Source organism: Pipra filicauda, unplaced genomic scaffold, assembly GCF_003945595.2.
Source record: "Pipra filicauda isolate LSUMZ 115617 unplaced genomic scaffold, ASM394559v2 scaffold474_size475410_pilon, whole genome shotgun sequence".
Classification (NCBI taxonomy): Eukaryota; Metazoa; Chordata; class Aves; order Passeriformes; family Pipridae; genus Pipra; species Pipra filicauda.
In genome coordinates this window covers 42890-160537 of record NW_024104614.1, presented here as the reverse complement: position 1 = coordinate 160537, position 117648 = coordinate 42890, and the positions used below count along the sequence as shown (strand labels likewise).

General features: G+C 53.7%; 1 protein-coding gene across 3 annotated transcripts; it reads right to left on the bottom strand.

Annotated features, from left to right (window-relative positions):
• Positions 1-13692: 13692 nt before the first annotated feature.
• CDH22 (cadherin 22) lies at positions 13693-90841 on the bottom strand. 3 transcript variants are annotated; one of them, XM_027745896.2, is made up of 12 exons: positions 90434-90840; positions 65633-66587; positions 61404-61698; positions 52430-52549; positions 42816-42983; positions 41631-41818; positions 40533-40786; positions 33369-33505; positions 26212-26333; positions 25820-25937; positions 18156-18407; positions 13693-16742 (listed from the first exon to the last, which is right to left on the bottom strand). In XM_027745896.2, the coding sequence occupies exons 2-12, from the start codon at positions 65855-65857 to the stop codon at positions 16204-16206; spliced, it is 2418 nt and encodes an 805-aa protein (XP_027601697.1). In that variant the 5' UTR covers positions 65858-66587; positions 90434-90840; the 3' UTR covers positions 13693-16203. The 3 variants fall into 3 exon arrangements, with proteins under 3 accessions (XP_027601697.1, XP_027601698.1, XP_039242157.1); XM_027745897.2 differs by lacking the exon at positions 90434-90840 and adding an exon at positions 82394-82462; XM_039386223.1 differs by having other exon boundaries at positions 16640-16742; positions 18178-18407; positions 90434-90841.
• Positions 90842-117648: the final 26807 nt, after the last annotated feature.

Below are 117648 nucleotides of genomic sequence, written 5' to 3'. Positions count from 1 at the left end.
TAGATGCTATAAATGTAAGTCCCGCTCAGGGGGATTTTATCCATATGTTCTTGGAAGGCAGAAAGTAGATAAATTCTTAGAGAAGGTCTTACTGAGCGATTAGAAAGATTTAACCTCTTCAGAACCAGCTGGAGCCTCGTGCCCCTCTGCAGGGTGAGTGCTCAGCCCCACTGCCTCGGGCAGTGCCCCCCCGGCCCCACCAATCCCCGACCCAGGCTGGGGCACATCCTGTGCTGTCTCCTGGGGATGGGGGACACAGCGTGAGGTGCTCTGTGGCCTGACATCCTGCTGCTGTGTGGGGCTTCCCTGTAAATCTTGGACTCTGCACCCACAGCAATCGCCTGGAGCTGTGCTCGCAAGCCCTGCATGGCCCCTTCAGAGCCAAGGGCTGCCTGATGCTGCCCTTGATTTATGGCCTGTGCTTTCCCTGAGAGCTTCATGCTTTTCCATCAGCAGAAGGGCCAAGCCTGCTGGGCAGAGCTGGCTGCAGCCCTTCAGTGTTTGGTGATGAGAAACAGTTAATGCAAGGAGGGATGAAGGCAGGACAAGGAAATTCAAGCAGCTGTTTGAGTGGAGGAAGGAGAGAGCCAGCACACTGCACTATCCAGCACACGTAGGTATGGCCCGAAGGGGTGGCAACAAGCAAAATTAATTCCCCATCCCCTCCTGCTGCTAATATTAAATTGCTCTAAGCGCAGGCTGGAGCCAGAGCCAAGCTCAGCTCTTCCAGGAGAGTCTGACCAGCAAGTTGCCTTCTGCTTGCTGATCAGAGAAGCACCTAACAGAAGAAGAAGAATTTGGCACTCAGCTGGGCTGCGGAGAACTGGCCCTGCTGGAAGTCACTGTGATCACACAGCCCGTGCAGGAGACGGGCACAGGCTCTTACAGCAGACACAGCAATGAAGAGGAGTCGGCTCTGTGGAGTGAGTGGTGCTGCCGAGCTGCAGCATTTGGGGTGCTCTGTGAACACTCCTGAGGTTCCCTGGCAGGGGCTGCAGTGCTGGTGCAGAGCACTCTCGGGTTGGATCTGGTGGAAAGGCTTGACTTTAGCATTAATCATGGACTGCCCATCACACTTCTGGACATCAGGCTCTGCAGGGCCAGGGAGCTGCAGAAAGGGGCTGCAGTTTCACCCCTGGCAGCAGAGCAAGGTCTGTCAGTCCTGGCAGTGCCCATCCACTCCCAACCGAAGGTGCTCCTGGGGCTGGCTGGGTGCTCAGCTTTGCCCAGAACTGCCTGCAGCAGAGGGGAAGCAGTGGGAGCATGGTGTGCCCTTCCTCATGCCTCTCAGCCAGGCATCTCTGCACACAGGACCTGCACTGTTTGCAGTTCGATGCAAACGCGCGTGGTCGGCAGCGCCCCGCGGTCAGGGCTCCACCCGATGAGCTGCAGCGGGACAGCTGAGCCAACCCAGCTGGCATGAGAGAGCTCTCTGCGAGGCAGCAGGCACAGGGGATGCAGAGTCAATAACGCACTGTCTGCCCTCAAATGCCAGCATGCTCATTGCCACACTGACCTCAAAGCATCCCTCCCGCCGCTGTCTGTACTGTGTCGGTAGCTACGCATGTCCTGAGGGAGGGGAAGCCCCATGTCCCTTGGATCAGCCAGGGTCCACACTCCATCCTGGCTCTTTGACTCCTGCAACAGGAGACAGTTCCCATGCTGGCTCTGCAGGGCCATGTCCTTCCCACATCCAGCGAGGGCCAGGTACAGGACAGTCTTTACATGATGATTTGTGCAGCTGAAAGAAGTACCAGCCAGGAGAAGTGGCTGGCAACTACTCCCCATAACCATCAGTGGGATCCGGGCTGCTGCCAGCAGCTCTGGAAGGAGTCTCTCTCAATAGAATGCTCCTTGCTGCCCCCTGATCAGCCCTGACCTGTTGCAGCAGGACCAGCCCCTGCCTTAGTGCTGCTGCCACTGTGAATCTGCAGAGCACCTGCACGTGCTCCAGCAGGTGACCCATTCCCTGTCCAGAGGCACATCTCTCTGGAGGGTGGCTCTGCAGGATGTGCTGAGCAGCATCTCTCTCAGCCTGATCAGGGGATCAGGCTACTCTGCACACTCAGCTGAGCGTGCCACTAGCTCTGCCCACACTCCCAACACCCCTGGCCTCCCCACACCCCCAGTCCTCCTGGCCCAGGAGCCTGCACACCGCCACTCGCTGGGCCTCTCCTCAGAATGTGTCTGCCACAGCCATCTCCAAAGGGCTGGGGTGTGCCAGCTCCTGTGCAGAGCCAGTGGGAACCCCCAGTGCCCTGGAGACACCCCAACCCACTGCCACTGACAAAGTGTGGTGGCTACAGGCAGCACAGGTACTGCAAGGCTGCTCCAGCTCGTGGGGAGCAGCTGGGGCAAACAGGCACATCACCAGCCTCCTGCCTGTGCCATCACTGGGTCACCAACCACGGGAAGCACAGGAAGCCCTGGCCACGCGTGGTCCCAGGCTGCGCTGTCCTCACCCTGTGCCGCGAGGTGCCAGGATTTGTCCTGCTGTGCCCCCCCTCCCAGGGGGCCAGGAGGTCTCACCGAGACGTACAGAAATTCTCCCTGCTGCCATGAGCTGTCACCTCCGATTCTGCTGAATATTTAAAAACCGCCTGAATCTGAAGTGACAAATCCATCATTGACCATCTGCCACTCTGCACGGTCACCCTGCAGCAGTCCCTGACATTTCCAGCTCTGCCCTGACACGAGCCAGTAACTCGGAGATGGAAGGCATCAGCCTCAGCAGGCTGACAGGCGCTGCCCCTCGCCCGCCCCAGGCCCCTCCAGAGCCCACGCACAGGGACAGCCGGGGTACAGGGGCCCTCCTGCCCTTCCCCAGCACAGGCTCAGTGATTGTCTGCTTCTGCTGCTGAGCAGACGGCTCCATGAGCACCACTGACAGCACAGTGTAGGGAATGGAGCCAATGGGACACTCTGCTGAGGGCATGGCCATCCCCAAAGCTGGCTGTGAGCATCCCCCTGCCACCCCTCGGAGGGGTGCCTTCCCTGGGGACAGGGGCTGCTGCAAGCCCTGTGGGCAGCGCTGAGCCCTCCTGCATTTGTACCACAGGTCCTCCCACTACAGCTGAGTGGCTGCTTTGAGGCAGGATCATTCCCAGGAAAAGTGCACATGTTAATTGCCATCATCCCCTTGGCAGCACAACACCTGCACTCTCTTCTAGGCTGTGACCGCTCCTCCAAGATGAACCCCACTGTCCCTCCCTGCCCCACAGGGACCGCTCTGGGGGTCCCCTCTCTGCAAGGTGCTGTCTCTCATGGCTGCTCCTTGCACGGGGTGCAGGAGGAGTGTAACAACTACCATCTTTCCATCAAGGATGACACTTGGTTTGGGGCCCCCCGGGTGGCACTGTTCATGCCAGGTCCTGAGCCAGCAGCAGTCCAGAGCCCCAGAATGGAGCAGGGGCTGCCCAGAAGCTCTGCTGGGGCAAGAGATGCTTTGGGAAGGCAGTGTGGCTCCTGTACCCTGCAGCCTCTGGAAGGGCAAACATCTCCTGCCTGCGGAGTGGCTCCTGTCAGCCCTCCATAGAGGAACCATGCCCCAGCAAGCCCACGGGGCTCCTCACCACCTCTCCTGTGTCCACAGTAGAGAGGGGGTGGGGTGTGGGGCCAGGTGCCAGGAGACCCCACAGGGGATGCTGCGAGCCGTGGCCCTACACCTCCCACTTGGCTCGGGCCCGAGCAGAGACAGCCGGGCTGCGGGAGAGCTCCCGCCAGCCATTTGCTCCGTACTTGTAGCTGGCACAGAGCTGCAATTTACAATCAACCTGCTGTTTGAGCTAATTGTGCTGTAATTGCTGAGCTGTGCTCCCTCCTGTTCCACCAGTGAGCGGCGGTTCTCACACTCCTCTTGGCAAGCCAGCACATCCACAGTCAGCCCTGGTGTTCAGCTCGTGTGCTCCCACCCCAGCCGTGCCCCAGGCAGAGGCAGTTTTCCTCTCTCTCCCCGTGCCAGCAAACACCACCTCGTGTCTGGCAGCTGCTGCTTTCTCTAGGAGCCGCCACTGGAAGCAGCTGCTGGAAGGCACAGGGTGACCAGGACCACGATGCCGTGTTATGGGTGGATGGGCAGGCACAGGGCATTTCTCGGAGACACCTCTGCCTCTGGGAAGGCATCTTGCCAATGTTTTGTTTAGATTAGATTAAAGTGTGCAATCAGGGGAGTAGAGCAGACTGTGCCTGAGTCCAGGGAACGGCTGGATGGGGTCTGGGATCCCACTGTCCTGCTGCGAGGCAATGAGCTGGTGAGCACCAGGGAAGGGAGACACCAGGCCATCAATTGTAATTAAAGGACACTGTCACTGAAGGGGCTGGGCTGGTTCCCAGCAACTCCTGTCACTCCCCCGTGCTGACACTGCAAAACTTGTACATCCTCCGTGCTATTTAAAAATCCCATCTTTAATAACTCGAAGACATCAGGAACCTGCAGGACAGGCATGGGGGGACATCAGACACCAAGAGGACAAGCACAAGGGGAAGCCACTCCCTGGGGAGCAGGTGGCCCCAGCCCCAGCCCCGGGTGAACAGTTGAAGGGCCCCCAGGTTCGGTGCCTCCAGGCTTGGTGCCCTCTGCTGTGCCCTGGGGTGGCCCCCGGGGCTGGTGTGGGGTCGTGGCGGGGCAGAGGTAGCAGCAGTGCAGGCAGCACTGCAGGCAGCACCACAGGCAGCACCGCAGGCAGTGCCGCAGGCTCTCACCGCGGCGGGCGGCGGGTGTGCAATCAGCGCTAATCAGGTCGCTCACTAATTACGGGGCCTCCCGCAGGGTGGTGAGGGCCGGGGGGCACAGGGGGGTGACCCCGCCCTCCCCATCCCTTCTCCTGTCTGGGGCAGGTGTCATGTCTCCTGTCAAAGGCATCTATGGAGAGTGGGTGTTACACGCTCACAAAGGCGCTGGGACTCTTTCAAGTGAGAAGGGTTTGAAAAGGCAATTTTTCTGAGAAAACTTGCTTCTCTTCACATCCCCATGGTTTTCCTCCAAGGGCCACGTTTCCCACAAAGAGTCACTGTGTGGTACCAGCAGTCAGCAGTCACATCCTCATCCTGCCTGCCCAATGTCCATCCTCACTGTCTGATGTCCATCCTGCCTGCCTGGTGTTCCCAGGGGATGCCTGGCTGGGAGGCAGAGCAGGTTGGCTGGGCACTGACCCTCCTGGCAGGGGGTCCTGCCCTGCACACCTGGCTTGGCAGGATGTCTGCAGCCTGTCCTCATCGTGGGCTTGTGCCTTCACACACACCCCCAGCTGACAGGCTGGGCCCTATGTAAATTCCCACCATAATCACACTGAGAGCTATCAAACCATCTAATTTAATTTCTTTGTGAAAATAAATAGCTAAAGTGGCCCTAGGTACATGCATAAATACTTCAGCTTTATGTTGGGCCTGTTATTACTTCTCCCAGCTCGTGCAGTTGTAATGCACACTTAATAAGTACATATTTATTGCACGTCTCATCCTGGTGGAAGAGTAGAGAATTTTTGCTGAATAAGCAGGAAAACAGCTTAGTCTGTAATAAAAAAGGGAGGGAGTTAAACAAAAATATGCTGGGTTATTAATGATTGGGCTTTGAACGGCCATAATTTTTTATTAAGCAAGTATGCAAATATGGCATAAGTGGCTGTGTTAGTATTCAATGGCTTTTTTTCAAGCATTGATGGCTGATCTCTGGTAAGACTGTCTCTCTTTTCTTCATGCCTGTGTGCATGCACAACGATGAGCAAATGCGAGTATTCCCGTGTGTCCGTGCAGGAATTTTGTATCCTGCACCCAGGGAGTTGCACCGCTCGTGTGCAGTCCTGTCCAGCCAGTGCATGCGTGGCTTGGTGCCACTGCTCCCCTGTCAACACAGCACACCCCCCCATCTCCCTCCTGCCTGCTGTCAGCCACTGTCTCTACTGCTTTCTTTGCCTCCCCGACCCGTTTGTTGTACGCTTCATTAATCCTGATAAATGTGTGGGTTAGTGCTGGGAGAAGCAGCTCCAGGGATGCTGCCACCATGGAGCTCCCTGTGTCCTGCTCCTGCTCCAACAGGTCGGCACTGGCACCCACTCGGTGTCCCGTCCACCAGCCCCGGGACAGGGTCCTGCTGCACAGCTGGCATCTGCAGCAGGAAACAGAGAGAGCTGGGCACAGGCAGGGAGAGGGAGGGACGATGGCCCCGTCCTTGCCGTGGTGCCCACAGCATCCCTGTGGAGCAAAGCTGTCCCGTGCAGAGATGCTCCATCCCCAAGCACCAGCGCCATGGCCAGGCCAGCCAGGATGGGCACGCAGGGGACAAAATGTTACTGGGATGTGGACAAACCATCACTCCTCTGGTTACCAGCGACCCCTGTGCCCTGTGCAGACCCTGAGGCACAACAGGGCAGCACGAGGGGTGATGTAGAGTGGATGAGCAGCCAGCTGTCCCTTCTCTGTGAGGAGAAGTGTGACTGTCCTGGGGCTGCAGGGGCAGGAGGGGCCATGGCAGCACTGCAGGAGTCCCAGCCACGGGGCTGATTGGGCTTTTGGAGCTGTTGATGCTGCAGTAGAAGGGAGTCCTGGAGACCCTGGGGGCTGCTCATGAACAGCAGCAGCTCCCCAAATTAGTCCTGCTGCTCTCTGGTTGGAGAACTTGGCTATACCAGAGTTCTCTCCTGCGGGAACAGACCCCAAGTCCCTCTTCCCATCAGAGAAGCAAGACAGAGAAAGACAGTGTGGCTTTCCTGGCCAGTGAGGTCAGGCAGGCTGCAGGAGTGACAGGGCCATGGCAATGCACACAGCAACGCTGGCAAACAGCACACTGATCTCCCCATTAGCCCTCATTAGCACGTGGCTGAAAGACAACAGGAGTTTAAATTAAGAAGACATCACAATGGTCCCAACTGTGTTACCGCTGTGCTCGGGAAGAGCCCGACAGCTGCTATTTAATACACCTTCACGATCTGTCAGGGCACACACCCGCTGCACAGCGCAGCGTCTGCCTCAGCACACACGTGCTTCTGCATGGCTGCATGGCTGCACGCCTCCACACGCAGACAGCACCTGCCTCTGCACGTGCCCACCACCCTGCACACGTGTGTGCAGGGGCAGGACAGCCACGCTCAGCCCTGCTGCCCAGGGCTGCCAGCCCGGCCCAGGACATGCCACTGGCACAGGAGGGGGTTCTTCCATCGCCAGAACACCTTGGCGTGGCTCCATACTGGGCAATTCAGATGAGCCCCCTTACAGCTCTGCGTGTGGCCATGATACAGCTCCATCACACGTGCACTCACCTGAATCCAGGGAGCTGAAAGGAGGTGTGGAGAGTCTGGGTTCAGGCTGATGGGTGCAGGCTGCCAGGGGAACAGCATCGCCCTGGGGTCGCTGCTCCCAAAACAGCCAAGTGGGTTATTAGCACTTCATATTTATACTGCAAGTTCCCAGTGCAATGCCTACGAGTGACTCCCACTGGTATGGGGGAGCTGGTGGCTGTCATGAGAAGGGAGGAAGGAAAAAACTTGTTTGTGGGCATGAAGGGAGCCAGAACTGCCTGTTAGGAGGTGCAGGGGGCTGGTGCTGAAGGTGTGAACTCGCCCCTCAAACCAGTGACAGAGCAACCTGCTGGTGTCCCTTGTGGGTGTCCCATGCAGGTGTCCCAAACTGCTGCCTTGCCTGCAAGCTCATCTGCCAGCCCACGGCCCATCCCAGCCAGCTTGCAGGAGCCCAGGTCAAGGGTGGCACTCACCCTTTGTGCCAGGACTTGCAGAAAGGTTGGAGTGGTCTGAACCATGAATGAGATGAGTAGCAGGATGGGTACCCACTGTGGTGGGTCTCACACAGGGACAGGATGCCCCCACCAGCCTTGGCCAGGTAAGGAAAGCTGTGCTCGGGGATGGATTGCACTAGCAAAGCCACAGCAGCGACAAATGTTATCAGCCATGGATTTCCCTGCCAGGCTTGTGAATTTCCCACACGTTTAGTGACAGTATTGGAAATGCATCCAAGTGCATTAAGCTATTTCAGACAGTATTTACCCACGCAGGCCATGTGTTGATGCAGCGAGACCTGCAGGTAGTGAGACCCTGGGCAGCTCTGGAACTCTGAGCAGTTTGGGAAGTGGTGGGCACAGGCAGCCAGGAGCCACTGCCCACCCCAGGAGTCCTGGGGCCCCTCTACCTGGGTGCTGGGTGCTCCCCACACAGCCACACACGACAGTGCCCAGTGCAGGAGCCAAGCATTGTTCATGGCCCACAAAGGCAAGGTCTGGAGCCCAGTGGTCTGCACTCACCTCCCTGCAGGGAGCACCCCAGAACCCCCAGCCCTTAGAGCTCCCACATGGCCTGGGAATACAGAGAAATGAGTGTGGGGACAAACACCAGGTGCCCCTTCACCTCAAAGATAGTGAGTGGGAGGAGAGGTCATCTTCCCGGTCCCCTTGCTGGAGGAGCAGAAAGCTGCAGCACAGAGCTCAGCGCAGACCTGCTGCCTCAATTATTTATAGGTACCATGGGTAGAACATGTTTTAATGACATTTGTGCTGGCGCTCAGCAGTGCAGATCTGCACCGAGCCAAAAGGAATATGTCAAAGGCTTTACAGCTGGTAAAAGCAGCGTGTCAATCACAGTGGCATGCTCACCTCAGCCCCTGGACCTGCTCCCCTGCCCTGCAGAGAGCCTGCCGCCCCTGGGATGGAGGGATGGATGTGCAAACCCACAGGCACACCGGCCTAACTCACCGGGCTATTTTATGGGCAAATCACAAGTAATAAGCTCTCTTACTAGAATTAGAATGATATCCTGGAAAATTATGCTCTGGTTTTACAGTATATGATGGAAAAGCAATGGACTCCTTGGAAGGGGGTGTCTGTCCTACTATCAGGCAGACACGGTTCGAGGCTGGGCAAGGGTGGGGTAATTCAGTCTGGGGAAAACTTGAGCAGGAGATGAAGGAGACAGGACAGACCTGGTTGCACCAGCTCTGCACATAGGGCTCATCCTGGGCCACAGACGTCCCGGGTGATGGCAGAATGCTGCTGTGCAGGGGCAGTGCTGGTCTGGATGGGACAGCCTGGCAGGGGGCATGGCTGCCTCCAGGTCCCAGTGATGTCTGCGGTGGCAGGAATGGAATGTGTCTTTGCCTAAACTTGTAATCCTGCAGCCACCTTCTCTCTGCAGCTGCTGGGCTGGGGGTCCACAGGCCAAGGTCCTGGCAGCCAGACCTGGAAGCAGCTGAGCTTCCCAACTAAACCATCTGGACACAACACGCTCCAACACCTCCAGCAGCTTCCCAGAGAGAAGCCCAGGACATGGAGCTGTGATGCTGTAGCACCTTCAGCTTGCCAGCATGTCCGACAGCGTGCCTTGTGCTGGGATTTAAAGACAATTAGTCCTTGTGTCTCTTTGCATTTCTGCTTGCAGAGTGTCATTTTCTTCAGAAAGCGCTCTTTTGCAATTACTGTGAATTACACATGAAAAGCAAGCGACCACGTATTGATTGGAGCCCAGGAAAAGCACCAGAGCCATTTAGAGTAGATTAACTTTTTCTGGAGAACGGTTTCACAGTTATTTAAAGAGATTAATCAGTTCATTTCAGGTCATTTACCATTGTTTCTATGGTCTAGCCTGGAATATCCCCTTCTTTGCTGTGGACAGAGCTGAGGCCTTCTCGGGAGGAGGAATGCCAGGAGGAGGAAGGACAGTGCAAATAGAGGGTGCTGCTCTCTGGGTCCCCGTGGCACAGCGGGTTCTGCACTGTGGTTGTCCTGGGCGGGCAGGGGATCCCTCCTCAGCCAACCCAAGTACTTGACTGTTCTGTGACAGGTGCAAGAAAGAATGGGAGAGCAGCATTCCTGGGATTCAGCCCCCCCCCAGCCTTCTCAGAGCCTGGGTCTGCTCTCCACACCAACGGCATGGTCAGCATCTCTCCTGCTCACGGTCATCGCCCGCACACCCTCACCCTCCTCCTGCTCCCCACGCCAGCACCCTGCAGGCAGAGCAGGCTCCTGCCCTCAAATATTTCAAAGCATTTGTTTCTTCAGAAAGAAAGCATTGAAGTCAAATAGCTCCTGTGGTGGAATACTTCCCAAATGTCAACACAATCTGTGCTACATTACGGGTAAATGTGATAATCTTAACGCCTGGCTTCTTAATGTCAGTGGCACTGAAGTCTGATGGATTGACAGACAGCCAGAATGACACACAGTCATAGCTGATAAGGGCTCTCTCCGGGGAAATCACAGCTTTTTAAAGATGTTGGCAGCTACTAGCAAGTACCTTTTTATTTAAAAGGATTACAAGCATTGATTGCACTTCCTGTTTTCTTTTTATCACATTCCTGCACCAAGTGAAGCTTGTGCTCCGAGCTGAGCCTTTCAGACAATTATTCTGGAATAATGAAGGCGTGTCATGTTGGCTGTAATGAGTGTTTTCAATGCCTAATTTGTGTGTAGTGTGAAGGGATTTCAACAGCTGCCTGGCTCCTGGCTAAAGGTGAGTGACTCCTGACCACTGGCTCTGCTGGGGTGGGGGGCAATGTGTGTTTCCTCCAGCAGAAAAGGGATTAAAATTTCCCGAATTACCATGGTAGAAACACTAGCTAAAGGGATGCATTCTGCTTAGAAATGACTGGTGGCTGTTCCCCCAGTGAACAGCTGGACCAATTCATGCTCACCTGAGCAGCTCCTCCACAGCAGCGATGAAGAGATGAAAAATGGATGTCTATAAGCCCACAGTGTAGCTGGACACGAGCAGTTAACAACCCCTGAGCCACAAACACTTGCTGTCACTGACAACAGATGAGGGATGTCTAAGAACCACCACTTGGCCTCCCAACCACGGCAGACCAGGGCACTCAGCAACAGAAGAGGTGGGTGGATGGTGACATGTTTGCCAGGGGAGGCAAATGCCAAAGCACTGGGCTCCTGCTCCTGCTTTTACCCTTCCTTGCTGCCCAAGGTTGTGATGTTAAATGCCAGATGTTGACCCCCCCACAAATGCGTTCCAGCGTGGGTGGGGGCAGCGGTGAGGACAGGTGGGGCGGGACGGGGCCCTTTGCAAAGCCAGGGTTGTGTGATTCCTGCGTGAGGGCCCCTGTTTGTGCTTTGCCTGTGTATCCCAACTGCTTCAGACTCTGTCCACCTGTGCTGGATTCAGCTTTGCAAAGCCCGAGGTCCTTCCCCGAGAATCTGAAGAACAGTCATTAAATCCACACTCATCTGAAAAGGGATCTTTAGGCTGCAGAAAGCCCAGGCTGGGACGTGTGCATGACAGATGACGGCCGCTCGGCACGGCACCAGCATCCCAAATGGATGTAGTCCTGGTGGCAGCAGGAACACCAGATCTCTACCACACTGACCTGGCTGCTAAGCAGGGCAAGGGGTGGTTTCAGCCTCACTGACTGCCCGGGAGCAGGATTCCAGGGCCACACGAAATACAATGATTTTGTTTCTCTCCAACTCCTCTGGCTGTGGGGACAGAGCCATGACAGCTGCCTGGAAACACTGCACCGTTTCTGCCAGTGACCAGGGAAGCAAGACCTGCTGCCAAGCACAAGGCCAGGTCATCTCCAGATGCTGGGAACACTCCTGGGATGGGCTGGGAGGCAGCGGAGCCACAGCAAGTAGAGAGCACAAACTGGAGCACTGTGGCACAGCAAGAGAGCCCTGACAAGACAGAGCTGCTGCCTGCACTGAGCACAGGGCAGAGGTGTAAAACTGAGATTTTGCTGAGCAGGGAGGACAGTCTGACACCAACCCTGAAGGAAGCTCAAGGGCTTGGTAAATGAAAGGACGTAGGGAACTGGGATATTAGCTGTAGTGGAGGTGGTTAGAGGAGTCAGCTTTCTAGTGATAAAGCAGCTTCCTCAGAGGATATGGGGGAGAAGGGATCACCTTCCCAAGCAGTGTATTGCCAGCGGGAGCGGGAGGTGGAGGTTGACACAGCTTTGTTGCACTCAGTTACCAAAGATGGATTTTCCTCCTGAGGGTGCAGGTATCACTGCCCTTTTTTCACTTCCCCTTAATGATCCCAGCAGATCACATCCATCTTTTGCAAATACCTCTCTGGAGGAGGCCTGGACACCTTGCCTTCTGGAGCTTGCCGTGGCTCAGTGCAGGCATTGGAGGTGACTGATGCAGCCTCCTTGTGCTGGGGCTGCAACAGCCAGTGGTCGATGGGGAACAGCAGCACCAGCCCTGCAGGACCCATTCAGAATGTGACAGCAGCAAGTGCCACCATCCTCCGCCACTGCCAGCAGACAGCCACAGGCCGTGTCCCACGTGGCGAGGGCCATCATCTGCAGAGCAGGACTGGCTTCCTCTCCTGTGGAAGGGGGAGGCGAGGGACCTGCCCTTGTCCTGCTCTGCAATGAGGCTGTTGTGCAACTGCTGGAGAGAGAGAGCTGCTATAGGAAAATTTCCAAAGAAAGGGCCCTGTTGAGGAGGCATGGAGCTCTCCAAGCATCTTCACAGATGCTTCTGCAATCAGAGCTCTCGATAATCCTCCTCTTTTGTAGTGAAGGGTCTGGTTCTGGCTGGCAATTTGTTGCTTTGAGCTCTCTCAATTTCTCCACAATATCAAGAAGCAAATCCTTCTGCACAGCCCAGGCTCGCCACTCAACTCCAGGCACTTGTCACCTTGTCACTGCAAGGAGTACAGTGACTGCAGATGCCTCCTCCTCAACATGGAGCTCCCAGAACACTCCAGGCACTGACCTCCAGAGTTCCAAGGTGTTTGGGTGCCTGAAGTGGGACAGCAGGACTTCGAAAACATGTTTGTGTGGGCTGCAGCTGAATGAGAGTTCATGTTGTCAAGGACCTGGGCTGGAAACCTGAGTGGAAACACACAGCAAGCATTAGCTCTCTGCAAACAGGAACCGGCCAAGTGTCCAGACCTGCCGGAGCAGGTGGCTGCAAGCACAGTGCTGGCGGACTCACTGTGAGGGGGTAATTAATGGTGACGCTGGCAGAAAGGCCTCCTCAAGGCTGGCAGCTGTAGAGGCACTTACTGAAACTGTGAAAAGAAAAACTGTGTGCACATTGAGGTCTGGCAGCACACCTTGCGCCTCTGGAAAACCCTCCAGCCTCCAGCCTAACCCCTTCTGTCACAGCATCCCACTAACTGCTGTCATCAAAGGTCACCAGATGCTTCTTCCATAACATTTAGTGAATAATCAAGGGAGCAGGATGGAGGGGAGGCACGGGGGTGGCGAAGGATACGGAAACACTCAAAGACCTGGGGGATCAATAATCCTGTTTTGGAGCCAGAATGCAAGTTGCTGTTTAAATGACCATCACTTTATGGAACAGTTTAGTCTGCCTGTTCTATCTGCTGACCTGCACTGAGGCCACCACTGAGCTCAGCCATGTTTCCTCTCCAAGCCTGCTCCATCCTTCCATGGCCAGCAGCCACGTGCCTTGGGGACCAGGAATAGAGAAAGCCAAGGGCACATTTTTTCATCGTTTCCTTCAAATTCAGACAGAAAAAAATTACCCTTCTCTTGAAGAAGCTTTTTCTGATGAGCGTTTCAATGAAAAATGGGAAGAGGCCAGAGATGCAGCATCCTGCCAGTGGGAATGTGCTGCGGGCAGCAGGTGGATGGGCTGTGCTAGGCTTTGCCACAGCTTGTTCGGCCACAGGCAGCACCTGGCCCCTCTGGAAAGGTGCTGATGGGACCACACTGACAGTGCAATGTGAGGAAAGGAAACCAGACAAAATATGCACATAAGACTCGGGCTGGACGACAAGGAAATAATTTATTTCCAGGTCCCAGAAAGACCTTGAAAAAAATAACAAGGGTGAGGAAATCAACCTTCTAATTTCATCTGGGTAGAGAAACAAAAACCGAAGTGTGACTCCATCAGACATGGTGGCAGCTGCCATCTCCCCCCGCGGGTGCGGGGCAGGGGGCGCGGGCAGCGCAGCGCGGCCGGCTCGGCACCGCGCTCCTCCCCTATTTACACGTGGGGTAGAAACTAAAACGCAAGCGTGCGTGCATGCGCCGGGCAGGGATGGGGGGAACCCGGTGGGAGGTTTGCTAAACACGGACCCTGTCAGACCCCATCTCCTAGGACAGAGCCCTGCTATTGCACAACACTTGGCTAGAGGAAGGGCCAGTGCCGGAGGGGCTCGGGCACGGATCTGCAGCCCAGAGGGAAAACACGAACACATTCCTGAGGAAAGAGAGGGCTTTCTCCATTCTCCTGCACGGGGAGGGGGGGCAGGGGGTGGTGCAGGGCATGACTTGCCCGAGGCAGCGCGGCCAGAGCTGGCCCTCCAGAGCCCCGCTGCCTCCCCAGCATCATCACAGTGAACCAGCAGCACGCCAGGCTGGGTGCCAGCCACGGCATCCACCGCCTCCTCGGGGGGACCAGAGAGGCCCTACGGAGAAAGGAGCTCGTGGTCCCGGTATGAGCCAAGCTGGGGCTCTGCACAGGTGGCTGTGGCAGCAGCGGGCAGGGCAGGCACTGTGACAAGGACAGGTCCTGTCCCTCTCCACTGTCAGGTCTCACGCTGCAGCCAAAGGACCAACACCAGCAGCCGGGAAGCAACACACGGTAAAAAAATGAACACACATGTACATTTACAGTTAAACCTTCTCCAAGGAGAGAAAACACTGTGGTTAAACTAAAAGGACAAACCCAATGATAAGCCCAGGATGTGTCAGGCCTTGGGAGACCTTATCAGTTACCTATCAAGGATATAATTGATTTTTTTCCCAACATGAACAGATAAGGAGCTGCACTAGCCAGCGCTGCCTGAGACGCTGTGTGAGGGCATCGCTCCACATGCTGTTCAGTCCCCCCCGGGGTAGTCGGCAGGCTGGGAAGGCACAGGGCACCCCGTGCTTTCCTCCAGCATCATCTACAGCCCAAGGAGCAATGGCACGTCCTGCTGGCATCTTCCTGACCTGCCTTCCAAACCCAGGAATTTCATGCAGAGGCAGCCCCACTGTGGCAGCTCATGCTGGCTTCTTGCAGGGCACTGTGCCGGGGTGGCTACACTCCAGGGACCACAAGGTGTTACAGATTTGCTGCCCAGCCTGCAGCCAGCAGGCAGAGCAGCACAAGCAGGACCTGGCCTTGTGTACACCTCCCGGGGATGGCTTTTCTGTCGCCCATGATGATGCTTTGCTGTCAGCTGGGTGTAAGCAGGAATTATTCCCCCCAGTCAGGGGCTGGGGTTATCTCGTACCCTGCAGCATAGTCCTCCATGGGATGCAGCTCTCCCCAGCTGCTGTGGGTCAGGTAGCACTGATGTCCTGCCTGCTGCCCTGTGCAGCTCATACCGTTTGGTGACAGCCAGTGCCTGACTGAGAGCTCCATAAACCCTGAGTCCCACATGAGGGGCTGGCAGAGCCCGCTGGGGATGCTTCTCTGGGCCCCTCCGACGGTGCTCCCCAGCACTGTGACTGCCCCGCGGCTCAGGCCACAGCACCATGCCTTGGTCATGGGTGGGATGTCCCCATCTGTCACTGGGGCTTGTGGGGCACTCCAGGACCTTGCAGACAATGTCTGCTGTGCAGGGAGTGTTGGACAGCCCCTTCACATCACAAGCACCTCTGTGACCACAAGACAGGGGCGAAGAGATTGCAGTGCGGGGGTGAAGTGTGGTTTGAGGTGAGCAGCCGCTCTGTGCAGGATGTGATCCCTCCAATGCCATGCTGGCAGCTGGGGGCTGCTGAGAGGCCCACAGGGAACAGAGAGAAGGAAGACTCCAAAAAAGCAAGTGAACTTAAGGGGGGGGAAATCTTAACAGAAGTTAAAAGCTTGTTTCCTTCTGAAAGGAAAGCTCTTAAAGAAATCAAAGCTCCTCAAATACTCTGACTCAAGTGACAAAAACAATTTAGACAACAAAAGGCTCCCGGTTTGCTCTTCCTCTCCTGGATGGGGCTCACCGAACAGATCTATTTAAATGATAATTTGTGGGGGGAGAAATCGTCTCCAAACTCTCTTGAATTAGATTTTCTTTCTTAAGTTAATGCGTAGTGCTCTAATGAGGACTGGCATTGAGGAGATGAAGACACCACAGCCAGGCTCCTCCAGGCTCCCCAGCCCCTCCTCGGGGGTGCGGAGCCCACCCAAGCAGGAGGCAGCTGCAGAGGAGCAGTCCCCCAGTGCCCCCGGCCCTGCGGCGCAGCCCCTTTGTGGCAGCCGTGGAGTCTGGCCACGGTCCCCACGTGGCACCTCGCGGTGCGGGAGCCGCAGTCCAGGAGGCACCAGGAGCCTCGCAGGGGTTGGTGAGGCAGCTACGACTCCTCACTGTCCTCCTCGCCCCTGCGCCCCGCGTACAGCGCTGCCAGCTGCCGGAAGCGTGGCCCCCAGCCCCTCAGGTACGAGAAGTCCTGCTCCGAACTGCTGGACCAGGTGTTGATGGAGCTCAGGGAGGGCACAGGGGAGTCCGAGCCCTCAAAGGCATAGGTCTGGAATGAGTCATAGGGCGGCACAGAGAGGTCCTCGTCCGCCTGCTCCACCTTCCTGCAGATATAGTCTCTGAACACAGAGAAGTCCAGGTCCGGGCTCTGCACCCACTGTGGGAGGGCATGGAGCTCAGAGGCGGGGTTTCTGCCCGGGCCCCCATCTCCTGGCCCCCCACCTCCATCGCCACCTTTGATCTCACTGAAGTCGTAGAGACTGCGCAGGGCTGACATGTCGTAGGCCTCCGTGTCCTGCTCGCCACCCCCTTCATCGTTGTATTTGATGACATTGTCCCTCATGTCCTCGTCATCCTCAGAAGTCAGGTGGCTTTTGTGGTGTCGCTTCAGCGTGAGGATCAGAAGGACCAGCACTGGGAAAGGAAGAGATGGTCAGACGGGTGCAGGGTCTCGTGGAAGCTGTGCTCCCGCGGGGTGAGGACACCTCCTGCTCGGCAGCAGATGCAGAGGCAGAGCACCCCCTGGCATGGGGAGCCCCACCGGAATGCCAGACGGTTCCGATCAGCCAGGCTCATCGAGCAGCAGCCGTGCTGTGAACTGGCTTGGAGAGAGGTTTGCCCGGGCTCCAGTGCAGACCGGGAGCTTCCTTTCCCATGCAGCGCGACCGCCGAGACAGGAGGGACAGATGGATAAACACACGGCTGGACAGACAAACGGATGGGTTCTGCAGAAGATGAGTAGGAAAAGGGGGTGCATGAATCACAGCAGCAGCCAAATGTTGGGTGGGTGAGCGTGGAGCAGATGGCAGAGAGCCTGAGCAGTGAGCCGCAGCTGTGTCCTGGATCATCATCCATTCAGCCCATCACCTTTAAAGCACCGATGTGCACTTTATTCGTTTGGGCAATTAGGCAGAAATTTGTTTGCGCTGCGTTGGAAAATGAAACCAGTGTAAAGTGCACCCTGTGGGAAAGGGTTTTCTGAATGGAGATGCAGCAGGAGACGGGGAGTGGAGCCATGCCAAGCAGAGGAGACCTCACCAAACAACACGCTGGCTCCTACAGGTGTCCTACAGCCCTTGGAACCAGCCAGGAGCCAGTCCCAGGGCCTGAGGGCTTTCAGCAGCTGCATCCATCAACTGCCCTCTGCTAGACCTGAGGGCAGCACAACACCCCATGCTCAGAGCCCCTTCCCATGTGCACACAAGCCCATGCTCCCCCTGCACCTACACATCGTGCTGTGGTGGCCCAGCAAAGCTTGTGCCAGTGTGTCAGTGGCTGGCAGCAGCATTCCCGGGGCACAGGCCCTGATCTGGGCAGTGCTCTGGTTTGCGTGCACCCCAGCTCCATGCCCTGCCCACGTGCTCACACACGCTCCAACACTGACCCTTTCAGGTAAGAGCACACCTGTGCACCCCACATCTGCCAGCCTTGGTCACATGCTGGGAGCACACACCCCCTGTCTGCTCTGAGACACCTGAGCGGGCACAGCAGGGCAGCTGGCGAGAGCTCTTGGTTCCTGCCCATCCAGGTGGGGATGGAACCAGCAGCTCTCCAGGCTCCGCTGGGCACACCTGCCTGGCACAGGGAGCCTTGCCCCGGCTGCCTCGTGGAGCCCAGCACACAGGAGCTGGGGCGAACACGGGAGCTTCCCTGCTGGTGCCCCACTGGCAGGGCTGAGATTCCTGCCTCCCATGCTGCAGCTAGCAGGGAGCAGACAGATGCAGCCTGCTCCATGCCCACAGCACCAGCCTGCACGTGTTCATGTGATGCTGACGGAGGGGACCTGGGACAGGACAAGAGGGGCCCGGGGGACAGGCAGGAACTCACCAACCAGAATGAGGACACAGACCAGCAGCGCAATGAGGGCGCCGGGGCTCAGCGTGGCCGACACGACATAGGCTGTGCTGTTGCAGGACTGGATGGCCCCGTTGCTGTCGCAGCCACAGACACGGATGGTCAGAGTCCCCGTGCTGCTCAGGGCCGGGGGGCCGCTGTCCACCACCAGAATGGGGAGCAGGTACACGTCCTGCTCCTGGCGGTTGAAGCCCACTCTCTGTGTGTGCACCGCAGCCGTGTTGTCTGCAGGGAACAAGCAAACCCACAGTGAGGTCACCCTCATGTCACAGCCTGCAGGACCCTCCACGAGCTCCTCCATGCTCTGGATGAACAGCAGCTCTTCGTGCACCATCTCCAGCAGCTGCCCTGAGAGAGGCTGGGGCCTCTCCCTGCTCCATTGCAGGGACCCAGCTCATGGCTCCCCAGCACTGCAGCCTGAGTGACCAAAGGTGCCCAGCTCTGCTTCAGCACATGCCCCTTTGCTGGCACCTCAGGGCCAGCCTGGTGTTTCCCTGTCAGCACACCCAGGATTGAACCTCACACAGGAGCAGCAGCAGGTGAGTGTCTGAGCTGCACTGACAAACAAAACAGGTAGAGCAGAGAGAGGGGAAAAACCTTCCAAAAGACCATCTGAGAGTGGCACAGGGTCAGAATCAGGATAAAAATCAGTTTCTGACATGGACACCAGAGCAGACAGGGTGTGCAGGTGGCACTGAGCCTGAAAGAGCAGACACAGCTTCCAAACCCAAGAGACGTATGTGAAGGGCCCTGCCAGAGGGCCAAACACCCCTATGATCCTCTGTAACTCCTGAAGGAGCAGGCAGAGCTCCTTCCAATCCTCCCAGTCAAGTCAGCCATCCTCCTCCCCATCTGCTCACACCCTGCTGCTTCAGGGGCTCAGCTGGCACTGCACAGCCCATTACGATCCCATTAACACGGCCACTTCACGGGACCCTCCAGGGCCCCGGTGCCAGCGACGAGCCCAAGAAGCAGCTGCTGCTGACTGGGAGCAGGGAGGGAGGGCAGGGACAGCAACTGACACTCGGATCCACTCCCTGCTCAGGGGTGCTGCCAGCAGCAACACAGGCAGGGTGTGGCTGAGCAGCAGGTGACAATTGCAGTCAGGTCTCAGAAGCCACTGCTGACTGTCTGCAGTCTTTATCTAACAAAACACAGACTGGCCCACTCGCAGCAAGGTGCTGTTGTCTACAGACTGTCCTCATCAGACATGATTTGTGCTGGACCAGCCCCTTTCTCTATGAATCAGCTCTTTGATTGGAAAAGACATGTACTATAACTCTGGCCCTTGGGCTGCTGCCACCGCGGAAATTGCCGTATGGATTGGGTGCTGCATGAGAGCACACGGGGCACGGCAGGGACAGGAGGCGAGCCAGGAGAGGGGCATGCACTGAGTGCAGGGGGAGGGAAGACCCACTGGCCAGCTGGGAAGTAAGTCCTGGAGGCACTGCAGGGCAGCCAGGGCACAGCAGAGCACAGAGCCCATCTCCTGCCCTGCAGGACACCGGTCACTGTGGCTGAGACTCCTGGAACAGGACATGGTACCAGCACTGTGGAACTGGGCAGAGCTGGCAGGACGAAAAGGGGAGCACCAGCCTGGGCAGAGGTGCCTGGGGAGCATCAACCCCTGGGTGCAGGCAGGCTGCTGAGAGCTGCCTATGGCCTACCAAGGATGAGCTAGGGGAAAAAAAAATTATTGTTATGCTAATCGTTTGCACAAAGGTAATGAGACCTCATTTGGTGCTGCTCCCCCTGCCTTGCTGCAGCATAGCAGGGAGATATAAATAATGTTAATGGCACCATCTCAGCAGGAGACCAGGACTAACTCCTAGCTAGCCCAGCTAAGGGTAAGCCTCGGACACTTGGATCCAGTGGAGACAAAGTCACAGGACAAATAGGACAGACCAAAGTGCTGTGAGAGAGCAAGGCTCTGGCCACAGCCCAGGAGGGTCATCTTTGCTGGCACTGGCACATCAATCAGGTCACCAGACGGGGGCTGGGGTCAGATTCTGGCTCGGAGGATCCCTGAGCACACAGCCCTGCACCTCCACTGCAGCTCAGTCCACCTCTGGCCCAGGTCTGAAGGAACACAGTGCTTGGGAGCTCTCCCAGCTGCCCTTCAGCACTGTGTAAATGCGGTGGTAGCACCAGCTCCAAACCTCTCTGGAAATGCAGCAGGAGGCTGGCAACTCCCTTCTGTTTACAGCCAGCTCCAGCTCCTGTTAGGGACCTGCCATGCTGTATTTTTAGAAACAGTCTCTAGAAACCAGGGGAAAATACACATGCAAGTGGCAGAGAGGCAGACACCAACCTCAGCTCAACTGAGATGGCTCAGGCAGTGTGGCACCACCCAGCCCCCACCTCCAGGGACGGGAAGGAGAAATATTGCCACTGCCAAACCCACCAAGTCACAATAAAGCAGTCAGTACTTAAATCTACGAGCAGCATGACAGACAGCTCTGCTCTGAGAAACCTCGGCTCAGGAAGGGCCTGAGGGTTTGCTCTGTGATCCAAAACTTGGTGCAAGGGAGCAACAAAAATCCCAACTACAAACACTATTTTAAACATCTTGAAACCGCATTTTCTCTTCTGAACAGGGTGACACGAGCCCTTCCTACGGGAGGGAGATCTGCAGAAATTTCACATCTACACCTGCGACACTGCTCACCAAGGCTGGACAGCCAGTGCCCAGCCTGGCACAGACCAGCTGCCTTGGGCATGGAAATGGCTCAGCCGTCCCCCCACTGCCCCCCAGCTGTGCCCAGGCTCTCCAGAACCACGGACAACTGTCTGCTCTGTTGACTGTTTGCACTCCCGTTACTTGCAAACCTCTGTGTTCCCCTCTGAGATACTCCAAAAAAAGCCGTGCTGCTGCCATGCAATCACAGTCCCTTTGACCACAGAAGTGAAGAATATTTTGCCTGGGTCTGGGAAAACATATCCTGGAAGACGAAACCAAAGGAACCTCCTACAAAACAATGTAATTTCTCTTGGTTGTTTCTTTACAGTCAGCTGACCCACAGCAGCTTCTTCAGGATGCGTCTTGGCGCAGATTGGTTTGCAACAGCACAGCCCGGGCAGGCCTGGCCCCGCAGCCCTCGCGTCTCTTCCTCCTCAGCAGCTTCCTGCCAAGTCCATTTCTGGGGTGACAAGGCCAAGGAGCAGTGCTGCCCACACTGGAACGGGAGCAGACGTTAATCCACAGCTTCCCTGCACAGACAAGTCTGGGTCTCCACACTTGGTTTCCTGCCCAGTCCCCGCAAAGCTGCACCTTCTGCTGCGGTCACACCGTTCCAAAGGCTGTGCCGAGTGTCCTGTGATGCCCCAGCCAAACCATTTGCTATCACTGCCATCTTGTTGCACAAACTGACATTTTCTCTGCAGGTTTCCTCTGCCACCCTCTCCCTGATCACACAGTGACATTATCCCACGTCACATCACATCGCCTTGTGTGATGGGCAGGAGACGGCCCCTCTGTCCCCCCGAGGAACAAGTCACTGGACAAGGCAGGAAACGATGCGAGCCGAGCGAGCAGGGACCCATCAAGGCTGCCCTAAAGGAAAGTTTAGAAACACAATATACTCTGGTGGGAGCTTAACATCACTAGGAATAATAAAACAATTAAGTCTCTCAGATTCCCTCTCCAAATAGGCTCTTGGCAGCCTCAAAGACAAAACTAATAAATCCTTCTCATAACTCAATCTCAAGCAGTGCTAGGAGAGCAGGAGGGATTTTTATGTCCCTGCCCTCTCCTGCACTCACAGGGCCCTGTGAGCATCTGCCTTCCTCTTCTCCAGCAGCTGCCCTGCTGCACCAGTGCCCAGGCACACCAGCTCCAGGGAGGAGCCCCTGGCACCCGGCCAGGCCCACGGGCATGCTGCTGCCAGGGCTGCCCAAAGGGAACAGACCCCCTTCAGCCCCAGGTAGTGCAGCTGGTAGAAGAAACATCCTGTTTTTCCCTTTTGCCTCTTCCTTCTGCTGAGTTCTCTGGGTGCCAGGCCAGCAGCAACACTGCTGCTCCTTCCCCATTTGCTCAGCCCCGTGGAGGTTCGATGCTCTTTTACACACGGACCCCACCCCCCGGGTCAAATCAGCATCTGTGCTGCTTGTGCTGAGAGTGGCATCCCTGCGGGGCGGGAAGTGGATTCCTCTATCCTCAGGCAGTCCTCAAATCCCAACATTTTCCTTTTGATTGTTACAATTTTCAGATCTTCTATCACCCATTACATGCTCTTAATGAGACCTGCAGAGAGTTCAGACATCTGCTTGCCTAGCCCTTGAGCCCTGGAGTCAGTAGCTCCATGTGTCACTCCATATTACCTAGCACTCCTTCCAGGTTGCCGGGCTTGGATGCCTTCTACCATTCCTTCCAACACAATTAGCATTTCTTGGAGAACATGATTTCAGGCTTTAATTGCCTTTGATCCTTCTGTAATCAATTTTCTCAGACCAGAAAGACCCAGCAAAAGGCGAGTTAGGAGACAGAGGATAGCAAACGTCTTTGGAATGGCACCAGCTGGACCTGAGCGTGGTCAGCTTCTCTAATTCCATCTCTTCCTTTAGTCATTCCATTTGTTGGGCATCTTCCTTCTGGATCGTGACTGTTGTTACCATAGGTGACATTTGTTCCTTGTCTGAAGAATCGGGAAGTCTGTGAGCAGTCCCTTGGGCAGAGCAAAAGCATGGAAAGAAAGATGCCAGTAGAGAGGTACCCGTAGGACAATGGCGCTGCTTCCAAAAGTCCAACTCCTGCAAACCAGCTGTAACTCAGCTACACAGTCACCTGCAGGGACACCCTTGGCTCTCATGCCTCCAACCCAGAGCACTGGAGACAGAGGAGCCCTGCGTGCTGCTGGGGCTGTGGGTGCGAACTGCAGGCACCTTGCAAGGGCCATTCCTGCTCTGTGCAGAGTTGGCAGCAGCAGAGCCTGGCCCGGCAGGGTTTGGGCAGGCAGTGCTGCTGGGGCTGTGCCTGGGCAGCACCAGGCTGGAGCACACCTGCTGTGTCACTGCAGCTGTACCCCTGTTTACGAGCAGGTACTCCACAAGCTCATCACCTGATGGATGGGCTGCCCCATTAATCGCCCTGGGCTTTCCCTAAAACCCTCACAGACCCCTCCACGCTGCCCCTGAGGAGCCTTGGAAGAGCCCTGGCAGTGCTCAGCGTCCCCTCTGGTCCTACCCTGCCTGTCTGTGCTCCCACACGCAGGACAGGGCTCTGCACTCGAACCTTTACCTGCCTGTCACTTGCTCTGCTTCCCCAGCTGTGCACGGGGTCAGTTCTGCCCAGCAAGGTGCTTGCCCGAGCAGACCCCACGCCAGGGACCCCCAGAGGGAGCCCCAACATTGTCCTCAGCACTCCCAAGGCAGTGCTGAGGACAAGTCACCTCCTGAGGTGGCTTTCTGCTGCCATGAAGGAGCCAAGGGAAGTAGGTGCAAAGGAAAAAAAAACGGATTTAAGCAAGAGCTTAGCGAATCCATCTGTGCTGACATCCATCAGTGTCACTCCTTGGCTGCAAAAGCAATATTTATAAATCACGTTTCAAAACTGGCTACAAATTTGTACAAAGAAACAGATGGGCTGGTGGTAGCAGTTTGTCACCACTGATATTTATATGGGGGAGTAGAGACAAGTGCAAGAGGGGTGAATGCACGAGAGGGAAGCAATAGAGGAACACAAGGGAGGATGCAGCAAGAAGACCTGTGAGAGGAGTGGCAAAGGCGAGTGTACCCAGGGCACTTGATGAATTGGAGGAGGGGGCAGAAATCAAAGGGAGGGAGATGGCACCAAGACACATGCCTGCTAGAAATGAGGGGTGTCTCCATCTGCACAGGCAGCCACCTCCGCTTGCTGTGGAAGACAGCACTGCTCAGCACTCAGGAGGGTCTGCAAACACTCTGGGAATAACCCTGCAGCAACAACATTTGTTTTCCCAAGAGCAGGAGGCGGAGGTGATGCCAGCTTTTACTCATTTTATGCAGTGTTACACCACACGCAAAGCGTGAGGGATCGTTTAGCACAAAGAATTACCCCGTGCCACGAGAGCCTCATCCCACTCAAGAGAGCAGCAGCTCTGGAGGAAATGGTGGCACACAAGCCAATGTCCTGAATCTACTACAATGCCAGCTCTTGGGTTGGTGGACCCCAGAGGCCCAAACGGGGTGTGACCCCTACACAGGGCTGGGAAACCAGGCAGCCCCTGCTAAACCCCAGCCACCCCCAGCCACATGCCCTGCCAGATCAGCAGAACAGCAGTGGTGGCCCTGGGATGGCAAACTGGCCATGGTAGAGACCCTGGCCCAGAGCCAGGAGCACGGCCTTGGGCTCCTTGGAGCCCCGTGAGGGTCTGGGCAGGGATGGACACCCGGGTGCAGCTCAGTGCACTCAAGCACATTTTCATAAGGTCCTTCAGAGAAAGTGAGGGAAGTTAATCACTGGGTGTGGGGCAAAATCTTGCTGAGGATTAAAGCCTTCTTACATGATAAGAAGCAAAGGTCTTGTAAACAGCTGCCCTCTGAGCACAGGGGGAGGGGCTCAGGTCAGGGACAGCTGAGCTTCTCAGGACACAAAACAATACCCAGCCCTTCTACCATCACATCTGAAGTTTTTCCAGCTTGACTGTCCCTAATAACGCGGAACTGGACTGAGCAAGCAGGATCTTAAGTCAGCAGAAGGCTCCTCTGATAAGCTTGAAACAAAGTAAACCAGACTTTTGACAGATGAAGCTGCAAAAGCAGAGACAGAAAATGGTTTTAAAAGAAAACCCAATCAAAACCAAAGAAGAATTTCAATGTGATCTGCTAGCTTCCATCAGGGCTGGCCTCTGTGACAAGTGCGTGTGCATCTGGCTGGAGAAGGTCCCGGTATCTGCAGGGGTCCCTGCTATACCTACTGCTGCAATCAGCACCTAAATGCACCCTAAACACCAGTCAAAAATAGCCTGATAACTACTTTTCTGGATTCTTATTGTCCACACAAATGCCACTGAGTCCAGGGACATAGAGAACCCCGGAGGAATAGACATGCTTGGCTGCATGTCCCAAAGGACAGGATGAGCCCCAGGAAAAGCAGAGGAACTGCATCCTGGAGCCATCACCTCACAGGGAATCAGGTTCTGCAGGCTGTATCCCAGAGGACCCACCATGGCCACAGGCTGGCTGTGGTATGACCACACTGCCTGTTTGTCAGGGAGATGGGGCTGCCCACCCACACGGCAGCCCCAGGATGACCCACGCTCCAGGATTTACCTTGTAGAGGGATAAATCATAATACTCAAAACGTGTGTTCATCTATAAATCTACATCATCTCCTTGCCTGCAGGCAGGTTGGAGATTCCACATGAAGAAAGGGATCGAGAGCCCTGAAAACACCAAAGGCTTAACCAGACAGCACGAGAGGAGCTTTGGAGCTCCTTGCAGCAGGGAATAAAGCTGGCAGAGCCTCCTTGAGGAAATCCAAGCTGCTAGCTGACCAGTCCCGCCATTTCAGGCTGGCAAGAAGCCCTGTGGCATGCCCAAAGCACCTGGAGTTCCACCTGGCACAGACAGACCCTAAGCCCACGGTCCATCTGCCTCCTCACAGCCAATGGTGCCACTCAGCCCAAGGGCTGATGGGCCAGGGGTGCAGCAGGACTTACCCTGGATGTCCAGCAAAGAAAAGTGGTGGTTGTTGGTGGCTTCAGGTGCCAGCGTGAAGTAGAAATGATGGCCGCTCTGAGGCTCATCCCGGTCCACAACGCTTATTGTCTGGATCAGCTGTGGGGAGAGGGCAGAGGTGAGCACCAGGGTTGCATCTGCAGCCTCTCCCAGGGCCCTGCACGCAGGGTCCAGCCAGTGACATCACTGGCTGAGGCCACGGCACGGGATGAGCCATGAGACGGGCTCGGCTGTGGGACACGGGCAGAGTGATTCCCAGCGTGACAGGGGCTGCATGGGAAGAGTCTCAGGCAGAAGGGGATGGACTGGCAGGCTGGCACTGGTCCAGAGCACTGCCTGCAGCATGAGACCGGGGTTGGGGGACACCCACTACCTGGCCTGGCTTGGCATCCTCACACACAGCAGCTTCATACGGAGTGGCGAGCTCAGGCGGATTGTCGTTGACATCCAGGATACGGATACGGAGAGAGGCCCTTGACACCTGTGAGTGATTATCTGAAACAGAAAGAGAAGCAGGGCTTCAGCACAAAGTGCTGACTGCTGTCAGTGAGCAACCCTCCCCTTCCCAGTCTGGTGGCTGTGTGGCTGCAGCCAGCACTGAGGGTCACACAGCACCAAGGGACACACAGCACTGCATCTCTGCCTGTGGCACGGACCATCTCCAGGACAGCAGCACCTGCAGAGCATCACTCAGCCTCATTGCTCCCTGTAAAGAATCCCAACTGCTGGGCTATGTGCCAAGGACTCAGGAAACATCACCATCAGCCTGATCTACCCCTGAAAATGCTGAACAGCCTAGAGCAAGTCCTGGCCATAAGGGCCAGTCACATCTGGTGAGGATCTGTGCTGCAGCCAAACAGCACAGAAAAGGCACAAGAAGGTTAGGACATGAGAACATCACCCCCTGACCTGGATCCTAACCCATAAGCCCTGGGGGCTGGTGGCAACATCCGAGAGCGGAGTGAACAGAGCCAGCATGTGAAACAGCTGAGATCAACTGAGGGCACAGGGTGGTGGTGAGATCTGTCCCTCCACGTCCTCTACACCCAGGTGACCTGGTGGTGACTGTGCCCCATTGAGGCACAGGGCTCCTGCCTCATGCTGAGGGACCCAAGTCTCTCATGCTGACACTGTTTTTTGTACTGTCATCAGCAGCTTCAACTTGAACCCAGCACCATCCACCAGCTGGCATGAGAGGGGTCACCCAGTAAGAGTGAGGGCAGTCCCCCCAACCCCACACTTACCAGCCCAGCCTCGCACAGGCAGTGGTCCCAGGGGCTCACAGCCCACTCCCCTCCTCCCTTGGGGTGCACAGAACCGCTGGCTGGGACAGGTTCAGTCCGCAGGTGGGACGGGGACAGTGTTTCCACCTCCACTCACTGCAGCGTCACTGCCCTGAGCACAACTTCCAAGGGACACCGAGACTGTGCCACAGGATTATAAATCACTCTGGAGGGACTGATGTTTGCTGAAGCATCTCATACATGCCCAGAAATGAGAACTCCCTCTTACTCCACCTCCTTTGTTTTACCCAGAGGTTGCACCTGTGACAGAACTAATGCCTCTCTCCATGCTTGGGCAGGAGTTCTGCTGCCTGTTTGTCTATAACATTATTACTGGCCCCTGCAGATCAGGTGGGGGAGGACCCAGAGGAGAAGAGATTTAGCACTGCTCCATAATTAGCTGGGAATCTAAGCCCCCTCCCCAGAGCTGCCTTCACCCCATTCTCATGTTATCACTCCCTCTCACCCAGACCAGCTGCTCTGGTAACTAGATGGTTGTTTTTGGGGGAGGGAGACAGAAGTCGTGACTAAAAGCCTGGAACTATGTGTTATTTTAAAAGGCATGTTGGTGCAGTGAAATAAACTGCAGTTGCTTTCAGAGAGAGAGAAAGGGGGAGGCAGCAGGGCGAGAAGGGAGCCTGGGGAGGCGGAGGGGTGTGCGCCTGATGCCCACAAATGAGCAGGAGGAAAAAGGGTCCAATTCCTGCAAGAAGGAGAACGACAGCATCTCATCACCCCCTCCTCAGCCCACAGGAAGATGGATAACCACCCCTGCTGCTCAGCTCTGGAGCAAGCTGGCACTGCCGGCACGGAGGAAAGGCAGAAAGAGAAGGGAGGAAGAAGAGCCTGAAGGGAGGAAGAGCCCAAAACCCCACCTCTTCCCCTTCCTAACTGTAACCTAGAGGAGTGGGGTTCCTCCCTCAGTGCCCCACAAAGTCTGAGCTGGCTGGGAGCAGGAGCCAATCCCAGTGCTGCCAAACACTCCTCAGAACCTGTTGTGTGCCATGGAGGTTCTGCAGGGCCAGCTCTGGGCACCCAGGTGAGCCTGAGCATGGCAGCTTCACTTCGAGACCACCTCCCAGAGCCCCTCAGGAGGGATGTGATCAGCATGTTTAGAGCCAAGCAGAACCACAGGTCCGTGCTCTTCCACAGCTCCAGCTGCAGCTGCCGGGAGCACTTTGCGCCACGCACGCGAGCGGAGTCACCCACAGGATCTGCACAGAGCTGAGCACCCGCACCGAGCCCTGCCTGACGTCCCACTCCCCCAGGCACAGCACAGTGACCTTTCTTAATGCACCCTGTCATACCAAAGCTCTCCTTTTGGCCCTTCCAAAACTGCTGAAGCCTGAGGCTCACGCTCACTCCTGGGTCAGTGACAAGGTTAAAATTTGACGTGTCCAGAAACATCAAGGTTAGAAACGCAACTACTGCACCCTTGTCTACCTTTCCAGCGAGGCCCACATCAGCTTCTTTTTTTTTTGGCTGTACAGTGTATATTTGAAGGTTCCCCAAATGCTTTATCAATCTCCCTCTTCCTCTGAGCCACTACCTGGAGTCACGGGTGGGAGATATGAAAAATGGTTGGATGTACTTGATAAAAGTTATCTTCAAAACATCTGAAATATGTTTTCTGTAACTGCGTGGCACAAACTGAATTTATGACAGCAAGAAGTGCGATTAGGATTGTTGGAGTACATCTGTGATGAAAGGCACAAAGCACTTGACTAATGCAGGCTTCAAGTCTGCAAGGCCAGAAACTCTGACCTGTGCTTTCTCTACCTGTGTGCACGCACCCAACACACGCTCCAGAACACAAGCAAAGGCTCAGCAAGCAGGTTCTAGTGCCAGGAAGAGCAGCAGAGGGGGTGGATGAAGCTATTTGTGTGGGTGGCACAGCAACCTGCCCTCGCAGGGCTCTGCCAAGCAGCACCTGGCCCAGGGCCGGGGTGAGGGTGGCACGTGCAGGCTGAGGGCAACTGGAAAGCAAAAAAGCCACCTTCCATTGCAGCATCTCTCCTCGGTATTCCAGCTCAGCTGACTGACATGCAAATTAGTTTAATTATTTCTTCTTCTAAAATAAATTATATTTTGCAGTGGCTGCAATATGTTGTGTCAGGCAAAATTACATTCAATATTTTTAAACTAATTGATGTCAGCCTTGAGAAAACCTGATTGACAGCAGCGAGGAAACTAGGCTGCTACCTAAACGCTTTCCTAAATTAAAATTAAACATGCCGTTTTTCTGCATTTCCTTCAGGAGTTGGAATGCTATTAATCTGAAAAGACTGAGGAAAGAGACATGGAAAATACACAGAACAAGAGGGAGATGCTGGAAGCACAGCCGTGCAGCACGGGAGATCCAGGCTGGTGACTGGCAGCTGCCTTTGCCAACATGGGAAGAATTATTTCAGAGCCACTGGAGCTGCTGCGGGTGGGGGACGGAATCCTGCCCAGCGCTTCCATGCTGCTGCATCTGCACTTGCTCCAACACAATTACCAGCATGGTTCAGGGCATGCACTGAGTGCCAGCTGGACCCCCCATGCCCAGGTGCCACATGGCAAAACAGGCAGCACTTGGACAGGACAGGCAGTGCTGGGACAGGACAGGCAGTGTCAGGACGCTGGAGCAGGAGATGGTCACAGTCCTGCTGCACAGCAACACTCTGGCTCAACACTCAAATGCTTCAGCCACATCCCAAAGTATTTTTCTCAATGTAAATAAGCATGGAAGTAATCTAAACAGGACGATATTCTCATCTTGAATGTTCAGACACAAAATGCCAACTTGCCCTCCCCCTGAGCTGTGGATGACTGAGTGCCAACAGGACCAACACTGGGCAGTTCTGGGCAACTGCTCACCAAGGCTGGAGCTCTGCAGCAGCAGCTCACAGGGATGGGAGGGGACTGGGGATACTCAGCCACCCCTGTCATGGCAGGAAAGGAGGAACCAGCGGTTACTGTGCTGGGTTGCAGTTATTACCCCTCCAAACCTGCACACAAACTCACAATAAAGCACTTTGCATTTTTACCCCCAAACCTTTCCTGTGGAGCTCCAAATCCAGCCATTGCCGAAGCACACATGCCATTTGCCCTCCTGCCTGCACAGAGCCATGCAGGGTCTCACACACCAAGGGATGCTCGGCAGCTTCTCTGGGTCTGAGGAGAGCCCAGGGCACAGCAGCACCTGGGGTAGCCCAGCTCACAGACACTGCTGGGCACAGCGTACGACCTGCTCTTCTGTGTCAACACCAAGCTGGTACAATACTGAATTCAAAATTTTTATATTAGTAAGGAAGTCAGGAGAGGCAGGAGTGGAATTTATTCCTTGCTACCTCGGCGAATTGGGAAAACAAAACGCAGAGCAGAAGACTGGGATGGGCCACTCTGCTCTCCAGCCCCGATGCCACGGCTGTGGAGCACAGGGTGGGTTTGTAGCTCTTGGTGCAGGTCCTGCCTGCAAAGCAGAGCACTGGTGGCAAGGACAGAGCAGGGGCATGCCAGGGGTATGGCTCCTCTGACAGGAGGCTACATCAGAGGCTGGAGCTGAGAACGTGGCTCCCTGCTGAGGGGATACAAAGTGGAAGCAGCAGTTAAGCCAAGTAACACATAAATGGCTCTCACCTCTCCTGAGTCTTGCCCAAACTCAGCAGCATGAGAGTCATTAAATCGCATCCAAACACAATGCTCTGATTAAAGCCAGTCTCCAGCAGGAAGATTTATCATCTCAATTACCAGCAGTGGACACAGCAGTCAAGGCCTCATCATTTTACATGAGCAAAGAGGAAAACAGGAAGAGAATCACTAATATTAGCCCAAGGAAGGTAAACAGCTTGCGAGCAAGATGAAGATTTATCTGTGGAAGTGCTTGGCCTGGTCCCAGGCCAGATTAGCTGAACAGCCCCCATGTTTCCTGCCAGCTGCCACGCTGTGAGGCCAAACACTCCAGTGGTCCCTGGCTGGCCAAGGCAGCTCATGCTGGGGGTGCCTGGTTGGGGGGGCAGAGCTGCCTCCACTCCTCCTGCAGCAGCATCAGCCCAGCCAGCTCATGGGCACAGCCAGGCACCTTCTGCAGCTTTTCTTACTGCTCTCAGAGGCAAATGCACTCTGTGATATCTGCAGGTGGGACATGTGCCCCTGGACACAGTCTCTGCTGCAGGACAGGACTGTCCAGGGTCGGGGCACAGCTCCTGCATGGAGCTGCTCGAGCCTCACGGGCTCCCTGTGGAAAGAAGGGCTGCCAGAGGGCTGTCTGTCCTTCAGCCACCAGCAGTCAAACCCTGTTCAGGACAGCCCTGCCAGGAGACTGGGCGGGCAGCTCGAGGCGGCCACAGGGATGCAACATCTTGTGCCTGGCACTGAGGGAATCAGGTGGCCATGGGTTCCCCCCCTCCCCAACGAGCCAGAGCGCCAGAGGCACGAGTCTGGGTAGCAGGATGCCCAGTTGGCTCGTTCCATTCCTCCTGCCAAGTTTACGTCTCACTGAGGAAAGAGAATATTTTACCACTTGCCTCTCCTGTCTGTACCTGGTAAGGTCCAGCCTGGTGCAGCAGCCCCTGCATGCCCATGGTGAGCACCCCCGGCCCCCAACACCTCTGTGCCAGGAACTGCACTGCTGGTTGTGCTGCTGCCAGCATGGAGGCTCCCAGTCACCCTGCATTCCACGTTCCCACTGCTGCAGCTGACCCCACTTCACCAGGCACAGCCTGACAGCTGCTGCACAGCCCCCTCCGAAACCCCTCCATCACTCAGAAGGCTGTACCTTTACAACTGCCCTTTCCGCCAGAGGATTCAGACATAAATTGTACTTTAAATTCAATATCAGTCATTAATATTTCATGATTACAAAACGTTAAGGATAATGTCACTGGGAGGGATGTCTGGGCAGTTAAAACGGATGAGTCAGAGCTCACCACGGGAGAAGTCAGAGCACTGAAGAGTCTCCCTGGTTTTTGAAGCGATCCAGCCTGACAGGCTTCTCTGCCGGAGGGGAGCCACAGCATTTACTGACTTGTTCTGAAATCCTAGCCACTGCGTGTAAATATTGTCCTTCTGATTCTTGTCACCTCACGTTTCCTCTGGATGCTGAGTTGTGCTGCAATGCCGCCCTCCCCTCTTCCCAGCAGAGCCTCCCCATGGAGCCCCCAGGACGGGCCATGGCTCAGCAGTGGGCTGCCCTCCCTCTGACATGGCCAGGCAGTGCCAACACACCCACCCATCTCCAGGCCAGCCAGGGCTCCCGACAGTGCCAGTGCCACAGCCAGAGAGGGCAGGGTGACCCCGGTCAGCCGGCACAGAGTGTCAGCACAGAGGGGCTGTGACACGAGGCAGAGGCAGGGACATCCCCCCGGGCAGCACGGGTCTGACCAGGGCCACTGACCCTCCTCTCCCTGGGCCATGGGGCTTGTGCCATTGCCTGGCTGGGGTGGGTGGCAAGATCTGACCGCTGGGACCCAAGTCAGGCCCTGACTCAGCTCCTTGAATGTGAACAGCACCTTCAATGCTCAAGAACAAGCAAAGAACCAAGAATCAGAACTCCTGAGGATCTCCTAGAGTGAAGCCTAGGTTCCTACCCACAGACAGACAGGCCTTGGCACACATCAGCAGGTGCTCTGCAGCCACAGAGGCTCCCTGGTATCCACTGTGGGGTGGAAGGCAGAGCACAGCAGGGCCCAGCCTGCCCTGGTGACTTGCATATCCAAAATATGGAAAACTTGGAAGAACATGGCAACGCCTTTCTGTTTCCCAGCATGATGCCTGGGACACTCTGCCCCCACAGTTCCCCTCCCACTGCTGCAGTGCTGGGACCATCCCACACAGCATGAGCCCCAGCAGAAGCAAGTGCTGACAGCCACTCAGTGCCACAGGGCTCCAGCTGATGGGACATCCACAGGCAGCACATGACTGATTTTGGGGGATGCAGGTGATGTGAACATCCCCCCCGGGGAGCCCCCAGTGCCACTCAGCAGGTGTGACTGCGGGGAAGGAGCTGCACAGGGATGACTGGCAGAGATGGCGCATAGATAACACAAATTTGATTAGTGTTCATCAAACATACTATTCGACCATGCTCCCTTATTAATGCTCGAGTCTGGAAGAGTATTTTTAGGTTGTCTAGGGAGATGTCAGACTCAGTGCTGCTGCATTTATGTTTTTTACTTCAGTGTTGATTAACACTCGCGTCTTGGCCACCCCTGCAGTGACAGCACCCAATGCTTCTCCCTCTCCACACAGCCCTCCTCCATCTCACCTGCTTCCATCGCCAGGACAGTGATGTTGTGCCACCCTGCTGTCTCCCGGTCCAGGACCTTTCCCGTCACAATGGCACCTGTTTTGGCATCGATGTCAAAGATCCTCTCGGAGTCCGTGCTGCGGTCGATGGCGTACCTGTGACCAGGCAAAAGGGGAAATGGTGAGCAGCTGGATGTGCCAAGCCCACCCTCGCCATCAGCCCCAGAAGTACTGGAATATAACACAGCAGACCTGTGGAATATAACACATGCTCTTCCTGTGCTGCAGGATGGTACAGGAAGGGCATGTATTCTGCCAGGCTGGAAGCCCAGAGCTCTCAAGTCAAATGAAAATGTGGCTCTCGGTGCATGAAGTGGAACTATGCACAGACTGTGGACAAGGGGAAAAACCTGCTCTGATGGGAACCTTATGCTCTGGTTAGACAGAGCGATACAGAAATCGTGGGCTATAACTTCACTCGTGACTCTGGGAAGCTTCAGAGCTGTAGGTTCAGGAAAAGCACAAACCCAAACTGAAGTTGAGCATGTGCACCTCACCTGCTACCCTCTCTGCTGATCCTGCCACCACATCCACCCAAGTGAGAGACCTGGAGTGCAGCACAACAGCACACATGAGCCAGACCTGTGGACACCCTGAAATGCAGTTATAGCAGGCACAAAGGATGAGGTCTCCTCTGCACCCACACTGAACCTGTGCAACTGGTGCAGCAATCCTGGCAGCAGAGAGGTGGGCAGCAGCCAGCACCCCCCATCAACACAGCACATCATGCCAGCAGCCCCGAGATTTGCCCTATTTTGAGCTTCCCACTCCCACAAGGAACAGGCTGAAGAGCTCCTCCAGCTCTGTCCCCAACTGCTCAGCAGAGACTTCTCACAGGCAGCTCTAACTCTTCTCCTTCAGTTGCTCCAGTGCTGCCTTAAACAGCCCCCTCCCTGAGGGGTGGAGCCCACATGCTCCCTGTGCCACCTCCAGAGAACATGATTCCCACTCTCCCCGAGGGCAACCCCACATCTCACAAGGAGTCACACACCAGGTTTAGTCCCATGTCTTCACCACAACACCACAAGCCCACACCTGTCCCAGTGGCATGTCCTGCATTTGCAACCATTACACACAGAATTAAGCAAACCAACATTAAATCAGGGCACAGTGAGATGTGAGTTCCTGGGGGAAGGGGCTGGAAGGGAAGTCCAATCCAGCTGAGGCCCTTGAGCACAGCCATAGCACAAATAACACACACCACCACTGCAATCAGAATTAGAAATCCAGAAGGCCTGCAAATCACAAACAATACAGCATAATGTTATTGTGTACAGCATCTTTCACACACACTGAATCCCAGAGTGCTTCACAGAATTAAATAATACAAGACAGCAAAGAGTACAAAGGATAAATTACCAAAAGGAGGGCTGTGAATAAATTAAAGCCTTCAGTCACATGTTCAACCACAGAAGGAAGATAAATGTAGGGACAAAGCAAACTGGAAAGCTGATGAGGTAGGACAGTACTGAGAAGTCCCATTGGACAGGAGCTGAGCAGGACAGGCTCCAGGCCAGCAGCAGGTTCAGGATGGGGGAAGTGGTCTGCATGCTGCAGGGCAGCTTTCCCAAGGGCTTGTGTGTGGCAGCCAGAGTCCAGCTGTGGTCTGTGGGTCCATCATCTACATGGCTCACAGCTGAGGAACACCAGCTCACCTTCTGCATGCAAGGATGACCATTGATGGCCCTGTGCTCTTCTGCCCCAAGCCCTGGGAGGGGACCAGCTGCAGTGGGAGTGCTTCCTACAGAGCCCCTGTCCATCCACACAGCTCCATCTCTGATGGAGGCACACACAAAGGCATTCCTATGCTGTTTAATGTGTTATACAGTTCCATGTTACATTCCCTAGCCCTCTCCCTTTCAGACAGATGGGGGAATGAGAGAGAAAATACAACAGCACTTGCTTGTAGCTAAAGAAAGACATTCAGAAGTCACTATCTAAACTGCATTTGCACACAGCCACATTCTAGCACATTCTGCACCCACGTGGCCTCCTCCCCCCTGGCATTCAGAGGAGATGGACATCTGTCACACAAAGCCAGGTACAAGCTCAGGCATCTCCAAACTAACTGCCAGGGACTGCCTGTGTCTTCTGCCCCAACTCTCAGCTGGGAGCAGAGCCTCTACAGGCACACAGCCAGTTCCAGAAGGGACAGTGACACTGTCTTGGCACGTACCACAGCCTCTCATCCACTCTGCTTGCTCACTGCAAAGGGAAAGAAGAGGTCTGGCTGCTCTGAATTGTACATCAGTTCAATGTTCTGCTGGAAAGAGGAACAGAAATTGGGATCACAACACCCAATACCTTTCCAATAGCATAACTGATGTATTTACATAACCGCTTTCATTGTTCTCCCACATCACCCGACCTCAAACATGTCCTGCCTTCCATTCCACTTTTTCATACTGTTAAGTTCAAGATGGTACTTCACCCTCCCCACGGCTTCCCTGCTTCTTGAGTAAGCACATGCCTGTTTTGATCACTCTTGTGTCATTGCTGCATAAACAGAGATGTCTGTAAAAAATATCTACACAGAAAAACCCAGTTAGCAATGGGAGACACTTTAAAACCCAGTTAGTGATAGGAGACACCCCGAGCCCAGACACGTCTGACAGGTCTGCCCGCCTGGCTGGAGGGCAAGAGGATGGCAGGGAGCACTCCATGTCATGCCACCAAGAACCTGTTCTTATGCTTCTCATTGCTTTGCTGTTGAGGTTGTCTTCTGTCGCTTCTGAATTGTCTGCTGAGGCCAGACTGCCTGTACCCCATGGCCAGGGAAAAAGAAACCAGAAATCTGATCCCTTTGTCACCACTGCTGCAAAGAATGGCCACCTCCTCAGCAATGAATTGGGGAAGGAGATGGAGCTCGATGTGCTGCCTTGGCCACAGCAGCAGGGCTGAGCCTGCTGCCACGCTGTGTCTGTGGAGGTGGGTCTGCAGCTCTCTGTGGGTCCCAGTGCCAGGGAGGCTCTGGAGCACTAGGCTGGTGTGGGAGCTGGGGACTGGTGGGGCCATGGGGATGTCCATCCTCCCCCCAAAGCCATAACCCTCTCAGAGCTGCAGATCACACAACAGACCTCACCTTCTAACAGCTTATGGCTCATCCCGCTGCACTCATTCCCATCATTTTGTGCAATACGACCTTCACCAACCAGCCTCTCCACCTCTGCTCCTCCAGCTTCATATTCACCGGCCCCACCTGGGAAGAGGCAGCATTTAATCCCTTATCCTTCAGGTACTCAGAGACAGGACCTGTGCCCATCCTTCCTGCAGCTGGTGCTCCATATCTGGAACCGCAGTCCCCAGCTCTGATTGGGATGCAGACCTTGTACTCCATTTCCCTCTCTTCCTGCTGGCACTGCCTGTTGGTTTGGATGTTACAAGTGACTGTTTAATTTCGACAGCTTTCTTGGTGCTCATCTTTCTCATGAATGCATTTCTCAAGCAGTTTGTTTCACTTCTCCCCCGAACGCACCAAGGAGCACATTTTAAGCCATGTGTTTTGTTAATAGGGAGCTTTTCAAACACTGCGTGAAAAGCTTTTTGTTGTGTTTGTTTTTTCCTCCTCTGCCTTTTGTGTTGAAGCAGGTTGTAGTTCTTGCTGTGCTCTTGCAGTCTATAAAATGCCCATGTCCAACACGTGTCTCCGGATTTGGCGAACGCCAAACAAGAATATCTCTGAGAACCTTAAATCCCAAGCAACATCTTCCCGGTGCTGATAAAGCCTGGAACATACACAATCAGAGCACAGGCTCCCGCTGCAGAGAGAGAAACAAAAGGCTCCCATACAAACAGCCTCACATACACAGACAGTCTATCACTGTATTACTTCATACAATGGCTCAGCTGAGAAAAACTGCACTACGCCCGGAAAATACACAGCTAAAGCCAAAAAGCCAACTGGAAACTAAATTTGTTCTGAAAAGGAACAGTTCCAGCTTTTGATAGGCAAAAAAACCCAAGGATAGAATAAAATAAAAGGAACTGGACCTCTAGAAGGGCATTTCCCACACCGATACCACAGTGAGTTTTGTGCCTCGCAAAGGTTCATACAACCCCTTGGCTGTGCTGAGCTCAGCATGGCTCCCTTTGGTGTCACTGGGAGGGTGGCCTTCTCTGAGATATGGGGAGCTCCTTGGGTGCCCCAGCTTTCCTCCTGCCCAAGGCAAGGAAGTACCAGGGGCTCTGTAGCCATGTGCAGCTGGAGTGGGGCAGCAGGCAGAGCCCCAGGGATGTCCCCCAAGAACAGGGGAGCTGGACACCCCTTCAGCCCTCACATCTCTGTAACAGGTCAGCCTGGCTTGTGGGATGGGATTTGTTCTCAAACCAAGCGACCACATTCTGTGGGACCTGTGGATCATCAGGAGGGCAGGGGAACCACCAGGCTGGAATGTGCCTCTGGCAGCTGCTTTGGGTAGCACAGTAGGCATCACACAGCCTTGTTCCTGCAGGCCTGAGGCTGGAAACAAAGAGCCAAGGGCACCTCCCTTCCCATTTGGCTAAAAATACCTCCCAAACCTCGTTACTGGCAGCCTGGTGTCAGCAGGACCTGGAAACCCTGACAGAGCTGATTTCTGCTCTGCTGTCTCTGGCAATCCTTGTTCTTTCCTGCCTCAAGGGGAGAGTGCATCTCGATATGACAGGAGGTTGTGGCTCTCTGCTATTTACAGGCAGAGCCAACACACAGACCAGAGTCCAGGAGAGCAGCCACTGCAGAAGCACAGTCGTGCCTCTGCTCCCACCTCCGGCAGATGAGGAGCAGGAAGTTAAAGGGATCCGCTGAACTGCAGCAACTTCAAAGGGTTCATTCCAACTTCAAGGAGCCGAGGATCAAATGCTGGTCATGCTGTCAGGACCAGTTGCTCTCTAATGTATCAGAGGTGAAGTACAAGTGCTGGCTTTTGGCGACTCTACTCCGGAGCAGCACACTTGAAACACGAGGTGACTTCCTGCCATCTCCTGCTGACGGGTTAGTGTCACATCCTGGTGCTGCAGGGTCCTGGCATTAATGTTTGTGCACCACTTTGAAGCTGTGAGCAGCTGCCTACGCAGCAAAGTATTTTATTAAATTGCCTGGATAGCCAGAGGACAGGAAAGCAGGAGACATTCAACTGCACCTTCCTCCTGCATTGGTGCTGCATCAGCACGACCAATATCAACCTGCTTCTCCACTTGGCCTGTGTTAAGATGGCTGGGAAGGCTCACCCAGCTGCACTGCCACTGCTCCTGACAGCAGGGAGCGAAGGGATGGACAGATAGAGACCAAGTGTCCCAGGGGAGCATGGGGGACACAGGATGAGCTACCTGCCTGGGGATAGCTGGAGGGAGGACATGTATTTGAATGCATCAAGCCTGACGAGGGAAAACACATGGCAATTCCCAAGCTGCAGCAGATGCCTGGGAGTCCTGTTGGCTGGGTTTTTGTGCCTGAGCACAAGGCATTGCCTAGTCTGGCACTGAGCTCACTGTAGGAGAGACTCCCATAGCAAAGTTTGGGCTCTAACCATCTTGCTCCTGCGCAGTACTTGAATCTGCTTCTCTCTGATTCAAGTCCCCATAGCCTTCTGCACAGCAGTAGAGAGCCTCCCTCCCCTGCTTTCTTTTGGTCTGTCTGCAAACAATGCGGCAAGCTCCACAGGGAAACAGAATGGAGAACAAGAAAAAACAAGAATAAGAGTAGTTCTATCCCCAAGGCCCCTTTCCTACAATTACAGGTCAGAAATGAAATCTATGTTCTGTAGCAGTGCTAGAAACAGTCAAGTGAAAAAGCACATGCACACACGTGCACACACACAGACGTGGGGACAGACCACGTTCCTGAAGGGTGTGAGCTGACAGCCACATGCTCAGAGGCCAGAAAGAAGTCAGACACGTGGCCTGACTGGAGAGTCACACAAGGTGAGCAGAGGTATGTCGAGAACACATCCAACAGTCAGCACCCAGTAGTGCAAGTGGTGCAGCACTCACATACACAGTTCCTGGCACGCCATGGCTGATTTCATCCTCATTCACCCCAAAGTCAACTTTCAGCATCCAGCTTTGTGACACAGTACTCTCTGCTAGCTGCCAGGCATATGTGGATGGCAGCTTTCCACGTGCAAATTCTTTTCTGAGCTTTCTAACCCTCTCAGTCTTCGTTTCCACGAAGATCAGGAGATCCTCCCTCACCCCACTGTGAAACGGTGCATTACCCACAGCTGCCCTGAGCAGGCACCCAGGAGCATCATCAAGCAACTAGCGCTGTAACTGAGCCCTCCCCGGCCTGTGCCCCTCCACCTCACATCCCTGTCCCTCCCAGTCTATCCCTGCAGAGCTCTCAGTGCAAAGCCACTGCTGCTCCCTGGAAGTGAGAGGCTCCACGGGCGCCTGCAGCCCCACCGGCACCTGGCACCAGAACACACATTTCAAGGAAATTTTCCACACGTTGAGGATGTTTTCTGAACACCAGATTTCCAACCCAACTGCTCGTGACTCAGGCCAGTTGGCAGAGCCAGAAGGCTGCTTTGTGCCTTAGGTAATAACAATTTAACAAGGTAACAATCTCTTTAGCCACAAATTAAATGGAAATGGGAAATGTCCTGTGCAGATAAGCTGCTGCCTGGATTATGTCCCCTGCCCAAATATAAACTCCTCTGATCTTTGATCCTATGCACACATGCACGCACACACAGCCAGGCTGTGGCTCTGCACCTCGCAAGCCTCACCTCATTTATCATCCTTCACCACTGTCCTCCTGCTACTCCTATATAGCCTGGCCTGTGTCAGGCACCACTGCAGACACCTTGCTGTCAGCAGCAAGGACATGCAAGCATCACCCAAGCCACCTTCCCTGACACTCCCTTGCACTCACAAACCCATCACCCGTCAGTGATGTACCTGTCACCTGCGAGACGGCTGCGCTGGCTTGTGCACAGGCTGCCACTCACCTGCCACCTGCCTGTCCCACGGGACACTCTCACACACTTGGCCACACGTGCAGCACTTGCCACCTTTACCTGCACTGTCCCACCTCCTCCATCCCAGCCACGGCCACAGGCCCCCCCCTGGCCACGCGTGTCCCTTGCAGGTGACCCCACGCCCAGGGCAGGGAGGGGGATGACGCGAGGTTCGGGTGATGCGTTACCGGACAGGGTGGTTCGCTGTGTCCGGGTCGAGGGCAGTGACCACCCCCACGACAGAGCCAACGCGTGCATCCTCCTGCACCTCCATCAGGTTGGAGGGGGGCCGGAACTCGGGGGGCTCGTCGACGTCCAACACTGAGACCCTCACGATGGTCTGGTCCCGAAAGGTGCCCAGGTCCACGAACCGCGGGTCCACGAACTTGTTGAGGGCCTCCACCACAACAGTGTGCACTTTTTTTGACTCGTAGTCAAGAGGCTGGCACAAGGGAAGAGGGTAAGTCACAGCCAGCTCAAGGAGCCCCTCTGCTGCCCCTTCCTTCACCAGAGACATCAGGGCAGCACTAGAGCCCCTAAAGCTGCCCGCTCCCAGGCAGTGTCTCTGCAGGAGCCTGGGGGCTTCTGCTTCGTCCTCCTGCCAGCACCACCCACACTGAGGGGGCAGAAGGGAGGGGAAGCCCCCAGCCCACTCCCCCAGAGCCCCCAACAGGGTGCCCAGGCTGTGGGCAGCCGGGATTCACTGGGAAGACAGCAGAGCGTGCACTGCACATGAGCGAGTTCTGATCATTAATCACTCTCTTATTTCTACAGGGTAGGTGAGCTGCATACTGTGGCCTTGGAGAACAATCATTCTTTTCTGCCTGCACCAAGTATTTGCTTGATTGTTTTTGCCACCAAAAGCAGATACAGTCAAAGTGCTGTTGGGCAGGTATAGGAATTAGGTGAGCATTTTTCTCCCCTAACAGATGCTATCAATAACAGCTGTAAGCACTCGTCTCTGCAGCTCTACCCACGGTGTCCCCTCCACACAGCTCTCTGCTTCACTACCACCCCCGAGCCACCCTGGGGGACTCCAGCAGGCACTGTGTGCTGCTTCTTTTCAGTGCCTCCTGCCAGACACTGCCCTGCATTTTGCCATCCAGGCAGAGCAGAGACAGGTCTCTCCCTGCATCAGCAGGCACAAAAATGCAACTGCTACCGCCAGAGCAGCACTCAGAGGAGCATTCATTTCAGCTCAAATGCAACTGCAGCAGTCCCCAATGGAAAGGGCCCTCCCGGGGACCTGTGCCATCCCTACCCAACCAGCCCTCCTCATCTCTCACCTTCTGTACCGTGATGACAGCCTCTTGGGTATTGCTGTCCGTGGTGACTTTGAACATCTCCACCCCTTCCTCATCCTTCACTTGATATGTCATGTCTGTGTTCTCCCCGACATCGGAGTCCTCAGCCTTCACCCTGCCGATGGCAGTGCCCACGGGGGCCGTTTCAACAATGCTGAACTGATACATCTCTGGAGGAGAAAAAGGTACCAGGGTCACTGCTTCTGCCTGTGAACCCCCCCAAGTCTGATAGTACCCTTTGCAAACCTCCCTGGGGCACCCTTAGGCTCTGAGGGCTGCACAAACTCCACTGTGTCTATAGTCCTTGAATGCCCCATCAGGAGAAAAAACACATACCCCAGCCAAAAACAAGGGTTGAGGGAAGATAACTGGGGAGTACTGATGTGCCAGGTGCTGGGTGAAGTAAAGGCTGATTTCTTCATACAGAGACTGCCTTGCAATCAGTGCTCTCTGATTCCTTGCAAGGATTCCTTTACCACTTCAGATTTCTAGGAGACACAGCCAAAGAGCTGAGCCTCCTCCAGCTGCAGCCCCTTCTCTGGCCTGCCAGGCAGGAGCTGCCAGGCTGCACAGTTGGTTTGCACTGCACAGCCCACTCCTCACAGCAGGACCACCCCCCACCTTGTTTCAGGAGGGTCCCAGATCACACACAAGTTCGAGCCATAGGCCACCAGCAACAATTAAGAAAACAGAGCTGTGTGTCACCAGGCTGCTGTCCACGAGCAGTGTCACCGTGCCTTGCACTGGGGCAGTGTGCCAAGCTCTGACACAGGACCCAGGAGGGGCCAGGCCAGCAGCCGACACACGAGTCCCTGCTCCAGCTCCCAGGAGAGAGCAGCACAGCAGACCTGGCTGCCTTCTCCCTGTTGCTCGGAGAGGCCTCGGGAAAAGGCCAGCTCTGCCGGTGCCCTCCCACCACACAGCCCTGCTTGCTCCCAGAACCACCACCAGAGCAAGAGTCTTGCCTGGGGCCCTGGACGAGCTCAGTCAAGGCAGCTGTCCCTCCATCGTGCTGCCAGGCAGGGACACATTCAGACCCAGGCCAGGAGCTGTGCTTGCCTCAGTGCTGCTGCCCTGCCAGCTTGACGTGGCTCAGCCTGCAGCTTCCATCCCACCACCCACTGGGAACCAGGACAGGAGTTCACCCCCACCACTGCTGGGACTCACTCTGGGGGAAGCGTGGTGGGTTGTCATTGACATCAGTGACCACGATGGTGACTGTGGTGGATCCCGACAGGCCGCCCAGCTGTCCTGCCATGTCTGTTGCTCGGATCACCACCTCGTAGCGGTCCTGCGTCTCACGGTCCAGGTCAGCCACGGCCGTCCGGATCACACCTGGGAACCAGCAGGACACAGCGTGAGCACAGGCAGGTCACAGAGATCTGAAGAGTCACAGAGGGGGTGAGGCTGGAAGGGGCCGCGGGAGATTACCTTGGGCAAGCTCCAGCTCTGAGCAGGATCAGCTGCATCTCCCAGCCCCTTCGCACAGGGCAGATGCTCCAGTACTTCACCAACCTTCATGGTCCTTCCCTGGACTCACTCTGGTATGCCCAGAGAATCATATTTGGCAGTCCAGAGCCAGACACAGCACCTGTGTCTCATCAGTGTCAAGTAGAAGGGACAGTCACCTTCATTGACTGCTGGGGACACTCTCCCCAACACAGCCCTGGTGCTGCTGGTCACAGTGTCTGCTGGGCCCCTTCACAGAGGTCACATAAGCAGAAGCCAACTAAGGGAAAAAAAGGACTTTGGAGAGAAGAACAAGCCCAGGGGGTTGTCAGCCAGGCAGAAACATCCCCCTGAAGCCCTGGAATAGCCACAGGCCCAACCTGCTCCCAGCAAGTCTCCGCATGAAGCATAAAAGAGTTTCAACTGCTGCTCCTCCCGTGGGCTGCTGGCAGCTCCCACAGCGTTAAACCCTGGCACAGAGGAGGCTTGTGCTTCTCTCCAGGGAGCCCGGGAGCTGGATGGAAGATTTGGGGGGGCCAGAGGATTGGTGGGAGCTGGAGTCACAGGAGCAAGAGGACTCATCCTCGCCCTTACCCAAGTGCGGGGGCTGTGCTGGGGCCAGCCTCAAGGTCTGCACACAAGGGCTCTGTAAAAGCCCAGGCTGAGTCACGAAACCCCTCTGGCACAGCTCTGCAGCAGCCCACGTATCCTGATGTGCCGAGCAAGAGCCAGGCTTGCTGCAGCACCCCTAGCAAATAATGGGTGTCCTCTATCTCACAGGGGCCACGGCCGAGCACACCTCGAGGGGCTCTTGTGTGTTTGGAGAATGATGGGGACAGTGCACTTCCAAAAGTCTATCTGCAAAAACTCCTGGCTTTCAAGTGTTCCTCTAAGGAGACCAAAGGTGACAATACACATGCTCTGTGTCAGAGAATGCACTGGAGCTTAAAAAAAAAAATGTATGGTGTGGTAGTACTTCTTATGAAGTCTCTTAAAAAATAGTGTTTATAGGTCCCCAGTATTCATCTGGACTTGGGGGAACTGACCAGGACTAAAACATAAAGGAACATAAAACAAGAAACAAAGAGCAATAAACCCCTGAAAACCATGTGAATGACAAAAGTTACCACTTCCTATGTCCCAGGAGGGTTTCATTTACATGGAAACAAAGTAGAGAAGAAACATTTTGAGAATGAAAGAAAGAAACGACTCTGCCCTGAGGTGGCACCAGGGGCACACAGGAGTGCCTACAGGGATACAAGGTCATTAGCACCACATTCCAGTCCCACCGTACCAGCAACATCCCAGAACAGCAAGAAATCAGCTTAAAATCCCCTCCAGCTCAGTTTTTTAGTGTTCCCACAGATTTAGATATTGGTTTATGTTATTGTGATTCCTCTCTCTTCCAGCCTTTTCCATTTAACTACCAGCTTTACCTCCTCCTGCTGTGAACTGCAAAATCCATCCCTGCTTTGTTCCACCAGTAATCCTGCCCGGTGCTAAGGAGGATGGTGGAAGGGGCTACTGGAATGGGTCTCCAGTGAGAGGTCGGACCCAAAGGGAACAAGGAGCTCCTCCCTTGTGGAGCAAACAGCAGAGAACTGTCCAGTTGCTCTGAGCACCTTCCAAACCATTTGCTGACGTGCAGCAAAGCAAGCAGTGGCAGAGCACTGCAGCCCCAAGTCACCTGGCTCCTGGGAAGCCCTCAGCACAACCTGAGCACAGCAGAGGGGAGAACTGGGTGCAAGTGGGCTGCAAGGAGCCATGATGTGGCTTCAGGGACAGACCCTGAGGCTTCCAGGTATCAGCCCTCCCCAGCCAGCAGGGTGCCAGTTTCCCTGTTCAGGTGTACAGCATGACCTTGTGCACTTCCTGACAAGGGCTCTCATCACAGAGTCAGTGCTGCAGTGGCCCAAAGGCAGTCAGAAATGCCACTGAGCTGGGAGGATGAAATTCCTCCCCCTTGCTCTTTACATGACATTACAGGTGCAGCAGGAGCAGGCAACACGGTTCAGGAGACATTTATTGCTCCTGTCCTTTATGAAACCAGCAATTATTGCAATGATTATCATTGTTAGCATTTATTATAAAAGACAAAACCACCATTTAAGATCCTTGCCGTTCCTCAGCTCTCATGGAGAGGCACGATTTCACTCAGCTTCCTTTGTCCCTCTGTCATTTCAAGTTCTGTAATTACCTGGACTCCTCTGCCTTCAGCCCCACGGAGCAGGGAGTGGGCATTTACCCTGTGATGGGGCCCGGGGTCTGCTCTGACCCCCTCATTCCTCCTGGCTCTGCTCAGAGGAAGCCACTTGACAAGGAGTCCCACCCCACCTCACACAGAAGGGGACACAGGAAAGGGTGGGAAGAACACTTCTCCAGGCACTTGTCCCAGCAAGGATGGAACCCTCCCACCTGGGCAGCAGCATCAGCCCTGCACAAGCACTGAGGGCTCAGGGACCAGCCCCAGCTGCTTGTGCTGACAGGCCTCTCCTGCCACTCCACTGTGAATACAAAACCTTATTTCTGGGCAGGCACTATCTCATTGAAATTTAAGCAATTCTGTTAATTAACGGGGTCTGAAGCATTTTATAATGAAAATGATTCATGTCAGCACAATAGTGATGAATTGGGATGAGAGGGAAAAAAGCTCATGCATTCACCAAGGCTGTAATGACTTAACTGAGCTGCTCGTAATGATATAGCTCATAATACGCCATGCAAGATGGGAGGAAAGTGCTCAAGCACTTCCCAGAACACCTCCAAGGTCACTCGTCCCAATGGGGAGCAAGTCCAGGCTGTTTGGCACGTGCAGAGCAGGGCAAATGGCCCCAGCCAGCTCTGGTTCTTCCAGCAGCACAAGGCAGACAAAATCCCTGCCTTTGGTAGTGGTGCAGACTGATCAGAAACTCCCTCTCTCGAGGTGCCATGTGTCCATCCATCCTGGAAAAGCAGGGGTCTGCTGCAGATGAACTGCCCTGTGCCCCAGCAGGATTGTCACTAGGAGGCTGTTCCTAAATTCCATGGGCCACACCAGGCCACCACCCCAAGAGTCAGGCTGGTTTTGCCTTCTAGGCCAAGGTACCACTTACTATCTGCTGGTGGCTGTGACAAATCAGGGTCTCCACACATGCTCCACATCAGTTCCTTGAATGTGGCACTATGGGTACTGCCTTAAACACCCACCAGCACCAAACCTGCACAGTCCCACCTTCCAGAGCCAGGACAGCCTCTGCTCCCAAAACCTGACCCCCAGGGGCTCTGCAAAGCAGCTGCCAGGGATGGTGACAGACCTGTTCTCAGGGCACAGAGGGCAGGGGCAGGCACCTTTACACTCAGAGCATGGAAGAGTCGTTGCTATCATCTCCCAAGATTCACCTTCTTTCCAGCCAGAAACTCTGACAAACCTTGTCCTTCCCAGGCTCTGCTAACAGAGCAAGAACAACCTCCAGCTCCGACTCTTCTCCCCAGTTCTTGTCAGCATCTGTTAGAGCTGACTAGTGAAGATGTGTGGTGGCATACCCTCTGGTACAAGGCACATGTGGCATTCCAGCATGATCCAGATTAATCAGGATAATTACCAGGCAAGGGGACACTTACGGAATCACATAAATACCATCAAATCTGCTCCAACAGCAGACACTCTTTGGGTAATAAAAACAAAGCAGGACAAAGCACTCAGCAGGTAACTGCCTTCCAGGAATCCCATCATTATGGGCTTTGCTCTGCTCTCAGGTACTTCTAGGTCAGATGTCCACATCCTTGGAGAGCATTTGGACAAAGGACCTTCCAGCTGAGGGCAAGAGGAACAACAAGCCAGAAAGTCATGGAGTAACAAAAATGGATCTATCCTCAGGTGGTTCCTGGTCCAACTACAGCTCAAAGCAGGCAGATGAGATTACCCAGGGCCATGAACAGTCAGGTTTTAGTATCTCCAGGGATGGAAATGCCACCTTCATGGTGACAAGCCTTGTCATCCTGCCATTTGTGTCTTTTTACTGTGCGTGCCTGAGAAGAATCTGGGTCTGCCTTCTCTACCCCCTCCTATTTAGCTGGATAAAACAGACTCATTCCTCTCAGCAGCTTGGTCAGTTAGAGCAAACCCATCTCTGCCTCAGGCCAGGAGTGGCAAGGCACCTGCCAACAGACTGCAGATTCCTCACCTGTGCCCTCACTTGCCTGCAGGGACACAGAAATATCAATATATCTGCCAAGACACAAGTGCTGCTGGAAGCACACATCCTGGAGGAGGTCAGCCCATGCAGGAGGGTCTTAGCCCCAAGAACCAGCACTTCATCTGCCCTCCATGCACAGCCCCCACTCCTGTCCTTTAGCTCAGCACAATTTGGGAGGCAGAAACTACGGGGGGTCTGAGCGAAGTGCTGGGCACAAGGCTCAGGAGCTTCATGGCTCTTCAGCAAATAAGGTACAGGGTTGCAATCCAGAAATGAAAACATTTATGGCTTCATCAGCATAGCCAAGCTGATCAAAGTTACCTGGAAGGGTGCAGAATCACTGGGGCTGAGGGATGCTGCAGCTGGAGATCTCTAACACAGTACCCTTCATAGCAGGTGGCCAAGTTGTATTCAAACCAGTGTGCCCTGTAGCTTTTAGGGCACCACTTACAGAGACAGAGCTACTGCCTCTTCTCAGAGAGAAGCACTTAACAAGGGCTTGTTCCAGGCTGGAATCAGCCTTGCCCATGCCAGCACAGAGGGAGGCACCCACAGTGAGCTCCAACAGACAGGCCAGCACACTCCCCCTTCCTTTGTCCCTTCTTTTAGCAGCTAAATCCCTCATCATTTAACATTAATTCCCTTGGCACATTAGTAGATACACTCTTATTTCTTCAAGATGACCAAACATACACTGTGGTCCCAAACCAGCTGAAGTTCCTGCACCAGTCTCTGAAAAGGACTGTTAATGTTCAGTCTTGCTATTAAGAGCAATCCCCTTAAATAAATGCGATTTCTCTGCAGACTCTCACGCCCCACACTCAGAGTCCCTCATGTCTGTGCACAGCTCTGGTGGATAAAGGATGGGGATGGGGCACAGACCTGCACAACCCCCTGGGCTCACAGGAAAACACACACATACCGATATACCTGTGTTTCCAGTCACCGGGGACCATTTCTAAATAACTGGCAAGAACAGCAGAGGAACACGTTCTGCCTCCCACCACCACATCACACAGACCCAACAGCTCACCAGCCCAGCTCAGCTGCTGCCTGCTCCCAGTCAGAGCAGCTCTCCCAGTCCAGCCTGACTGCCCCAGGGCAGGGCTGTGGTCAGCCTGCAAAGGGCAAGGCTGATAGGGATGAAACAACTATTGACTGCACACAAATAACCACCAGCTTCATCCCAGCAGGCTGGTATCTTGAGTTTGCTCTCTCCAGCACAAAAACCTTAAGCCCTTACCAGCTCAGTTTTCTATCAGGACACAGGCTCTAGAACTTAGGAGCTGTCTTAAGTCATCACAAATGCCAGACTGCATTTCAACTACCCTCTGAGTCCTGCTTTTTCCCTGCATTCAGTAGAATGACAGGTTTTAAGAATAACCTCTTCCTTCCAGTAAAAAGCCAGGTTCCCATGCACTCTCCCGAACTGACAATCCTTTGATTTTAAGGAAGGCACTGAATATCAGGAGGCCTGTGGTATTATGTGCTGTGACTGTTGTGTAGCAGCAAATATCCCTGCAAGGAGATGAACAAGACTGCTGGAAACAGGGACACCAGGTTGTGTCCCTCCCTGGGTGTCGAGCATTTTCAGGTTCCCTCCCAAGGCTGTGGGCAGGGATCACAGGCAGCAGTGAGTCTCCAGCCACACTGCCCAGGGATGAGAAAGGGCACTGCAAAGGATGTGGGAACAGACATGAGCAGGCAGGCACAGCTGCCTGCCAAAGGAGAGATTTGCCCCTATAAAGGTGAATAATCTGCAGAGGTGCAGGGTGATATAAAGCAACACGAAAACATGGTCTGCAGATTTAAATGCACAGATTTCTCCTCTCACGTAAATGCACTGAGCCACACACTCACATGCCCATCTCTGCATCTTAAAAGCATCAGCTTCAAAGGTCTTGGTGAGGATGAGATTCCTGGAGCTGGCACAGGAGCTGGCACTAAACCTCCTGCCCCATGTCCCTCTGGGCAGAGCTGGGTTTGTGGTCCAGCAGTGGTGAGGGGGCTCTGCCATCAGATCAGTGCTCTGACTGAGAGCCAACACCCACCAGAGTGGCAGAAGTGGCTGTTTCCCAATGGAAGCAGTGGGGCAGAGGTGTGTGATCGTTCTGTGAGGGCACAGACTCCTCCAGCAGAGCCGGGCAGCCACAGCCTGGGCACTGCAGGTCACCCACTGCAAGGAACAAAGATCAGCTGCACCCCATCTGCAGACTGACAATGAATGAGGAAGGCAGCACAGAGCTTACACGGGACTAATGCCTGCAGGCTCTTGCAAGAAGCCACCGGAATATTCTTACAGCTGACACAGAAAGTCTTGTCTTCACAGTTTGTGCACACAAAGCTCCTCAGTAACATACCAAAAAAGCCAGCCTGGACCTTCAACACACACAGGGGAAGTTCTTGAACCTGATTTGGGGTACACAGCACAAGTTTCAGTCTCTGAACCTTAATTCTCAAGGCATGAGAGTGGCTGGTGTATACAAAAGAAAGAAAAGCTCATATACATCAACTGTGCTTTCTCTTCACCATCATTCACCACTGGAATTTTCCTACAGCACAAATGCCATGATGCTGCACCCGCTATTCCAGTGGAGCCATTTAGTCACTCATCTATCTCCAAAAAGACACCTGAGGCACTCTGGGCATTCAAGGCTTACTGAATGGCAGAACTTGGCACAGCACGTTATCCAGACAGTTTGGGTTGCCTGTGAAAGGTCCATTGAATATGAAATCCCAGCTGAACACTACAGCTGGTAACATCCAAGAACAGGAGACAAACTAAGCTACACATGGTCCATATCCTGTGCTCAAGTGTGCAAACCAGTCTTGTTCATGCCACACCTGTGCTATGAAGGAGGGGGTGTGAAAAGAGCTGCTTGCAAAGACAAGGAGGGAAGAAACAAGCCAAGCTGGAAGGAGTCAGGGGCTGAGGTGGTGTGCAAGGGAGCAGATGCAAGGAAAGGCAGAGAAGGAGGTCAAAACCAAATAGGGAAAACAAATTGTTCTTCATTACCATATATCATAAGAAATGTAACATGCCAGGGTTTTATGGTTCTTTTTATGGCCATTAATAACAATGGTGGCTCTGAGAGTTATGCTGCTGCTACGGTTAATTAAATCTTATGCTCAGGGCAGGAGCGGGGCCACCCCGGGCAATCAGAGCTGGATTCCCATGTGCAGCATAAAAAACCCCTATTCTAACACAGAGTGGGAGCAGGACAGGATGTGCTCGGGTGGACATGAAGAAATGTCCACATGGGCCGGCAGTGACAGAGGGGCACGAGGCCACAGGACAGGCTGCAGCCACAACCTGAGAGGCCAACAGGCAGAGCTGCACCTCGTGTTCCTGCAGCCCTGGCGGGGCAGCTGCCACGGGCCATTTGCAGCTCAGACATCACCAGAGTCAGCCCCAACACCCGCGTTAGCGGCCAGATATTCTGGGAACAGACAGGCTCAAGAGGGGCTGAGGACTCTTCTGCAGACTGTCAGCAGTTTCACTGCTATGAATTACAAGCAAATAGAACAGTAAATCAACCCCCCAGTGTACGAAACTGCCAGCTTGAGAATTAAGACACAAAAAGTCAAGGAATCAAGAAGCTTGGATTCCCAGAGTGACATTAATTCTCACCACAGTCCCACAGGGCACATTTTAGTTTATGCCTTAATACAGAGCATTAATGTGGCAGGAAGCTGAGCCTCTGCACGTTCTGGCTTGTGCAGTTTGCTCCCAGTGGTCCCTCTCCATTCCAGCAGCCAGACTTTCACTCACACAAAGCTGTCTCAGATTAACAGGATCTCACGTGCACCTGAATTTTCAGTGTTTAGCCTATTGTTCATAAACACACAGTATAAAACAAAGCAAATCTGGGAGACAAGAGAGCCCAGCTGCAGCAGCTCCTGAACCAGAAGCAGGTACAGCCCCAACCTGCTGCTTGTGCCCTCTCTGCACTGCACCAGCCTCTGTCCAGACAAAGGCAATTCCCATCACATACCCTGGTACTGCTGGAGGAGCTCCCAAACTCCCAAATCTGAGCCTTCCTCCAGCAGCAGCCAGGCTGGTGGCACAGCCAGGGCAGGTGGCACAGCCAGGGCAGTGTCCAGCTTCCCCACAGGCACCAAACCACTGTCAGGAAGTGCAGGGTTTAATGAAGATGCAGCGGCTCAGGCACACAGACCTTCCTTACACTCTCCTTACACCAGAGTCTCCAAATAAATTTCACTCTGACTTACATAAAAATAGCCTTAGAAAATATCTATCAGCACAGACACAGATCAGCCTGACAGAGCCTTGGCACTTTAGCCCAGGGGTTGATCTCAGCCTCTCTCTCATTATGGTTCAGCAATAGGGTGGAAGGGACTTTGCTGTCCAGTTTTCCAACACAAGCTGCAGCTCCCCAGCCTGCTTGTCCTTTGACAATTTTTCATTAAACTGCGGGCACTTTATTGCATGCTTTGTGCCTTAAATATCTCTTATTAGCATTTGAGTGTCTCACCCCTTAGCAAGCTTGTGAGGCTCCCATTAAGGGTAATGAGAGTCACACTCCTGGGAGGTAAGGAGAATATATACCCCAACATCTCCTGGTTATGGTCTACTCTAACCAGTATGTCAGAGCATCATCTGCCAGGGATTTATTACAGAGGCATTTTTACAACAGCCCCTATTATAAGTTATTAAGGAATGGAGCAGCTTCTACTGTTCTTTCATTAAATATTAATGGAACATTTATAAACCAATCCTTAATTTAAAGTGTTACCTTTAATCAAAGCCCTGGTGATAACGATGCAGCCTTTGGTAAGGTCCCTTTGGTAGTATTTAAACCTTCTACAGTGAGATTTTACGTGCCTGTGGGTGCACTCCTGCTCCAGGCACAGAGCTCAGAGGAGCTCTGCCAGTGCAGGGGCAGACCAGGCACTCTGGGCTGGCAGCTCTGGGTCCTGCCCGCTGCAGGCAGGGCATGGAGCTGGGCAGCACTTTGCAGGGCTGCTGGGCTTCCCCTCCAACGCCCCTGCCATGGAACCCACCCAGCAACACTCCTGCCATGGGCACCCAGCGTTGGCAACCACCAGGGACCACAGACCTGCTGGCTCACAGCCAGCTCAGGATGTGTGGCCATGGCAGGGTGTCCTGCCCCAGCCCAGCTGGGTGCTGCTCACCTGTTTTGCTGTCCACAGTGAAGTGCTGCTCACCCTCCAGCACGCTGTAGACCACCCGGGCACTGCTCCCGTACGTGGGGTCGTCAGCATCAGAGGCCATCACCTGCATCACAGAGGTGCCTGCAGCAGGGACAGAGAGGAAAACAAAGTCAGGGAGGAGTTGAGAAGAGCAGCACAAACCTCAGAGCAGGAGCCAACACTTGACTGCTTGCAAATGCCGCGGGAAACAAGAACAGTTGGGTGCAAATGCAGCTTCACCTCCCCACAAAAGCCTGGGATCCAGGACTCCAGACACTGCTGTGAATGCCCCTCTTATGCTGCAGGGTGGCAGGACCCTGGGTCACCTTGGGGCAGGACCTGCTCTCCAGGAGATCACTGGGCTGAATAGCTGGGAGTTTTTCTCCCAGTAGACTTCTATTGGACCATCTTGGAAGGAGCTGGGGATGAGATGTTATACCCACACTTGTCCTTCCTGTCAACACAGAGCAACATGATCACCTCTAGCCCACAGAGGATCCTCCCAGTTAAGGCCTGACCCACACTGCAGCACCCCTCAGCAGCAGGCAGACCTGCACAGGGACAACAGCCACGGGAGAGGAAAGGCTTTTGCTTGCCCAGAGCCAGACACAGCACCACCTCCTCATGCTCTACACGTAGCAGGGCAGGAGGATTACAAATTGGATAAAAGTCCATCAAATGTCTGCAATTAAGTTATTGATTTTCAGGGCTGCCTCATTAAACTGGGTACTTCACTCCAACTGCCCCTGTGATGGCTTTAATTTGACATCATGTTCAATTTGACAAAAGCAGGACCCAGGGCACGAGGATGGGGGCAGGAGCAAAGGGGCTGAGATCAACAGAGACAACAGAAGGGAGGAAGGAAGGAAAGCCTAATCCTACCTACAGACACCCTGAGGAAGGAGGTGGTGTGACCAAAGTGCTGTGAGAACAGGCTACCCAGTTCCACCTCTAGCACCAGATTCAGTGCATCCCTACTCCAGAGGTCAAGCACTGCCACCAGTCAAAGTCAGAAGCATTCTCTGTTGCCACATCTGCATCAGGTAGAAAAGGAGTTGAAGCCATCCAGATGGAGATGGAGAACTCCAATCCCTGATGCCTTCCTCTTCCCTTGTCAGGAGACCACAAGCCCAGAGCCTGCAGGCAAGCCAGGGAGCTCCTGCACCAGCCCTGCCTGGGCTTGGGCAGGAGATGAGACAGTGCAGACAGCAGTGCTGCTGTGAGCAGCTGGGATGCACATGCTCCCCTCAGCCCAGTTCACTCCGATCTCCTGGAAAGGGTGTTCACTGAAGAAAATGAGCAGTTACCATGGTTGCTTTTCATTCTCCCTGGCAGCCTTCTCAGAGCTGCAGCTCTGCTGATAACAGGAGAATCCCCCTCATCGGTCTTCAGCAACAAGCTAGTTTGAGTCAACTTATTTATGCTTTGCTGTCTCCAGTGAAGTTATGGTGCATCCCTGCCAGGCACATCCAGATTACACCACGGCAACACTGGCTCTCTGCCTTGCAAACAACTGTTTAAGAAATACTACTGCTGCATTTCCTCCTCCTCTCCCTGCCGTCACACAACTCTTTCAGCAGGTATGAGCCAAGGCAGATCACCCCCACACCAGCAGAACACCCTGGCATGTTCCCTTGGGAAGCTTCTGATCAGAAAGCAAAGAAAGGGACCGGAGAAGGGAAACGGCGTGAGGTTCTCCAAGCATCCCACTCCCAGCTACAGCAGAGAAGCCTCCTAGGGATGCTGGAGGTGCCAAATCTGAGAATCACAAAAAGGAGTATCTGTCCCTGACAACAGACAGGGCTCCCCCTCTGCTCAGCCTGGCAGCAATCAGATGGGAGCCCACGCCTGGTGTCCACAGCAGCACCCACTCCTGCACCCATCACCACCACAGCAGAGCCTGCTGACCTTGCACAAACATCCCACACTCCAAGAACCAGTTGTTCTTGCCTAGGAATAGGAGATCCAAAACTTCACCCACACAAGCCCACTGGTTATTTGCCTGCACTCGCCCTGTACACAGCATAGCCTGAGTCAGGACTGCACACATGCAGACAGATCAGGTGCTCTGCTCCACCACAGCCTCCTGTTCCAGCCACCTCTGAGCAATCACCCCACAGATGCCAGAACAAGGATCATTAGTGGCGGGCTGTCCACTAAAAGTTTGCACCAGGCTCTGTATTGCATGCTGCTTCTCACAAGGTGCATTCATTCAGCTGCATAATTCTTGTCCTAATTCCTCCCTGCTAGGCACAGCTGTACTTCCTGTGTTCCAAGATTCACCTGAACTGCAAAACTGCAGCAGTGCCAGAGTCTGAAGAGGGGGCAGGATCTGTGCCCACCCACAGTGGAGTTTGTGTCTCCATTCTAAGCCATGCCCTGGACTGGTCAGGTGAGCTGCTGCTCTCAAAGTCTGCCTGTGCCAGCACAGGAGGCTCCTGGCCCACAGCTGCTGGACACTCCCAAGAACTGGAGCAACAGGGCAGCAGATTCAGTTCCAGGTCTCAGGCATGAGTCCCCAGGGCTTTTTGCTCTAGGGCAAGGGGAACCAAGCAGCCTAAGGGACACTGCAGCAAGGCACTTTCACTCAGAGGCAGCAGGATGGGGCACACTGCCCTTGGACAGCAGCCAGCAACCCTGGAGGTGATGAAGAGTCTGCCCTTTCCCACCTGCCCTCACAACATCTCATTAACAAATAAGCAACAACAGGCAGGTAGGGAACACTGACCCCATTTTGTGCCTTGACTTGTAGTCTGTGAAGGTGTAATACATCCTGCTCAAGGTCACCTACTGGGTATCAGGACCTATGAGTTCAACTTTCCAGCCTCCTCTCTTAAACCCCACTTACCCCTTTTCCACCCCTCCCTCCCACTCTCTTTCCATGTGAAGAGCACTGGTCTTGAATTCCAGCTGACCACAGCCCCCTCCTTCCCGCAGAGACAAGCCTTCCCTGGCTCCCACCATGCTTCAATATTAGTCCCTGCTCTCCAAGCATAGCACTGCCCACAGCAAGTACAGCATGTACAGCTTTTATTTAGTTTTCTGGCATGTGCCTTAGCCATAAAAGATACACTAAATAAAATCGAAACATCCATCATGTGCTGTATCACCCTCCTCCCATAACCAAGAAGCCTGAGCTCGTATCCAGAGGGATAATTAGACATGTAAAATGAGATAAGATGTTGGCTCCTCCCCTGGCCAGCTCACCCCACAGATCCAGAGGGTCTCTGTCTGGGATGGACAGGAATCCACAAGTCCTGGGCTCTGCAGGACACCTTTGGAATACCAATGCACACCTCTCCTAGCATCCATCACCACCTTCCCACAGGACCTGGAGCCTCTGGGGCTGTTTCCAGCGACCCTGCATGCAGAAGGCTAATAGCTCCAGCCCACTTGCTATGCCACTCACTCCAAACACATTTAGCTAAAAGAAATGTTGACAGGCAAGCTCCAAAGACATCCACAAGCAGAGAGGCCCTGCACTGAATCCACAAGCAAGCCACTGGGACCTGTCACTTCCCCAGGGACAGAAGTACAGCCGGGCTCTGGGCCAGCAAAGAGGCAAATGAGCAGCAGGAAAAGCCAACACTTGCTAAAATCGATCGTCCCTGCCCACAGCCACAGCCACCCTTCCCTGGTGGAGCCAGGAGTCTCCAGATGCTCTCTAGACCCAGCTCTGGGGCCCAGCCAACATCTCCAGCTCAGACAGAGCCCAAGGACGCTCTCCAGCTGTGCTGATGCCAGTGTGCAGCACTCCCATCCCAGTGGTCTGGGTGCTGTGGGGCAGGAGGCAGGTGGGATTTTATAAAGAATGCAATTTACAGCTTTTGCTGGCCCCAAAAACCTGCAGTGGCTGATGCACCCCAGAAACATGCAGGCGGGACCATCAGGGAAGAAAATGAACTAGAGAAGCTTAAAAATTACTGGAGCAGAAGTGAGTTTCTTGCAATCTCGTGAACATTCTGACTTGGTAGAAAGCCAGACCCAGAGGAGATTCACTGCACAGCCTTCACACCCCGCAGGACAAGCCCGAGGGCACTAACCTGGCAGGGGTGCAAACACTCAAATGTGCTACTGTGAAACATCTGTTGGGGTGTCCGACCACAGAAACCCACGGCACAAAGCACCCCAGCCCTGGCACCAAGCAGGTAAACGTGGTGCCTTGGGGAGCAAACCAAAGCATTTCATGAAGGGGCTCATCTTCCCTGAGGGGCTGTGCACATGCAGACTGGATGAGGTGCTCAGATGGACAGGGCAGAGCATCCAGAGTCTGCCCCACGACCCAGAGCAGATGGGGAAGGACTTGTCTCACTAAGGACCAACAGACAGTGCAAGCCCCAGCTCCTAGACACTTGCTGTCCCAGCAGATTCCAGATGCACACAACTGCTTTAAGCACTATCTATCAAGGGGGAAAAAAAAAAATCAGACTGCCTGCAAGTGTTCTGGCTCTATGGTAAACAAAGTGTTTTTCTCTGCTTCCAGCCTGGAGATTAAACAATTTCTTTTCACAATAATCACTTCTGCATTCAGCCAGCTTTGTGCTAGAGTCAGGGCTTGACCCCAAGTTTCTGTCTGTACAGCCAAATCGTCTCTAATCTGGACATGGTGCTACACAGAGAAATGAGAGCAAAATACACCAAGGGAAGAGTGATGTTCTGATGAAAGGATGTGCATTTCCTGGCATGCCCCTCACTCCAGGCTCTGCATGCTCCCCAAACAGCCCAGAAGTGAGGTCTGGGCTTCAACACCCACCCTGTGCAACCAACAGAGCTGTCTTGCAGGAGGCACCGTGTGCTGGATTTGGGCTCACGCCTGAGTGCAGCAGACAGCTGTTAAGCAGACCCCAGGGAGCTCAGGAAAGGTGCCCAAAATACAGCTAATTTTAGCATCTCCTGTAACAAGGTGAAGCTCCTGCAGTTCCAAGGCTGTTGGCTGGGTCCCATCCTACCTTCTGCAGCTGTAGGTCTGGATTCTGCTCAACTCAGATGTTTTGGATTGATCCACACCGGGGTACGCACAGAGGCTGAGCCTCAGGTGCCAGCACAGAGCAGCCTGGAGGCTCTTGGCCAGCAAACCTGGGATGACAGGGCAGCAGTGGAGGTGTAAACAGGGTTTGCAGCTCAGGCCCCCTCCTGCAGACAGACTGCTCCCCAGCAGCAGGCATGGGGGGAGTCAGCAAAAATGCTCCCAGGCAGCACCACCAGCCCCTGCCTTCCTCAGCCTGTGTGACCCCAGTGCATTCCCTCCAGCCCTGCTCCCCTGGGGGGCTGAGCAGGGACCCCTCCACCCCACCACAGCCCTGGCTGTCTTCCCTGCCAGACCCAGGTCCAGCTGCCTCTTCTGCATCCCAACAGCATCCCACACTGTGTAGAAAACACTGACTTCTCCAGCCTGGCTCATGGGCTGGGGTTGTCTCCAGGCACCACCTCTGCCTTTTACAAATCCCAGACTCTGGCCTTACCTTCCCGACCATCATGCATCTGCCACTTTTGATCCACCAGTAACAGCGATCCTTTTTCTTTTCCCTTTGCAGAGTTTAACAGTGTGTCTGGATAAGTTCAGGACAGAAAACAACCACAACTGAAGAAGTTCCCAAGCTGAAACCAAATGCTGGCTGGGAGAGTATCAAGAGGAGCATCACACATTCTGTGTGTGCTGTTCCTCCTCCCTAAGTGTGCACTCTGACCACTGTCAAGGCAAGATCCTGGAACAAAGAGGCCTTTAGTCCACCCTGACTTAGTCTCAAGCAGCACATATGCTGTCTACCAAAACACACTGTCCTGGCCCCAGCGCAGAGCAAGGGGCAGCTGTGCCCCCTGTTACTCCCAGTTACTCTGAGAGTTTGTGCAGTTCTCTCATTTGTTATTCCCTCTTAGACACTAGGAAATCAAATGACTTTCCCTCCCAATTAGTACTCCTTCATTATGCAAATAATGTCCTTTGATCTGCTCCTGCTGTCACAGAGCGGATCTGACTGTATTTGGTTTATTCCTCTTCACGCCCCAGGAAGGCACCCACCTCTGGGAGTGAGGACTCTGCTTCTGGCAGGGAATGGAGAGTGTGTCTGAGAGCTGCCTGGAGTGGGAACAAAAACCACCCAAGCACAAACCCCAGCGAGGTCTGGGAAGGCAGGAGCATGAGAGGAGAAAGAAGGGGTCACCCTTCACTTTTCAGGCTGGGCTGCAGAGCAAAGGCTGTCAGAGCAGCAAGACAGGGAATGAGCAGCTCTTTACAAACAAGCTGGAGAGCAGCCCTGCTCTTGGGGTGTCCCTTTCCCCAGCAGAGCACAGCTGAACCCAAATAGAGCTGAGAGCAGGCGTGTTTTCCTGTGGGTCCCCAGGCTTTGATGTTGATACACTAATAGCCAACCCAAGCTCTCCAGCCCTCCTACCCCTGCTTGGCCAGCACCAAGCTGGGATCACCTCCATCCACACTCAGGAAGGCAGCAAGGCACACTCCCCATTCACTCTCGTGAAAATACCCCACAGGTCTAGGGAAGATGATCTGCCCAGCTTAGACACATCGCTACCAATGCCAACCACAGCAAAGCCAGGATCACAGCTGCAACCAGGCTTGATGCCACAAAAGGAGCACTCCCACACAAAAAGGGCCTGGCAGGGCACTTCCCATAAGAGCACCCTGAACTTCACCTCCCCAGCCCAGGCAGCTTCCCATGTTCTGCATTCTCAGCACCTTCCTACAGCATCTGGAGCTGAACTTCACACACCAGGTCCATGACCAGCCCCATCTCCCTCCCAGCTGCTGAACCTCAGAGGGTTGAGCAGAAAGCTCTGTGTCAGGCTTGCCTGTTTATGCTTTCACAGGACGTGTCCATCTTGTCCTTCGTGCTGCCTGTTCCTGGGTAAGCCGAGGGATAAGCGGGAGGGAGCTGGGGACTGGAGCAGCAGCAGCATGTGGGTACCCTCCAGCTCTGCACTCACACTGTGCAGCAGCACCACGTGAGGGTGATGTGTGAGGCTCTCCCTGGGCCATCTCCAGCGGGAGGCTGCTCCGGAGGAGCCCGTGTGCTCCCCAGGATGGCCAGGCTGCACAAGGCTTTGAGGCTGTCACAGGCAGACAGCCCGGAAAGCAGAACAGGCTCTTGGCTTCAGCTCCCCTCTCCAAGCACGCAGCTTGGAAGCACAGCCCACGCCGTTCACAGCACTTCTCTTTACTTTTAACTTCCGAGTATTTTAATTTGCAGGAATCGCCTCCTTTCATGTTGTGAAACCGTGTTTCTTTCTCCCTCTGATCTCCAATTTCGCATAGAAACTGTCTCCTTTGATATGTCTTGTTCGCATCAGTCTGATCAGGCGGCTCCATAATTGTTAGTGATTTTCAAAGAACTAGGATCCTTGTCTAATACTCAGAGTTGAGAATTCCTTGCTTTTTAAAATGTTGTTCAAGCAAATTAGATTAATTTAATTTCTTTATTCTCTTTGGGAACTGGATGCCTCCTGCTTTGGTGCCCACATGCTGTCTTTCGTTTCTCCAGGAGCACATGGTTGCAGTTCAAGGGGTCATTCTCTGTGCAGGTAACGGGAAGAGGAAGGAGAGCTTGGGATGCCTCGGGAGAGCTTGTTCTCCATACATCAACAGAATCCGGGCAGCAGCAGCTCCTCTGGTGCGAGCAATTCCTGTACATCTGTACCTGCTGGAGGCCACGCACCAGCTTTGCAATATGCTGCATATTAACCACGGAGAGACAGAGCTCTGTCCTGAGGCAGTGCAGACCCGAGCACCATCCCCTGAGCTCTGCTTCCAGGATGTCTCTGCAGCCAGACTTTCCTGCAGCAGCACAAGAGGATCTGGCAGCTCACCTGACCTGACCTGTCAAGCCCTGGTGCAGCTTCCCCGGGGGTCTCACCACAGTCCTGGCACCATTCCTGTCTCCTGTGCCAACTCATTCCTTTCTGACACTGTTGGGGACCCACCTTATCTTCAATGTTAGTCTTTCACAGGCTGTCTTCTACCTGGATGCAGCCTTTGGGAACAGTGATTTAGAGCTTCTGCCGACACACAGAGCCTGCTACGAGCTCAGGCTTGTCAGTGGGGGTAACAGAGAGCCTGGCATGGACTGGGAACAGCATGGGCAGTGCAGCACCAGCCACTTTCCTGGACTCCAGCTGTGCTCAGCAGCACGGGAATCCAGCACCAAGCCACCACAGGAGCAAGGCCAGCAGCACTGCAGCTCACACACCACCTCCCTGCACCCCTCCTGACACCTGGGTGAGCACAAAGGTGACCGTCCTGCTTGGCCATCCTGGAGGATGGACTCCTGCAGCCCCATGATACACATCCCAGCCTGGCCCTCAGTGCTTCAGCAAGGCTGATCACCAACACACTTAAAAGGGGCCTGGTGCCAAGGAGACGGGCAGCTAATGGTAACAGAGGGGAGCCACATTTCTGTCACAGGGACATGAATTCCTCAATCTCAGCCAACAAATCCTGGCCCGTCAGAGGAGGGATGGATCCAGTTGAGAGGGGCCTGGCACTGCTGCATGGGGACACACAAGGGATGACGGCTGGGCAGCGCAGCACACAGAGGATGGCCTGAGGAGGGGAAAAAGCACCACACAGGCTAATCTGAACCACAGGCAGACATGAGCCCCTCGGCATGCAAGGGCTTAGTCCAACCTCCCAGCATTTAGGAGCGAGGGGGCTGTGCAAAGCCAGAGTCAGTGCACAGCGGGCAGCTGGCACCGCCACGACCCGTCCCCAGAGCACGGCTTAGGGCTGAGACTGAGCGCTCAGACACAGGCTGGCAATCAGCTCAGAGGATTTATCCACTTGTTTTTCTTAAGCCACCTTATTTATTTTTTCCCTTTTGGCTCCCTAGCACTGGAATCCCTGGGATTTGCAGGTGGTTTCAAGGGGTACAGAAGGCTCGAGGTTTTTTTGACAGGAGAGAGGCGCAGGTTTCCCAACCCACGTCCTCCCACCCGGGAGACCTACCGATGGGGGAGAGCTCAGCCACGCTGCCGATGTAGGGCCCCTCCAGGAAGCGTGGCTCGCTGTCGTTGATGTCCTGCACCTTGATGATGAACTCCGACTCGGGCTCCAGCAGCTGATCCGTCTGCCGGTCACGGGCCTGTGCCCGCAGCGTGTAGAAGGTTTTCTGCTCCCGGTCCAAGCGCTCGGTGGCGTGGATGTCACCTGTGATCTCGTCGATGAGGAAGATGGTCCCTGCGCCCTCCCCGGAGATGGTGTACTTGATGGAGCCATCTCCCTCATCCGAGTCCGAGTGGATCTGCCAGGGAAAGAGGGAGAGGGTGGGAGCAGGCTGGGGTTGTGCTTGTGCCCAGCTCCAGCCAAGACTGCAAGGGTCTGGAGCCCCTGCACAAGGTACCCACAGTGCCTGCATGATGCCCCTCTGCTCCCATTGGGCTGGAGAGTGGCAGAGAGCACCATTAGACAACTCGTGTGCATGAAGGAAGACCCAATAAACTGGAACTTCTGTCCTGCCTACCCTGCTCTGCAGAGCAGAAATCCTGCCAGTGCCCACCCACACCACACACCCAGGGACAAACCCCACCAACAAGCAGTTAGGAGATGAGGGAAAAGGAAAGGACAACTCAGCTGCACTCCAGAGAAAGAGATTTCCCTATGGCCAAGAACCCAGGTCTCTGGCAGTGTGGGATCGCCTCTCCCAAGCTGCACAGGTACCTCATCATCAGCATTCACCCCCTTTACACATCCAGCTGCCCAAAGTCCATCCCCATCTGCCCCTCTGCCCCAGCCACAGCCACCCTCCATAATCTGGGCAGCCGGTGCTGACAAATCTCCCTGCCTAAGAGCTCACACACTCACTACACTCCCGGGCTGGGTTTACATGGCAAGGTAACAGGGGCTCACAACATCCCAACATCACACCCAGAGCCCCACCTGGGCAAAGCCTGCAGAGGGTGTGACAAATCAGGCTCATGTTCAGGACTAAAACCAGACCCTGCCAAAGATGCTTTTGCAGCCAGTCTCTGCTTCATTTTCTAATTAAGACAGTGTTTGAAATAAGGAACAGAAAGGGTAAACAGCAGTTCCCCATGGACCAGGAGCTGACTGGAATCCAGGCCAGACGTCCAGAGATAATTTTATTGGTGGCATTAAACTGAGTTATGAGGTTTTTACAATCCAGCCACTTATGAGAAATCTATTAACAGTAACTGGACAGGCAGAATGCATCTTGACAGAGAGCAGCACAGGCATTAATTGGGACAATCCATAACGGGACAGGCCCCCGGAAAGGTTTCATCAGCTGCTTTCATTTGTTTCCTACAATTTCTGCCTAGAATCAGCAAAGTCATGTTGCCCCCTCCAAAAAAAGAAAAAAGCCGTCCATTAATCGGCTAATGAAATATGAAAATGTTTATGGGCCATTCAATCTTCCAAACTGCAGTTCTATAACCCACCTTTCAGACATACAGCTCTACCAGGAAGAATTTATACCAGAGCTGCCTCTTTTTTACGATGCCTTCATTATATTTGTCTTGTTAGATACAGTTTATGTATTTATTTCATGAGTGAGGGACCCACGCGTTAGACAATTCAATGCATTTTGCAGAACACTCACAAATTACTGCCCATGGTGACACATCTCCCAAGGCTTGCCTGGAAAGAGACCTTCACTCAGCTCACAAACAGGGCTGTGAGCCCAGCAGTGTCTGGGACCATCGTGGTGGCTCGGTGCCACTTGGGATGTGCCTAAGGGGTGGGTCAATCCCACCCTGGCCACCCGGAGCATCCTGCCCTGGACTGTGGGGAAAGTCATCCCACCCTGGCCACCAAGTCCCAGTCCTCCCTGCTGGCTGCTGGAGAGCTTGCTGCCCTCTCTCTTCACTTTGTTATCCTCTCCCCAGTTCCCACTGCTCCACGAGCTTTTCAGAACGAAGAAGGAGCACCTGGTCTGCAGAGCGCAAGTAACTGCATTTTTCTGCTGAACACCAGGCTCATGATTAATAATTAGGGCAGAGATAAAGCACCCAGCACCTCTTCCCAGCATCACACTGAGTTCTCAGCACAACCTCTTCACATATTTGCTCATCACTGACTGCTCGGAGCAGACACCAGCATCCCTGCAAATCAGAATGCTAGGAAGAAAAATGGAGCCTGGGCTCAGGGGGCTGCAGAGATTGATTTACAAGGGAAGATTAAAAGAGCTAAATCTGTGCTGCTTGGCTAAACAACAACTAATGGGGGAGGGCCAGATTGCAGACTACAGGCACCCGAGGGGAGATGCCACGGGCCCAGATCACATCCCAGGGATGTTCTCTCCTCCTGGCCTTGCTGCTACAGCAGGCAGGCTTGGGGAGCACCATGTTCCCAGGCAGCCTCGGGGATCCCATCACCCCTGGGCATGGCAGGAGAGCCAAGTCACACAGCCCTGGCACAGAACTGCTGGCTGGGGATGCCAGCAGCACTGTGCCCCGGGAGGAGAGGGACCCCCCTTGCCCAGCCAAGGACAGCAGTGCCCGCAGCACCAGGGCGTCCAGAGGGCAGACAAAAGGCTGATCTGTCCTGTTTGTTGAACAGGAAAAGAGTTTCCTTGTCCTAAAAGACTACAACCAGCATTTTTACGAAGCCATTAATTACATACTAATAATTAAATCAAAATTAAATGTGAACAGAGGTGCACATTCCTTATTAAAAGCAATTAAACAGAAAGCACAGATACACAAATAAAAAATGACTCCAGGGCTAGAAAAGAAAGAAAATCAAATAAAAACTAGCCCGTAATAACGGCGCACTCTGTTTGCTCCAACTCATAAAGCCCAAGTTCATCAATTTTCTTTAAATATTAGCAACTTAATTAAATCTGCTTTTTTCCCTTTAATCCTCTCCTCTATCTAAAATAGATCTGTCCACATGCAGAAGTTTGTAACTAGTGCTGACCCCATAATTCTATTTAAAAAACCCAAAGAAATCCACATCAAACTGACAGCAGCCTCAGGGGAAATTACAGTTCAGAAGAAGGATTAGCTAGAGAACCCAGATTTTATGGAAATGGTATTGGCCCTTCGGAAAGCACATGTAGGTGTGTGAGAGGCATCCACAGAGGGCAAGCCCCTGCTACCCTGCAGGGTCCCCCCTGTGTAGGAAGGCTCCAGATCCACGGGCTGTGTCAGGAGGGCTGTCACACTGCTAGGGACCACCCAGGAGGGCACCACATCTTTTCCCAGTCCCTGGAGAAGCCTGGCCCTGGTGGCTTTCAGCCCTGGGGAGCAGAATCCACAGGGAGTGATCTCAGTGCTGACTTGTTCTGAGCGGGGCAGGTGATGGGGTGGGTGGTGTGGACAGAGGCTGCAAAATGGGCGAGTTGTAGCTTTTGGTTCATTCAGAGCCACGGCATTGCCAGGCCTGTGACAGGGCCTGGTGCCTCCGCTGCTCCCAGGGGAGCCAGGAATTAGCTGTGCCTGCTCCGAGGGCGGCGGAGGAGCGCGGCTTGGAGCGTCTGCTGAAACGGACACAAATCACTGCTGAAATCCCAGCTGGCCCCTGGCCAGGAAACCCATTTTCAAGCCTCCTCCAGACTCATGCCCAGACGGCCGAGGCCATCAGGCAGCCCTGCTGTACAAGCTCTTGGGAACTTTGGGGTGAGCCCACATCCCCAGCTCCAGCTGGACTGCAGTGTGCTGCTCCGACTGGTCCCAGCAGCCAGCACTGCCTTCACCAGTATACAAATAACACATCTTCCCAATGCGTGGGAGACAAGGGCAGCTTCTCCACAGCTCCCAGGAAACATTGAAGCCCAGCAACCCCAAGCTGAAGTGCTCTTTTAGCCTCAGGACACGAGGAGTGAAAGGAGCAAAGGTTCCTGTCCAGCCTCCACAGGAGGTCACACACCAGTGAAGTGACAAGGTCCCACCAACAGACCCAGTTCTGCCCAGCAAGGCACTGTCATCTGCCAGCAGCTCCCAAAGAGATAGGGTTCCTTGCACCCATCCCCAACACCACAGGAACCCAGCACACGACTGTAAGAACACAGACATGAATTCTGGAGTGCTCCTATCATAGTCTCTGGGAGCACATTAACCTCCTCACCCCCAGCAGGGATCAGGCTCCTGCCATCCCAGTCCACAGAGTACCTCTATGAGCACCCTTCACGTAGGTCCCCTCTGTCCCCTGCACTGCCAGCATGTCTGCTCTGCCACTGTCTCTCTCAGCCCCATGGAAACACTGGGCTAGCTTACCTTCCCCACGTACAGCGGCTCCGTGCCCGTGTACTCCTCCACCACGAAGAACTGATTCCAGACCCAGCCACGTTTCACTCGCCCTCCGGCCAGCAGCGCAGGGTCCCCTGGCTGCCCTAGGCCAGGGCCCTCCACCGCCGTGTGCACGGCCCAGGACCCCAGCTCCTGGATGGCACAGAACAGCAGCAGCATGGTCCACGAGAAGCCCTGCAGACCCTTCGCCATTGCACTCTAGGAGGATGCATGAGCAGGAGCTGTTGGACTGGCAGCTAGCATCCTTTAGGGAAGAGTAGGAGGGAAGTCCACACTAGCAGCGTGAGGCTGCCCGGTCAGTGCAGAGCATCCCCATCCCTGCTGCATGCCGTGCCCGGCAGCTGGAGCACTCCTGTCCCACCACGAGTCACATCTGTGAGGAGAGGCGTCCCAGACTGCCCGCTGCCAGCGTGGGAGCAGTCAGTGCTGGTGCCTCACGGGCTGCTCCTGGGTCTCCAGAGAAGAGTCTGGCAGCTGGCATTTGTCCCCAGGGGCAGAGCTGGGCGGCTCCGTGCTCGGCTGCTGCCGGTCTCGCTGGGGATGCTCAGCCTGCTGCCCACCCCCGCGGCGGGCAGGGGACGCCGCAGCAGCGCGCGGGGCACGGGCACCCCCAACCCTCATTCACGGGAGGCGAAGGAAAGCTGTTCCACCTGTGTTTTCACGGAGGAGTTAACAGGATGAGCTGCTGTGGCCAACGCCCCCCTGTCCCGGGGCAGCCTTGGGTTACTGTGCCAGGGGTCTGGCAGTGCAGGCACCTGTACCACACGTGCAGTTCACAAGGAGGCCATTTGTAACTCCCATCTTCAGGGGCACGACACCCCAGCACCCGGTGAAGGGTCCTTTGCCCAGCTGATCCCGGTCACTTCCATCCTCGCTGGCTCACGCAGGGAGGTGCAGGGTGGCCAGCAGCATCTCCAGGAGCCTGGAAAAGGCCAAGGTGTCAGTGCCAGTGTGCAAGCAGGGCCTCATGTCCCCCCATGCTGCTCCTGCAGCCTTGGTCAGCGTCCCACCCTGCCCTGCCCCACAGCAGAGCCCAGCCCCACAGGTCCTGCCAGAGCAGGAACACAGAAGGAGGGTTGCAGAGCTCTCAGCACTGTGGACATCTACTCCAGCAAGGACTCAGAGACCAAGGACCCCGCTGACAAGGGTACCCCCTCACCACGCAGCCCTGGCTGCTGACGGGAGCAGGGTCTGTCCCTGGAGGGGGTCATTGCTGCCCACACTGTCAGGAGATGTGTAGGAGCACCCCCAGCACTGCACAGCTGCTGTTGCCTGCGCAGGACCAGACCACACCAGTCCTGCCCTCGCAGACAAGGCTCACGCTGGGGGATGCCAGCACCTGACCATGAGAAGGGCAGGCTGTCCAGCTGCTCCTGAGAGCCTTCCCTGCAGAAGCTTTGCTGTCCTCTCACTTCTGCAGCCATGGGCAGGAGAAAAGCATCTGTTCAAGAAATCACCACCTGGCTGACTTTAAAGGTAACAGTTTAAAAAGGGCTCCAGGGTAAATTTGAAGGCACCTGCAGGGCACCAAGGACTGAGACATGAGGCCTTTGGCCCAGAGTACAGTACATCCAGTCAGCACCTGGGGAGAAGAGACCTGATCAGGAGATGGGGATGCAGCATTCATCTCTCCCTGCACCAACATCCTGAGCTTCCACCAGAGCTCTGCGATTCCAGCCACAGCCTGAGCTACTCATGAAACATGCACCAGTCTGCAGAATTAATCTCCTGTCAGCTAAATAGGAGGGGGAAAGAGGATGACCAGAGAGGGAGATGTTCCTGAACTAGATGACCATCTACTCCCCATAGAAAGGGAATTGGACTGTGCTCTTCACAGACCCCCCCATGAATCCAAACAGCCCCAGCAGTCCAGAGCAGGGACAGCTCCCAAGTATTTCCCCAGTTCTTACCCACATTTGCCATTCCCCTGTGTGACTGCACCAAAAGGCCATTTCCCAAAGCATCCAGTGAGCTGCCTTGCCATTTCTGCATTCACTTGTCTGGACTAACACTTCACTGAGAACCACGAGGCACCAGTGCCAGGTATTGTTCTGCACTGCCTGTTCGTGGTTCACAGGTAGTATGTCACACAACATGCACAGATCTATTCACCCAAAGGGTTCACACACATTCCAGCCCATGCACAGCTAAGATAACTCACGCACACTGGCACTCTTTTGTCTGTATTTGTGCCTCATCTGGGTGCACACACATTTCCTCTCCATGTACACATGCTATATTCCACTCACACATGCACATCAGCTGTCACATGTGCCAGCCCTGTGCGCTTCATGCTCCAAGGAACACAGGGTCTCCAGTGTATTTTTATGTTAGCAATCATGGTACAGAAGCACTAACATTCCTCCCCACCCCTTCTCCCTGCCAGCCCATTTGTTATTAAGACACTTCTGCACCAGCCAGGTAAGGTTGTTGGCAATGCCGTGACTGTCTCCTGCAGCCAGGCCTCCCCAGGCAGAAACTCTTCCTGCTCCTGCTCCCCAAGGATGAGCTACACTTGCCAATTTGGTGAGGAGCCCTATCAAACACCAGAGTATTTAATATCAGAGACTTAGGGAAATGAGGTGACTTGTAAGTGGGTGGTGGACTGAGTCATCTCTTCCCACTGTTAGAAGACTCACAGGGTAAAGTAACTTTACAGAGACAAGGGTCCCTGCTCTGGAGCAATGGAGCTGATGCCTGACTCACAACAGGCTTCAGAACAAAACACTCACAACAACAGCACATGTACAAATGTGCTTTATCACGTTTACACAGAAGGTACATACACCAAGATACAGTGCACCACAGTCACAAACAGCATCTCTCCAAATTCTCACATCTGGGAGATTTGTGGTTATTTTGGAGTAAGTTCCGCAGACAGCAAGAGCTGTCAATAAACTGAACAGCACAAGCTCTGCCAGAGCAAGAGTTTCAGGTCAGCACCCAAGGCAAACAGTAAGTGTGGGAAGAACACATTCAGCATCTCTGCCCCGCCACTCTGCAGTATTTTTGCAGACAACACCTCCAGACGCATCCAAAGTCTGAGTACAAATGAATTGTACCTAGTAAATGCAACTGTCAGAAAAAGAACTTAAAAAGGAGTTCATTTCTCAGGACAAATACATCAGCATAGCCTTAGGGAGAGGCAGCCACCAGCCACTCTGTCCACCCAGTACCTTCTCCTTGCCATCCAGGAGCACATCCATCCACACTGGTTTATAAAGCCCTGCCAGAAGCCTGACAAGGCAGCAGTGAGGCTGCCAGGGAGCAGTTCTGCAGCACCAAAGGCCTTCTGAACACACAGGGAGGCTGAAAGAAAGCCAGTCCAATGGTGCAAGTCCTGGCACCACGAGTAACGTCAGCATCCAGGGGCCCCGACCGAGCTGGCACGAAGGCAGCACATTCCCCACTGCCTGCAGCACACAGTGCTCAGGGCACACAGCTGGCAGGTAGCACCAACCCTGGCTCCCTGATCCAGCAGGAGCCACCTTCATTCTCCTCATCACACCATTTCACACCTGAGTGGCAGCACGACTACCTGAGGCACGCACTGCAGACAGCCCTGTGCACACAGGGATGGCCCTGCTCCTTGCTCAGAAACGGGCACTGTGCCTTCCATGTCAGCCTGGCCAGAGCTGCAGCACAATCCTAAAATGTATCAATAAAACAGTAAAAGCAACAATTTAAATGCACGTACTAAGGTCAGGCAGAAAAGAGGAAGTGAGGGCAGAAGATGCTGCAGTGGGTGAGCTCCACGGGAGCTGAGTTGCTCCCTGGCTGGCGGACAAGCTGGCCCACAGTTCCCAAGGCAACTTGTTCAGCCCTGTTGCATCTGAGCACTCCACAGAGCAGCTCCTGCCACAGAGAGGAGAGTCCTGCTGAGCACCCATGGGCTGGGATGCGTTGCTGTGGGAACCACAACCTTCTGTTTAGAGTCTCAGCTATTATGTTGCTTTTTATATTTAACTGATTTCTCCTTTTACTGCTAATGTGGTTTGCTGGTGGCTCTCTCATGGGTCCAAAGTTCAGCTACACTCAGCTGAGCTGCTTGTGTGCTCTTCCCATGGGCAGAGGTGGGGGTGGTGTAACCTCATTTGCCTCGTCCAGGTCCCAGGCTGCAAAGCCCGTCTACACAACCTATGGTGACCTCCAGCCCCCCACAGCCAGAGCCACCTCAAAACACTGATCCAGAAACACACCTGTAGCCAGGCTCATTACCACAGACCAGACCCTTCTCCACCCACAAATTCTCAGCTTGTGTCTCTTCTGTCAGAGGTTCAGGCCACAGCTGAGGTCAGGGTCATGTCTCTTCTCAGTGTGCACACCCTTTTTCCAGCTATCACATCACAGACCCCTTTCAGAGGCTGTGAAGCCAAGACCCCCAAGTCCTGCTCGTGCCCCTGCAGCAGCAGGAATCAAGGCACCACAGAAAGTCCTGTGCATAGGAACCAAGATAAGCACTAAATTTATTTCCCTGTGTTATTGAAGAGATCTCACCAACAGCTGGAAGTGCCACTTCTCTCTGCCACACGTGAGCAGTGGGGCCATAAATAACTGGTGGGAGCTGCTGCTGCAGCCAGCCCAGCCTGCAGGGTCCCAGCAGGCAGCAGCACACATGCACCCACGTGGCAGCATGCCCAGGCACTCACCAAGCCAAGCAGGTTTTCATGCATAGAGTGAAGCACCAGACCCTCACACGGCCCCAGGCCCAGGGTGATGTCCCCTCTCCTGCTGCTCTGCCGTCCCTGCATCTCAATTATCAGCACAACTCGCCCCCTCCCCTTCCCACAAGAGCTTGTGCAGTTTGTTGGTGTGCATTTGGCACAGCTATACTGTACATCATGTTGACAGTAGAAATTACATCCTGAGCTTATGTTTTACACTGTGCTCTGTCAGAACTCACCGCAGCCCAGTGATCAGGACAAATTGAATAGCATCCCGCCCGTGTCAATATTTATTTCATTTTAAAAATGCAGGCTGATGCAGGAGAAGGCAGGCAGGGGGAGGGGGAAGACAGGGGCAGGCAACAGCACACAAAGATAGCACTGCCCAGTGCATCACAGTCCTGCACTACTGCCCAACACCACTGGAGTCCCAGGGCCAGGGCAGTGATGCCCCAGGAGCCCAGGGAGAACAATCCCATCCAGAGGTCTGGGAGCAACCCAGGAGCCCATGCAGTGCTCCTCATGCCCATAGCTCTACTGAAGTGTTGGCCACACCAGCACTGTTCCTCCAAGACAAGCCCTTATAAGTGGCAGAAAATGTAGAGCTGCCCAGCAGCTGCTGAAAGATGCAACAGAGGGGAAGGAAAGCCCTCCCTCCTTGACCTCAGCCAGCTGTCTAAGCCAATGTGGGCTTGAACGCTCTGCCTTGGCTCCTCACTCCTCCCAGCAGAACAGCATCACTACTGTCAGGAGCATCAGGACTGCTCTGGCTGTTCAGAACAGCCACAAGGATGCTACAAAAGCTGCTGAGGAGCAAGGCAAGAGTTAGACAACACTTGTGCCACCCTCGAGAAGGCAGAACCACAGAATGAATACCAAGCACAAGACAGGAGCTCCTGAAAGCTTGGGCTTTCTCCTGCTTTCCCATGGCATGTGCACTCCCCAGAAGACACAAGGCTGCAGCAGGAGGGTCGCTGGTCAGAAACAACAGCTCAGCCCTGATCTTCACGGTCCTCTCGCTGCTTTGAATGAGTTCAAACTGGGAGCATCCATTAACCAGTTCCAGACCTGCTACACAGCAAAGTCAAGGAAAGAGCAGCTCCCTGAGAGCTCAGAGGGTGTGCAGCAGGTCCAGCACCATCCACACGTGCCAGCTGTGTCACCACAAGGGAACGGGTCACATGCAAGCACAAGGGCAGCTCTGGGGACACATCAGTGCCAGCTCAGTCTGCATCCATGGGCAGCCCACCTGCCTCACACCCGAGAGCATGGGCAGCACGACAGGCCAGCCTCAGACAGACCTTGCTGGGAGTCGGGGCAGGAAAAAGCCTGCAATTACTTCAACAGCAATTCTTCTCTAGTGCTGCCTACAGTGCAGCAGCACGCAGCCTGTGACCACGTCTCCTCCTGTTAAACAGGATTCAAATCCGCTTAATGCTCCCCTTCCCGGGAAAAGGAACAGGCTGGCTACAGCACACTGCCCGTATCTGTTGTGTGCAGGTAATACAAGCATGGCAAGGCTGCTGCAAAGCTTTAAGATGGTTCATAATCTCCAGGCCTAGGGCTAAGACATGAACTCAAGCTCTCTGGAGCTCACTTTCTCTACTGGATATTGTAAGACAAGATGAGGCAGATTTTTTTCTTTTTTTTTCCTTTTATAAACTTCTCCTCAAAATCTAGAGACGAGGGATGAGGCAATCTTGCCAGACATAAGACAGTGTCACCTCCAGACCAGGCAAGTGTATCACATGCAAGCTTCCAACATCCCACACGCTGCCTCCTGACAATGCACATTAGCAGCACACCAAGCCTGGACCACAGCACCATGGCCAAGCACCCACCCATATCCCCACAGCTTCCCACGGCTCTTTTTAGCATCCAAGAGGCATCCCATGATTACCCCTTTGGGCTGGACAAAGGAATGGCCAGGGCATCCAGCCCTCTGCCCTACAAGGAGGGTTCTGCAGGTTTAAAACACCAGGGACCAACACCACAACCTGGCTGCTACTCCAACATCCTCTGCTCCAACACCCACAAACCAGTGTCTTTGGGTGGAATACATGAACACACACGGCCAATAAATCTGCAAGGGACATCAGCACTGCTGCAAAGCTGTGGGATGCCCACACACAGCAAGGTGGATTACGATCATAGTCACTGCGCTGCAAGGTCCCATCCCACAGCAGATCCCATCAGTGACACCTGAGACACAACGTTCAGATAAAGCTGGACAAGATATCAGAGCACTGGTGCCACAGAGAGCAGCTGAAAGCTAGACAGGTTTCTGTCACTGCAAACTCTGGTACCCCTGTTGCATCCCTTTACTGAAATGCATCCTGCAGAAAGCATGTCCTAATTCAGTGTCATTTCCAGAACCCCAATACATTTTGACAATCAGTGAGAGATGGCCAGAGATGACCTGGATGGCACATTGCATCACAGTATTACAAATGCTGGAGATCAGTGGCCAAGGGATTCAAAACTGTAGAGGCTTTTGAAATAAGATATTCAAATTACTTTTATTTTTACTTACACAGTGAAAGGGTTGTATAACCAGCTGCTGGATGAGCATATCCCAAAAGTGCAGGTCCAGACTGTGCAAAGCAATGTTTGGTAGCAATCTGCCTTTCAGCAAGTCTTCAGCCCTGATAAAGAGCACAGAAGACAGGCAGGCAACGATAAAATCAAGTTCTCTCACTAATGTCACCCTAGCCTCAGCTCTGACAACAAGGCAGAAAGCCCATTTTCCATAGTAAAAGTTTAGTCATACTTTTTCTTGAAGTAAATCTCTGGATTTCCTCCTTCTACTTCCTTAGAATTATTCTCCCAGCAAGGAACATTTTCATCTGCCTTTCTTCTCAGATAAACTTGCACACAGTCCAGAAAAGTTGTTCTTACAGAGGAATATATATCTATGCAATGCTCAGGACTGTATGACTAAACACGCATCTTGCCCCTTCTTTTTAAGTTGCTCTAAGTATAATATTGTCCCCTTTAATGCTGCCTTGAAAAATTCTAATAGAAAGAGTGAGACTAGAGCAGGAGCTATTCACAACCTTTTGACTTCTCATGTTCAGTCACTTTCTGCTATCAGACACACTGGGAGGAACAGCATTTGTTAAAGCTCTCACACAAGCATTGTTTGGAAAGAAGTACTTTCAAAGTTCAGGAGATTTTTTTTTTTTTCCTCCAAATCTTCTCTGGTCCAAGTTTCAAAGAAATTTTAATTGCAAAGAAAATCCTCAATGCTTGCCCTAGGGAAGAGGGTTTTACAGCCATAACGGTCTCGCTCTGCAGCAATTCTTTTCCAAATATGGAATTTTCATGCCTTGTCTACGTGAATACAATACTTTTAATTCGTCTTTAAAAACAATCTCTGAGAGGAGGTGGAGGCAGCCATCACAGCATCTCTGTCACAACTGCTGGGATGGACAGAGTTCCTCCTGCTGTGGAGAGAAAGCTCCAGAGCTCAGAGCAAGTCTTTAATTTTAGGATCTGGACAGATAGCCACATCTGAAAGTCACCTTCTAAACACCCTGCAGAGAGTCAGAAGTTGCATTCCCAAAAGATTCACATCTTCTGTGCCTAAGCACCTCCTGAGGAGCCAGGAGTGCTCCCACAGAGCAGGGCAGACAACTCCCCACAAGCCTCCACTGCCAGGGCTGCACCCCGTGGACACACAGGGAGCACCATCACTGCCCTCCTGCCAGCTCTGAACAGCAGAAGTGACAACAAAGGAAAGGCACGAGTCCAAAACAGGGCAAGTGGAATCAAAGCTGATGGCCCAGACAACAGGGCTTTTGGACAGGAGTTAAAGGACGACGTAAAATAAAAAAGCACAAAATGGAATTCTTCCACTTCGACAAATGTGGAGGGAATTGGGTTCTTTTAAGCCAGTGTTTGGCAGATGCATGAATTATTTATCATTCAATACTGTGTGATTAAATGGAAAATTGAAGATGTTCACAGCTTTGTCTGCAACTTTCCACCTCTCGTGAAAGTCTCCCCAAATTCCTATAGAGAATAACAAGTGGGTATTATACTGAGCCATAAAGGTTCAAAGAAACCTGCTTCAGTTGGCTTCTCAGGGTTCAAGGTCATGTACAGACTCAGTCCTCTGGTGAAATAAATACTATGGCAGGCAAATGCCACTTTCAGGTAGGTCTCTTGCTGTTGCTCACTCTTCTTCCATACACATCTTAATCCTCTTAGCAATTTTGTCCTTGGAAATCCCTCATTCTTCTTGACAGGAGACATGCAACTCCCCTTTATGGAAAGTACAAGACCAAGGAAGTCCCTTTCCGTGGCATCACACTGTCATTCTGCGACTCAAACTTCCCTGATGAAGCAGGGAAGTCACAAGGGAGGACAAGGGAGCAACAATAAAACAGGACCAGACCTGTGGGGCTGCACCACAGGTGTCACACCTACAGTTTCCACAGCACTTTTGTCCTGTGTAACAAGATGATCCAGTTTGCACAGCCCAGATTAGAAGCAGGCACCCAATTTTCTCTTGCAGATACCTTGGGCCAAAGGCACCTGAAGAGATAAGTGGTTTCCTCAGTACCTCAGGATGAGCCTGCAGCAATAAACAGCTGTCAGAAAGGTGGAAGAATGAAAGTAATTAGTCTCTTTAATGCCAATTTCAGCCTGATCTTTCACACTTAAGAAAACTGTTACAATGATTTTCTTATTGTCAGATAAGCTCATTAAACAAAAATTAGAAACGAGATAGTATAATGGGCAAGAAAATTATTTCTGCAGCATCCTGCTAAAATCCAACACTACTTTGACTACACTGAGGCTTTTCTGGCATGTGGAAGAAGAGGCTCCAGGTCCAAACCTTCCTGCTCTACAGGAATTTCTGAGCAAACACACTGGGAAGAAAGGAAGTAATCTGGGTACCACAGGAATTCAGGAAGCTGAAGTGGAACATTGCACATCCTCATCCGCCAAACAGGAAGCAAACACGCTTTGCTAAGTCACAGCATCGCACAGAACAGTCCACCACAGCTGGCAGAAACCTCTGTCAGCTGAGTCTCCTACACAGAGGGTACATTTTGGCCAAGTCTGTTTGAAAGTCAACACCTCCAAGAGGAGCACAGCAAGGAATGGGCACCTGCACACCCCTGGAGGCTGTCCAGGTGATCAGAGCCCTGCCAGGTCCCTCCCTGGGTCCCTCAGGCTGCGTGTTGAGCAGAGCCAGGTCAGCAGTGAGGTGTTCTCGAGAACAGTCCCACAGGAGCCTCTGGATGCTCACCCTGGTAGAGACTCATTCAAAGCAAAGCCCACCTCCCCCTCACAAAGTACAACCAGGATGGACTGGCCCCTCCTGCTGGGCCAGGGACTGACACTCTGGAGCAGAGGGGACCAGGAATCCTCCAAGCAGAGCATTTGCCAGCGAGCTGCAGAGAACAGCCTGCTCCAGCCCACAGCAGACTAAAAGACTGTGACCTCCTTGTAAGCAACTTGCAGACAACAGCAACAGGCTAAATTTTGCATTCAGCCATTAATGATAGATGCATTATTTATTTGGAATCATTTGCTTCATCCTACTAATCACATCACCACCACCAGCAGCTCCTGACGGCGCACAGCACTCGGAGTCGTGTCCCAGGAGTCAGTCGCTGCCCAGGGCAACAGGCACAGCGGCTCCACGGCCTCGGGGCTACTCCACACCCCCAGGAAAAACACGCAGGTTTTGCCAAAAGCTGCTCACTGCCCTGCAAGTACCACAAGTCACGTATCCTCTGGTGGCCAACATCTGGCACTCCTGGCACTCTGCCCGACGTCCAGAGGGAGCTGCTGAAACCAGCTCCTGCTCCTAAGGGCTCTGCTGCAGGTTCAGAAGAAACCAGCACTGCTGTCGCACTCCTCCTGCCCTGAGCCCAATCTCCTGTTGTGGTTTAACTGGGAAAGGATGAGGCAACCACCACGAGTTTGTGTCAAATTCATGGGTCAGGTCAACGGCCCAGCACCTGAGTCCCACCAAGCAGCCCTCCCTGGTGGTGCCAGGACTAACAGCCCCATAAAGAGAACCCTCACAGAACCTGACCTCCCCCAGTGCAGAGCAGCCCTTCCTCCCCTCTGTGCCACAGTGCAGAACATCCCAACTCTGCCCCTCCAGGCACTCCTGTACCACCACTGTGCAGGCAAATCCACACAGCAGAGAGCAGAGACCCCCTTCTCCAGAGGAACCAGTCCCTCAAGAAAGGACCAAGACAGGATGGGAGCCCCAGAGGCTGAGATGGAGAGGCTGCCTGACCCAGGGCACTGCGTGGCCAAACAGCCACACACAGCTCTACTACAGACAAAGCTTCACTTGCATGCAAGGGAAGCAGCATTTTAGCATCCTGCCTGGTAGAATCAAATTTTTATATCCTTCCATGCCCAGTAAATTCTGTTCACAAAGACCAAGGAAAAAAAGGAAGTAAGAGCCTTTATAAATGCTGGAAGAGCAGGGAGCTCACACCAGCTCCCAGCCCAGCGTAGCTCTGGGATTATCTAGGCAATAGTTTATTTTTCTCTCCAGTATCATTTTCCCAGCTTGATCTCTACTGTCGCAGTATGATGGTTTCACCCCATTAGCCTTGCTTAAAAAAGTGATCCCAGGACTGTGAGTGTTATTGCCCACATAAATCAGGAGGCTTTGAATACGGAGCACCTTTAAATAAACAGCTGATGGAAGTGAAGTTCCGGGATCATTATTAATAGCTTTTCATTTCTGTGTCCGCTGTGCTGTGACATTCTTTCCCAGCAGAAAGCCTCCGCTTCCTATCCCCAGTACATCTGATCCCATGAGTCCTCCAGTCAGAATGAATGACTGTACCTTTGTGTTAATTGCATCGCCCGTTCCACAAACGGAATACTAATATTAACTAGCAGGAGAAGAAGAGTTTGCAGACCAGGAGCGGTGGGACAGTTTAAAGAGAGGCACACCGGCCCCTCTGCCTTTCCCTGGGCTAGTCCTCTCACCTTCCCTTGAGGAAAGGCAGATCCTGGCTCTTCCAACACACACCAGTAAATGCTACAACAGGTGACAAGGTCCTGCTCCATTTCTGTCCTGTTTGACATGCCCTGTACTGGACAGACAACAACTCTACCTGCTCTGCCAGCAATATCACACCTTTCACATGCCCACTGCAAGCAGAACGATGCCACTCTCCACATTTCAAACAGCTCCTGGATAAATCCAAAGGGGGACACGCCCTTAGAGAGGCAGCCACCACAGAGCAGCCCAGACAGTACTTACAGGTGCTGTTCAAAGATTTTACCTGACCAGATCCAGTTTATTTTTCACTAGCATGACTTGTCCAGGGAGGAATCACCCTCCAGCTTCAGCTATCAGGGTCTCTCTGAGAGCTGCAGGCAGGTGCACAGCAACCCAGGGGCAGACCTAAGGGCAGGAACAGCTAACACCAGAGAAAGGGAAACCACTCCTCTCTCCCAGGGTGGTGAGCCTGGGACAGACATCTCATCAAGAGGGACCTTGGCCACCTTCTCTGGGAGCCCCTGGCTTTGCCCTCTGCTGCCAGCACCAACATACAGGTGTTTCCAGGCGGGATTCCCAAAATCTTCGTACACAGGGACCCAGAGTTGCCAATCCTGTTGCATCCACAAGTGAATCATCCCCCAGGTCTGCGGCTCAAAAGAAAGACCAAGTTTCTCCTTGGGAAGGGTGTTCAGGCCCTCTGAGGCACTTTGCCCAAAGAAAGGAGGAGATGATCCTGCTGACAGCCAGTTCCAGTACAGTGACCAACATAAGTGCCTGCAAAAAGGCTCCACAGTGGCCCACATGCCCAGGAAGAGGCTGACATGGGCATTACAGCCCCTCTGCTTTTTACTGCAGAGAGACAAGAACAGAGGGTCCTGCTGCTACAGCCCATCCCCAGGCTGCTTTTACTGTTCTTGAGTCATGACCCCACACACAGGTCATGCTGCTCAAAGAGAAATCACAGGGGAAGCAAATATGCCAAAACAGCCTGTTGTTTCTGTGACCCTTGCTGTGTATAAACCAAAAGGGTTGCAGACAGCAGCAAATTCCAGGAACAGGTGAAGGCTTTTGATTTTACTGCCTGTTCTTTCCCAAATCCAGTTCTCAGCAAGGAGTTGCAGGACACAGGTTAACCTATGAGAGAGCCAAAGTGGTAGCAAGCATCAGAAAACTGGAGTGTGGCTGAAAAAAGCTGAAAGAGACCACTACAGACTGGATGCACATTTCTTGGAGGACTTTAAGAGGGGAAAAAAAAAAAGTTAAATGTATCTCTGGATTTCAGAGCCCTTCCCTTTCCATGATGGACCAGCACACCAGAGCCACATCCTTGTGACAAGTCAACAGGTTTCTGGATACGATTCTGCAAGCCAGATACAGTATTAATAACCTTCTCTCTGCAAGAAACTCTGACCACTTTGTCAGCTGAAGAAAAAAGTATTTGATTCCTCCTCCACCCCCTGCAGTGCTGTATTTGCAGATGTGGACCAGCACCCAGCAGCCACACAGGACCAAGCAAAGGAAATACAGTGGGTACCACATATGCAAAACAAGAAATGCTGCTTTCCAACCACCAGACTTCAGCATCCCACTGAAGCATCACCTCTCAGCAGAGGCCAAATGTGCAAATTGCAGTTGAAAAGGAGAATATCTCTGAAAGCTCAAAGCACGTGAACACAGCAGGCTGGAACGGAATCCCCAAGTAGCTTCACTTTAATGTCACTACCAAACCAATGGCACAATGAGGAAGGGACAGACTGGGAGCTTGGGGAACAACCACTCTGCTCAGCACAAGTGATAAAGGGAGATTAATCGTCCAGTTCCTCCCATCAGGCACAAGGGTTCAGGGCTTTGGTGTAAAACTCCATCAAACGAGACCAGCATTCTGACATTCCAGGATGGACAGAGGACACAGCGTGGGGTTTTGCACAGGCCTTATTTCACAATCAAGCCCTTTGCCTCTGCCACTCCTGGCAACAGAGAGACTATGAGAACCTTCTCAACCCAGCACACAGGCTTTGAAGGGTCTTTGCTCATGTATCTGCACAAAGCAGGGACCTTGGGGCCTTGTATGTAGGTTCTAATGTTATTATTATCAAAAGGAATAAAGAGGGACATGGTGAAGTAGAAGGCAGCAAAGCAGCCCAGGGAACAAAGGGAGGAAGAGAGAGAGATTACAGCAGCAACAGGGAGGACAGAAAAGCAAATGGACAAAGTGCATGTGAAAGAATAGAGCCAAGGAGATCCACATCCACGTGAGCAGGCGGGATCGTGCTGGAACACGTGAGCATGTGCATGCAAGAGAGGGTGCAGACACTCACACGGGCGGGTGCAGCCCTTTGCAGCTCCGAGTCCTTCAGCCCTGCTGCAGGTTTGCAGCCTGGCACTGCCTCCCCAGGAACACCCCCGGGCACACGCAGGACCCCCATGGCCCAACTTTCTCCATCCAGTCCAACAGCCACTCGGTACTGCTGGCAGTGAAAGATCCTCACAACCAACAAAATGCATAGACACTGGCTCTGTGTACGCTCATCAAGGCCACCCCACCTTCCCAAAGCAGTTCCACACTTGGAAAAAGGGGAGAACTGGAAGCACACACGTACAGTCACACTCCCACTTTCCTTTGTGGCTTTCTCTGCCTTTGTCACCCTCACACACCTCAACTGTTTGCATCCTGCTCTCTGTCACCACACTGCAGACCCCTGGTCACTCCGAGCTCACTCGCCCCTTGTCTCTGGGCTGCTTCACTTCCTTCTCCACACTCCTTTCTAGCTTGTTTGATGACAGACACATTAGAACCCATTCACGTGCCCCAAAGTCCCCAGCCTAGAGCCCACCACCCCCAAGCCATGCAGGCCATTGCAAAAGTGCTGAAATCCCAAATTGCACAAACATCTCCTGTGTGCTGCCACGCCAGTCTCCAGGCCCCCGCTGCTCCAGATAGACACTGGACTGCCTGAAGCCAACTAGGGAGGACTGCATTGCAGACAAAATGTGTTCCTTTGTGTACTACCCTCCAAACCACCACCCTTCTCAGGTTGCTGGGCTGGCAGCAGCCTCAGGTAGAGTTTGGGCATCCAAAGCCAAGCAGTGTCCAGCCAAGAAGCCATTCTCCCCCCCGCTGGTCTCAGAGCTGTACGTGTCTTGCCACTCCCCTCTCCCATCAGACCTCTCAGTGACTTGACACCAAAACTCACACCTGAACATGCAGTCACTGTGATTCCAAAACTGAGTAACAAGACACAGCTGCCCTGAGCAGGGCCAATACCAAACTTTTGAGAGGTTCAGGACCAAGCCAGGCACAAGCACTGCACCTGCACAGTCCTTGGGCCCCCGTGGTGGGGGGCACCAAGAACATCAGTCCACGAGACAGCTTTCCTCATGTTGGTGCACAGACAGAACTCACACACAAAAACATATGAACTTATCAATCACTTCAGGCATTGGCTAGAAGAGGACAAAGAAATCTGTTGTTGCTATTTCTATATATACTGGGGAAGCACCAGATAGCACAGTGATGGACTAGATATAAAAAAGATAGAGATGAGTCTCAGTACCAGCCTTTCATTGCTCACAAGGGAAACGCACGTGCTGCCTTGTGGAAACCAGGACCAGACACTGTGTCCTACCTCTGCCTAAGCCCAGCTCAGCTGCAGTTTAAAGAAAAGGCCTTCCACCATGGGGCTTCATGGTCCCTCCCTCTCATTTCTATTTCACAGCAGCTTTTCACAACCAAGGCAGTGCTTACTATGAACAACACAGGCTCAGCTGCAGGATTTTCTGCTTCTGGGACAGCCCAAGGTTTGGAAAATGCCTCCCTAGAAGCAAACTTGACTGGAGTCTGTGCCCAGGAACTGAAGGGAGATACTCAGCATGGTCACAGGTCAGACCCTGACCTGCCAGAACTCTGAAGAACTGAGGCTAATTCACACCAGCTGAGCAAGCAGCTCATTGCCTGCATCCAGCCCTGCTTCCCAAGGGTTGTTTTCCAGCACTCTGGTGTCTCTGTAGCTTCTCCCAACAAACACCATGTTCTGGCAGCATCACAGGCAGTGCTGTGCCTCTGCCCTGGACAGCCTGAGTGTGCCTTGGCCATCTGATCCACAGGACAGAAACCTCATCTCCCACTGCCCAGGTCTAATGAGGGCTCTTTGCCAAGGGCACTAAAGGGTGTTTAACTGTCCTGTAGTGGGTCTGGCTGGGAAGGAGTTAATTTGCTTCACAGCAGCTTATATGGTGCTGAGTTTCAGATTTGTGGCCAAAACAAAACTGATAACACACTAATGTTTTAGCTACTGCCAAACTGCAGTGTCAAAGCCTCCTCTGCTTCTCACTATGCCCCCAGCAAACAGACTGGGGATGCACAAGAGTTTGGGAGTGAAGAAAACCAGAGAGATGACCCAGACCAACCACAAAGCTATCTAATGACATGCTGAGCAATAAAAAGGGAGAGGAGGGAGCTTAGTGAGCCACCTTTAATTCAGGAACTGCCTTGGCATCAGTCTATCTATAGAACGCAGCAAGTGTTTGCCTTTGCATCCCTTGTCTTAATTTTTCTCTTCTTTCACTTCTCCTTCACTTATTAAATCAGTTTTATCTCAAGCTAAAAGTTTTCCTCTTCCTTTCCTTTTCCCATGCCCCACTTGGGAATGAGGGAGTAAGCAGGTGGCTGTGTGGTGCTTAACTGCTTAGCGAGGTTATTCCACAGCAGTTCCAAAACACATGGCAGCACCACTGCAGGCCACGTTCACAGCCAGAGCAGAGGAAGTCAGACTGACCCTTTCTGAATGCATTAAATAGAAAACAGCAGCCACAGCACAGTGAGAAGCTGCCACTCTCCTTGCACAAAGCTTTGAGCCCCTCAGTCCCATGACACCAGCTCGTATCTCCTGTCCTGGAGCAGCCAAGCACCACCCACCTCCCATCTAGTCCACTAAAACACGTTAGCACTGTAGGTGCAAAACCAATTAAAGCCTCAACCGATGGTTCCAAACATCCTTCCCAGCCAGACACGGGTCTCCCATTGCACAAAAATATAAACAGCTTTTTCAGGCAAAATCCATAAATGCTCACCTGTGGTGGCTACTCCAGCCAGGGAGGGTTCAGTGCTTGCACTTCACTTCATGCCTCCATCGCTTTGTGATTACCAAGGAAGGGGGGAGCAGCGTCATTCACCAGCACAAGTCAGTTCTCTAGGCAGGACTTCACAGCTCCAGCTCACAAGCTCGTCTGCCTTAGCTAATCCATTGCCAAGTCCTGGGCAAGGCAAGGCAAGGCAAAGCAAGGCCACGTCTACGTCTGCAGGGTCAGCCACAGTCCCTGGTCACTCATCCCATGGTCCATGGGGGCTCACAGTTGCAGACCTGGTCCACTGGATGTCTGGGGCTCATCCCTTGCCCATACCCCCAGCTGACCAAGGCACTGCCATCAGCCCCCACCACACCTGCTGTGGAGGCTGCTCCTGTCTTGCATGACCAGGAGAAGCTGGACCAGATGAAACCCACCCAAGGGTTCACCTGAGAGGAGAACTTGGGTGTCAAAGCAGAGAGAAGGGATTTGGGAAAGACACGCTCGCTCCTGAGCCTCAGCGAGACGAGCAGAGCCATTGCCCAGTGGAGGACCCTAGTTCTAATCTCACCTCTCACAGCACCTTTCAAATTAATTGGTTAATTGGCACGCCGGGCTGTGCATACGAAAGGAGGAAGGATGGCTCCCTCTGCCGGCACCGGCCCGAGGAGGAGCCCCCCGCCCGCCCTCCCTCCCCTCCGGCACCCGGGGACCACCCGGACCCCCGCCCGTGCCGCCTCGGGGGCTCGGGGACAAGCCCTGGGCAGAGCTGAGCTCGCACCTCCACAGCATCCCAAAACTGGCACGGGAAGAGTCCCCGTCTCCTGCAGCACAGGTGAGGATGCCCAGTGAAGGAGTGCCCTGCCCTCGGACAGTGCTGCTGCAGCAGGAGTTTTGTTGCAGAAAATACCGTGCCACTGGGGAACAGCCCGGGAGGGCTGTGGCGAACGGGTGTTCAGCTGACTTTTGAAAGTTTAAGCAGGGATGTAATTTCTTAAGGACTCTGCTGATGCTCAGCTATTCCTACCTGCCATCAAAAGGTTCAGCTGTATTTCATAAGTGGGAAGGCAGCCAAGCTCAGAAAGCTGGTGAAGTCCAGCTCCCAAAGAAGCCCCCTCCCTCACCTGTATGTCCTCAACCTTCTAGACTCCAGTGACAGGGGAAACAATTCCCTCTCCCACACATGCACAACACTGGCACCAACAGCCACGTGCCTTGTCAGGGCCATAACAACAGGGGAGAAAGCACATTTTCACACTGCTGAAAAACAGAATAGTGAAAACCCAGAAGGACTCAAGGGCGACTGGAGTTTGGTGGCGGGTGGGGGGAGACAAAACAGTGTCCTGTTCCAGGTTAGTAGACTCATTTTCTCATGGTTAGTATGTGCCATCTCAAACTGCTCCTCTCTAGAGAGGGTGATGAGGACAGGAGGAGGTGCTCTGAGCTTAGGAGCCACTTTTAATGACAAGGATTACTGGAGAAACAGCATTTTGGGGATTTGGGATTCCGGGAAGCAGCTGCAGTAGGAGCAGAGGGAGATAATCCCAGTGTGACAGACAGAGACGCAAGGAAGCAGGACTGGGGAAGGGAGCACAGCATCCCCAGGCACACATACACAAGTTACTGTCTTGCACAGCCATTCCAGAGCAGGAGGAAGACATCAGAACAAGGGCCTGGTCCAGGGTTCCCAACACTCCTTCTGTCCCGGGATGGTCAGACCAGGAGGGTCTGAGCCTCAGGAGCAGCCAAACCTTTATCTGCCCTCCCCAGCTCTGGCTGGCATGAGGACAGAGCCAGAGGATCCACCTGCCCCACAGCCTGCCTTCAGGAAGCCCAAGCTCCCTGGCCAGCAAGGGGCATCCAGGCTCTGCCCAGGAAGGCAGCGGGGGTCACCAAGGGGGCAGATCCAGACCAGGGCCTGGGGAACACAACCCCCAAGGTACCCAGCTCCAACACCTCCTGGGTGGGCATGGGGCCTCAGACCTCCCTGTGCTGGGGTTTGCCTGCACACAGCTCCCGAGTGCCAGACCACAGGGCAGGGCAGCAGTGCTCAGGAAAGAGCCCAGGGACAGGTGGGTGTCACCCACAGAGGCTGTGCTGAGTCCCCAGTGTTGCCATGCACAGCAAGGGGACGGGGCTGCCCCAAGGCTGGGGCTGCAGAGCCCAGGAGGGGCTGAATTCTGCACAGCACTGGACACAGCTCAGCTGTGGGAATGAGCCCCTTCCTGCCAGGCCAGTATCAGGATCATATCACACCCTCCTGCTCTGACTCAGTTTTGCAATCAAAACCTCGGGGAAATGCCAGCCTACCAGAGCAGTGCTTGCTCCTGCAGCTGCTGTTTCCAAATGTCTCACATCCTTGGTCTGCTGGGTGCACACCACTACCTGCACCCACATGCACACACAGGCTCCTGCCAAAAGGCAGGCAGAGCTTTTGAGGCTCCATTTATTGCCCAAGATGTTTCTATGGCGACTCCCTTCACATCCCATCATTGGCTGCAGAAAGCTTCTGGCCATCAGCAGCTTCAGGTGAGTTGAGGGCCTCGAGCTTCAAGTCACCTGCAGTTAATGCCACTGGCTACAGTCAATTAGGAAGAGATTAACAAAATCCTGGCTGAAGTGGCAATGGTGAGGCAGTGTCAGCAAGGAAAGAGGAGTGAGTCCATGTCTCCTTCCCCTTGTGTTCTCTGTTGCAGGGAGGAGCAACAAAGAGGGGTAGGGGGTGTCTGCAAAAGGCTGTTGAACAACCAAGTCTGCTTTCATGATTCCCTGAAGGACTTACCAATCAGCAAGGCTCACAAAACTGTCACAGCCAGAGCACAGGACCACCTTGTTCCATGAAGTGACATACCCTGACACATCACTGCCCAAACCAGGGGCAGGATGCTCCCAGCTCTGCTGGGTACCTGGCTAAATGCTTCTACAGGACAGCCACAGATCTGTGGCTGCTGCTGACAAACACCAGACCCAGCATCACCTCCATCGTACCCACAGCTTCCATCATCACCCAGTCAGGGCCAAATTCAGCACAGGTGACAGCAGTGACAGTGTGAGACAGGCAAGGTTGCTCTGTTTGGGGAGCAGACCTTGCCCTCAACAGTGTGACAGCAGTGCTAACAGGCACTTTGCCCAGAGCCTCAGTCCTGCTGAGTGTGAGCTAAGGCATGGCTCTCTCACTAGGACCTGAAATTAGGAAGTGTAGCACCGAGTGGAATCAAAACTGAATGAGCTCTGCTGGGCTTTCTTTCCAGGCTCACAGATGGCACTGCTGGAGTAGGAGTGAGGGGCAAGGAAGTGAGTAAAAGCAGGGCAGCAGAACAGGGCACAGCAGGCAGAGAGAAGGCAAGTGCAGATTTCCCAGACAGGAGCAGCAGGGCAGGACTGGAAACACAGAAGTGCTGCCTTTAGCTGAAAAAATGTCATTAGGTTGCAACGAGTACTGTAACCTTCCCTTGTGTTTAGTGAGCTATCCTGAGATCTGGCACCCAGCAGAAAGGACACACTTTCTGAAAAGCACCTTGATTTTCAGCCTGTAGTTGTAGCAGCAATGAATGATCCAGTCAAACCAAACCATTGGGCTGGAGCAGATGGACCAGCTTTGGGCTGGAGCACAGACGGACCAGCTTTGGGCTGGCTGCCTCTCCTATGCCCAAGGGCACAACTACCCCCACTCTCAAGAAGAACAAGGCAGGGGCCTCAGCTTAGCAAGGTCTGTCCCCCACCTTTCCACCTTTTGCTCAGAGGCCTTCTAGGGCCTCTGGGGAGACCTGTTCCCAGCTGGTACTGGGGTGCACACTCACCTCCACCGCACTCCCCGTGCTGGGCACCGGTGGAGAGGTCGGGTCAACCCAGTGCAGAGGCAGCACTGAAACCCAAAGTGTGAAGGAAAAAAACATGCTCAGCCACTGATGCACAGGAACCCTGGACAACCCATGCACTGTGAACAACCTCTTCTCATGCCCCTACCTCCCAGCAGAGCCCTGTATCCCCATTTCCTTTACATGCACCAGGTAACACGAGCAGCAAATGGAGCTCTGCAGCTGCCGTGGGCTCTGCACCCAGCTGCCAGCTACCACCTGCCCCCAGGCCCTCAAATGAGAGAAGAGAAGGTGCTGCAATGCTGTTGAAGAGCTGAGACAGGAAGAATCTTGCAGGCAGAATTCCAACCACACTGCAAGAGGATCAGAGGAACAGCAGCACCCAGAAGATACACAGCTTCCATCAGAAAAGAAAGAACCCAGACCCTCTGCAGGAGTCTCAGTCAGCCTTGTGCAATGAGGGAAGGCAGAGACTGGTGGAGAAAGATCCCCTTTTGCTACCCAGATATTGTCCTGGAGAACCAGCACTAAAATGTCATCCAAAAACCCTTTCTCAACAGGATAACACAGAACTCTCTAACACAGAACTCCCTTCTCCCCCTCACAGCACAAAGGACAGTGAAAAGAAAGAAAATGAAGGGGACACAGAGCCAAGCTGAAGTAAAGTCTGGACTAGTCTCTGAAAGCAGAGTTGTTGCAAAGGGTAAGATTGAAAATTACTGTAATGTGCTGTATTCCTTTTATGGATTTTGCAAATAATAGAAAGTGATGACTAAATGAAAAAGAAACTCTGAACTGGGAGGATGGGTCTCTGCAGTGGCTACCAGCAGGAGCAGAGAGCCCCTCACCTGACCCCTCCAAAGCTCTCTGAAGCAGAAACTAACCCACAAACTAGACACAACTGCAGAAATAGATACCCCCCAGCCCGTGCTAGGTGACTGGTGAGTCCCAGTCCCAGTTCAACCCCATATTCCAAGTCTTCACGGGAGCAGGGAAGGCTGACAGGGAGCAATTTGCTGCCCAAATCCAGACAAAAAGACTTGGCTTTTCTGCTGGGGTGGAGGGAGGACTGTGCCTCACAAGCAACACAAGGGACGTGCAGTTGTGAGCCCTGTGGGTGCTGGAGTAGCCAAACCCACGGGGCAGAGCTCTGTCCCCTCACCTGCAGCCCTGGGCAGCCACACACAGAGCCCTGAGCACAGGGTGACCCAAAGGAACCCTGCCCACCGCAGAGCAAGGAGCAAGGGGGTGCTGAGGGCACAGGGAGGACACTCCCAGGGCAACAAACGGTCTGAGGCAAAGCTGGTGACATCCCTCCCCATCGGGCACCCTTCCTGCAAGGAAACCCCATGGGATAAACTGGTGGTAGAGACCAAAGGGATCCAGAGAACAGCAGGGAGCTTACACCGTGTCCACCTACCACCTCAGGCAAGGAGTCTTGTTGGGACTCACACCCACCTCATCTTTACATGTTAATTTTTCAAGAAAGCAGATCACTCAAAAGGGCCTGTGCCTCAGGATATGTATGGACTTATCTGCAGAGAAGTGTCATTGCTTGTAAAGCCAACCACAGTTGCATAACCACATGGTTAAAAGATAATGACACAAATTCATACATGGCTGTATTCTTATGTACAAATACTGTTTCGTGACATGATGTTGAAAGAACCCGAGTGTCACCACACTCCTTCTTTTTCAGTCTGTTTTTCTTTACTTTCCAAAAATGGGCTTTCAAAATATAAAAACTAATTATTTGAAAGTAAATATGTAATTGTACTTTAAGGGAATAATATCAGATTAAATCCCACCTGAAGTCCAGTCTTGTTTCAAAGCTTCCATGAAGAATCTAATCCTTCTAAGGAGATAAAGTTCATGGGTTGTAAAAGGGGTTTCAAAAAAACAAACAAACAAACAAACATTCCCTCTGCAATGTTTGCAGCCAAATTTTGCTACTATGGGATAGTGACTAGGAGCACAAAAGTAAAATTTCCTATGAAAAAAACCTTGCTAGCCCAATATTATTTTCAATGTGCCAAAACCCCCCCAAAAGCTAATCAGACAATATACACAAATAACAGTAAATTATGACCCTTTTTCTCAGAATCCTTACACACAAGCAAGAACTATGAATTTTTGAATCATGACGTTGCATTTAAAGCATGAAAATATTGTATTATTTGATAAGAAGCTAAGAAAAATAGGATTTTAACTGTCATTTTTAAGCTAAAACCAACCTTTTCTTTCTTTTTTTTTTTTTCCTGGAGGCCTGATAGCTTCTTTTGAAAAAGAGTTTTAAAACTGACCTTCTTTCAGTAGCCACTTCTGTGTCATAGGTATGAAATCACCATATCATATTATAAAGTGTCAATGCACCAAAAAGCAAAGGGCATATTTTTTTTTTTAGGCAGGAACAAAGCTGGCCCTTTTTACCTATGAAACAGCACATACTTTTTCTTTCATAAGCCCACCAATTCCATCTCTGTATTATTCAGCAACCGGCATTTCATACAGAGACCAAGCCTCACTTGCTCTGACCCCCACCTCACCGGAGCACAGGCGGACGTGATATAAAAGTCAGTGCAGAATCTGGGCCAGCTTATTCAGATTTCAGTGGGCTCTACCCTGTGCTACACTAAGGGTACCGTCAACATTTCAGGATTTCATCAATGAGCAGCTGAACCACCCTTTGGCCTTGAAAACAAACAAACACAGCACCAGCACGGGGAAAACGGTTTCAGATTCAAAGCCAGAGAAGCTATTTATTTTCAGCATTTGAAAACTGATGTACCAGGACAATGATTTCCAACCTTGATAATTGTTTGCTGCAAATACTCCTTACCCAGTGCTCTCCTGAAAGGGGTGGAGAGTATCCACCAGTCTCACAGGGAAAACCTGGCAAAGCCCAGGCTCTGAGCTGGGCACGAAATGTATGAGTACAGAGACTGCAGGCTTCAGCCATGCTCTGAGCATTAGGCACTCTGAAGAAATAGAAACAGGTCCCAAAGAGTCATTAGCCGAGATTTCCTCAGTGGCATGCAAGACTACGTTGCAGCGCATGGCATTTTAACAGCACGGTACCAACCCAGGAGCAGGGACAGAGAGGCACATCCCCCATTTACCACCTCAGGCCATGCAAGCAAGCTCTGGAGAACCAGAGCTCTGGTGGAGCCATCCATCCTTTGTAGCCCTCTCAGGTCCAAAGGCTTCCCTGAGGTGCACTGCACTGTCTCATGAAGTTACGTCTGAACTCCTGAGCCTGCCTCTCCTTGCTGCTGCCTACACCATCAGCCCTGTAACTGGTCTTGTTCATGCACACAATGAGGTTGGACAAGAAGACACAACAGCTCTCCCCGGACTGTGCGGGGGAAACCGCCAGAAATTAAACAAGAAGAGTGGAGGCATCAAAACCGCATCCCTCCATTCCCAGACCCACTGCCAGTGCCCATAGGAGCCCAGATGCCACGGGTTGGGCTCCCCAGACGCCCAGCGAGAGCCACCTTGCACGGCAGTGCTGGGCCGGGGCAGGCGGTGGGGGCAGACGCGGCTGCAGCTCTCGCTCCCACAAGGCCTGTGCGCAGCCAGTTGGGAACCACATTTTAAATGAGGAAAGTGCTAGTTTTAGAACAGTTATTTTTAGTTTGCTGTTAGAAAAAAAAACGTGGCTCTGCGAAGAGAGATGTTACCCGGCCAGCTCTGAGGGCTCCGGGCTGGGCTCCTCAGGCATTGCAGCCACACGTCCACACACACCCCAAGCAAAGCCCATGCGGAATGGGATGGGCACGAAGGCTCCGGTCTCTGCGAGAAATGGGGAGACGGCTCTTGCGCAGGAAGGAGCCCGAAGAGGGTGTTTTAAGATGCCACCGGTTAAAGAAGGAGCTGCAGCTCTCCAAGCACCGGAGCGCTTTAACTGAAGGGTGTGCTGGGACCCGCCGCTGGCGGAGCCGCGCTGGATCCCGCGGTGCCAGCGCTGAGCGCCCGGCAGCGACGCCCATGAGGCATCAAACCTCCGGCTTCTCCCGCCGACACCGAGGAGATCCGGGGTACCCCGGGCTGCGGGGCTGCACGGCCCGAGGCGGCGACCCCGGGGCCGGGCCGAGCCCGCGCTCACCCGCGGGGAGCGCCCGCCGCAGCCCCGCCGAGCGGCGGCAAAGTTTGCGGCGCGGCGAGGGACGAAGAAGTTGGGCTGCCCCGCGGTGCCCGCCCCGCCGCCCCCCGAGCCGGCTCTTACCTGGGGCGGCGGCCGCGGCGGCCCCCCCGCGCCGGGCGCTCGGCCTCCCGCGGCATCCTGCGCGGCACCGGGCGGCGCGGCCCCGGCGCGGAGCCCCGGCAGCCGCGCACGGAGCGGAGCGGAGTCCCAGCAGCCGGGCAGGGAGCGGATCGCAGCCCCAGCAGCCGGGCAGGGAGCGGAGCGGAGCCCCGGCGCCCCGGCACAGAGCGGATGGCAGCCCCCGCAGCCGGGCGCGGAGCAGGGAGCGGAGCCCCGGCACGGAGCGGATCGCAGCCCCGACCGGCGGCGGCGGCGAGCGGAGCCGGCTGTGGCACCGGGCGGGCAGGGCGCGAGGCGGGGCGCGGGCGGCGGGTGCGCGGCGGGGGATGCATGTGCGGCGAGAGCCGCCTTCCTCCCCCTCGCTCCACTCGCTCCCTGCCTGCCTCCCCTCCTTCCCCGCCAGCCCAGCCCAGCCCGGCCCAACCCAGCCCAGCCCAGCCTCTGCTGGAGACTCTGAGAATGCAGCGCCGGGTCCGCGCCCCGGACCGGCCCCGGGGCCTCCCCTAGAGACCCGCCCTGGGGACGCCGCCTGGCCCCGGCGCAGGGGGCAGTGGCCCCCCAGCCCCGCGGGTCCCCGGCAGGGTGACGAGGCTCTGCCCGCCCCGCGGGTCCGCTCCCCGCCCCGCGGTACCCCCGCCCCGGCGCCCGCGTCCCCTTCGCCGCCCGCAGTGCCGTCCCCGCCGCCCCGGAGGCGGGAGCGGGGCGCGGACGGGGGCAGGGGAAGGGGCAGAGGCGGGGGAAGGGGCAAACCTGCCCCCCAGCTCAGGGCGCCCCTCCAATGCCCGAGGCTGAGAACGCATTCAGTGCATGGAGTGCAGGACTAAACCGGCGTGCCAGGGCTTCAGCAGGTCAGGGACAGAGACCCCAGCCCACTCTTCCCCAGCCTTTGAATGGTATCAGACCTCGGCGGCCCACTGGCAGCGAGGCAGGAGCTCTGTCAGGGGCTCTGGGCACCACTGGGGCTGAGGCTGGGGCTGTCAGACCCCATCCTGCTGTGCACAGGGGTCGCCGTGGCAGCTGGTGTCCTCAGCACCCACCTCAGGTCTCAGGTGCCTTCTTCAGAGCCCTGCTTGAAGCTTGGTGGGCACTGTCCTTGCCCAGCAGCACTTTGGAGGGGGGCGGGGGCAGAAGTGGCAGCACACCTTGCTGCCTACGGTGGAGTCACACACCAGCAGCAGGATCCACAGCAGAGTGCTGGTTTTGAAGAACACTTTGGCCATGATCAGGACATGTGGAAGGTGGAAGCAGAGAAGAAGCTCAAGGCTGGTGAGGCTGCAGTACTATCTGGGGACAGATAAATCTGATCTTGCAAGTCAGGGTTTAGCCACAGCTCAGGCAAACACCTGCCAGTGGGACATTTTCCAGTGCCCGCTGTCCAGGGGCTCGCTTCTTACCTGGAGAAAATGCTCTCCTGAGTCCACAGCATTCTCTGGTATTGGGTCTTGGAATTTGGCCCTGAAAAGAGCAAGAGAGAACACCAGAAAAGGGAGTGCCCTGTTGCTCTGTGTGTACAGCACCTTGTACAAGGCAAACAAATCCTCTGCTTGGCCAATATGGGTCAAAAAACAGTGGTAACCCAGTAGCAGGTTATCCACAAACCACCTGAGTCTGGTGCTTCCTGCACAGGCAGGTGGCCTGCAGGTCAGGGAGAGGTGGATGGCAAGCAACAGAGAGGTTAATAACCCCAGCATGGATCCAGGAGGAGTGGCTCCTCCTTTCCAGGACCAAAAGACAAGCAGGGCACAGATCCATTGTCAGGCTCCAGCAGCGTCCTTCCCACCTTTGCACTGGCTGGCACAAGGCTTCCCACCATCAAACTGCTGCCTGACTCCCATGCTCAAAGGTCAATGGGGCAATGAGGACAACCCAGGAGATGCTTCATATCATCCCCTTCAGACATGTCCTCAATCCCAGTGAGAGAGTGAGAGGCCTCCCAGCTGCAAGCACTGCTGCCAAAGTAGATCCCACTTGAGCCTGATGCTCTTGTAGGGAAAGGAGCAAAGCCTGGAGCACAGCTGCTCCACTGCTAACACAGTCTGCAAACAGAGCCCGTGTGCTCAATGCCCTAGGACAGCTGCAAGGCTCTTGTGCCAACAATGGCACTGGCACCCAGATCCTTTCCCTGGGACAGACGAGAGGTCACCCCTCCCAGCACAGGTGGAGCTGAGCACACCTGGCTGAAATCATCCAATAACCTGGTCTGATAGTGGGTGGAGATGGTTCCAGCACTTGTCTGTAGTCATGGTGCTCTTTTTTTGCTAAGACCCCCTTATCCTGGAGACAGGGAAGATTTGTCTCTCCTACCATCACCCTCTCTGTGCCACAGCAGCTCCATGCCTGATCTAGTTGAAGATGTCTCTGCTCATTGCACATGGGCTGGACTAGATGACCTTTAAAGGTCTCTTCCAACCCCAACCATTCTATGACTCAATGATTCCATGCCCTCTTGCTGCTGCCATGCAGGGTGCTGATAAGTCCAGGCAGCTGCCCCAGCCCAGCTCCCAGACAAGCCCCAGAGAGCACTGTAAGAAGGCACATCATGGCAGTCCTTCTGTGAGACCTGGAGTCAGCAATGCCTCAGAGCATGCCCAGGTCACACGGCAGCACAGACCAGGAGCCACCCCAGGCCCTGAGGGGAAGGGACGATGGAGGGTCCAAAGCAGGAGAACAAAGGACCACCCGTGACAGGATCACTCCCGGTGTGAGCGTGGCTCCCCACCTGTGTGAACACCAAGTGCAGCCTCCACAGCTGCATCCCACTGCCTCTCTCAGAAGCCCACATGTTACTTTCATGTCATGTTTGGTATTTGCAGTGGCAGAAGGATGGCCAGGTTATCCTCTGACTTTGCTGCTGTCCCCTTTATATTCATGGGAATTTAGTCCTCATCTGGCTTCTCTTTTCTTCTTATTCCCATCCTTGTTTTATCCCAGCATTCAAATAGCTCTTTTGTATTTCTTAGCTCTCCTCTACCTGCAGCACTGTTCCCTTATTCTGATACACTCTCCCCATCTCATTGAGCTCCAGGCCCCTTTGCTTTGTTCTCTCCCTATCTCTCCCTTTCTTTCTGCTAGTGCCTTGTTCCTTTTCTTGTTGTGATTTGTCTTCTCTGCTCTGTCCCTTTCACTCATCTATTCTCCTTATCTTTTTTTTGCTTCTTCCTCTTCCTTTTCCCAGTCTTTGCACTCCCCCCCTTCCTCTATGTGCCTTTGTCTGTAAGGAGTTGAAAGTTAAAAGCTTTTCCAACTTGATCCTGAGCAGCTTTCCCTGGTGCTTTCATCTCCACAACACATTTGTAAAACTGCTCAGACTGAAGAGCCATGACACACACAACTGAAGAAATATCAGAATGAAACAGGACTCCCAACATGGAACGGAAATCTGCCTTCTCCAGAAAAAATCTCCCTGGTTCACTAACACTGAGGTTCTCTCTCCACAGTTCCTTAAAACACAACATAAAACCTAATTATCAAGATTTCCCCTTCCTGACCTCATCCTCCTCTGTGGTGTGTTCGGTGCTGAAAGGGGCAGATACAGGAGTGTCTGAGAGCTCCTCATCATCTGCCAAAAAGTAGCCGTGACCGACCTGCTCTCCCTCCCCCCGTGGCTATCAGGTCCTGCCAGGTGTGTCAGTCCTGCTGCATCACAATCTGCTAGCCAGAGGGAAGAGCTGGTCACACCAGGAAAGATGCTCTGGCTCTTGTCCAGCCCTGCTCCTACTCCTTCTTCATGCAAAGATGGCAGAGACCTGGCAAACTCTCCCAGCTGATGTGTCACCAGCTCCTCTCAGCTGCCAAAAGGAGTTCTTTCTTACCTCCTTCTCCTGTTCTGTGCAGGGTCCAGCATTGTTTGTTTGGGGTGGAGCAGCTGCAGGCCAGCAGGGAAGTGGTGCTTTCAATCCACTTTGCCTGGTGCTCCTGTGCAGCCTGTGCTCTGCAGGGTTCATGTGTGAGCATGGGAGGATGGTTGATCTTACCTGTGATAGTGGCAGGGAAACCAGAGTTACCAGTACAGATCTGTGCTGTGTCACACCAAGCAAGCCAAAGTGCTGTCTGCTTACTTGGAAATTTGTTGCTGAGAAGCCCATGAATCCTGGCTATTCTCACAACTCTATGAGAGATTAATCTTGCTAAATCCTCCTACTCCTTCCCTATTGGAGAAACAGATTCAGCACAGGACAAGCTTTGTGACTCACCTCTCTGTTGGCAGAGCCATCTCCCATTAATCTAACTCCCTGTCTAATGTCCACATTTGGTAGGCAGGCAATCCATCTCCAGTCCAGTTCTGTCCAGGATCCAGCTCCTCTGTCAGTCAGAGCCTCCCTAACGCTGGGTGCCCTGCAGGGCTTCTCCCTGGCAGGACAAGGGCAGCCTGCAGCCCACTGCCCAGGATCACAGCAGGGGACAGAATCTGTGTACTTGTTAGGCAAAGTGGTACCTGACTGCAGTGGCTGCTGGACTCAGCACCTGCCCAGCAGAGCTGTGTTCATTCCCTGACCTCACCCTGCCTCATCCCAGCAGAACCAACAGAGATTCACACAGCTCAGTCCCAGCACTCTTGCTCTTCGTGGGGGTAGGATTCAGCCCTCCAAAGTTCACCCTGAAAGGAGCTGAACACTGGGTGTCAGGACTGGCAGAGAGGGCTTTGCTCACAGGGCTGCAGCTCAGGATGCCATGAAGGCTGCATGGAAGCAAGTCCCCCTGCCAAACTCCCTGCAGGGGGTCCCTGGCTGGTCACATTTGCTCCTGCTGTGCTTACCAAGCACCTCTTGCCAGCTGCTCATCCTTGTCTCACATGCCTGTCTCCTCAGGGCTGCACTGTGGGATTGCCCAGGTTGCCTCCTGCCTTTTCCTGGATGCTGCTTTGGCACAGGTTTAGGATGGACCCCATGGGCAGGTACACCACATGACTTCCTTCACACCCCATGGCTATAGGAGAGTCTCTGCACCCCCTAAAATGTGCAGCACCGTGATTCCTGCTGGAGATAGGGGTGAGAGCTGAAGGCAGCAATCCCGTGCTCACACAGGTCCTGCAGAGCTGGGAATGCTCCATAACACACTGCAGAGCGTGCCCACACAAAAATGGAGCTGACACAACATGGCTGGGAGGGACACAGCCCAGTGCTTCCCTGTTTGCTGGGCACACATGAGCCAAACCCCCAAACTATTGCCCGGGGCCATTTCCCACATGCCACCCCACTTACTCTGCCAGCCAAACGCCCCTGCCTTTGCTGAGCCTCTTTGGTGCTGCTGTGGGTCTTCTCCTGGGAGCATTCCCACTGTCCCACAGATTGCCTGTCGCCAGAGCCTGGCAGCATCCCCCCCATCTTTATTCTCTCCAAGTACTGTGTCATTTGCAGACTCGGCGGTGTCAGCCTTGTGATTAGATTCCAATGCCTTTATGAATAATTTGTTGCGCAATTATAAAGCAAATATTTAATTGAACTTTATGTAAAATTGCTTCTGCCTCTGAGCACTGAACCCTGGTTTTGGGATGGGGTGTGACCCCGTTGGGCCGCAGGCGCCCCGTGATGAGGCAAACAGCAAATCCAGACCCCTTCCCCAGCAGCCTGTGCCTGCTGGCAGCCAGCTGGCCCTGGCCCCCAAACTGAGCCTGTGAGGGGGGTGCCAGGGAATGGCTCCACACTGGCCCCAGAGACTGCTGCAGATGCACCAGCTGCAGGATTGCGGTGAGCCTCCCTTCCCTTGGGAACCTGTCCTCGGGCACAGGCAGGAGACGTGTCTTCCTCAGCTGAGCAGCAGAACAAACCAGCTGGAGCATCCCCACAGTGTGACCAGTGCTACGCTGGAAGAGCATGAAGGTTGTCACTGTAGAAAATATCATTGTGACAAGTGGATGGCAGTCAGGTTTCAGCACAAAAATAAGGACAGATGCAAAGACACTGGATTTCCTTCTTTCCGGTCCTTTCCTTTCCAGGACAAGACTGGAGTATGCAGATGGGAAACCTGCACTGCAGCTGACTCTTTGAGGGAGGGAATGCCTCACTGGCCATGTCTCAACAACATGGGACACCAGTCTGAATTGTTAACAAGAGTTTTGGGACCAGGCTGCCCATCCCAGGAGAGGCTGCTCAGCACATTCTGGGGCCACTGGTCTGTGCAGAAACACTCTGTGTACCATGACATCACCCACAGGCTCAGCTGGAAGAGTCTGAGCAGAGGGAGTCTGGCCACACCTCGGATTGGCCATGGCATTGCCTCTGCACAGAAAAACATCTATATCAGCAAAACCAACAGAACTGGACGAAATCCTAATTTACCATGGTCTGTAAAAGAGGCTGAAGTGCCTATTTCCAGTGAGGCGAATTTGAAATTGAAAGAGGAAAACGAGTGCATTGAAGAGATCAGAAGCTCCTTTCCAAGCGTGTATCTGGTGCAGGTAATTGCTAACTGACCTGGAGGGGCTCTTGAAATGGACCTAATGCAGCAGATTGTGCTGCTCAGAGTGGCTTCAGGGCTGGGGACAGCGTGGGTAGGCAGTGCCCCAGCTGTGCACTGGCATGGACGGACAGGCTGGGCAGCAGGAGGCTGGCACGGGAAAGGGAAGGCTTGGGGCTTCCCCCACAAGTTCCTCAGCCCGGCCAGAGCATGTACAGCTGAGAGAAAGGGCCTGGTCAGCTGCTGGAAGGTGGATACTCCTCCTTGCACAGGCCTGTTTGCAGGGATGGGGGACCCGAGGCTTGGAACCAGCCTGGAGCAGCTGTGCCGGCACACTGGGAAAGGAGGGATGGATGGGGAGTCTGCTCAGAACTTGGCAGCTGAGGCACTGGACCTGGACAACAAGGTGGGAGCTGGAATCCCTGCTCCAGAGTGAGAGGGTGCAGAAATGCAACATGCCCTGCTGAATGCACGGTAGTTATTAGTTTCTCTGCACAAACTACAGTAAAGCACATCAGATCCCTGTGGGAGCCTGGGGATATCCCCTTCTCCAGTAACACTTGCCTCTCAGCTCAGCTTGGGCAGCCCTTTTGCTCAGCTCTTGCTTTCATGGCTACAGATGAAGCAGCACAGCTTATCCTTTGGCTCCCAGCCACATGTTCCCTGCTGACAACACACCCCAGGACCAGGTCCATTAGCTTTTGCCCCCGGCAGCTTCCCTTGCTTCCCAGCCCTTGTTGCTTTTCACTCACAGACGTTAAAAGTTCCTTTCAAGATGCACCTTTCTGCTTCCTCTGCAATCCAGACATTTCTTTAATAAATCACATCTGTACTGGCTCTGTGATGTCTATTTGGCTTTGAGCTTTCATCTCCTCTGCTTGTTGTGCCCAGCATGAAATGCTGCCGCTCAACCTGTAAAAATTAGTGATTGGGGCAGTTATTTGAGGCAGTCATTCAGCATTTGCTTTGCTGGACAAGTCCCAGACCATGGCCTGAAGAAAGCCCAATGGCAAGTGTTTGGCTCTGTTAGTGTGCAGGCAGAGAGTGCCCAGGGGGTTAAGTGAGAGAGAATGACCTGTGCTGTGGGATGTGTTCACATAGTGCCCTGCCCTCAGTGGCACAGGGCACAATTCCAAGTTCTTTGCTCCCAAGAACTACATCTGGATGCACAGCTCACCAGCCAGGCATTGCATTGGAGCTATGCCCTAGATATGCAATATAGAAAAGACAGGGAAAAGGAAATGAGGAAAGACAGAGGTTTGGGCTCTCAGGTCTGGGCTGCTTCCAAGAACCTCAGGTAGATGGAAAGCTTAGGACAAGGGCTAAATGACATGATACAGCCTCCTTTTGTTCTCTTCCGAGGACGCAAGCACGCAAATCCTGCTCAGCCTCCACCACCATTAGATCCACTGCTTTTAACTGACAATATGTGTGCACACACAGCCAGTTCCCTGGCTTCCTTCATCTCCTGGCAGTCCCTCAGCACTGAGTTTAAAGTTACACTTTCCTTGTGCCATTTATTGTCCTGATTTTGTGACTAGAAGGTTTCTCTGCATGTACGACAAGGTTCTAAAGCTTTTCCAAAGTGCAGCTGCTGGAGCCTGAGCCTCCCCAAAGACATGTTGTAAGTGCATCATGTCCAGCCCCTGTGCTCACTCAGTTACCAAAGAATGATTCTAACTTTCTGAAAATGTTAGTATTTCCAAACTGTGCACTTTTGTCTTCCCTACTACTTTTCAAATGGCCCAGTAAAGATATTTTTAGACTAGGTTCAAGCACAGTCCATCATGTCCCTCGTGCACATAACTAACTAGTCCCCTGTTTAGCTGTTGTATGCCTGCCTTTCCTTTTTCTAGGAATACCATCCTACTAACCTACCTTGAATTTGACTTTGGACTGAAGTTAGCCGTGGCACAGAGTCATAGAAGGGCATCTCTTGGCTGTTTTCACCATTTCAGAGTGTAAAGCCTATGAGATGCTCTTGCCGGCCCCAAATCCTCCAGAGCCACGGATATGGCTGCAGCTTTTGTGAACACACATTCTGAATCACATTTTGCAGGCTTTTACAAGGATATGGCTTAGGGCCACATTTGTTGTAGCTTGGAGTTTTCTGGGAAATACTCCTGCTTTCTGTAGCTGCTCCATATCTGTTGCCAGTGATGGTTTCTCCTCTCCAGTGGGTGTTCCTCCGGGTGGGCAGAGGAGCCCTTTTGCCCAGAAGACCTCTACTGTTGGAACTTCTGACTCCTGTACATTTGCTGGTCTCTCCTGGTATGCTGTATTCAGAATTACACAGATTAGTCTGTGTTCACAATTCTCACAGATCCTCAGTTCCGAGGGTTTACTGCAGGCCTTTAATTCTGTCACGTATTGATCGACAATTTCTGCTTGCATGAAAAGGATTGGAAATGTTAAAATGATTCATTGTTTTGTGGGATACACAGTCACATTTTGTCATGTTTCTCTTACACGTTCCTTTCCTCCTCCCACCAGAAGCACAGAGACCAGGGCTCTCGCGTTAGTGCTTCTTTCATCTGCACTAATTGCTAAGTGGATCTCAAACTGCCTGACAGTTTCCGTTCTCTACTGCATCCCAGCAGGGAAGGATTTAATGCTGGACCCTGTGATACGCTTGTTAGTTCTTCCAAGAGCTCCTGGAAACCACTAAAGTTCATATTTAAATTTTGCCAGAGCCACCTTGCAGAGAGAAGTGTATGTATGAGGAAAGATTGCCTTCATTGGGGCTGAACCAGAGCTGATAAAAGTGACTTAGCTCTGAAGAGTGAATCGCAGGGAGGCAAAAATAATTTCCCAGAGTATCTTCCTGTGCCTCCTGTCCTGAGAACCAGCAACGTGCTTGGCATTGTGCAAGCACAGCCCAGAGCCCACTGCTGGCAGCACAGCCCTGGACGTGGGAGGGAGTTCTCTACCTCCAGAGCCTGTGCAGGTCAGTCAAGCAGAAGTGTGTCAGTGCTCAGCAAAGGTGGGGGAACCAGCCAAAAGCTCTGTGCTGCCATTGCTCAGCACACTGCCAGGCTCTCCTTCCTCCCCCAGCACCTGGAGACAACAGGCTGGTGACCCTTGAGGCACCTCCAGCAGCAGCCAGCCCAGCACCCAGCTCTCCAGCAGGGCATGTTTGCCCCTCCTGGCTATGCTGCAGAGCTGCCAGGACACACACACACTGGTTTGGCATTTAACCCCTCCTGGCACCAGGCTGGCACAGCCCCAAGTGCCTCCCACAGGCAGGGAGGTCATTCCATGGCACACAGAGTGATCCTCCTGCTGGTGCTGGGGAGCTGCATCGTGGGCTGTAAGGGCAGCTGGGTGAAAATAAGCCCCTTACCCCTGTGGTGCCCTGGGAGCCCTCACCTCCAGGCTGCCAGGACCTGGATGGCCATGCCCAAGAAGGGCCATGCCATGTGCAGAGCCTGGCTCCTTAGGGAATCCTTGAAATTACCTCTGGAGAAACAACAGCAGCCTGCACCGTGGCTCTGGGGTAGGGATGAGGAGTAGGCTACACTTGCCATTTCCTTTTCTTAAACTTCAAACGTGCCATCAGACCTAAATTATTCACTTGTAATCCCTGGAGCTGGCAGTAGCTCAGAGAGGATCCAGCTCAGGTGATAAGAAGGAAGAAAGAAAAAAAAAGGAACCCATTAAATTTAAAAACCTCTGAGAGTCACTAAATGTAAAAGTATATTCAGGACAGGAGCCAGAACAGGATGGGGAAGCTGGGTGTGTGTAGTAAGTGGGGTACCATGAAAGATGGGGCTTGGTGGTTCTCAGTGCTCATCTCTGTTGCCTCTTCTAACTCTTCTAACTTCTGTCCTGTCTCTGTGGGTGTAGGTGGAGGGAGAAAAGAGCAGGAAACACATGCAGAGGGAGTAGAGCTGTGCTGGAGTGTCCAACCCAGGCTGAGAGCAGAGTCCTTTCCAAGGAGGCAGCTGGGGGTTCTCTGCAGCCAAACCCCTGGCTCAGTATCACCAGAGAAGGTGTTGGGGATCCCCAAAGCCAAGAGGTGGAGCAGCTGTGTCACAGTGCCAGCAACACTCAGCAGCACTGTCCCCAGGGACGTGACCAAGACACCCAGGACTGCCTTGGTTCCTGCAACATCCTTGGAAAGCTTGTTTAGTGGGTCCTGATGCGGTTACCAAGTTAACTGAAAACAGAGAGCAGCTCCTGGCAAGGCATGGGCTGCAGAGAGCTGGAATGAAAAGCATTTGAAATGTTTCGCTTCACCAGCCTGGCTGCCCCTCTGCCCATCAGCTTTGGTCTGCTCCTGCAGTGAGTGCTCCACCTCTGAAGCAAACTGCATCCATCAGGGAGAAACTCTCCCACCTAAGGCCTGGAAACGTGTCCTGGCACAGCTCCCCAAGAGCCATCACCCCTGCCCATCTGCCAGGGACTGAGCAAGCAGCAGGCACCCAAGGGATTGCTGCTTTCCCTGAGCTGTGCAAGAGTGTCTGCAGCCAGTGGCACAGCTGCAGCCCAACTCCACAGCACAGCCAATCCAAGCCCCACACCTCTGCCTCGGGCCAGGCTGTGCAAAAAAGCAAGAGTGTCTGACAACAGGGTGGTGGGCACCCACTCAGCTCAGCCCTTCCCAGAAATTCCGTGGATAGCTTCAGGGGAAACAGGAGAGATGACAATGTCCTGGCTCAGTCTCAGTGGCTCTGCAGTCACAGGGCTTGACAACACCACAGGGAAGGTGTTCAGTCTGAGCTCCTTCCAGCCTGGTGGGCAGCTCTCCTTTAACCTCCACGCGCTGCCAGTGGCACTTTGCAAATGGCTGTGGGGACAACAAAGAGCACCGATGGCGACAAGGACCGTGTCTGCCAGCAGATCCCCGCCCCCCGGTGTGCAGTGCCCTGGCACACCCCTACAGGGCCAGGGGAGGACTGCCCCTCACAGCAGCTGGGAGAAGTGGTGGCTTTAGAGTCTCGAGGGCCTTGTGCATCCTCTTGTTGCCGCCCCCCAGATCTCCATCCCCAGTGCTCTGGACCCAGACCCAGACTGAGCTTTGTGTTTCCAGCCTCTTGCAACGCAGCTCAAGCTGCCTGAGCCAACTCAAATCTCAGGGCTCCCTGCCAGCTCCCACCTGCCTAACTGAGGGGAGAAAAGGGGCTGGAGGTGCTGCCAGGGCTGCACCAGCCTGGCTTGGAGGGGGCAGCCCCCGACTCTGCAGGCAGAGCAGCAGCACCTCCCGCCTTGGCTGCACCTCTTGTGATGGTGGCGGCTGCCGGCACCTGCAGGGAACACGGATCACTCCTCAGAAGAGGAGCCAGATGGGAAAGGTCTGTGTGAGCCTGATAACGGCTGCTGCTTGGCTCCCCTCCCTGGCAGGCCTTCGTGGGGCACACAAGTGCCTCTGTCTGGGGCTCCAGGAAAAGGGGGGGCCGTGTGCCTCAAGGCCAGGCTGGCATCTCTGTCCTTGAGAGCCCTCAACCCAGCTCCTCCTGCTAGAACATGGAAGCGTGGAGTGAATGCTCAGCCCCACCATGAAGGACAGGCGGGAAGTGCATCCCCTCAGTGTGCTCGGACACTTGGCAGATGCTCCTCATGCCCTATGGCAAGCACAGAACTGGGTGCTGGGGCACAGAGTATGAAGCCAGCACCTCTCCCCTACCAGGGCTCCAGGAAATTGTCCTTGCCCTAAGGCTCACTGAAGGACATGGAGTGGCTGGTTCTGGGCCACCAATAAGTGTGGCTGGCTCTGGACCACCCAGAGCAGGACAGGAGCCAAAGGCCAGGCAGGTCCTTTGCTTGCACTCAGATGCCAGCAGAGAAGCTGTGGATGTGAGAGGTAAAGTCAGGTGAGAAAGAAGAGCTGCTAGTGGCAGCAGTGCTGAAATTCACTATTGAACTACACTCTAAACTTATTTTTAAAGTTCTCTTTCCTCTGGAGATGTTGAAAACAAAGTGCCACGTAAGGTTCCCCCAGTTTTCTGCACAGCAATCATTAAGCCATCGTTGCATCAAACCAGGTAGAAGTACCAACCCCAATTCATTCACCCTCCACCAGAGGCACCTCAGCAAGCAAAGCAGCTCTTCACAGCTCAACACAGCACCAGAGCACAGCCAGGGCTTTTGCTCTTGCAAACTTCTCTGCACCCTTGTTATCAGCAAATCTGGAATCACCCTCCATCCCTTGCGGGTAAGGAAGGAAGTGAGAGGGATCAGCAAGGCATTGCAAAATTGATTCTGTTGCTATTTACACAGGAGTCCTTTGAAAGAACAAGGGGCTGCCCATGACCTCTCTTTCCCCCTGACAACACTGCCTGGGCCAGCAGTGCCCAGACTCTTGGTTGCAGCCCTTGGCTGCAGAGGCAGTACAGGCCTTTCCTTGGGCATCCTGGCGCTTTAGGGCCATGAACATCCCGGCTACCTGCTGGGACCCTCTCCACCTCTTTCTGGGCGACTGGGCTGCAGCTCCTGGCCAGGCTCCTTGGCAGGGGCTGTGCTCAGCTCCTGCTCTGCAGCACCATGGAGGGCAGGAGCAGAGCACCCTTCCCTGAGGACAGATGCAGGGGCCACTTCTGCACCAGCCAGAGAGGCTGTTCTCCCTGCACAAGGCTGTTCTCCCTGCCCGAGGCTGGTGCCTGGGTGCTGCAGCAGCCCTGTGCTGACACCCAGACCCCAGCAGAGCTGTGAAGAGCAGCCTCCCCATCGCTGCTGCACTGCCCATGGACCCTGCCCTTCACCAGTTCTTTGTGGCCTGGGGGTGCACAGATCCCAGCACCCCATCCCACCCCGGCTGCCGTCAGAACAAAGCCCTCTCCCGAGCGGGCTGGGCTGCCTTGCCTGTGACTAAATATTCAGAGGCACTGTGCACTAGCCCTTTGATCAGCAGTTTATCTCTCCATGCCACAAGTTTCCTGGAGCCTGGTGTTTCCGCCCCGTGCCCAGCCTAGGTCCCAGGAGCCTGGGAGACAGGTGTGAGGAATTAGCTACAGGGACTAATGCTCTGACAGCAACCAGCACCAAAAGCTGGGGACAGAGTGTAATGTTTATTACATTTGAAGCAAAGCAAACATGTGGCCTACTTATGTATCTGGAGAGAATTAATTGGGGAGCTCCACAAAGCAGCAGATTATAAATTAGAATAATTTTCACCAACTTCAGCCCATTCATCTTGTTTCACACCAGGCCTGTCAGCTCAGCCTGACGCGGCCGAGTGCAGCCCCAGCCCCAGCTGCTGTCTGCTGGCACAGGAGCACTGTCAGCAGGCAGCCCCAAGGGCACAGCATGCCAAACCCCATGGGAAGCGTGTGGGGTTGAGCTGAGGCACACACCTCGAATGGAAAGCAAACTCAGAGCCTGCAGAATGGCTCCAGAGGTGCCGAGTGCCACCAGCTGTCATCTGCAGGGGGATCCGGAGTGCTCTGCTCCAGGGGCTGGCTCCAGAGGCAGCAGAGATGCTGGGCACCTGCCTTGTGCTCCTCCATCCCCCTGCACTTGCTGGCACCAGCAGAGTGGTGGGGGGCTGGCAGGGCTGTGCACACCCCTCCTCATGCTCCCCACCCTGGCTACAATTCTGGGTTAGGAACCAGGCTTTCCTCTTGTGACATAGTGGACAACCTCAGGCCAAGGTCAGGTGGAGAACCCTTGGCACAGCTTAGAGGTTGCTCCTGGGGACACCACCCATGATGTGGAGGTGCCTACCTGAGCTGTTGGGAGTGCAATGCTCCGCATGCCCGAGGCATTGGAGGCCTTGGATTCACACCTTGTGGAGGGGCAACAACCCCTTTGCAAACGGATTCCTGTGCAAGGAGCAGCAGGGCTCAAAAACTGGCAAAGTAGCTCATGCCTGAGGACCTCCAGCCCCCAAAAACCAGAGCCCAGGAGGGGCCCCAGAGGGGCACATCAAAAAATGACTCCAAGGCATTTCAGGGGTTCTCTTGCGGAGTCAAAACACCCAGAGCAGCCACTGCCTCCCAGATGGTGAGATCTTGCTGACATCTCTCAAGGCAGTGGATGAGAGTAACACTGATTTGGCCTGTACTTACAGATCCCAAAGTACCATATGGATGCTGGGATCATTTCACTCCAAAAGGTCACCTGCTGCCTTGCTGGAAGAAGTGTTAAAAGAGCCAGTGGAGATGGCTGGGCAGTGCTTGTAAAGGAGGATCCATCCCTGAAGATGCAGTTCAGGTCAGACCACTGCCACCATGACCTCAACTCCTGGCCCTCCATAGTGATCAGGAGTGGACAGAACCAGAGGTGAGATTAGAGCCTCGCAGCACCCACCTGTGCAAATGAGAGCACTCCTAAAAGGTGCCTGTAGGGCTCTAGACACAATCAAAATGGTTTCCACAGGGAGCAGCAAAAGTCTGGCCCAAGAGTCCTTCTAGCCTATATTGTGTCTCCAGAATGGCCAGGAGCAACTGCCTGGAGCATGCAGGTGTGATACTCTTCCTGACACTCTCCCAGACTCCAACAATTTTCCACTCAGAGAGACATGCACCAATTTATACCCAGTCTTTTCTGCAAAACTATCCACAAGCAGGATGCTGCCAAGGGCTTCAGAGATGTATATAACCACCTTGTCTCAGTTGACAGGACTAGGAAAGCTTCATCCCATGGCAGGGACTCCCATCAACCTGTTTTTAGCAGCTGAAAAAACCTGCACTGACATAGGAGCTGACAGGCTCAGCAAGCCCCCCAGAGTCCACAGTGACAATTTGGTGTGATCAGGGAGTGCAGAGCTCTCCAGGCACCCAAACCCAGATGCTGCACACCCCACACAGCAGATCCCATCCAGCTGCCTTGTCCCTCCTGGCTCTGGCTGTGTGGGCAGCCCAGGGCTTCCAGACGGGTACCAGGTGAGGTGGACCTGCCCCAGGTTGGTCCCACGTCAGAGCAGCACCTACCCCTTCCTTGCTGCTGTGTCAGCTGCAGCCCTTGCTCCACACCTGGCTGGCTGATAATTTGTGCCACAGAGTTTGTTCAAATGTCATTACTAATTAGTATAGAAATACTATTAGCAATGCTAATGTATTCCAAACAGTTCTGCACATTGGCACCATGTGAAAGCAGCGCTGGGGCAGAGACCAAGGCGGCAAAGCCAGGCTTGGGCATGGACTGAGCTGAGCAGTGAAACAGCATTGTCTCCACCTCGGCACTGCTCTCCCTGGTATGGCAGTCAGGAAAAGTTGGACCACGACAGATTTGTGCCTCTGTGTGTGTGTATGAGCACACACGTGTGTGTGGTAGGGAATCATGACAACAGAAATGACCCAGCATGGGAATTTGAGGACAAGAGAGGGAAACTGAGAGAAAGGAACTGAGGTGGGGGCAGGGGGTAGCAATAATACTAAATGTAAAGTGGATGAATTATTTACTGCAATAAACAACTGTGAAGTCACTTACTCTGGCTCTGTGCATCCTAAATGGGGGCCACAGCGTTTCTCACATCTCCCTGGTGTGCTGAGTGATTTTTTTTGCAATTGGATGCATGAAGCTGGGGTAATCTTATAAGAGACTCCAGAAGATCAGTTTAGTATTGATCATGTGCTGAATTTAAAGGCTTTCCACATCCATCTGCTGCTGCTCCTCAGGTGACAGCCCAGCAGAGACCTGGGTGCTCGCTGGGTGCCTGCACCCCAGATCCACCTCATTCAGCTGCAGCCTGTGGCTGGGCCGATGTCCAGCAGCACAGGGGGGCCAAGGCATCACACCAGAGCTCAGTTTAGGAGTCAGCAGAGTCACACAGCTGCTCCCCACTGAGCCTTTTGATGAAGTCCCCCAGTGGATCAGTCTGCTGGTCACCAGGGCCAGCTGGATTCCAGTGGATCATACCCACACCTAACAGGGGCAGCAACTGCCAGAGAGGGACAGGAGAGGGGCCCGGGGTATGGAGAGCAGTTTGCACAGACCAGCACTTAATGCCAGTGCCCTGCACCAAGAATGACAGCACCTGGCACTGTCCCCAAGGAGATGCCAGCTGCCACAGCACCAAGACCTGTTCAGCACAGCCCTTGCCAGCTCTCACACAGGCACTGTCAGGAGCTGTTGCTTCCTGCACGGAGCAAAGAGTCAGCCTTGGGCATGGAGGAGGGGGGTCCAAGCACTTGGTGCTGCTCTGGATGCTCCAGACAGGATTATAAACTGAACAATCCCCCTGAGCCCCTCCTGTGTCAGGGTGGGATGTGAGCTTGGCTCAAGCCCAAACAGCTCCATCACAGGCTGACCCTGCCAGCACCAGCCTGGAAGAGCAACAACCCTGGGGAGACAGGGTGACAAGAACAGGCACACAGAGACAGAGCACAGGCAGGAATACACACGGAGCAGGACCTCTGCCTCCTGCTGTTTGCCTTGGACTCTGCAGGTCTTCCAGGCACATGACTGCAAAAGGTGAGCCCAGACTCCAGAGACAATGGCCTGGCAGCAGGACAGCTGCTGTGACATGCCCACAGATGTGACAGGAAGAGGGAATTCAGGCATTATGGGACTTTTAGGCATATTGCATCATGATGAGGTTTGTCTTTTAATAAGACAAACTGTGGAACTGTGAAAGCTGCAAGCCATGCTGTCCATAAGACAATCTGCTCTATGATGCTAAAATAGAAACTTCTGATGTGCTTTTTTTGCAAAACAATATGAGTTAAATATATGAACCATCTACTGATTTACTGAAACAGGAGAGGTGCAGGGTGGGAAAAAACCTGCTCTTCCAGGTCCATATTTACTCAACAAAAGACCTATATTCAAATAACTCTTAGAGTAGGTCACTGGCATACTCACAGAGGTTGAGTGGCTGAAAGCAAGGCTATAACATGAAGCTCTCTTAATCAGCAGAGAGAGCACATCAGGCGCTTCTTCAAAATTCCCAGGCAAAAATTAGAGCCCAAAAATCCATTTGGGAAAGCTGTCAACTGGGGTGAAGTGGGGCTGAGCCACTGCAGAGCTGCCCACAGGTGGCAAAGTGCAGAGAGGCAGAACCCTTGACCCAGGGCAGGGCACAGTGAGGACCTCAGTGCACTGTACCTGGTTCTTAGATGCAGGTCTTAAATCTAGACACTCACAAGGCATCCAATTCTTTTGCTGGTGGTGGTGTTGCTGCTTTTGCTTTGTTTTCAATAGCTGCAGCTAAACGTTTAACCTTTACATTGATGGAATGACCCAAACATGTTCTTCCAGGCTTGGCGGCAGCAAGGCTGTCTCACAGCGAGCAGAGCAAAGCCTTTGCTTTCAGCCTGGCAAATCAATGTGCTGTGTGTCTGGCAGACTTGCAGGTGTACCCTGCTCAGAACACATGGAAGGGTCTCAGAGGCAGGGTTAGACTGCCAGGTCTAACAGAGAGGTGGGCACAAACCTCCATCTTCTTGGCAAGCAGGAGAATAGCAGCTCAGTTTGGATTCCATGTAGGTATTCCAGGCAGGAGGCTGGCCCTGGCTGTTGCTGTTCCATGCCTGTGGCTCTGCCAGCAGCTGAGGCACCTATTCATCACCCTAGAATTTCAGATGGCACAGAAAGAGTCACACGAGGGAGCAGCAAAGTAATCATGAGTTAATATGGTCCCAAGTTTTTTACTACTCTCAGAATATTCAATTGACAGCCTGGTACCAAAGGCCAGAAGTGCCACCTCTCAACAAGATGAAAGTGTCCAAGGCCAGGTTGGATGGGGCTTGAAGGAATCTGGTCTAGTGGAAAGTGTCCCTGCCCATGGCAGGGGGGCTGGAACAAGATGAGTTTGAAGGTCCCTTCTAACCCAAGCCATTCTGGGATTCTACGACCCCACAGACCTGCTAGTATCTGCCAGCACAGAGCCTGGGGCCACACAGACGTACCCAGACTGGTCCTGCACATGCTCCTACATGTGGGCACCGTGGTGTGTCACTCAGCCACGTGTGCCACGTGTGCTGGCACCCCCCCCACACACACACCTGGCACAGTGTCCCAGCACCCGCACCCGTGGAGCCGCCACCACTGCTGCCTGCAGCACGAGTGCCTGGCAATTAAAGGAATGAAATGTTTATACAGGAATAAATCTCCGTTAATGAGGTGAATCCTGCCCTGACAGGCTCCGAGACAAAGCGAGGAGCGGGGGGGAAGGGAGAAGGTTCAAATGGGCGCTGCTCCCAGCCAGCAGCCAGGCCTGGGGAGGGAAAGGGGAGCAAAGCCAGGTAGCTGGCTGGCTACATGCAGGAGCCACCAGTTGTTTGATTTCTCTTTTTGGTTCCCCCCACATGGAGTCAGCAAGAGAGACCAGTCCCCTGGCTCAGGCTCAGGAGGTGTTTGAGTGGTTTCCTTCCCTGGGAAGGGGATTGTACTTGGTTTAAAGGTTTAGGAAGAGCAGAATCAATATGGACAGAGTGGGGACACGCTGCTTTGGGCCCTTCTACCTCGACAACCTGTCCACAACAGTCCTTTCCAGAAGCTGTCAGCAGGGGCTATGCAGGAGGAAATCCCTATGCAGGTCATCCTTGCTCTCCTCCATCCCTCAGAAACACTGCACTAATCCCAGTCGCCTGCCTACACGGGAAGCCACGGAGACATAGAATCCAATTAGCTCGAAATCCTGCTCTGGCTCCCTCGCAGCATCTCCCTCTCACACAGCCGTGGAGCTGCAGAGATAAACAGTGCATTAGGATTCCAGTGGGGTCTGGCAGGAAGGATGGCTTTGGAAGTGCAGCACCAGCCCCGGGAATGAGCGAGGCACCCGTGCACCTTTCCCGAGCACCTCCCTCCACCTCTGCCTCACACCAGCCCTTCCTCCCTGCTCCTCCTGCAGCACCATTCCCTCAGCTGAGCCCAGCTGAGCAAGGTGGGAGCCGAGGGCTGAGGCTGGAGCAGAGCAGTCTCCAGGCTGGTGAACCCACCCCAGGGCCTTCATCTTCGCTGTGAGAGGAAAACTCTTTGGGGCTGAACAGCCTCCAGAGTCTCCTGGCTCCTGAGGGTGGCCAAGGTGGCATGAACACCAGTGCCAGGGCCCATCTCCTTACCAGGGCATCTCTGTACCCAGAGGTCCCTTCAGACCCAGCAGACACACGTCACCCTCAGCTCCCCTGTCCCTCCTCCAGCAGGGAGTGGCCCTGCATGGCTGGCTCTCCAGAATGATCCAAGGGACAAAGCAGCTCCTGGCCCCACAGAGACAGTGGGAAAAGGGACTGAAACAGGCAATCCTTCCCTGGACAAGTTGAGCACAACCTTTAGCCAGGGCCAAGCAGAATGCAGCAGGGTGTACCTGCTACTGACTGTGCCAGGGTCTGGACCTGTGGCAATGAGTCTTCCAGGCCTGCTGCTTGCACTGCCAAGCCTGCTGTACTCACACTCTTCTTTGCACCCACAGTAAATTACCTGCTTTGCATTTTGCAGCAGCAACTTAACAGTATTAATTCATTGTGTTCTGTCTTTAACAAACACCATTATCATATCACCAGCCAGGATTATGCAAATCCTGCAAAAGGAATTATTTCTCTCCCCAAAGTCACCTTGATTTATCAGTTTTAACCCAAAATGAAATAATAAGTTGCTTTGGACAAACTGTTAAAACACATGACCACAGCCAGGGGGCCGTGATGGCCCCATAGGACACCCTGCACATCCAGGCCAGGCACAGCTGGTGACCCTTTGCATCGACAGATGACACAGGGGTAGCTCTGTGCTGGCCTCCACTAAGTGCAGGTGGACCAGGACCAAGAGCTGGGGAAACAACCCCCTTGCAAAATACTCCTGGGAAAACTCCATGGGTCCATCCCCAGGCACGGGGCCATGGGGCAGGACTGAGGCTGTGCAGAAGTGTAGAGTCATAGAATCATTAAGGCTGTTTGGTCCTTTGACCAAACACTACCACATCAACTAAACCACAGCACTAAGTGCCCCACTGAGTCATTTCTTGGACACTTCCAGGGATGGTGACTCCACCACTTCCCTAGACAGTCCATTCCACTGCAGGCAGGGCTGGCAACAATAAAACTTTCCAAAATTGCATAAAGGATTGCTCTGTGACTGCCATTGGTCTGCCCCCATCCGTGTCCCTCCTTTCCAGGCCACCATTGCAGGTTGAGCCTGTGTCACACGTAACACACTGGTGTGTCCTCCCATGCAGGTGTGGATGCTGTTGGGGATCAATGAGCAAACCTGCATCCTAACGCCAGGATTTTAGCAGAGCCCTCAAACAGCATAAAGCCTTTGGCCATAGTTTCCTTTCTGCAGAGATAAAGGCTCCCCCCACTCTGATGTGGGTAGACCTGGCCACAGCTGCCCCTTAGCACATAAGGAAGCACTCTTGTGATTAAAGGTAACGTTTTTCCCATTATTTGTCAGCAATTCATGTCAGTCCTTCATCAGAGGGCAAGAATAGCACCCTAGTAAGAAGGGAGGACTTCTCTTTCTCGGGGCAGACAGCAAGCCCCTGCAGCCCGAGCACAGCCTGCTCTTCCAAGAGGAACCAGGCCCTTGGCTAATGTTTTGCCCTGACAGCCAGCAATTACTTGATGTGTTCCAGCTCACTGCAGAGGGGCTATTCTGAAAGTGAGTTCTGCTTCAGATTCCATTAACCAAAGGTGGTAGCTCTGTAAGAGCAGCAAAAACTCTCCAATTAGTCCTAAATAATTTTTACTTTCAAACTCAATGTGTTTTGGCAGGTGAAGAACCAAGAGCAGCAACTGTGTGTAGGAGCAGCACCGTGACTGCAGGTTGGTGCACTGAAAAGCCATCAGCGGGTGGACACTCAGCACCTCTTGTGCTTATGGCTCACACTTGAACAAGAGATGGGAAATTCCTCCAAAAAAAAAATACTGTGACAGAGACAAGGATTAAATCAGGCACTGGTAACCTATGGTAAAATACAGCTCAGTAAAAGAGAATTATCCCCAGCTGAATGCTGGAAAAAAGACATTTAAAGAAGTCCCTGCACTGTGCCTGGACACCCATCACTGGCACACCCACACCTGGGCTGTGCCCTGCAGTTTGCGCCTCGAGAAAATGTTTGATCTGCCTTCAGCCTCACCTGCTCTGGGCCTGGGGAGCAGTGAATCCCCCAGCTTCTGTGGGGACACAGCTGGGTGCAGACTGGCTGGTGCTTGTGGTGTGCCATGTTTCGAACCACAGAGACTGCGAGGACGAACCGAAAGAGCCACCTTGGCCATCCCAGGATGGAGCCTGAGTGCTGGTGGGAGAGATGCCTCCACCTGGCACAGCAAAGACCCAGGGTTCAGGCTGCCCATCACCTCACAATCACTCTTGTTCCTGCTCTGACGTGTTCAAGGTCTCTCCTTGATCTATTCTAGCTCCCCTCATCTCCTCCTCTGCCTCCCACCTGCCCTGGTCCCAGCTTCTCATCACCAATGTTCGTTTCCAGTAGTGCCAATCTCTTCTGATCATTTCACACCTTCACTCATGCTTGTCCTAAACCAGGCTCTGCCAGGCCACCACTGTCCTTGCAAGGTCAGAGGAAAGGCTTGGGAAAAGGGACCAAATCCTTCTGGGCTTGAGAGTCCAAAGGATGAATCTTTGTCCACCGTCCAGCTGGGACAGTCCCTCTCCACAGACACACCCTCTCGAGGGGTCTGCTCTGCTGAGGATGGGGACAAGGGAGGCCAGAGCCTGGGAAGGTGGGTGCAAAGCTAGAGCACAGGAGGATGCAATGGCAAAGACCAAAACAGAGAAGGCAATTCAATTTTCAGAGGCTGTCCCACCAATTCAGCTCAGAGAGACGATAAGAAAACTATTTCCAGCGATAGGCACCCTAATCCCCAGCCATCCTGCATTTCCATTTTTGAGAGGCGCTATTTCCAACAGGGAGGCATTTTCCCATCTAGGTTTGCTAGAAGGGACAGCAATGGATTAAACGCCAATTTTTCCAGCACTGTTTAACTCCTTCTGTGCCTTCTCCTGCCACTCAGGCAAGTGGTGGATGTACAGGGCAGTGGAATGACTCCTGTGCTGTACCCCAGAGCAGCAGAACAGAGCTGGAGGCCTCTCCCAGGCTCTTCCCAGTGGCCTGCAGTCTGAATAGACGGGGAAGAGGGGGAAAAACTGTCATGCATCGGCAGTGCAGGCAGAGCAGCTTAGACCAGGAATTTATTGTTGCTCAAGGCAGGACTTAAACTCAACTGTGGCACGAGTCACGCAGCTACATTTACATCCAGTGTCAAAACCATCAGACAGGTCCAAAGTGCTGCAAGACTTTGACTTAGAACTACATTTGCAAGAACACAGACACCTACAGAAAGAAGGAAGCAAACCATGCAGGGATGGCCATACCCCCCACGTGCCCCCATCCCCACAGTTTAGGCATTGTGGTGCATGTGCAGCCTCCAGCTCACCGGGGAGGAGAGAGGCAGGAGCAGCACAGATGCAGCAGAGTGCATTGGCTGGAGAGGGACTGACTGGCACAGAAACACCTACAGAGCAGAGAGACTTAACATTCTGACTTAGCCTCTCCAAACCCCACCTTTGACGGCTCTTATGACCTGAATCAATGAGTTGTGTTGGAAAGGGGAGCCCCAGACAGCTGCTTCCTCACAAACCGATGAGGCCCCTGGTGCTGAGCTTGCAGGAGGGAGCACTAGTCACCCTATAGCCAGAGCTCTCCCACCACTCTGCATGGTTCCAGCACCAACCACAACTGTCTATTCATCACCCACTAAACAAATGGAAATTTAAGGGCTCGTGACTCTGAAACACAGAAGACAATTCCCTGTGCACTTTTACGGTGCTGTAATTTACTGGATCAGAAATGATGAATGGCAGCAGGAGGGGGCTGGGCCCAGCATACTGGGGAAGAGCTGATGCAGTGGAAGCCAAAAAGAGAGACATACAGCCGAGGGGAGAGACCGGGAAAGCCCCCAGGATTGCGGGTGGGGGAACACCACTATCTACAAAGACCAATTCCCTCCCATACCTTGCTGCCCCACCGTTCAGTTTGGATTTGCAGTAAAGGCTTCTATAAGAAACATCGACACAGGGAAGAAGGGAGAGGAGCAGTGTGCCAGCCACGCCCGCGCTGAGCTCCCGAGAGCCACAGCCCCACGCTTTCTGGGCAGCCCTTGCTGGTTGCTTTGCAGATTCAAGGCACAAGAAAGAAATGAAAAAAAAAAAAAAAAAAAAAAAAAAAAAAAAAAAAAAAAAAAAAAAAGCTTCATCCCTGGGGAAAGAGGAGCACCTGGTGGAAAGACAGAGAGTAAACGTGAGCACTACGGCTCCTCCCCCATGTAATCTCCCAGCTCTGGAGTTTGAGCTGCATTCAGCAGTAATTGAAACCAGGTTCTTTAACACAGGTGCCAATTACCGCCTGTTAATGCAAAGAGCTCTGATAGATAAAGCAATTACCCAGCTCTGCAAGGCTGGAGAGGACAAAATGAGATGGAAGGGCTACTTATGCTAGTGTGGGTCTTGTAGGACAGCTCTCTGCTCCAGCAAACCCTCTTGCAGTGTTAGACTGGGCAAGTTCTTGCCCTCTGGCTGCATACCTGCATCTTCAAGTGAGCAAACGACCTGCCCTTGCCACAAAGAAGGGAGTGATTTCCTGGGGTGCATGAGGTAAAGAATTGCCAGCAGGTCAAGGGAGATGATCCTTTCCTGTATTCAGCACTGGTGAGGGCACAGCTGGAGTGCTGTGCCCAGAGCTGGGATCACCACTACAAGAGACATGGACATGCTGGAGAGAGAGACCAGCAAAGGGCCACGAAGATTATGAAGGGCCTGGGAGCACCTCACACACAGGGAAAGGCTGACAGAGCTGGGACTGTTCAGCCTGAAGAAGAGAAGACTTGTCAATGTATATAAATACCTGCCAGGAGGGTGGAAAGAGGATGAAACCAGGCTCTTTTCAGTGGTGCCCAGGGACAGGACCAGGGGCAACAGGCACAAACTGAAACACAGGACATTCCCTCTGAACACCAGGAACCACCTTTTCCCCATGAGGGTGACCGAGCCCTGGCACAGGGTGCCCAGAGAGGTTGTGGAGTCTCCATCCTTGGAGAAATTCAAAGCCATCTGGACACGTTCCTGGGCAGCAGCTCTGGGTGGCCCTGCTTGAGCAGGGACAAGATGACCTCAGAGGTCCCTTCCAACCTCAGTCATTCTGTGATGGAGATCTCCAACCATTCACTTTTCTTGTTTTCTGCTGTTTCTCCACCCTTCTTGGCCAGCTGCCTTTTCCCCTCTCCTCTGCTCAAACCCCTCTCCTTTCATTGCCTTTCTAGGGGTCATGTGGCAGTGTGGAAGGTGGCTGATGGAAGTGTCACAGTGATGGGGAGAAGACAACGGTAGGTGCAATTCCCAGAAAAAACCTGCATAGATGCAAGGCTGTGAACATGAAAATCTGCATACCACAATGATGAAAAAAAGAAGAGCCTCAGTGCAGATGCAGGGATATGGAGTCAGGGGCAATTATTTGCCACTGCAAAGATTGCAGATGAATGTGAGCCCCTTTACAGCCCCAGGCTGGTGGTAACCAGCCTTCTACCCATCTGCACCCAAGCTCCCCTTTCCCCACCTCACAAGGCACCAACCACAAACCTCATAATACAAACTACTGAGATGTTCAGCTGACACAAGAAATGAAGCACATCTTGAGGCAGCCCTACTGCTGGGCACCAGGCCCCGTGTTGCTGCTCTGCCTGGCTACTCCTGTGTGTTTGGGAAATAGCCTGGCTTCCCCACAGTAACTTGCTGATGTTACATACCTTGTTTGCTGGGCAGAGAACCAGAGGAGTGCAGAGGGGTCTGCAGGGACACTTTCTCCTTGCCCTCAGGATGTTTATGGTATTGAAATTTTAGCAGGAAGCCAAGCATCTGTTCTTCAAATAACGAGGCCTCCCAGGAGAATGGGTATAGAGGCAGAATCATCACACATGTAAACACCTGGTCCTACAGGCAGGAACAGAGTTTGCGGAAGGAGAGCAGCACCTCTGAGACTCGTTCAGCTTTGCTTCCGCTGGTTAATGAGTTCAAACACCATCAATATTCAGTGGCAGCCCCGCACTCCCTGGGTATGGCTGTGTGTCAGTGCGTGGGCTGGCACAGACAGGGAAGGTCTGGGCAGCACAAACACGTGTGTGCCCTCCCCAGCACTGTAGGGCTCCAGAACAGCCCAGAACATTCAGCCTTCACACACCTCCCTTGATGAAAGGGGGGGGCAGAACCAAAAACTGTGGCACACAATGATTGTCTGTACAGAAAAGGACTTCTCCCACCCCCTAAAGTGGCTCCTGACTCAGGGCTTGCCAGAAAATGGTCTGCATGACCCGTGAGCTTCACCACCCCTCTCAGATGGCCACAGAGACCACAGTGTGGCACAAAGAGATCTTTTAAGGGCAGGAGACATGGCCCTGTGCCTGCACACACAATTAGGTTTCCCCAGTGTTTCCAGTCCCAAGCCCACTGCATCAATCCAAGCCCCACACAGCTTCAGCAACACCAAGAAGCCTTGACTACCTCTGGCCAAGGAGCTGCAAAGCCACCCAGGGCTATTTCCAGGGGCAAACAGAATCTACTGGTACTCCCAGCTCCCACTACCATCCCCTGTACTTCTGTCCTGTCTCCTCAGCAGATTCCAACCCTACCTCTTCATGCCTACAGTCTGCACTTCAACACTATCAACTACAAGACTGTGCCTTCTCATTTTCTTTGTGTGATTTCTGCAGCACTCCTGCCTTCTCTTTCAAGTCCTTCATCTTTGCCTGTTTTTCCATTTTTGACATTTTCAATGCACAGTAGATGTTTTTCTTTAGACAAAAGAGGGTGGACAGGGGTTCCTTCTTCCTTTCATTAAACGTTAGTGCCCACTCAAGCAAGATGGACAGTATCCAACAGACGAGCTGTGCTGCTGCTCTAACACTGCTGCACTGCCCTGCACCAGCACAGTCCCACCCAACCCCTCCCAAGCTTACCAACAACTCTGCCATGTTCTCTAGAAGTCACCCAGCACTGCTGCCAAGCAAGACCACATCCAGGTGTAGAGTGACTCAGCTTGGAGGCAGGACTACAGCAAGTGTGAGGATGAGGCCTCCTTACCTTTTCCAAGAACTGACTCCAGCAGGAAGATAGTGACCTCTCACATAGGACCCACCTCATCAGCCCTTGAGGGTTCTGGGAGAGGAGCCAGGCAACATATGGACAGAAAGGAGCCCCACACCATGCCCCACTGGAGTTGCCTAGAGAGGAACACTGCCATTTTCCCAAAGAATCTCAAAGCTTTTACCCCTTCCTGCCAGTTCCCACGTGGACCCCTGCCACAGCCTTTTTATGTTGCTCACTGATCTACACTAAACCTGCTGCTTGCACTAGTTGAGCCTGCAAGGTCAGGTGCACCTCGCTACAGGCAATCAAGATTTGCTCCAAGAGCTCCAGGACAGAGCTGCAGTTCTAGGGCATCACCTCTGTCTTAAAAAGGAAACGAGATTGGAAGCAAAGAGACTACAGGGCTCTACAGTTCACAAGCACAGTCAGATTTCATCTTCAAGCACCGTACCTGGTGCAAACTCTGGCTTGGGAACAAAGTTGCCTTTACTGTGGCATTTATAGGGACCTGAAATCCCAGCCCGAGATTCTACCCCATCCTTCTACACTAGAAGAATGCCTGGGGTTCAGTTCTAGGAGAGTAGAAGGGGAACTGCAAAAAGCAGCTGTGATATGGCTGAACACAGATCACATGCAGAAAGCACCACTGCCCCACAACAAGTAGAGTATTTCATGCTTGGGGCTCACACCTATTGGTGGGATAAACAGGGTGAATCCTGCTGGAAGCATCACAAGTCCCAGCTACTGGAAAATCCAGCTAGAGACACACCAAGCCATTCTCAGCTCCAGGCATTCCACTTGATGCACAG

What these genes read in the sequence shown, in the direction of transcription:
- CDH22 (XM_027745896.2), bottom strand. Translation starts at nt 65,857, where the DNA reads ATGGCGAAGGGTCTGCAGGGCTTCTCGTGGACCATGCTGCTGCTGTTC. An exon ending in CACTGTGGACAGCAAAACAG is followed by an intron (nt 42,984 to 52,429) that starts GTGAGCAGCACC and finishes GCTGGTTCCCAG; the next exon opens with GTGTGATCCGGACGGCCGTG. An exon ending in AGGATGCCAAGCCAGGCCAG is followed by an intron (nt 25,938 to 26,211) that starts GTAGTGGGTGTC and finishes CTCTCCCCACAG; the next exon opens with CTGATCCAGACAATAAGCGT.